At 38.6% G+C, this 144,179-nt stretch overlaps 1 protein-coding gene across 3 annotated transcripts; it reads right to left on the bottom strand.

The window, feature by feature from the left end:
• Positions 1-24,965: 24,965 nt before the first annotated feature.
• On the bottom strand, positions 24,966-85,795 carry RASSF6 (Ras association domain family member 6). Of its 3 annotated transcripts, XM_072624327.1 has the most exons (12): positions 85,581-85,682; positions 83,746-84,017; positions 73,729-73,816; positions 50,514-50,592; positions 44,648-44,790; positions 36,042-36,139; positions 33,555-33,739; positions 29,730-29,831; positions 27,203-27,254; positions 26,355-26,473; positions 26,164-26,261; positions 24,966-26,068 (listed from the first exon to the last, which is right to left on the bottom strand). In XM_072624327.1, the coding sequence occupies exons 2-12, from the start codon at positions 83,801-83,803 to the stop codon at positions 25,993-25,995; spliced, it is 1,098 nt and encodes a 365-aa protein (XP_072480428.1). In that variant the 5' UTR covers positions 83,804-84,017; positions 85,581-85,682; the 3' UTR covers positions 24,966-25,992. The 3 variants fall into 3 exon arrangements, with proteins under 3 accessions (XP_072480428.1, XP_072480431.1, XP_072480430.1); XM_072624330.1 differs by lacking the exon at positions 83,746-84,017 and having other exon boundaries at positions 85,581-85,795; XM_072624329.1 differs by lacking the exons at positions 83,746-84,017; positions 85,581-85,682 and adding an exon at positions 77,551-77,676.
• Positions 85,796-144,179: the final 58,384 nt, after the last annotated feature.

The following is a 144,179-nucleotide window of genomic DNA, read 5'->3' as shown; positions in this document are numbered from 1 at the left end:
TGAGAACTTTCCTCAGCTTACCTTTGAAACAGAAGGGAGAGATCAGATTAATGAGCATGTTCCCTCCTCCCCCAGCACAGACGGAAGCTGAAGAATGAGACTTTGCCCTGAGAAGTCAAAAGATAAAATGAAATATTTTAGGGAGTTGTCAGCCATGTAAATGGGACATTGATGTTATCTTGCATGTTCAAAGGAATTTTTTTTATCTTTTGGAAGCCTTGAGACATCTTGTGTGCTACCTTTGTACCTTGAAGGAGTATCATCTGCTCTTCTGCCACTTCTGTGGTTGGGCCTACATGTCCTATACTTCTTAGAGGATGGGTAGTTTAAGGGACTTGGCTTGGCAGGGGTGTGGAATCTGTGGCCTCAAGGCCACATGTCCTCTAGTATAGGCCTTCAACTAAATCCAAACTTCACAGAATATATCCCCTTAATAAAAGGATTTGTTCAGTGAAGTCTGGATTTGTTCAAAGGGACGCACCTGAGGACTAGAGGGCCTCAAGGTTACAGATTCTCCATCCCTGATTGGGCCACACAATCAGTGGGTGTCAGAGGCAAGGTTCAAACTCAGGGCTTCCTGGCTCCAAGTCTGGCTGCAGTTTGAGCATAAAAAATAAATTACATAAAAATAAATTTAAAAAATCAATACAGGCGTCTATGATCCTTAGAGCAACAAATCGGGAAAATCCTGGTTTTAAAGAGTTAGGATGAAAAATAAAGCAATATTCAAGATCTCAAAACAGAAGGAAAGTTAAAACATTTTGGAAAAAAATGAGAAAAGAAAGTACTCCAGAAATCTCCCACATCTAGTGACTGTATGAGTTGTGAAATAAATAGCAGAAAGATTGATGAGAACACTGGTTACTCTCACCGGCTTCTGCCCTCATGTGATTATGCCCCATATTCCCATCTCCTCTAATTAGCCTCAGCTTGGGGTAGGGTAAGGGATCTCCTCAGCCTGCCCCAGGAAGGTCAAAGGGAAGGCAACTGTTATCTCCCAGAAAAACTCTCTTTTCCTTTCTCTCAAAATGGTGGCTTTAGAATCCTGCGTCCCTAGGTTACTTTTGGTACAAATTTCATCAATATTCCTCTCTGCCTTAGGGGTTTTGATCACACTTACCAAACTGGAAAGATTGATACCTCTCCCTTTTAGCTATACTTAACCTCAGAGGACACATCAATAAGTCACCAATATAATAAACAAATAAATGCATTCGTTTTGGAGAATCTAGTTTCTTTCAAAAGTCAGTGGCAAAAAAATCAGAAAATAAATAATCTCTTGAAGAATGAAGACTAGGGATGTTACTCAGCACCACTGTCCTGGAAAAGGAAAAACTTAGATTTCACCAGCTTTGTTCTTGGTAACAGAGATGGCTCTTACCATTCTCCTGTCCTGAGTGGTGACGGCAGTGGTGGTTACATATGGGGCAACTTCTCTTTCCCACTTCTCCCACTTTTCTGAGGTTATTGCTTATTTCTTCTTCATTTCTTATCTGCTTCTCTTTTGGATTTGTCCATCATGCCCCAGGAATCTCTTTATCCTGTATGTATTACATCAGATGTGGAACTAACTCACTCTTCATCAGTATCCAGAGTCCTCATGATTGGAGGGTGAAGAGCTACTACAGGACTTTTTAAGGAAGGGGCCCAAGCCCTTTCAGCTTCTTTTTAATTGTGTGTTGTTTTCCCCCATTAGATTGGCAGCATACCTATGTGTGTTGTGAATTGAGAGCAGGGCTCTTCCATTATTGAGAGCAAGGCTCTTTCATTATATGTCATCACTTTCAGAAGCAGGTTTGCCAAATCTTCCATGTGGGTTGATAGCAGACAGAGTCCCCTGTTCATGGTATGAACACCAGACCCCTATTGGCCAATGCCGCAGTTACCAATTTTATTGGTCATGAGGGGATCTGAGTCCAGTAGTGGGGATATTCCTTTATTGGGGGTCATCTCCAATCATATTGGACTGGACCCAGATGGTTCTGGAGGAGAAAGTGAGGCTGGCGACTTTGTACAACCTCCCTCCCTCAGATCCATTTCACTTACAGATCATGTCATCACCTTCCTGACATCATGGTCCTCTTTGAGAATGGACAGACAACCACAAATAACAATTTTCCTTTATCATTCCAAAGAAATACAATTCAAAAGATAGCCCATGTTTATGTTGGTGCTTTCCATGGGGGAGCATCAGTCTATTTTCCTCCTGAAAAGGAGATTAAATCAGGTACGCTTAGACAGGCAATGTACTATAATTCAAACACGGTACAAGGAATCTGGGAAGTGAATTCTAGGCCTGGCATTACCACTAGCTGAATATGGTTCTTTGCCAAGATCCTTTTAAATCTCAATTTCTTTGTCTGTATAATGAGAGAGGTAGGCTATGTGATTTCTAAGGCCCATTCCAACTGTAAACTTCTATAATTTTATTCATTTTTAATGGATTTATCTGGGGAAATATAAATACTTAACATCCCCTACCCCTTTTCTTCCAGCACACGTTGGCTGGGTGGAGAAGAGAGTGTTTGTGAATTCTGAAATAATTTTACCAGGTCTTATCCAACATCTCTGGGTGTAGGACATGCAAAATGAAGGGTGGGAGGACAGGGAGAATTCTTAACCTGTCTCTGGGTAAAGATGGCTAAGACCAAGTTATTGGGTTGTTTTCAGTGGTATCTGACTCTTTGTGATCCCAGCTGGGATTTTCTTGGCAGAGACATCGGAGTGCTTTGTCATTTTTTCCCCCAGTTCATTTTACAGATGAAGGGTTAGGTGACTTGCCCAGGGTCACACAGCTGAGAACAGATTTGAACTCTGGAAGATGTCTCCTTGACTCCAGACTGGGCACTTTATTCAGTGCCCTAAGGCCAGGTACATTGTTCAACTGAAATTGCTCTCTCCAAAGATACCAATGCAATATCTCCGAATTGCCAGGTCCAGTGGACTCTTCTCAGTTCTCATAGCTCTTGATTTCTCTATGGTTTTTGAGACTGTTGGTCATCCTTTCTCCTGGATCCTCTCTCTCTCTCCAGGTTGTCTAGTCATTTTCATAGGTCAATTGTTGACAGGCTTTTTCTAGGAATAGTAATGTTCATTTGATTTCTACTCCTAGAGCAAGAGATGAAAGACGGGTTGGGAGGTGAGTGTATGTCATCTCCACCATTAGATTCTGAACTCCTGTCTTTTGCCTTTCTTTGTATCTCCAGGGCTTAGCACAGTTCCTGGCATGTAGTAGCTCTTAATAAATGTTTATTCATTAATTGATTAATTATTGACTGACTGCCAGAGCCTTTTTCTTTGAAATCTGGAGTTTGTTGCCAACATGGTCCCTGCCTGTCTTCTACCCCTGGCACCAGCTTCCATTTGCCTCTGGTTGCCTGTCTGAATCTGGAGTCAACTCCGTACCATCACTCTATCCTTTCCCTGTACAGCCATAAACTTTTGAACAGGCTTTATATTGGGATCCAATATTTATTAGAAATGTTTGTTGAATATTTGAGATTATTTGTCAAGGTCTGTGTTTTGGGAAATAATGAAAAGGCACTTTACCTGGCAAGGTTGAACGGAAACATCCTATTCATTAATGAACAGAACACAGCAGTAGCTCTCCTTTAGTTAGGGTTTGTTCTGAGTTTCCCTTAAATATTCAGGGTCAACAGCACATGGTAAACATCCAATATACACCAGAAAACTGTAATTATTTAGTATAATGACTTGAAGAGAATGAAGTGGCCTAGATAAATTTCTTTTCCCATTTTTTTTGTTCACTAAATTCTCAACTCTTCACAGAAGTTCTCAACATGCAGGCAAGAAATTTCCCCTATTTTCAATCCATAACTAGATTTGCCATGGAACAGAAAGTATTTATTACCCAAGTGTATAGAGAGATTATTGCCCTCCCAGAGTGCCATCATGAGCAACATTGTAGTATCAGTAGCTAACAATGAGCAACAGGACTCCCTCTTGGTAAATGAATTTATTTTTTCTTGACTTTTACTACTGATGCCACAGTTATCTCCTGACATGGGTCCATTGTTTACTGCACACTACTATGGAACCATTCCCTGTAATAGACAGTTAAGCAAAAACCTCTGGTAAAACTCTGACTTATGATCATATGTGCCTATTTCAACACCTATGGTCTCCCAGTTCTCTGAGAGAGGTGAAATCAAAATAGGACTTTGTGATTAATCTGAGTTTAGCTGCCTTTTTTGTTGTGTTTCTTTCCATCTTTGCAATCAATGAACAAGTATTTATTAAGTTTCTACTATGTGCCTGGCATTGTGCTAGATGTTGGGAACACAGGCACAAAGAATAAAGCAATTTCTTGTAAACATTGGGGCATGTTGTTCTTCTGGTTCTGGGTAGGTAGCACACTAACCCTCTTTCTATCATGCCTTCTGCCCTCTGCTTCCAATCAGGTCCTCCACTTCCTGCTCTGGGACTGGGCACTTCCGATGGGTAAGAGTTTGACCCCAGATTCACCATGCTGCATTCTAGCCATTTTTCTGTCACATTTCATACTTATCTCCCACCCCTTTCCCATCACTTGCTCTTGGAAAAGTAATTAATATTGCTATTTCTAGAAAAGGCGCATCAGTCAGTTGTTCCATGACTCCACTCAAAATCTCCGCGACTTTGCTGACCAAGATACCTTGTGCTGGCTACCACTCCCTTATATGTGTTGTCTTCTATTAGAATTGAAGCTTGTTCAGGACAGAGGCAATATTGCTTTTTGTATTTATACCCCCAATACCTAGCACATTGGCATATAGTAAGTACCTAAATGTGTTTTGTCATTTATTCATTTACTCATTCATTCTATGTACTTTACTCTGCATCAACTCATAGAAATTTTCCTATGTTTTTCTGAATTTTAGAAAGTGAATAGAATGAAGGCCATGTCAGCCCACTGTCAACTAATCTATATTCATCTAAGACATGCAATGTGACAATTTGGACTTGTTGGGAAATTTTACTTAGTCCAAGTTCAAAAAGTAATTTTTAGAAAGTGGGAAAATCACAGATTAGATATTTATTGATGGACTGAATTAATTTTTTACAAAAAACACTGGGCACAGAAGTTTGTAGGTTTGAGTACCAAGTGTTCTCTATGGAGGAATCTTCATTAACTGAAGAGTGCCTGTCAATAAAGAGGCTTATGTCAACACCTTTTGCTTCAAAGGCCATGGTTTATTTGTTTTCTCAAACTGCTGCTCTTAATAGGGACTACTAGGAAGTTAAACCAGTGAAGACAGTTCTTTTAATTCAGTAAGAATTAAGGCAGAGTCAAGGTAGCTGAGTAAGAGGAAGTATTTTTGTCTTAGGTCCTCAGCGCATCTTTTCCACAACAACCGAGAAAATGTACCAGACCAAATTTTGATTGAGAAGCCACAAAATGTCTTAAATAAATGGGGCACACAAAGAAAAATTTACACAATGTGGGGCGGAACGGTAGACTGGTGGAGGAGCAGACCACACCTGAATAGCTCTTTCATCTGAAGTGGCTCAAAAATGGAAGAAGTGGATACAGAAACTCATCTTACCTAACAGCAAACTAGGAGGAAAAACAGTCAAGAGAAAGAGGGGGAAGGAATAAGAAAACGACAGAATAAAAAAGTCAGTGGTCAGAAGCAAAACAGACTATTAAAGACGGGACAGGGCAAAAAAGAAAAGGATAAATATAAGAGAATAAAATGGAGGAAAATACAGAGTTAATCATAATTGTGAATGTCAATGGGGTGAACCTACCCACAAAATGATAAGAGAGTAGAATGGATTAGAAACCAGAATCTAATAATATGCTATGAGAAACATACTTGAAACAGAAAGATATATACAAATTTAAAATAAGGGACTAAAGAAGTGTCTGTTATGCTTCAGTTGAGTAAGAAGTGACCGAGTTTCTCTCTGTGCTCTTAGCACTGCACCATGTGACATGGGAGAGGAAATATAAGACACCATGCTTACCTTGTTCTTCCTGCAAGGGGATTTGCTAACCCATTTTTCCCAAGTAATTTTTTTCTTAAGACTTTTTTGATGAGTTAGTGTATGCTAACAAGTACAGCTAAATCAACCAAGAAGCCAAGTATAGGACCTTCAACATGTGCCAGCTCTTCTATTTGTCTATGGATATTAGCTACAATGAAGACCCATCACTAGGACTGAGTTATATGTGGAAAATGATCATTTGAATAATACTGAGTGTATACTTTTGGAGTCCATTAAATTCTATGTCTATTGTTTTATTCTAGACGGAGGTTCCGAAACTCATTTGGCCTACACATTAGCCCTTTCCACACACACAAAAATTACTCAGTGTTTTACTAGAAATCTACTTTCTTTAACTGTTTAATAGATTTTTTTTTGAAATTCACATAATTTCCAAAATATAAAATATTTTTTTAAATTATGCATCTTAAATTTAATAATTTATTGTAAATTTGGGGCATTTTTTCCTGCACTGAAGATGCAATATTTTGTTAAGTAGCTGTATAGTATTGCATTGTAAACAAGCCATTAAACACACATATTCCTACCGACGTATGCGGGGTTTCCCAACAATGCATGACCGCTCGCCTGCCAACACTTGCTTGTTAAGAACACTTGTCTGTTGGTGGACTAGACCACTGACTGGTACTGGCTTGCATTTTGTGTGTTTATTTGGAAAATAATGTAATCATTATGACTATACACACACACACACACACACACACATATGCTTGGCAGATGACTGGTGCTTAATAAGTGTTGGCTGGCTGATTGGTTGAAAGATGGCGGTTTGCACATGGTAGAGAATGTGCATGCTCACTTAGGTGATGCTGGCACTGGCCTCTTTACTTTCTTGTTGCAAAGTCCCTCTCTTTGCTCTTTCCATTCTGTTGGCTAATCCCAATAAAATCCTGCACTAGACTGGCCATTCCCAAGCTCATATGCTCCTGCTGAGGGGCTGTCATGGGCCACAGTAGCAGAGGTAGTCAGGGCAACCTGATCCCACTACCTTCTCTCTGGAGCTCAGAGACACCTGGCCCAAATTTGGTTCACCTGTTCACTTCTTGTTGAAATATTTGCACCCCCTCCCTACTTTTTCAGGGCAAAGGTCACAACAAATTGATAGGTTTTGATTCTGAGGGGCAGAATTTTTAATTCCAGCTTTACATATCCTTGACAGAAAGGATAACAAGGGCCCAGTTAACTATTATGAGGCATAAAATGTTTTGTTTTTTTATATCTTCTTCAGTGCCTGTGGTAATAAGGAGTGCAATGTTTCAAAAATTTCAGCTCTCTTTGGCTTTCTTTTGTCTTTCATTCCAATACCGCCAATTTTCTTATTTTTTCTTATTTATTTTACTTCTAATTTATGGAATAAAACAAGCATTTCCGTAACATAAACATAGTGAAGTGACATGCGCTGAGTCACACAGCTAGTAAGTATCTGAGACAGGATTTGAATTCAGGAAGACAAGTCTTCCTGAATTCAAATCCAGTACTGTATCCACTGCGCCACTTAGCTCTATTTGTGTCCTCTTATGCACTTTTTATTTCTATTTTGTTGAATTGAATCAAATTAAATAAAGGAAGGATCATTCTTCCAGGCTAGAAAAATGCTTGGATCAATGCCAATATCCCTTCCAGGGGCGGTAGAACACCAGGACTGTCATTCTCATTTTCTTTGATGGGGAATATATTTGGGTCAGTGCAATAAAGCAGCTTTCTCAGGTACAATCTAGTGTGAAGCCAGAAATTTGATCCTTATGTCTTTACACCTCTTTTCACTGTGTTAGTAACACCACCTCCTATGATTATCCACAGAAACAATCAGAAGTGTGTAACAGAACATGATCTAATATGCATACAAATTGGAACAGGATTCAGATCAGTTCAATTTAAATCAATCCATCAGCTGATGATCATCTCTCTGCAAATTTCCCATGAAGCTTAGAAGTTTCTTTGAGTACAATGTGATATATATATATATGAATCCCCTTCTTCAAAACATGCTAAGCAAGAGGGTTGTTAGCCTTTTGCATTCATAATGGATCATAGGCAGGTAGATGGTTCAGTGGTTAGAGTGCTAGACTACATAAGTTCAAATCCATTCTGACACTTACCAGCTGTGTGATCTTGAGTAAGTCACCGAACCTCTGTTTGCCTCAGTTTTCTCAACTGTAAAACAGAGTAAGCATCAAATGAGATAATATTCATAAAGCACTAAACACGTAGTTAGCACTGTATAAATGCTAGCTTTTATTACTATTAATCTGAATTCAAAATATTATTTGGGACTTTACATTCTTTTCTACAGATATTTTCTAGTCAAATGACTAAAAAAACCTCCCAAGGGTTAGGTTTTTTTAATTGTGAAACTCATTAAAGATACTAAAAATGTCCATGGGATATGTTGTGAAGGTAACACAATAGATTTTCTCGTTTCTCAACAAATAATTCTTTTATTTAAAAAATTTTTTGTATTTTATTTTTCCCCAGTTACACGTAAAAATAATTTTTAACATTTGCTCTTAAAACTTTGAGTTCCAAATTCTCTCCCTTTTCCCCTCCCCACCCACCCCCCCCTCATTGAGAAGGCAAGCAATTCGATATAGTTTATACATCAAATAACTTTTATTTAATAACTGGAGGAGAGGATTCTGGGAAGATGGCAGTGTAGGTCAGAAAATTCCAAGCTCTCAAGATTTTCTCCCACAAAAGAGAAAATAGCACCTTAGAGTGAACAAAGTGTGGGGGTAAAAATAAATAAGAATAGGGGCCAATCGGGGTCTTCCCGGGACAATGTGAGATCAGAAGGAAAATCCCAGGACCAAGTTTGGTCCCCGTGAAGAGTAAGCCCTCTCAGGCTAGGGTCCGCTGTCACAACAAGTGGCAAGCCCTGCGAGTAGCCAGGTAGGGGGGCTACCTCCACTCCAGCCACAGAAACTTTTACCCCCGGGACAGTGAGGGGAGTTGGGTGTCTGAGTCCAGGAAGATCAAGGGAATTTCTGGTGACTAGGAACACCAGACCCAGCTGTGCTGGGGAGAGAAGAAACCAGTCCATTCCAGGTGAGTGCAGAAGCAGTGGGTGGGGATGCCCCTGGCTGTGGGCACTTATGGAAGTTTGGAGGGTTGACTTTGGTTCCAGGCTAAAGAGGAGAACTGAGATCTGGTGCAAGAGGCACCACCCCCCATACTCCAGGGCTAGAGGTGATTATAATAATTAAGTTATTATTACAAAAATTTCACAGGCAAAAGAGAAAGAATCCAACCACAGAAAGCTATAATGGGAATAGAGAAGACTGGGGATCATCTTCATAGGAGGATACTGAAGTAAAGAAACCCTCAAAGAATAATGTCAAATGGTCAGCTGCCCAAAAAGAATGAACAGATCTTTAAAAAGACTTTAAAAATCTAATGACAGAGATGGAGGAAAAACAAACAAACAAAAAGAATAATCCAAGAAAAACAAGAAGATTATGAAAGGAAAGTCAAACAATTAGAAAAAGAGATTCAGAATCTTAAGAAAGAAAATGACATCTTGAAAATTAGAGCTGGGCAAAGTGAAGCCAGCAAAATTATAAGAGATGAAGAAATAATTATCCAAAACATGAATAATGAAAAAATAGAAGAGAAAGTGAAATGTAAGAAAAACAGCACATTTAGAAAATAGATTAAGAAGAGAAAAAATAAAAATAATTGAAGCAGCTGAAAATTATGATGAAAGTATCTTGATACAATAATACAAGAAATAAAGGTAAATTGTCCTGACACATTAGAAGGAGAGGAAGGAAATAGAAAAAAAATCCATCAATCAACACTTAAAAGAGATCCTATGAGGAAAACTCGTAGGAATATCATAGTCAAATTCTGAAATCCCCAGTTCAAGGATAAAATATTAAAAGCAACAAAATGAAACAATTTAAACATGATGTGCCCCAATTAGAATTATACAGGACCTAGCAGTGGAGACTTTAAAGGATCTCAGGTTTTGGAACACTATATATGGAAGAGCAAAAGAAATAGGGCTCCATTCTAAAATGTCATACCCAGCTAAGTTAAACATAATCCTGAGTGAAAAAAAACCAAACAGACATTTGATCAACTGTCAGACTTTCAAGACTTTGTTAAAAAAAAAAAAAAACCTGAACTTAATAGAAGATTTGACATGCAAGAGCCAAGAGAAATATAAGGTACATATCAAAGGTACAAATGTACATATAAGGTACATATCATACATTATAAGGGATTCAATAAGGACAGACCATTTACTTTTCATATATGTAAAATGTAGAACATATGTCTAAGAGTCTTACTAATAACTGGGTAGCTCATAAGAAAGATTGGGGTGAACCTGAATATGATATGAATTTTAGAAGTAAAACCATTTAGGAACAGTTAAAAAGAGTAATTATTTTATACAAATGAGATGCAAGAGGAAGAATCAATACAGAGGAATTAGATGGGGGAGGAGGACTAATAGTTCTGGTAGCCTCCTTTCATTGGAAAAGGAACAATACATACAGACATACATATATGTGTATATATATGTGTGTGTGTGTGTGTGTGTGTGTGTGTGTGTGTGTCTTCTAAATTCAGAAGAAGTAATATGGTAGGAGGATAGGGAGGGGGAAGAAGACAGGGATCTTTAGAGGGGAGGGTGAGGGCACAGGTAAAAAAAGAGTATGGAAGGGTGTTTAGATTTATGGGAATGGGAAGATAGGGGAGTGATCCTAGGAAGGGGACAGGAAAGTAATAGGAGGACACCTTAGTGGGTATAAGTAAAGTAGAGGAGGCAGGAGGGATAGGAAACAAGAGATATGCACAAATGAAAAAACAAAGATCAAAAGTAGAATTTGTTTGGGAAAGTATATGTCTATATATATGTGTATATGTATATATCTATAGCTATAGAGAAATATATTCAAACTTAATTGTAGCCTTCTGGGTGGGGGGAGGGGAAAAAGCTGGAGTCATTGGGTTTATCAAACAGTAGATTACTATATTCATTGACTACTGTGTCTTGCATACCTAATCTATTCCACCTAACCTATACCCCTCTGTTTCTTAGCCAGTACGAAGTGGTTTTGATGATTGTTGCTTTATAATACAATCTGAGGTCTGGTAGGGCTAGGCCACCTTCCCTAGCATTTCTTTTCATTAATTCCCTTGATATTCGGGAACTTTTGCTCTTCCAGATGAATGTTGATTATTTTTTATAGCTCTAAAAAATAATTTTTGGTAATTTGATTGGTTTGGGATTGAATAAGTAAATTAATTTAGGTAGAAATGTCATTTTATTACATTAGCCTGGCCAACTCATGAGAAACAGATTTTTCCAGTTATTTAGATTTGTGACTTTATTTGTATGAAAAATGTTTTGTAATTATGTTTATATAGTTCCTGGGTTTGTTTTTGGCAGGTAGACTCCCAAATATTTTATAATATCTACAATAACCTTAAATGGAATTTCTCTTTCTATCTCTTGCTGTTGGACTTTGTTAGTAATATGTAGAAATGCCAATGATTTATGTGGGTTTATTTCATATCCTGCAATTTTGCAAAAGTTGTTTATTGTTTCAAGTAGTTTCTAACTTGATTCTCTTGAATTCTCATATCATCTGCAAAGAATGATAACTTAGTTTCTTTTTTGCCTATTCTAATTCTTTCAATTTCTTTTTCCTCTCTTACTGAGATGATTTTTATTAATAACTTTTGGAGTAGGGAAAGGTGCTATAAACTGATGGGTTCGCTTTTGGTGATGATGAGTTAAATATGTCCCTGGAACATCCAGTTTGAAATGCCCAGTAAATATGGGAGTTGAACTGGCAAGTAAGATAATTCTTGGCTCTTTTAAAAAGTAAACCCTTATTTATTTTTTATGTCAAATAATAAGGTGCTTCATTTTTGATGCAGCAATCATTGAGTTCTTAGGTTTTTTAGGTAGGAGTCTCTATCATGTGTACCTGAACAACTCTTCTCCTCTCTTGACCCTATCTCTCCATACTCATTTATAGCATGGCATGGTTTGTTGGAGGGATGAAATCTCAGACTTTGGATTTCATAGACTCCAAGAATGTGAGAGTTGTAAAGGACCTTCAATGTCATCTAATCTATTTTACAGAGGAGAAAACAGGTACTCAGAGAGGGGCAAAGATTGGCCTGAGATGAATAAAAAACCTAAGATACAGAGTTTCTGAGTAATTAATAATCAATTTATTAATTAGGCTAGCTAATAATAGATAGTCAGTAGTTTCTTTCTGTAACCAGACACCCAATTGAGACACTGAATGCTTTTAAATATTTTTTTGAAAGGGAATGCCCCGGACAGGAGAAATCAATCCTGACTGGTGAACAATTAATGAGAAGGTAGGCATTTAAATGAGGAGGTGGGTTAAAAGTCTTCAGTTCCTCCTGCTGAAAACATGGTTTGATCACAAGGCTCAATCTCCTTCAGCAATCTGGACAAAGGAATCCATCTGTACCCAAATCATTCTACTTGGTTTTCTCCTTTAGGACCTGGGTTACCCTAAACTCCAATGGAGGAGTGCAAGGGCATAGATTTAATACTTAAGGGCTGTAATTCACCAAGTCTAAATTCCATTTAGACAAAAGTAAGGTCACCTAGTTGGGTGGGTTCTCATCCAAGACCACAGAGGAGGGCAATCTCTTCTATCAGCCATGCCTTGCAGAAACTGGCTAACTGACCAACAGGGACCAGTCTCTGAATTAGGAAATAAAAAGTCTAGATCCTAGTTAATAATGGGTTATTAATATAATAGAAAACAATAGCTTTTCTCAGGCCTGAGATCATACAGATAATTGATGGTAGAGCCTGTACTAGAATGCAGGTTTCCATACAATTTCTCATGTGCCTTTCAGCTCTCGAGATGAAATAATATTGTTCATTTGTAAGGAACAGATGTCACTGAGGAGAGCAAAGCTAGCTAGCTGGCTGCTGGTTTCTTATTCCTGCTCCTTCCTAGAAAGGTACAGGACCAGAATGATCCCAGCTGGCCTCTCTACACCAATTGGGGCACTTTCTCTTTAGGTACCAGCCTCCATTCTCTGCTCCCTTTGTCTCTGTCTGGAGACTAGGAGGAGACATCTTGCCTACCCCCAGACACCTGCATCCCAAGCTTGTCATAGCCAGGAACAATGACATTCTTATGTCCAGATGTAAGGACCCAGAATTTTTTCTTTGCTCTTTTACGGGGGGTTTATAGATTTGTTCAAATTATTGATATAACACATTAAAAAAATGTTACTTATGCATCAGGAAATACCTAACTTCTAATCTGCAAAGGATGGTTTCCAAAGACTTATACCTTGTGGAGTTAAACAAACAGCTTTATTTGTCACATTCTCTCACCTCAATTAAAGACACACTTAAAAACAGCTGAGACCAATCTCAGATTTTTATCTGAACAGTAACCTTTTTGCATGTCCTTGACCCCTTCAGCAGTCTACTGAGGCCTGTGGACCTTTTCCTAAGCATAATTTTAAAAAATCACAATGACAGGAAACGTTAAATTTTAGCTACAGCTTAGGGAAAATAAAGGCATTCTTCTTTTCCCCTCGAAGCTTGTGGACCCCTTGAAAGTTGTTTGTGGATCCCATGATCCCATGGTCTAGGTTGTTTTGATACTGCTCTATTTTCTTTTTGGGGTGGATGGGGGCAATGGAGTTAAGTGACTTAGCATCACACAGCTGGGAAGTGTCTGAGGCTGGATTTGAACTCAGATTCTCCTGACTCTAGAGCTGGTGCTCTGTCCACTGCACCCCTTAACTGTCCCTTATCTTGCCATACTTTCTATAACTAAATTCTAACACTAAAAGAGGCATAGTAGAAAGAGAATGGTTTTAGAGACAAAAACACTGGAGTTCAAGTCCTTCCTCTGACACATACTGGCTGTGGGATTTTGGGTCAGTCACTCAACTGCCACATTTCTCTAAAAGTCTAAATTCCAGCACAGGAGTCATTCTACCTCGGTAAGGAAGCTTACTCTATCCACGAAATCTCAGGTATAGTGCCCTCAAACTCTAAAGAAGCAAAAAGAATTGGGAAAGCTGCTTGGATTCATTTGTCAGAGGACTTGTCCCGTCCTTTCAAAAGCACATTGACTGACAACAATTAGAAGTAGAAAACTTATTAACTAAAAGCAAACTTAGCTGTTCTCAAACTTCTGAAATCATATTTGGCAAGCAGTGTGCTTTTCTCCAAATTCCACCTTCTTTTGGATATACTCTAATGAGATTTCCTTTTCATACCAGGTTGAGGGCCCACTTAGGACAAGGGAATTAAAATCAGACCTAGTCCTTATTCTTTCAGAAATTGATAATAACCCCATTGGGCAGCTAGGTAGTGCAGTGGATAGAGCACCAGTGCAAGAGTCAAGAAGACCTGAGTTCAAATCTCACCTCAGACACTTGACACTCAACAGCTGTGTGACCTTGGGCAACTCACTTATCCCAGTTGCCTCATCCTGGGTCACCTCCAGTCATCCTGATGAATATCTGGTCACTGGATTCAGATGGTTCTGGAGGAAAAGCTGGTGACTTGCACAGCCCTCCCTCACTCAAAAAAAAAAAAGCAAAGTCAAGTGCAAGTCATGTCATTATTTCTCTGATGACATAGTCTTCTTCGGCAAAGAAGGATGAACACACACACACAATAACCCCATCACAGCTAGTAGGAAACCACAATGGTCAGTTGTTGAGAAAAAACATCTTCCCACTCAAGCTCCTTAATCATATTTTGAAGACATCTCAGAGACTAGTAATGCAGCCCTAGTCTAGGCTAGTCTTGGTCCTACTTATGGCTCTGCCATTGGTCTCTATGAAAGTGGCCATGGATGCACCATTCAACTTTCCTACATCTTTTTCTATTTCTTTAGATTGGGAACAATAAAACTGTTCACCTCAGTAAGCTGTGAGGATTAAATGATGTAATAATGTAGGTAAAAACATTCAACAATTAACTTCTGTTGGAAGTTACTATTAGCACTGTTGGAAAAAGATTAGTTTACCAGCATATCTGACACATCAAGAGGTTCTTTACGAATATTCAAGAAATTATCATAGGTATCTGAAGTGTGGTTAGTATGTATCATAAGTTATTAGAAAAGTGCTTTGAAATTGGAATGCCACAACCATGGGTTAGGTACCATAAATATTTCCTGTAGTCAACAATAGATAATGACAAACTTGTGTTATTGTTGTCTCAGTCATGTCCAACTCTTCATGATCCCATGGATGCCAGGCCCTTCTAGCCTCTACTATCCCCTGAAGTCTGTCAAGGCTCATGTTCATTGCTTCCAAGACACAATCTATCCATCTCATCCTCTACTATACCCTCTCCTTTTGCCTTTAATCCTTCCCAACATCTGGGTCTTTTCCAGTCAGTCCTGTCTTCTCATTATGTGGTGAAAGCACTTATGCTTTAACTATTCTCTTATTTACAGAAACAAATTTTAACATTGTTAGAACACAAATGCTTGACTATATACTGGATAAATTGGAGATAATCAGTTGAGAGAAGGTATATCATCTCACCAGATTGCCAGAAACAAAATAAGTATGTGTCAGATTTATCAGTTTTATTTACCTTCTCAAAGATAATGTCTGCTTTTATGTGAATAAAACAAGAGTTTTGTACCTTTAGGGATCCACGATCTTAGTGATGTTAGATATAGGAATGTTGTTTGTACTTCATTTGTCCAATGGCATCATGGGTGATGTCTTGACTTGCTCATGAATTGGATCTGGTACTTCCTCTAAGGATCACAACCTATCTCTACCTGCCCCTCCATCCAGGCTCCTAACCACGTGTTGGTTGTGGTTGGTTTTTCTTTTCAAACTCAGCAGTTACAAAATAAATAAACCTTGTATCTGATATATCTGTTGATTTACATGGTTTCACAATCACGCCCCAATTACATTTTTGCAATAAAAACCATTGAACTTTAGTTTAGTACAGAGTAAGCATTTAATAAATGCTTGCTTCCTTGACTTGTTAACATTGTCTTATACTTTCAGGAACAAGGATTCATAAGGTGTTTGATAAGAGCCACATGCATGTGAAGAATTACTGCTCCCTCTATGACTTTCACAGTAGGAATATCCCTATATTATGTATCAGATCAAAACTGTTTATTCAGTATTGATTAGGTTAAGTTGTAAATTTCTGACATTTAAAGGATTCTCGTGAGTTTGTCTTCCTCATCCTGTCAAATTAAAAATCTTAGAAGGCTAAGGGAAACCAACTCAGTTCCAAATTAGCTGTTGGCATTTCCATCTTGGTTTGAATAGGGTTGGACTGTTTCCAAAATAACTGCCAAATAAATTTCCAGGAACTCAGGCCACTGGGGAGAGCAGGTCCTATTCTGGTTCTTCAGTGGGAAAGAACTAAAGTGCTGATCACCATGGGGAAGTCTGTCATTGACTTCTCTGAACTCTGAAAGGATCTGCAGCATGCAGTTAACAACAAATCCTTGAGGGCTACAAAATCATTCAAAGCTTCCATCCTAGACCTGAAGGGCTAGACATATAATATGGCATTCTGGATGCTGGATCAGGGAGAGGTCTGACCCAGCATGACCTTGAACAGTATAAAAACAGGTGCCAAGTAGTAACTTTCTGCAGCATTGGTGTGAAAACCAAGGGTCCATCTCAGTTGTATTTTATGGAGAACTCACACAAGGCAGTAACATACATGAAGGTCAGAAGAAGCAGTACAAGGACACTCTCAAGGTCTTTCTGAAGAACTTTGGGATTGATTGTGTGACATGAGAAACACTGGCAAAGGATCGCTCAGCATGGCGTCCCCACATCAGAGGAAATGCTGTGCTCTATGAGCAAAGCAGAATTGCAAGAGCTCAAAAGAAACATTTTAATTTTCCCTAGCACTCAATAGCACTCTCTCCTCTCCTCTCTGACAATTTTTCTCCCGGTTTTGAGGTGATTTTACTTGTTCAGTTCCTATTTTGTTTAATTTTTCTCCTTTCCTTTTGTAATCAAATTGGCTCAAAGTTTATCAATTTTGTAGGTCTTTTCAAAGAACCCTGCTACTTAGTTTATCATTTCCACAGTCTTTGCAATTTTCAATTCTTTAATTTTCAAAATCTATTTTTTTTTTACTTTTTTGGGTTTGTCTGATTTAAAAAAAACCATTATTTTTGTTAGTTGTTAGTTTTTTTGTGAGTTGTTATTGTTCAGTTGACTCCGACTCTTTGTGACCTTATTTGGGGTTTTCTTGGCAGAGATAATGTAGCCATTTGCCATCTCCTTCTCTAGGTCATTTTACAGATAAGGAAACAGAGGCAAATGGGGTTAAATGACTTGCCTAGGATCAGCTAATTAGTGTCTGAAGTCGTATTTGAACTCAGGTCTTCTTGACTCCAGGCTCAGTGCTCTATCCATGGTGCCAATTAGCCACCCCTATTTTATTAGTACAATACATATTTTTAGTGATATGTCCCACACCTCCCCCCACATTAACTATATTCCAGAAATTTTTAAATTTTGTTTCCTCATTATAATTTTATTTTACATAATTGTTCATTTGTTCTATGATTTGTCCTTTGGCCCATTCATTATTTAATATTTCATTGTTACATCTTCATTTGGTTCTGTGTCATTTATTTGTACTCCCTGAACTATTTCCTGTTTTTGTGTTATGGTCTATAAAGGATGTGTTTACAGTTTCTGCTCCTTTACATTTGTTTGCAATATCTCTGTGCCCTGATTCATGGTCTCTTTTTTGTAAGAGTTTCATGTCATGCTGAGAAATATATCTATTTTTATATCCATATATCTATACCCATATTCTCTAGAAGTCCTATTTAGAAGAGAACAATAATTTGGTTTCCTAGCAATCTGTTCATCTGACATTCTCCCTTTTGTTTGTCTTTCTGTTAGATTTGTTCAAAATGGAGAGACATTAAAGACTCCTACTATTATTGTGTTATTGTGTATGTCATCTTGCAATTCAGTTAATTTCTCTTTTATTAATTTGGATGCTCATATATTTGGTCACATAAGTTCAATTTTGATGTTGGTATACTGTTTATTGCACCTTTCAGCACAATGTAGTTTACGTATTGCAAATTTTTGCTTTTGTTTTGTCTGATAGCACAATTCCAACTCCTGCACTTTTGGATTCACCTAGTACATATTTCCCCCAACTCTTTATTTTTAATCTGTGAATATCTTTACTTTTTGAAAATCAATTTTAGTTTTCAACATTCATTTCCGTAAGCTTTTGAATTTTAAATTTTCTACACCACTCTCCCCTGCCCCCTCCCCAAGAAGACAAGCAATCTGATAAAGGCTCTACATGTACATTTCCATCAAATATATATATATATCCATATCAGTCATGTTGTAAAGAAGAATTGGAATGAATGGGAGAAACCATGAGAAAGAAAAAAACAAGACAACAAAAAAGAAAAAAAAGAAAGCAAATAGTATGTTTTGATCTGCATTCAGATTCCATACTTCTTTCGATGGATTTGGATAGCATTTTCTATCATGACTCTTTTGAAGTTGTTTTGTATATCTTTATTTTAAAAATAGCCATATTTTAATATGATTGTTTTCCATTTTTATTAGGGGTTAGGGAGGAGAAATGAGCACAGCTGATTTCTGTTGCTTGTGGCCACAAAACGATGAGGTGGAGGCCAGTTTGGGATATTCTGGCAGAGACTATTACAACAGTAAGAAAATGACTGAGTGGACCCTAGAGCCTAAGTCTGTGGGCAGGCTGTGCCTCCCCGATGGTGTGGTGGTGACGTAGGGTGGGCATAGAGCGAGACCTTAGAGATTAGGTGCTAAATGACTTTGGTGCTCATTCTCCAGGTTGTTACCTTGTGGGCCTTCATGGTGTCTTAACTTCTGAAGACATTTGCAATTACCTCACATCTTCTGTGTAATTCTTTATTTGGGGGAATTTTGAGAAGTTGGAAAGTTTGGAGAAAATGCCCTCCATCACATGACCTGGAAGCAAAAGCGATTGATCAATATCAACGATTTGGAGCAGTCTTCTATAGTGTTCTGTTGCTGTTATGTATGGGTGTGTGTTTCCATTGGGCAGTCCAATTGGTGTAACATCATATCTGTAAATGCATGTAGGTAGTATTAAACTTCAGGCAGTCAGTCAAGAAACATCTGTTTATAATTTGTATTATATTGACTTGGCCCAGTCACTGAGCAATGATTACCCTTACAATTACTTATGGCATCCTTTAATTCTTTGGAATGTTTTATAATAATATTTGTATAAGTCTTCAGTATGTGTTGTTAGATTAATTTCCAAATATTTTATGTAATTTATATTTACTTTGAACAGGATTTCCCTTTATATTTCCCCCTGGCTTCGGTTACTGCTATTTGGGAATGCTGGGAATTTTTGTGAATTTATTTTGTATCTTACTATTTTACTGAAACTATCAGTGTTTTGTGTCTTTGCCGATTCACCTCCTCAGACCCATATGGGGATAGTCCAAGATCCTGAGCTCGAGTCCTGCAAAATACCTTCCTTCCTTCCTTCCTTCCTTCCTTCCTTCCTTCCTTCCTTCCTTCCTTCCTTCCTTCCTTCCTTCCTTCCTTGTATCTTTCTCTCTTCCTTCCTTTTTTCTTTCTTTCCTCTTTTTCTGTCTCTTAGTTTCTTAATAGTTTTTCAATGTCCTTGTTCACCCTTTAACAGTCCTTTTCTCTCTTTGTGTCCTACTTCATCTCTACTTTTTGTAATCAGTTATGGGCTGGGAAACCAGCTAAACAAGTTCAGTAAGAATTCTCTGCTACTTCAGTGGATCTAGGACTACATTGGGTGCAGGTAAAAATCCTTCCATTAAGCTTTCTTATCCTGTTTAATTTTAGTCTGTCTTTATAAATCCTCCAGAAAAGATGCCCCCAATGTGCTGGAGACCTTTCTTTGGTTTCTGTTCTATTTCCTGAATATAATTGTAGGTGTCGGGGTGTCTGTTCACTATCCTCTGTGTTCCTGGCATGACCTGCTCATTTCTTTGTATAGTCATACATACATGTAGTCATGTCTTCATGCTCTTTTTAATCATTGGGTCACCTACAAGTTTGATTCTGAGATGTGTGACTTGTCAGGCACATTGTACTACTGGGCGAATACTAAAGGTCACAAGGGAGTAGGCATCAGCGGTGTAATTTGATTCCAGGTCCTCTCAGTTGCCCTTCTACTTTTCCAAAGGTCTTGGATTTAATGGAAGGGTCCTATGGAGTTAGGGCTTTTGTTGTAATCACAATGTTATCTACCAAAGGAGACTTTTGGAGAAATCTGACATCAGTGGGGAATCCTGCTTTCACTTGGACCTTGTACAGAACATAATAATAGATAGCATTTATGTAGCTAAATCTTGATGCGGTTTACAGATGAGGAAACTGAGGCTGAGAGGGGTTAAGTGATTTGCCTATGGTTACAGAGCTAGTAAAGGTTTGAACTTGTCTTTTTGACTTCATGTCTCTCAATTCGCTGTTCCACCTAGCGGCTGTGAGCCTGATAAGTGCTTTTGGTGACTCCCTGGGGTTTTGTGATTTGGTTGGTAATGTTCAGGGAATGCTCGAACATCCATTTGTTGTCAGATGTGTCCTAAAATCTATGAGTTTAACATATATAAAATATCTTATTTGAGAAGAACATTTAAAAGTGCTTTTTGATCTACCGAGTCAGAGGATTTTCTGAAATTAACCAGAAAGACACACTGTGGAATTTTCTCTATGATATGGTTTATTCAGCTAGTAGACTTATGTAGTCTCTTGTAGGAAATTATCTGTCTGTTCTGTTCTCATGCCTTCATCAAAGTTACCCTCAATATGGATATAAAGGTTTTCTTTTTGGTTATCCAGATGAGAATGTGAGCATATAGTTTCGCAGCTGTTGCTTCTCCCCCCTCTCCCCCCAGTCATCAAACAAGTCAATAAGACTCTCTGTGAGGGAGTAAAATACTTAGTTTCTGGTACAGCTGGCCTGGTCCTCAGAGGGCTTTTCCTCCTCCTTTTGGTTTGAGGGCTATCTACTGAAGGCACTGAAATTGCTAAAAGCCCTACCTCTGTATAAATAAGACATTGTGTTTAGACTAGCAGACTGGGGAGTTGAGGGATACTCTCTCACTAAGAGGTCCCAGCATTTGGCTCACATTTATTGGGAGTTAGCCATCATTGTAATTGGGCCCCTAAAAGATGAATCAGGCTTTTCTTATAATCTCTGGCTTGGCATATACCCACCCCACCTCCAACACTCCAACAGGGATGATAACTTAAACAAAGCTTGGGTGGGTACATGTGTAGGGTTTCCTAAAAGAGGGTTAGCAGGGTTGTTTCTACAAAGGAACATAATATACAAAGAGGATTAGGTATACAATAGCCATTTATTTATTTCTCTACTAAAGAAATATTTAAACCACAAAGACTCATTGCTACACATTGACAAACAACTATTAACACATGAGCCATATAATTCCTATTACAGGGCTGATACTTAAAATGTCAAAATATGAAATATTTTCTGGGATGGGTGGATAACTCTTTCGCTTCTGCTCTGAACTGTCAACACCTCCAAAGTCTCTGTCACTCATGAAACCAGTGGATGGCTTGGGCTTACCCACCTCCTAGAAGTCACCTTTAAGCAGAATGTAATCCCAGAAACACCCCCTACTATCAGGCAGCATTAAGGAACCCAGGGACCCCTATGCTCTGGAGGGAGCCACTCCTGAAAAGTTCATCTCTCTTTATCCCTGCGGGCACATGTCCTTTGGGGAAGAAACACAAACCAGAAGAGGCAGCCAGAGACCTGAGGTCTTGTTTAGATTACTCTAGATGGACACATGTTCTTTCTGTCATGTGTGAGCAGCCTCCAAAGCTTTTTAGGATGAGAGAATGGAAGGCTTTCCCTACCTTGTGGGAAAATGCCAACATGCTGGGCAGATGTGAAGAGGAGTGAATGTGGAAGTTATTTCTCTTCCTTAGCGGGTGATTGTTGTCCTCTTGGGCATATAACAGGTAAGGGGCCTAAGAAGCTAATAAGGACATTGTATCATCATCACAAAACTTAACCCCTTCAGGGTAAGGCCATAGGTATGACTAGAAATGGTCAGGGGATCTCATTTCAGCTTCATACAAGTTCCATGGGATGGCATCTATGTATGAATCCCTATCACTGCCTCCTTCCACCCCTCCCAATAACTGTATTAAGGACTTCCTTAGGATCATACATTTAGAGATGGCCAAGAGTTAGGCCAAAAACCTTAGGCCAAGAGTTCTTAACCTTTATTGTACCATGGAACTCTTTGACAGTTTGGTGAAGCCTATGAACCTCTTTTCAAAGTCATATTTTTGAATACATAAAACACAAGATTATAAAGAAGACAAGTTATACTGATATACAGTCATCAAAATATTTTCAAAAAACAAGTTCATGGAATGCAGGTTAGGAACCTCTCAGGCCAATGTCCTTACCCACTAACCCATGAACTTAACATTTTGAGAGGTAAAGTCCTAAGTTTCACAGGTGTTTAGTGGTACAGTGAGGATTCAGCCTCACATCCTCTGACTTTGAATTTGGTCGCTTTTCCCACACTGCATTTTAGGGGGCAAAGTGCTAGGCTTAAAAGTCAGGAATCCCTGGGTTCAGATCCTGGCTGATGATTTTGGGTAAACCTCTTTAAGGCTACTTTCACATTTGCAAAACACTTGAAAATGATACCTATGAAACAGACTTCCCAGGGATGGTAGGAGTCTGAGCAGCAAAATCTAAATCACCATACAGATGCCATTAACTTGTTTAGTAGCTGGAACCAGTATTATTTATACCATTTTTAAAAAAATAATAGACATGAAATTCTTCTTGCCAAGAAAATCCCCCACAGTGTGCATCCTTGATCCCATCTTCTCCTCTCTTTTCCAGCATGTTTCTGCTTTGTCATCCCCTTTCTCTCACTAAACTTCAGTTATCTTCCTGTCGAATGGATCCTCTGCTGAAGCCCATTTTACTCTCATCCTTCCAAAAAACCTCACTTAGTTAGCTTTGGTAGATACCTTCTACCTCTCTCCTCCCTTGCCCACACTCCTGTTTAGAGTAGGGGCCCTCATTTCCTCTACTCACAGGCGCCTCTAAACACTTTGTGATCTGAGTATCAAATTCATCAATCAATTGAAAACTGCTTCTTCCAAAGTTGCTAATGCTGTCTTAACTGTCAGATCTAATGGCCTTTTCCAGCACAACCAGGTGATGCAGTGGATAGAGCACTGGGCCTGAAGTCAGAAAGACTCATTTTCCTGAATTCAAATCTGGTCTCAGACACTTACTAGCTGTGTGTCCCTGGGCAAGTCATGTAACCCTTTTGCCTCAGTTTCCTCTGTAAAATGAACTGGAGAAAGAAATGGCAAACCACTCCAGTATCTGCCTGCAAAACCCCAAATGAGGCCATGGAGGGTTGGACGTGACTGAAAAATGACTCCACAACAAAATGGCCTTTTCAACCCTCATTCTTCCTGAGCTCCCTCTCTGCTAACTGTGAAACTCCTCATCTACCTCTCCTACATCATTCCTCCTCTCTAAGCTTTTGTGACACTGCTCTCTCCTGTTCTCCTCTTCTTACTTGTCTTGCTGCCCTTTCTATTTCCCTCCAGGATCTTCATCCAGGCATGGTCACTACCTGGGCAATCCCAAGTTTTCCCTCTTGACTGACTTGTTCAGTGATGTTGTTACCTTCTGTGGGTTCAGTGATCATCTCTACATAGGTTATTCCCACATCTAGATATCCAGTGGTAGGTTCTCTGCTGACCATCCCTTCTGCATCACCAACTGTCTTTGAAACCTCTCAAAGGGGATGTTCTGTAGGCTTCTCAAAGGCAACATGTACAAAAAATAAATCATTCTCCTTCCCTGCCTGCCATGCCTTGACCGCCCCCTCTTTCAAATTTCCCACCAGTATCCAACTGCTCATCCAGGCTTACAGTCTCAGTGTCACACTTGACTTCTCCCTCTTACTCATACCACAGATCCATCCAATCCATTGCCAAATTCTGTTCATCTCTTCTTTCACAATATCTGTTGGCTCTGTCCCTTCTCACCATTCACATAGACACCAGCCTAGTAGAGGCCCTCATCGCCTCCAGCCTGGACTTTGCAATAGCTTTTCCATCAGTCCTCCTGCCTCAATTCTCTCTCCATATTAATCTATCATTGACTCAGATGCCAAAGCAATTTTCCAAAAGTTCAGGTTGGAGCACATCACAAAATGAACTTTAGTGGTTCTTTGTCACTTTCAGGATCAATAATATAGTTCTGTTTGGAATTCAGCAGCTCCTTGCCTTTCTTTTCTTCTGACATACTCTATCGTCCAGCTACAGAGGCTTCCTTGCAGTTTTTTCCACATGATACGTTATCTACCAAGTCCAGGCTTTTGTTCTGGCCATTGCTATGCTGGAATGCTCACCTCCGCCTCCTTGAGTGGGCTCTTCTTTGAGATTCAGCTCAAAGCACACCATCTCTCAGGAGGCCTTTCTGCACCCCGACCTACCTCCCCCCACCACTAGTGCCTTCCTTTTGAGATTTCCTTCCACACATATATCTTATATAGAAATAGTCATTTGCATGTTGTCTCTTCCATTAAAATGTGAGCTCCTTGAGGGCAGAGACTGCGCATTTCTTCTCCATATTCCCAGAATTTAACACAGTGCCCGGCACATTGTAAATGCTTAATAAAAGCATTTGTGATGAAATCCATTTTTATCAAGCCCTTCTTTCAAGGAATAAGTAATTTAGTCTTCTCAATTAAAGAAAGCTATCATAAGTAGCATGAGTTATGGTCTATATTCTCTATGAATATATGAGTGAGACCACAATGAGTTATGGTCCATATTCTCTGCCTCACATTTAGCAAGTGGGCATCTTTTCCTTGACAGTTATCAAAAAGCAAATAGAGTAATGAAAGCCCAGTCACATGTATTATATCATACAAGGAGGTCTTTAATATAATTTAATCTCTATGAACACACTGGTGATAATTTAGAATTATATGTCTTTGAAATGACTGTGATATATATTTTAATATTTAAAAGCAATTTTCTAGCTGCGTACTTATACAGAGCTCTAGTTTATATCACATATAAAATGTTTTAGAAGTTTTTTAGACAATATCCATGAGAAATAAAAATAGAGGTAGATTAAGAAAAAGACTGATTGACCCTTGTAAAGAATTGCTTTAAAATTATTGCTGATGTCAATACCAACTATGATGAGCAACAACCACCACAAATCCCAAACTCATGTTTGCAGAATTTCTTTTGTGTTTTGAAAGTCAGCTCTGGAAAACAATGAATAGGAGGTCAGAGACAGCTTTGGGAATGTTATATTGCCTCTACAGAAGTCCTTTCATGTCAAAGGAACCAGAAACCCAGTAACCCTGGGAAAGAAACACCGGTAGATATTGTCGTTTACTAGGTGCCTATGGATTTTGGTCCTCTGGAATTTTAGCAGATACACACACAGATAACAGATGCTCACCTGCTAACTTGCAAGGTCATCCTCATTTTTGCGAAAACTGAAGAGTCATCCATGATCTATAACTCCACTCAAAATGAAAGTGAATTTCTTTGCAACATAAAGAACATATCTCTTTTAAAAAAAAGTGTTGGTCATCTTTATTTCCCATTTCATTGTTATTTTTTGCAAAGAGTTCACAAAGTTCAAGTTAAGGGAGAGGTTTTCAATTCACTGTCCAAAATGCCTCTGTAAGTTTGAAAAAAATGAGTACTACTCTGGCCATCTAATTTTCAGAATGCATAGCGTCCCAACTCTAATACGAAGGCAACTTCACCTCTTTCTGTAGAGATGAAATTTCCTGGTCAGATGATTTTCTACAAGCTTGAAGTTCTTCTATTAATGCATGTACCTACAATATACATGCACTCGTTAAGTATGCAAACACTTTTCACTTGGCTGAAGTATTTGATCCATAGGTGTTTGTTGTACTATACTGTTGTCTCTGTCTTTACTATCTTTTTATTTTGAAGATGTTTTAGTATAAAAGCCTTCTCTGTACTGAATCTGAAAAGGAAAAAAAAAGAAATGACAACAATACTTACATGTACTTTAGTTTGGCAGCAAAGTCAAGTAAACTTAATATATGAATTTCTACTCACTTTGTGATTATTTTTTCAATTTCTCGTGCTTCTTCTTCATCTAACCTTTGAAGGACTGATTCCAAGAAAGAAAGATGACAGTGAATGTATTCAGCCACCTAAGAAAGGCAGAGACGAAATAAAGCATATTTGTGAGAAGCATTAAGTCCCAAAGAAAGCAAAGAAAGATTCTACATGATGCTGTCTCATACATCACTGCTGATTTCTTCTGCATCTTTGTCCATGAGGAAAATCCTGGCATTCCTTTGTGAGGGACCCTGTAAAAGCCTCTGAAGTAAGGGAATGTCTGTCTTCTTTAGCCGTCTCTTTTCTGCAAATACAAGCAAAGACTCATGAATAGGCTAGAAAGTTCTGTCAAATGTGGTACTCTTGTTAACCATGCTACAAAAATGATGGATATGGAGAATTTAGAGAAGTATGGGAAGGTTTATCTGAACGGATGCAGAGAGAAGTATGCAGAACTAGGAAAATAGTGTACAAAATGGCTTCTTTTAAGTTCCAACCAAAGTTGTGTGTTTCATGGAAACCTTCCCCAATCCCTCTAAACTCCAGTGCCTTCTCTCTGTTAATTATTTCTTATTTATCCTGTGTACTTAGCTTGCTTTGTATAGATTTTTTTGAATGTTGTCTCCCCTATTAGATTTTAAGTTCCTTGAGGGCAGGGACTGTATTTTTCCTCTTTTTGCATCATAGTACCTGGCACAGAGTAAGTGCTGAATAAATGTTTATTGATTGATTGATACAACATCAGAAATTAAAAGAATAAAAATAATCCAAGTTAAACACTGGGTAATTATAATGGCAGGCACCAAATATTCCCTTGTTCTTTGTAGGTTATCAAATTTCTAGGAGTATCTGGAGGCCCAGGTTTCCCTAAATATAAGATGTTGGCACAAAAATGCCAACTTCTTCCATATTTAACAGAACAAAACAACTTTGCCATCTCTCTTTCTTACTTAAAACAGAAATAAAAAACCATCACCCTTTAAAAGAAAGGCTTGTGAAAAGAATCAGATGATTGAATCACCTCCTTTCTTACCTCCAGTTGCATAGATAACATAAAGAGCAAAATCCTGGGGGTTGTTTTCAATCTGTTAAAGCAAAATAAACAATCATGACTTTCTGTTGTGTAAAAAATACTTTGGTTAACTTTTGTGTGTCAGCATGGAACTCTCTATCCTACACTGGGGGCAATTCTGAAGATGTAGGTACAGGGGGGCTCACAGGGTTAGCTATGGCAGAGGAGGTTTTGGTGCTGCACTGTGAGCCCATCTGCTACTGTCAGGAAAAGCCCAGAAGGGATTCATTCAGACTAATCAGGAGAAAATCCAAAGAAGATCCAAAATCCTAGGAAAAGCGGAAGCCTAATATTCAGAATATATAATAATAATAATAGGAACATTTATATTGACCTTAAAAATTTTTGCAAAGGACTTTACAAATATTATCTCATTTAATCCTTACAACAGCCCTGCAAGGTTGGTGCTATTATCATTCCCATTTTACAGATGAGGAAGGTGAGATAAGATACTAAGGTCAAGCCCAGGGTCACACAGCTAGGTAGTGCTTGAGACCAGATTTGAACTCAGGTTTTTCTTGCTTCAGACCTAAAACTCTATCTACTGAGCCCCAATGAACTATCACCAACTTTCAGAATATTCAGGAAAAAGGATTTGTTTGGATTTTCCCCCATTGGTCAAAAAGAAGGTAAACCAAATGGGGCTTTGTTTTCAATAAATATGATGAGTAAAAGCAGGGGCCTTGGGAGGAAGGAGGAGGAAGAAAGCTGACCACTTCTTAGCTTATCTTTTCCTCCAACTCCAACTCATTTAGGTACTAAGCCAGAGAGAATCTTACGAATGTGTAAGGTTAGAAGCTAGATAGTTTGCAGTAACCCTTGACTTTGGTCCACCTAGAAACAGAAGGCTTCCTCTTAGCTTGGGAGAGCTCTGCTTGTTTACCTGGATGTAGTAGCCCTCCCTATATCCACCTCTTAGCTCTCCTAGATTCCTTTAAGGACCAGCTAAAATCTCACCTTTGCCCTTCCAGATACCCCTTCTGTTGATAACTCATCTCCAATTTATTCTGGATAAATCTGGTTTGTACAAAATTGCTGGCATGTTGACTCGCCCTTTAGCCTATGACCTCCTTTAGAGTCAGGACTATCTTTTGGGGAAAGCAAAAGGGAGGAAATGAGCATTTATATAACACCTACTGTGTACCAGAAACTGTGCTAAGTGTACAAATATTATCACATTTGATCCTCACAACCACCACAAGGTAGGTGCTATTATTATCTCCATTTAACGGTGGGGGAAACTGAGGGAGGCCATGATTAAATGAAAACTCAGGTCTTCCTGATGCCAGGCTACCACCCTACCAGCTGCCACTTTTATACTCTTAGCACAGTGCTTGGCACATAGTAGGCATTTAATAAATACTTATTGAATGACTGATGGCAATGACTAAAAAGGAATCAGCCTTCTCTGATCAGGGAGAGGTTCTTGCTACTATACCCAGCAGCCTAGAGAGAAGAGGCCAAAAACTGGTAGTGGACGTCATTGCCCAGTGGAGACTTTGTACCCAGGAGCTATAAGCCACCATATAAGATGGTGGGATCAAGGCATAGTTGAAACTATGTGTCTAGCACTCACCACGACACTAGTGGGGAATGGTGGAAATTGTTTTTTGTCATGGAGAGGACCAGTAGCATCATGAGGATGATGTCTGACTTGCTATGAACTAGACTTAAGTGGGGCAGAGCTGTACAGAGTTAACAGCGTCATTGTCTTCTCTGCAGTCATCAGAGTACATTGAAAAAACAAAAGTCAAGACTGCTGGTGATGGCCCACCATAGCCAATGAAGAGGATGTCCATTGAGAGGCATTGTTAAAAAGATATCAGTGTTCTTGCTTTTGAGGCAGAGAAGATGGGCATAACTCGCCCTTCCATGCATATATCCTGGCCACATAGCTTCCTTTTAGAAGTATTCCCCATTTACCATCTCTATATAAACGCCACTAATGGTATTCCCTGCTAATGGGGTATTTTAAGATAGTATATCCCCCAGCTAATAGCTACTTTCCTTGCTACACTCTTTCATCATCTGACTTTGCTTTAAACCAATTGTGTCGTCCAGTTGATGAGAGAAAAAGTAATTACATCAACAGGATATTGGGAGTAGATGTAGACACACACTATCAAGATGATGTAGAGAAAGAGACAGAGACTAGAGAATGATTTGTCTGTAATAATCATCTCTGAAGTTTCCCTAGTGTGAAGAGTGGTACAACTTTTTAAAAAGCATAAAAGGAGGTTAGTCAGACCATTTTTCAGGAAGGAGGGCAAGGATGGAAGGGAGGAAAGCCTATGTCCTCACCTGTTCATAAGAACTTGGTTGGTCAAAAACCCAGACCTAGAGAAACAAGACAGGGAATGCCAACAGGCCAAGCCCTGAGCTTGTCTGTGGTAGAAATAGTAATGGTGGAGACTGCACTGGATTTTGTACCCAAGTCACCAAAGAGATGGACTAGTGATTTCCACTTGAGTTTAAAAGGAAAGATTACCTTGAATTTTTGTAGAAGCTGCTTTATTACTTCTTCTGTCCTCATGTTACTGCTTATTCTCACTTTGGTTTCAGATCCAAAGGCTGGAGTAAAAATTGAAGTCTGAAAAGGGGAAATAAACATTATAGCCACATCTTTAAGGCCTGATTCTTCTGTTTGCAGAAGGTCTATACTCTAGACCCCAAAGCAAAGAAAGTTCTGAATACAAAACAATAGAGTGAACCATGCGTCTGAATTTGTCAATGTCTGTTACAGATTTTTTTTTAAGATCTTGCTATATTAATTGGTTATTTATTTAAAAATTTTTTTTAGCTTTTATTTTTGTAACAACTTCAAGTCTTGAATATATGCTTTCACTCCTTCATGCAGAGAGCCATAAAAAAGGAAGGAAAAACAATTGACCCAAATCAGCCAACACATCGGTTGAGTGTGATCGTATATGCAATGCTTCACACCCACAATCCCCAACTCTACAAAGAAGGGAGTTGGTGCATTTTCTCATTTTGTCTTTCTGGTCTAGCTTGGTTTTTGTGCACCACCCAGGAAATCTATGTGTCTTTCTATGGGAGAAGGGCGCATACCACTCATTACTTGATTAATTTGACCTCAGAAGTCTTTCATATTTTCTTAACATGCCTAGAGTTTTTAGATTAAAATTTGGGAGGTTTGGTTTCAAATGAGAGGGGAAAATGATGCCACAGGTTAAAACTCCAGGATAGGAATTTGTTATGGCTAAGTTCAATTTCATATTGCAGTACATTACCAACAATGACTTATGTGTCAACAGTGACATAAAAGACTATCAAAGATATGTATGGGCAGAGAAGGAGGTGAGATGATGATTTATTAAGGATAAGGGATAAATGATGAACAGCTTGAGCACTACATCAAGAAATGATTGATAGGGATGGATGAAGGTGTAGACAGACAGGAATAATTGGACATTAGATAGATAGATAGATAGATAGATAGATAGATAGATAGATAGATAGATAGATAGATAGAGTTCTTTGCAGGTTAGGATTGCTTCATTCATTGAATTTGTATCCTCAGTACTGAGCATAGTGCCCAGCATGCCACTTAACAAATGAGTTTTTTTGATGAATAGTTTGTGTGTGTGTAGGGGTGTGTGCGTGTGCTTGTGTGTGTGTGTGTGTGTGTGTGTGTGTGTGTGTGTGTGTACAGATTGATAGATGGGAGGAAAGGAGAGGAGAATAGGAGAGAGAGAGAGGGAAAAGGAGAAGGTGAGAAGGGAAAAGATGAAGAAAAGGGGAGAGGAGAGAGGGAGAAGAGGAAAGACAAACAGAGACATATGGAGACAGAATAGAGACAAAGAGACAGAGATTAGAAGATGGCCCCCAGATCACTGAGGAGAATCTCTATATGGGATTTATGGGAAAAATATAGAAAGAATGTCATGGGATGGAAAGGTATGGATTGACTTTGATCTATACTGGGAGGAGGAGTATCCTTGCTCTTGAGCTGGGAGGGGCCTTGGAGGCCTTCTAGTATAGCCCCTCATTTTATAGATGAGAAAATGGAGGCCCGAAGTAGGGTAATTATCTAAGTAGCCATATATAATCCCTATCTCTAGTTTTGTGACATCCCAAGGCACCTGCAGTTACCTGAAATGAATATTATAAATTTCTAAGCCTTAGAATCTAAGGGATAAGAAAGTCACCATATAAGCATGATCACTATGTAAAGAATCATATATTTGGGTAATTATAACTAGCCTGAGTACCCAGTATGACATTATCATAGTCTATGCTACACTGTATTTTAACTAGTAAATATTGTCCATTATTTCCTATTTATTCTGTACATGGTTTGTATGTATGTTTGCATGTTATTAGATTGTGAGCCCCCTGAGGTCAAGGACTGTCTTTTATTTTTCTGTGTATCTCTAGCTCTTAGCACAATGTGTGGCACATAGTAGGTGCTTAATAAATTCGACTGACTGGAGCCTTGGTAGTTTTTGCCTCACAGAGGCAGCCTGGTGGAATGGATTGAATATTGGACCTGGAGTCAGGAAGACCCGAATTCAAATTCCCTCTTCCCACACTTGCTAGTTATGTGACCCTGGACAAGCCTATTTGAGCTTAGTTTTCTCATCTGGAAAATGGACTCAATGACTTTTAAGGTCCTTTCTAGCTCTAAATCTGTATTCTATGAGCCATGATCTACATAACCCTATAGAGGGGGTTGTGTCTTCAAGAGATGTTGCTGCTGTTTTCTCTGCTTGGTACATACAACATCTGTTGCCATAACTTCTCAAGTCTCTCTTCCAGGGCAGGGAGAAAATTATTTTGCAAACCTGAAAGGTCATTAGGCAATGAGCTTTTTCAAAGCAAGGATTGTCTTTTTTTGTATACCCCACAATGCCTGGCACATAGTAGTGCTTAATGGGTACTATCTGACTGATTGAAAGTGCTATAAAATATTATACAAAATGCAAACAGGTGGTCATTGTAAATCCTGGGAGGGTCAAATGAGGAAAAATTTGGAGAAACATTCCAGAACTGGGAGTAAGTCCAAGTTGAACCAAAAAATCAAGGGAGTATAGAATATCCACTCTTCTAGACTTCATAGGAAATGATGCTTGAATGATTCCAAGGGTAGAAAGACAAGGTTAGAAGAGCTGTTGAGAAATGCTAACAAGTATCTATGCCCTCAGAAATGAGGTTTTGTTCTCCATGCTTTTAGTAAAATGAAGTCTTTCTCCAAAGCATTTGTTAAAAAACCTATTAAAAACTAGGATGACATTTCTACAATAGCAATGACACTGGAAAAACAGTTTTGAAAGACTTAAGGACTCTGACCAACAGAATTACCAATCATGATTCCAGAGGACTGATCAGAAAGAAAGCCTACTCACTGCCAGAGAAGTGAGGCACAACAGGCGAAGAATGACATAGATGCGTTGAAAATGGGAATTTGCTTTGCTTGAATATGAATATTTGTTTTATAGGTTTTCCTTTCTCATTTCCCTTCCTTTCTTCTCTCTTCTCCTTCCCCCTTTGACCCTTTCACCCCTTTTCCCTTCCCTTTTCTCTTTCCCTTTTTCTTTCCCTTTTCCCTTCCCTTTTCCCAAATGGAGGGAAGAGGGAGGTGAGTGTAATGTTAATGGTTTTTAAGATATTCCCCACCTATTTATTAGACCTCACATGGAGCCCGTTAAAGGAAGTTTGCTTAGGGAAGGCTCACTTGCTTGAAGACTTTCACATCTGTAGACACTGAACTAAGCGGATTATGTTGTCTTCTGCCTCTATATAAACTCTGAGATGAGGTTTTGCTTTGAGACTTACTCATTGGAAGAGCGTTCATGTGATTTGGTCAGATAAGACTCTGGGTATCCCAGGCTTTGAAAACCCAGATGTTGGGGCTTCTCTCTCCAGTAACTATGTATGTATGTGATGGTCAGACAGTTGGATCTGTCTGTTGATCTGTGGTGTATGTATTGCTTATGGTCAGACAGAAACCCTGTCTGTTGGTCTTTATGCTATTTCCTCTGTTTATAATTTCTGCTTATATTTTCTCTGAAGTTCAGGATACCTACTTTTTCCCCTGAACTAAGTGACAAATATATGTGTTTGATTGAAGTAAGATGGCGACCCCTTAAAAGTTGCTTTTCTGTAAGCAAAGCAGATCCAAGAACCTGTACTAGCAGGTCATCCTGGGTATGTTAGGGTGCTTGCTATTACAGTGGATAGGAAAGAAAATAGATTTTTATTCATTGGAAAAGAATATAAAGGTCAACCAAAAAATCCTGTTCAATGACCCATACTTCACAACCCCTTCTCTGCCCATTGATTTTTAACTCACCTCATGGTTATAGAAATGGCCATTAATGGATACCCTGTGGTTCTGTCGATCTCTTCTCTCCATCTTGCTAACATTTATTTTTTTTCTCACCAAGGCTGCCTCACTCATTGTTCTGTATAGCAAGGGAGAAACTGGTTCCTCCCCTACCAGATGCCTCAGGGTACTGCTGTTGTAAGATACATAATCTAAGAAGAATGCAAGATTATTAGCCTGTGACTGCTTCCCTGCATGCTCAGTTGTTCCTGGAATCTCTTTCAGAAACTGTTTTTTTGAAAGGGTATTTCCAGGGATGATTTAAATTGCTAATATCTGAAATTTAGAGTAATTCTTCCCCTCCCTCCACCTCCACTTTCTGCAGGAAGTGATAATAGTAGCCAAATAGAAATTTGTACCTAGAGTCTGTATCCCCAATGCTCATGTCATTGCAGTGAAGTGGATTTCAGAAAGGGAGAGGAATACCATGATGCCAAGAGGCTGCAGAGCTGTTGCTACCAGTCTAAAGTGGTGGAGGCTAGGACTGTAAGCTAGAATGTTTAGCAGAGAACTTGGTGAAGATTGGAGGTGATCACTTGGTGACAATCCTCAGAGGAGGTGATGGAGTCAAAGGGATGAGGGAGTGGAGCTGCAGCAGCTTTGGTCACATCTTTACTTGCCAGTAGAAGCAGCAGATTGTGGACAGGGCTGGTGAGACACCCATACCACATGCCTGATACCTCCATTGCTGGCAGACAAGTGGTCCTCCATTAACTGACTGAACATTCACCTCTTATTTTCACTCTCTCAAAGAGAGAGGAGAGGAGTTTATATTTCCTACAGGGACAGCTGGTAGTTCAGTTGAATGGCTCCCCAATTAATCTTTATGATTTCCTTTTTTAAAAACCCAGTCCCAACTGATGGGCATATGCATATGTATGTGTGTGTGTTATATATACATATGTACGCACATATATGTATGTGTGCATGTGTATGTATCTATATATGTGTATATATACTTATAGAAACACACACACACACATATATATATGTGTATATACATACACATACATACATATGCAGAAGAATGGAGGGGAACGCTCTGGATCTGAGTCTAGGTTGTTGTTGTTTGGGCAGCTAGTCCTTAGCAATAGATATTAAAAAAATTCATATGGAAAATTGAGCTCAGTACTGAAGCACTGCTTGGGCTTGGTAATGTTGCAGATGGGCTGTTAATGTGGTATGAGCACCAAACACAAAACTCATCATTTCCTGCAAATGAGAACCATTACATATGGAACAGTTTTATGAGATGTCTGATCTTCATATGTGGGAGTTTGTCCTCCCTGTTATTAAAAAAAAAACCCTTTTATTGATATGCTTTTTACATTGCCTCACTTTTCCCCTATATCTTTCTCCCTCTTCCTCCCAGAGAGCCATCCCATATTACAAATAATATCTTACAAGAAAAAAAAATCAGAAGAGGAGAAAGAACATAAAATCAGCAAAATTAATTAATATACCAAACATATCTGAAAAATACATGCTATGTTCCACCCAAGAGAACTTACAGCCTCTTCAAAAGATGAGGGACAGATGTCTTCTAAAGCCTCTTCTTTGGGACTAGATTTGTTCTTTGTAATTTTCATTTTTAATTGTTTAGTGCTTCACATTATGCCATTTTCCTTCGTTTTTGCTTTGGGGATTTTTAGATCTTATAAAAACCACCTTGGAGATTCTCTACCTTCTCAAAATATTTCTTTCCCCATATTCTTCTCTCCACTTTCAGCTGAATATTATTTCAGTTGTTTGTTGTTTTCTTTTGAAGTAATTTTGCTGAGTTTTTCTTACATATTTATTTTATTTTTAATTTATGGAATACCACAACCATTTCTATAACATAGCATAATTTCAAAAAGATGACTGCACATGAAACTGCAAATATATTATGTACAACTTTCTATTCCTTTTAAATATATAATAAAGTTTTCACATAAATTTCTTTTTTTCCCCCTTTTTTATCCATTCCCTAGATCGGCTATATAATTGGAAAAACTCTAACCTAAACTATGTAAATAAGTAATCAGCAGTGAACAATGAGAAATGGACAGCAAACTTATATTGTCACAAATTGCTATAATTTTATGAAGAAATTTCATCCAGTTTTGAGATAATTATGATTGAGCAGTGACGGGTGTATGTACCAATCCTGCTGAAACATGGAAAAGAACCAGACAGAGTGTGAATGTATTGGTAACAATGGCAGTGATGATCCCCAAAGCACCAAACCACCACTGTCCTAACAAAAATTATGAAAACTAGTTTACGTTGGCACAGAATCTTCTTCTTTAAAATTACTTTATCCATGTGCATGGATTATAAGCCAAAAGATGAAGGTGATTTCCAAGTAAACCTTTTGACTGGTAATGGGTAAAAAAGGCAAAATCAGAGAATCAGGGTTAACCTTTTGTCATTGGTTCCAAGGAACATGTCATGGAAAGTACTGACACTAACCTTCCTGGGGATCCTTGGCTTCATGCACAGAACTCTGTTTCTTCTCCAGCTCACTGATACGATAGAGGTCATCAAACTCTCCCCAGCGGGTCATACCCCTGAAATAAAGCATCGTTTATGTCAGTGACATCTATGACAGTTATGCTAAAGGACACCCTTACAGTATGTACACATTTAGAAAATCTAATCCTCACAGAGTCCCTGTAGGTAGGGAGGCCATGACAGACAGGTTAAAAAAAATCTTAAGGTTAGGTTCAGATGGAAGAAGGCCTCAACAATTGTCATTCATAATTCCTTATAACTTGACCAAAGACCAAGAGCTGTTGACAGACTGAATATGTATTTTTGTTTTGGACCGGTCTTGAGACTTCATTGGTATGCGGTAGCCTGCCATATGTTGTGAATACTCAATAATCAAATTCCATCTACCAATGTCAAGTGGCCTGCATATATATAAGAAGTATTTAATACATACTTGCTATTGCCACTTCTCTGCACAACCAGAAGGTGTCAGTGTTGGGACTTGAGACTAGATCTTCCTGACTTTCGTTGGCTTCTGTCCATTATTCCATGATGCCCCTATTATACATAGTAAAATATGGTCTATAAAGATGTTCATGATAGTTTGATCACTGGATATGTCATATGTTGTAAAGTCCAAAGCACAGATGGCTCTAAATGAATCAGGCACTTATGATCTTGGATCTGATGGTTTGCAGAAAATATACACCTGGTATTAGGAATTATGCTTTTATGTGTATGTGATGTTTTCCCCTAATGGAAAATAAGCTCCTTCAGGGCAGAAAATGTATCATTTTTTTCCTTTTTATGTTCAGCAAGTGACACATAACAGGTATTTAATACATGCTTTTTGATTGATGCTATAAAACAATTCCCTAGAATAAAATATTTATTTATTAAAGCAGAAGAGGAACCCTCAGTAAATAATAGAGCAGTAGATATCTGATGCTCTGACCAACCCTGAAACAGGGAATTTGGAGAATGTGGGGGTAGAAGGAAGGCTATGTGAAGAGGGATGCTGGATGGATGGTGCTGGCCAGGATTGAGCTGACTGCTCAGCTGTTCTCCCAGAAGTCATTGCAGCAGGCCACCATGACTGCTACCACCATGACATGCTCCTAGAAGTCAACCATCTCTGTTGTCATGCAGGCCCCTCATCACCTTGTGTGCTTTGTCTGCATTCTTCTGGGCATCCAGGAAACTTGGAAAGCTCATACAACAGAGACTCTTTTTTCCTCAGTTCACACTTGTATCTTCACCATAGTAAGCATAGAACAATTGAGGAGAGATACCATAGTAGTCTCCTATTCCAAGTCTGTGACTACAACATATGGGTGGGTTCTGGGCTGAAGCAGGGAATGGATGGCAGGGACAAAGCTGAATCTCTTGTGACCACAGCCTGTGTGGTGAAATAAGGATTTTTTTCAAATTGTAGAACCCAAAATGGAGATTTTGCTTAGCAAAAAGGATTCAGCAATGGCTTGAGTCATTCATGGATTTGTGCTTTGTTCATAAGCATTCCTTCCATAATACAGAGTACAACATCTCTACAATTTAACAGATGGTTTCCAATCACTGGGATGGATGAGAAAGTTTATTCATGTGTGTGTGTGTGTGTGTGTGTGTGTGTGTGTGTGTGTGTGTGTGTGTTTGTCCTTCACTGCTGAAGGAGACCATGCCATCAGAGAAATAATGACATGACTTGTACTTGACTTTGTTTTTGAGTGAAGGACGGCTGTGCAGGTCACCAACCTCACTTCTCCTCCAGATCCATCTGAATCCAGTGACCAGATATTCATCAGGATGATTGGAGATGACCCAGGATGAGGCAATTGGGGTTATAGGTGACTGGCCAAGGTCACACAGATAGTGAGTGTCAAGTGTCTGAGGTGAGATTTGAACTCAGGTCCTCCTGACTCCTGCACTGGTGCTCTATCCACTGCACCACCTAGCTGCCCCTCATTCCCTAGTAGCTGATGTAACGCTGAGTCTTCCTGAAACAACCTAGACTTGTCCTTGAACAAAAGACAAGGTTTCATCACAAGACTTATTCTCAGTTATAGAAGAGCTTGTCAACTGCTAGCAAAACCTTTGAAAACCCAGGGTCATCCGCCCTCCCTGATGAGGGATTGGAGTAGTGTCTGGCTAGAGCTCGAGCTCCAAGCAAAGAGTCAATTGACAACATTTGAACTATGTGTAGCAAGGACCACTTAAAGACCCCAGAGAACTCCTGCCTCTGAAAACCCTTGCATGTTCACCCAGGTTCATGGTTGAGTGCTTGGGAAAATAAAGTATTCAAATTGTAGTCTGAGCCCCAACTGGAGGAATATTCTGTAATAATGTACAGACCATGCAAATAACAAAGGAAAAGAGCAGAACAACTAGTTAAGACATGATAGCCATAATGAACAAGAAAAGGTAATTAAGGCTAATAGAATTATTCTTAGCCACCCCATATACAAATGAATATAATTCCTTCTAGAACTTTTATAATCTAGGCTAGAAAAAGAGGTGGTCAATCAACTAGCATTTATTAAGCACCCTCTGTGTACCAAGCGGAAAGGTAAGCACTAGGGATACCAAGAAAGATAAAGGCAGCCCCTGCTCCAATGCAGCTCACATCTAATGGGGGAGACAACCGTGATTTCATTGACAAAGGGAATCCCTGTATGAGGAAACTTCTACCGATGCAGACAGGGAGAGTCTTTTCTGGCATTCATCATCTTAGCTGCCTAAGCAGGACTTCTGAAACTTTTTCCACTCAAGACCACTTTTTGTGTTTTGGCAGTACTAGCTGGCATTGTGTGGCCTGAGGGCATGTGCAGTGCAAAGTGTACACGCTGTGTGTGTGTTCAGAACCAAGGCTTCGGTGAAGTTACCTGATGCAACATGAGCAAGAGCCGCTAGAAACCCCTCTAATTCATTACGTTTGATTTTTAATTAATTTTTGGTTGTACATTCAGAAGACTGTTACTGTTTTTGTGACCATGAGGTCATGGAGAGTCAAACATGACTGAAACTACTCAACAACAAAACAGGTGTGTATATGTATATATGCATGTATCTATAACATGTATATATACACATACATATATGTATACTCATACATATATGCATATATGTGTGTATATATTTATATGTCTGCATATCTATCTGTGTATAGACAAGCAGGTTGTTAAACATCCTTGAAAGAAGGTAATGTAAAAAGATGACAGTAAAAATATGATTTTTATACAGGTCTCGCAGGAAATCAGGAGTGGAATACAGCTGCCTCTGAACTCATGGCCCAGTAGTAAAAAGCAGTCTTGGGCCATTTAACAGAGTGGGAAATAACAACCTTCTGTACATTAACAGGTCCTGAAGCCAATACAAGGCTATATCATAGCTCAATAATTAAGGTTCCTAAAGATGATTTTGAACCATCAAAATGATCAATCAATAAGTATTTATTAGGTACCTTCTGTGTTCAAGGCACCATGAAGAAAAAAATTAAGTATATTCAATACCTCCTGTTTAAGAAAATAGGCAAGTGTGCAACATGGTTTAGAAAAATTCCCACATAAAATTTTATTGAACAAACTTAGTTTCAGTTTTGCAGAAAAGTGACTTATGTAAAATATTCTATTTTTCACATATGCCAGGTAAATTAGGCACTTCCCCATTAACCACTCTTTATCAGTATCCCCTGCCCATCCTATTTAGTAACCTTTGTTTTGCTTGGTATATTAATGTGTTGGTTCTTGGTAGGACACAAGAAGTTATTGGCAAACAAGGTTCTATTATCACCACTGTGGACTATGGCATATTAACAGCCTTCAGTCACGTAGAAGCAGCTGAGATGTACAGAAAAGCTGCCTGGGAAGCCTACTTGACTAGATGTGGTACTAGAGACTCTCAAAAATACTTTGTGATGAATATCTTATGTATATCTTATACATTTCTGCTTAAATTCTTTGCCCTCTCACTGATCATTTCATAAGCTCTAAGTTGCCAAAGTGAGGCAATTTGCCAGGCACCCGAATATTTAAAAACTTGAAGTCACTCCATGGTGATAAATATTTTCTAAAATATGGCAGGGGGAGAATCACCTGATTGATGATGCTCATTCTATCTTAGTTTGGAACTCAATTTTAAGTCAGTGGAATTTTCATGAGTGCAGTGGATCCATGTTTGGGTTGAAATACTATAATTCAATGTTAAATGTATCATATATTGTATTGTGTATTCCTCCCCCCATCAATGCCCATAGAGGGCATCATTTTTAAGTGTAGATTATGTTTTGCTTGGTGAATACATAGGTGCTACAAGATTTGAGTGACACTGCCTAGGATATGAAAAGAAGCATTCATCCTAATTTAGAATCTGTCCTACCAAAGCCAGTCCTGGCCTCCAACATAGGGATTTCCTAATTGAGCTAGAGAAAGAGATCAATGCTTGATTGACAGTTGGTAACCCCAGATGATATAGCCCCTCCCACATAGACTTTGAATATTGTTATTCTGTGTGTGTGTGTGTGTGTGTGTGTGTGTGTGTGTGTGTGTGTGTGTGTGTGGAGAAAGGGGGAAGAGAGAGAGAGAGAGAAGGGGAGGGAGAGGGAGAGGGAAGGAGGAAGGGAAGGAGACAGAGAGAAAGAGAAAGAGAGAGAGAGCGTAGAAACAAGGAGTGTTGATTGTCATGACTGGTGGAGTCTATGTAAGGCTCTGAGAAAGTATTAATGGAATTTCATTTCTTAGGAGATTGAAAGTTAACTACCTTTGGAGAAAGAGTCTATGAGTGACTTGCACAGTCAGTTAACTATCTGTGGAAAAGATATTCTGTAAAGACATTTGGAGGTGAATTCTTCAGGGGAGTTGAGTGAAATGAATAGATTTTCATTGTTAGTGAGAATTGAATCGAATTCAGTCTTGATCTGTGGAGAAAACCAGTTACCTGAAGGTGAACTGAGCCCATCCATTCTAATAGCAATTGCCATTGGACTGGAGTTTGAGTCTTTGGAGGATGTGGCAGTGGGGAATGTGGAAGAGGACTTCCAATCAGAGACTTCTTTTGTGTGCTTTCCCAAGGCATGGAAGTGACTTTGGCAATGGGTGCGTTGCTTACCTTATCATTCATTGCTATTCATTAATTACATGGCCAGCAATGGTGATGTGTAAGTCAGACTACAAATTTGGGGTTTGAGGGTGAGGGAAGGTGACTCATGAGAGATATCAGTTCTACAAGACTGGGAGCTCAAATGGAATAATGAATCAGTCCATTATTGAGAGAGTTAGCATTTTTAGTACTTTGTTAAATAACATCATATGGACCATCTTTGACCTCAGTGAAAGAAATAATGAAGCAATCAGTCAGTATTAGACTGAAGGGGAGGGGTTCAATGAATTTGTCTCAGTCAGCACCAGAGAATCATTGCTTGCACCTAACTTGATGATACTTCCACCTGTCCTGGTAGGGTCACTCGTTATAGGGTCTCCTGCATAGGCTGTTACATATGGATTAGCAAAAGTCCATTCATTTGCTTATTTTTATTACAGGAAAGAAAACAATGCTGACATTTCCCTTGCCAATCTTCTTAAAAGAAAATCATCCAAGTAAGTGAATGAATCAATCAGTTAAGTGCCTACATGTGTTAGATAACTCTGACAGATATTGGTGATATGAAGAAAAGAGGCCAACAGATTTTTTTCTCAAGGAGCTTTCACTGTATCAAGGGAAAGAACATACAGGGACAGAGGCACGAGATTGAAACAGACACAAAGTGATTTTGGTGAGGGTTCGTAGGAACATCTGGGGGAGAAGAAAAAATTCACAGAGAAGATGACACTTAAACTGACTTTTGAAGGAAACTAGGATAGGCAAGAAGAGCCTGCACTCCAGTCATGGAGTCAGCCCATGACTGTCAAAGGGATGAGAAGAAGCGCTGAGTGCCATGTATGAGGAACAGTGAGAAGGGCCAGGTTGACTGAACTGGAGAATGTATGAAGGGGTATGATGTGTAATAAGGCTCAGAAGATAGGTTGGGAAGGACGTTAAATGCCAAAGAGAGTTTTCATTTGTTTTTTAGAGGCAATGGGGACCCATTGATGTTAATAAACAAAGGACTGGCATCATATTTGTGCTTTAGGAAAATCACTTTGACAACTGTGGAGGATGGGATGGAGTGGGAGGGGGATGCTTGAGGCAGGGATGTCAGTTAAGGACCATTGCTATAGTCCAAGCAAAAAGAGATGCGGACCTTAACTAGTGGAATATAGGTGGAAAATGGAGAGGGAAGAGATAATGATAATAAAAATGACGAGGATGATGATGATGTGTAAGAAGGGCCATAAATTTGGGATCTGAGAGTGGAAAAAGACAACTTGGCAGAGATCTCAGTTATATAAGACTGGGGACTCCAATGGAATTACTAATTAAGTAGTTATTGAGAGAGTTGACATTTTAGTAATTTATTAAATAATGTCAAAAAATATATGTGGATCTTGTTTGAACTCAATGAAAGAAATAATTAACAAAGCAATCAGCAATAGACTGAGGCAAACAAGTTCAATTAATTTTACATAGCACCTATGTGCCAAGCACTGTGCTTAGTGCTTTTACAAATAATATCTCATTTGATCCTCACAACAATCTTGTGAGGCAGGTGCTATCACTGTCTCTAAAAATTTTTGTTGTTGAGTTGTTTCAATCATGCTTGACTCTCTGTGGTGCCATTTGGGGTTTTCTGGGCAAAGATGCTTGGCTTTTTGCCATTTCCTTCTCCAGCTCATTTTACAGAAGAGGAAACTGAGGCAAATAGGATTAAGTGACTTGCTCAGGATCACACAGCTTAGATACTTAATAATTACCTATTGAATTGAACAGAAATGAGACGCTGTCACCCTGTCAATCCCAGCTCATGAAAACTGACCTTGGAGATCTGAAACTTTAAGCAACAGGGATTTGAGAAAACCAAGAAAGAGACTTGGAAAGGTCCCACAAAATCTTTACCATGATTTAACATGCAACTGCAGAAGTATCTTTCCTAAATTGTCTTGTTTAAATTTGAAAGCCAATTGAAGCCTACAATTTTCACTTTATTTTTTCATAGTTCTTTTTTTCTTTTGTCCTGTTTCTTTTTTTTTTTACAACATTAATAATATGGAACTATGTTTTACATGATTGCACATATATAACTTATAACAAATGACTTACCATCTTAGGTAGGGGAAGAGGGGAAGGGAGAAAATTTGGAACTCAAAATTTAAAAAAAGAACATTAAAAATTGTCTTTACATGTAATTGAAAAAACACTTAAAAAATTGTCTTGCACATAAATGAAATTTTGGTTAATCAAATGCTACTGGAAGTACCTTAGGGGAGTTAGATCTTTAGAGGAACCATGCAAGGAATCCTTAGGTAATGTGAAAAATGACTTCCAAATTGACCTATTTTAGAAATTTGGATTTTTCTATATAGAATGTACTTGTCATTACTTAAATTATGCCATATATGGGAGGGGCATCAGCCTACATTTCTATAGGAAATGGGAACAAGGTCTCATCAAGAGTCTTGCTCTGGAGAACATGGGTAGGGTCATAATGCTGCTTGTCTCTGCTGTTCACACATGCTTGTACCTTACAAACACTGGGGACATAGCTTAGAGAAGGGAGAAAGACCATGGGACTCTGGCTTCCTCCACCCAGGGAAATGTTCACATTTTGTCGATGACTGTAGGCTTTTCTCCATTGCCAGAGCCAAGTTACTAAGACTGTTCTTTCTGTTAACAGCTTCCTTGTTCTACTTCCCTTCTCCCTACCCCATACTCAACCACCATGCCCCCATTCCATGCTGTCCATAGAAATGTGAACAATAGGAAAATAGGCTTTGATGGACTCGTTTCCTGCCATGCCCTCCAATGCTGTATGAAAGGGAGATTAGGGATGAAAAATTAAGGAGAACATTCCTCAACAACCCCCCCTCCTTCCACCATTTCTTCCCCAAAATGTATTTTCTTTTCAAAATGGTCATGAATTTTACTGGATGTGAAAGAAAAAAGTGATAATATCATTGTCACCAATTCTAATTCATTGACAGTGAACCATAGACTACCTTCTAGGAATTGATTTAATTCCCATCTTTCTACAGTATGTTTGAGAGGGTCTGACATGGGCTTTGGAGGATCAGAAGGGGAAGGGAATACACATTTATACAATACCTACTACATGACAGGCACTGAGTTAAGCATTTTTTTTTCTTTTACAAATATCATGTCATTTGATTCTCACAACAATCCTGGGAGGTAAGTGCTATTATGATTCCCATTTTCGAGTTGAAGAAAGTGAGGCAAACAGAGGTGAAGGGACTTGCCCAGGGTCACACAGCTACTAATTGTCCAAGACAGGATCTAAACTCAATTCTTCCTGACTCCAGGCCCAGCATTCTATCTACATAGCTTGGAAATTAAAGGCCCTATTTGGATCAGAAAACTTACCTCAAGTAGATAAAGATCTTTATTTTTAAAGAGATTATATGTTACTCATTTTTATTCAGATCTAAACATAGTTCCTATGTGCATCACTTTGTAGTTGAGATATATGAGTTATAGCTCACCCCTTCTGGGAGAATAACGGTGATGACTTGATGGTAGCAAAAGAAGAGACCTGCTTGTCATCTTGTATTTTCAGCCGGATAGGCTTTTGTACTCCCCAGAATATTTCCAAAATTCCTTCAATAACTAGCTTGTCATCTTCCGTCTAGGAAAAAAAAGATATCCTATCAATACTCTATGTACTATAGCAAGAAATTCAATATTTTCTCTGAAAAATATAACAATTCAATACTCAAATTAGAAATATAAAGTCTGTCTGAAATAACAGCAGGAGAAATTGACAAAAAAAAATTTGTTTGGTTTCTCAAGTTTATCTGCAAACAGTTTCATTGTTCAGTGCATCCTTTCATACTTGATAAGATGTATAGTAATTAATTCATTGATTTTTAAAATAAGTTTGTAGTGGCATCTTTTGAGCATCCCTCCCCTCCCCACTTTCAAAGAGCCATGTCATAATCTACCAACATGCATACAAAGAACTATACAAACACAGTTATAAAGACAAAATACAAATTATGCCCAAAAGAAATATGAAGAGGTCCTTTTGTGTAAAACTATTTATAGCAGTCGGTGGTACAATGAGAAATAACAGTAAATTGTGATATTCAAATGTGATAGAATACGACGATACTGTAAGAAATGAGGAAACATTATTTTGAAAAGAAGTGGCAAGAAAAACTTGTATGACTGATGCAATTTGAAGTGAGCAGATCCTGGAAGAACAATTTTTAGTATAACATCAAAATTACAAAAATGAACAATGTTGAAGTCTTTTTTAAACCAGTGACAAATGAAATGAGAAGGATCAGAACAATTCCCACCAAGGTCAGTAGGTGGCACATTGGATAGAGAGTTGGACTTGAGGTCAGGAAGTTCTGATTTTGAATTATGCCTCAAATGCTTACTAGATGGGTCACCCTATGCAAATCACTTCAACCTTATCTGCTTCAGTTTCCTCAACTGTAAAATGGGGATAATAATAGGAATTATGTGATGATCAAATAGCTATTTTAAAGAACTGTGTACACCTTTAAAAGCTTTATTGTTATTATCACTATTACAGTAACCCCTGAAAAGAAATAACTTTAAAAGCTGTAAGAAGTATTCAATGACCATCCATTATTCTGGAGGATTAATGATGAAATATGTCATCTGTCTCTTGACAGAGTGGTGATGGATTTAGGATTCTGAATATTTTTATACACAACGAGTAAAGGAATTGGTTTTGCTTAACTATACATGTTTTTTCCCCAAAGAATTTATTCTTCTTTTCTCTTTTATCAATGGGGTTGGAAATGTGAGGGAGAGAAATAGATTTATAACTAATTAAAATTAATTTGTTAATTATTTTCATTAAAATACTTTTTTAAAAATAGAGAGATTAGTGGGGCTACATGTTGCATGCACTTTCTGATAATATCACTGTATTATTAATTTTTGCTTGTTTATTTTGTTACAAGAGAGCTCTCACAGGGTTCGTGTAATCTGGAAATGTTTTTAATGTAATAATAATGATTATTATTATAGCTTTTATAAAATGTTGACTGTGTGCCAGATACTACACAAGTATATTACACATATTATTTCATTTTATACTCACGGTAATCCTGGGAGGTATATTATACTATTATCCTCATTTTGCAGTTGAGGAAATGGAGGGAAACAGAGGGTAAGGGACTTGTTCAAGGTCATACAGATAGTAAGTGGCTGAGGCCAGTAAAAGCAAAACATGTCTATCTATCTATTTTTTTTAAGAGCTGTTCCATATAACAAATAACCCTGTTTTAAAGGAAAAAAAAATGGCTCAACAGATTGTGGCATATGAATGTAATATTATTGTGCCATAACAAATGATGAAATGGATCATTTCAAAGTTAACTAGAAAGACCTTTATGAAAGATGAGAGCAGAACAAGGAAACAATTTATACAGTTATACCAGTATTATAGGAAAAAAACAATCTTTGAAATTCTTTAGAACTCTTATCAATGCAATAAAACATTCTGAGTCCAAAATAATAAAGATCAAACTCTCCACTCATCTCAGACGGAAAGGTGATAAACTTAAAATGCAGAAAGAAATATCCATTTTTGGACATGATTAATGGGAGAATTTGTTTCCCTGGACTAGGTAGGTATATACTGAGAGATCTGTTAATGAATTTTTTTGAAATGGGTGGGAGCTATCTTAGAGGAACAAAATAATTTTTAAAATAACTTGTTACTTGAAACATAAAACTAATAAAGGATTTTTTAAAAAAGAGATTAAAAAAAGCAAAACCACTGAATACTTGGTCATAACGAACGATTTCTTGGATAGACTTCTGTAGTCTGGCAGGATTTTGCTTAAAATTCTTGAATTAATATTTATTAATGTTCTTGGCCTATTTGTTGTTTCAGTTGTTTCAGTCACGTTTCATGACCCCATTTAGCGTTTTCTTGGGGAAAATATTGAGGGGTTTGCCATTTCCTTTTTGGTCTATTGTTCCCTTTGTTTAATCCTTCCTCGGTTTCAGTATTAGAGCTACATCCATCTCATAGAAAGACATGATATAATACTTTGTCAATTAAAATTTTATTTTGGGGCAGCTAGGTGGCGCACTGAATAGAACACTGTCCCTAGAGTCAGGAGGACCTGAGTTCAAATCCAAACTCTTACAGTTGACATTGACTAGCTATTGGGCAAGTCACTTAAGCCCAATTGCCTTGCCTTCCCCTCTCCAAAACAAATGAAAAAAAAAAGTTAAAAATAATTTATTTTGTGCAATATTAGCACATTTTAGAAGTTTGAGAGAATTCTCCTGTGATTCCATCAGGACCAGGATGTTCCCCCTTTCCCCACTCCCTCTATGCTTTGGTGCTCTTTATAGATTGTTCTATCTTGTTTTCTGAGATTAGATGGTTGAAGATATATGTTTGGTAGTTAGTTTTAGTATTTTATGTTTTTAAAAGTATCCTATTTCTTTTGTGTTCTCAGTTTTGGTAGCATTAGAATGTTCACAATAGGGTGAAATAATTCTTTTTATTCTGGTTTGTTGTGATTTTACCTTATTCATTTGCTGTTTGGTTAATTTGATTTTCTGCTCTTTATAATCAGATCAGCTAAAGGTTGACTGATTTTGTTAGTCTTTCCAAAGAACCAGCTTTTAGTCTCATCATTTCTATAGGATTTTGGCTTTCTCATTTACCAAATTCTTTAATTTTCATCATCTTTTCTTTTGAGTATATTTGTTGGCTTTCTCATTTTTAAAATACATATTCATTTCATCAGCCCTCTCGTATTTTGTTTTTGTTCAGTCATTTCAGTCGTGTCTGAAGTTTTCTTGGTAAAGATACTGGAGCGGTTTGCCATTTCCACCTCCAGCATTTTATAGATAAGGAACTGAGACAAATAGGGTTGAGTGACTTGTACAAGGTCACATAGCTAATAAGAGTCTGAGAGGGTGGATGTGAACTCAAGAAGATGAGCGTTTCTGACTCCAGACTCCTTTTATCCACTGTGCCATTTAGCTGTCCCCCTCATATTTTCATAATGTATGTTTTTAGATATATACACATATAATTTTATACATACATACACACATATGTATATGTGTGTGCATACATACATACGTATACACACATATATACATATATCCCACTCCCCCAAGGATTGCTTAAGTTTCATCTCAGAAATTCTGGTATATTGTTTCTTTATTATCATTTTCTTTTACATAATTATCAATTGTTTCTATAACTTATTCTTTGGCTTGCTCATTATTCATGATTCTATTTTTAATATCCAATTTGAATCTTTTGGGTTTTTTTGTTTCTTATTCCTAAACTGATTTCTCTTTTTATTGCATCATTGTCCGTAAATGCTATATTTACTCTCTCTGCCTTTTTACATTTATTTACAATATCTCTTTGCCTATTGTTCCAGTATCTTTACTGATTTTCCAGGATCATTTAGGTAAACTATGAGGCCACCAGTAAAAAGGGATAGTGATTGCTCTTCCTTGCAGATCTTTTCTACTTTTAATTTCTTTCTACCCAGCATTTCTACACCTAGAATCATGTCAAATAATATTGGGAAGAATTGTCCCCCATTCTCCCCAATAACACATGGTCAATTTTTGTAAAAGTTTCTTGTGTTGTTGAGAAATATCAATGGAACTGCTAGATAACATATACATATATACATATACATATACATACATACAGTTTTATATGTACACACACACACACACACACACACACACACACACTCCTTGAAGTTGCTTTCTACCTTAAACACCACCTCCATGTCTGTTTGGAGAATGTGACTTTGCTCCCTGCCTCAGACTGTTCAGCTTTCTGAAATACTTGCTGACTGATGGGGTGTCTCCTACCAAGCAGTTGACTCTACTGTAATATGTACTATGACAAATAATGTGGCAGGTTGGACAGAAAAATTACCCCTTCTCCCCTTTTCTGGAAAAGGCTTAGAGGTCACACAATACTGTTCCCTGCCTTGAATTCCTTAAGTTCTTAAACTGACCCAATGTCTCCTGGGCTCAGCAGGCTTGGTTGTTTAGTGACCTTCTCTAGGCACAGCCACCATTCTTCACCCAGATGAAGGTGAGCTGCCTTCCAATTTAATCAGTAACTGGTTTCACAGGATGACTGGGTCTGAGACATATCCTAGCAATTCGTTAACATACTAATGCCTGGTTAACTCTGTCCTTTGTCCCTTCCCCACCCCCACCCCTACTTTCTTTGATGACATCATAAAGTGAAGGTGGGGATAGGAGACCAAATTCTGCTCCACCCTGCCCCCCATAAAAACAAGTCATATGAGTGAATACCATAAACCAGAATAATCATCCCTTACCAACTTGGCTCAAATCTTATTTTAAACACTTAGATTAACTCATTTACATCAGTTATTTCTGAGACAGACTGAGTGCTCCTGTTATCTGGCTCTTGAGTTGCCTTCAGATTTGTTGTCTTGGAGGATGATTCAGAAGTGGAATTCAGGGACCTTTATATAGTATACCATTACATATATGTGTGTGTATGCATGTATGTATATACATATATGCACACATGTATACACACACGTATATACACACATATATACGTAAAACAAGTTGTTTCTTAGTCAATTTGATGATGACTGTGGCATGCCACCGTTTCTTAGTGAGATTCAAACTCTTTGAGTTGTTTGGTTTAAATCAAAAAGGAAATTTATCAAGGGGCCTTTAATAGAATCATCAAATTGATGAAATTGCAAATTCAAGGGTTCTCATTTTCTAAAATTTTTTTTTGATGACCATACTTCCCACAGATCATTTACAGTATTGTTCTGAGTATCAAATTCATTATCTATCCATTATCTATTATTTTCAATAGTATTTTTAATTTATAGAATAAAACAAATATTTGCATAACATAGTATTATAAAAAGATGATTGCCCATGAAACTGCAAATCTACCATGTACACCTGACTATTCCTTTCAGATATACAACAAGATTATCATGGCTTCCAATAGGCACAATTAGGTATACATATATATGTAAAATTCTTCCATGCATACTTCTATTTATCAGTTCTTTTTCTCGATGCAGACAGTGTCTTCCTTCCTATGTCCTTTACAGTTAATTTGGGTATTGATGATAGTCAAAATAACTTGTTTGCTTAGTCATTCTTAAAACAACGTTGCTGCTACTGCATGCAATGTTCTCTTGGCTCCACTCATTTCAATTTCATTATTTTGTGCAAGGCTTTCCCTGGCTTTCTTATATCAAGGAGCCCATCTTTTCTTATAGCACAGCAGTATTCTATCATAATAGTATACCACAACTTGTTCAGCCATTCCCCAATTTTTAAGAACAATGATGTTCTTACCTCACCGTATGTAATATGCCGGTTCTTCTGGTCCGCATAAAAAGTATTATAGATCTTCAATAAAGAATTAAGTTGCTCTCTGCAAGAAATGACCATATCAAAATACCATCAGTCTCAATAATGTTGATAATAAAAGGAAGTCACCGAATTTTCATTCCACAAAGCAAACGGAATAGAAAAGAATAATTCTATGATTTCTTTCCCTATGATCCCTCTCTAGGACCAAAGTAGCTGGTTGATAGCTGAAGCTTCGTTTTAAAAGTAGGGATGTTCTTAAAATTTTTCTACCCAAGGCAATTTATGGGTGGGATGGATGATAAATGATTAAAATCTATATCCCAGGAATGGAGTAAAAATAATGGTTAGGAGCTAGCTAATCTAGAAGAGCCCAGTTGGCTACTAAGAAATGATGATGTGTAATTGCCCATTGGAACAAGCAGAACTTGGCAAGCTTCTGTGATTATTTGAAGAGTCTCTTGCTCAGCTTCTACATGCCATTTGCTTCCTGGGTGTACAGCTGCCTCCAGGCATTTTCTCTGGCTGTCTCAGCTTGCCTTCAATTCTTTCCCCCCTTACCTCTGCTTCCTGGCTTCCTTTAAATCTGAGCTAAAATCCCCGCTCCTGCCAGAAGCTTATCTTGGTTACCCCCTAACGTTACTGCCTTCCCTCTAAGATTATCTCAACTTATGCAGTATACATCTTGTTTGCACATAGTTGTGTGAATGTTGTCTCCTCCAGTAGAATGTGGGTCCTTTGAGAGTAAGGGCTATTTTCGTTTTTCTTTGTTTCTCCAGTGCCTGACACGTAGTAAGCTCCTAATAAATGCTTGTTGACTGTTTACTGACTCAGAGGGAGTTTGACCGTTTACTTCAATGTAGCTACAAATCCAGGGAAAGGCATGTGCTTCCTAGCTCTTAACTTGAACGATCAGAATGCATCAACTACAAAAAAAGGAAGTTATTGTTTAGGAAGACAGATTCTTTGAGTTCCTCCATGCAGAGCTACAATGAAAATAATTTGGTCCAGAATTCCTCATTTTCATGTAGTAAACACCAACTAAATGCCTATTATTTAAGAGACTTTAAGTTCCAGACTATACAATTTGTATTTTATCCTAAAGACAATAGGAACCCACTGTATATTTTTCAGTAGAAGACTGACTAAGCCATACCCATGTCTTGGGAAGATTATTTTGTCATTTTTGGAATGGGAACATGGATTGGAGAGGGGAGAGATGGGAAGCAAGGGGATAAATCAGAAGATTACGGTAAGAGTTTATGTGCAAGGTAATAAGGGTCAAAACTTGAGTGGGAAGACTTTATGAATAAAAGGAAGAGGAGGGCTATAAAAGACGTGGTTGTAGAACTGACAAGATATGGTAACTGATTCAACAGAAGTGGTAGGGGACAAATGAAATAACCTCTACTCTCAAACAGTATATGCCTTTTGACTTTAAAATGAATGTAATTTCATTAATAAAGTGCAAGTATACAAATTTCTTCCCAAATAAATGAAGACTTTAAAAAATAGAACTAAATATCACCTTTCCCCCTAATCCTAGATAAATTTGGATGGCTAATACATAATAGGTACTGTGTCAGAACGGTCAAACCACCTCCACCACCTTGATCACCATCTCAGACGCTGGTGGTGAAAACCCAGAGTCACGAACCCAAGAGGCTTGGGAAACACTGTGTTCCCCAAAAGACCAGACCTACTTCTAAGCCTAGTCCCCTGAAGCCAAAACCAAGGGGAGAAATAATTGTGCAGAAGGGCCCCACCTTCCTTAGCACTGATAGCAACAATTGCTATCAAAAGGCAGATATCCACAGGAACCCTTAGAGTGGCAACCTAGACCACTGGTTCTACTTCTGTCCTAGTCTTCATAGCCATCACTTAGGGAAGTAGTTCCTGTGGAGAAGTGGTCAGCCACTATCCCTGTTTCTCACAACCCCAATCAACTGCCACACATAGGTCAAGTAAATCAGCCTTGCTGAAGCACAGGGGTGCCCTGAGGAGGGAGGCAGCACCTTCGGGGCAAACCAAACCACCATCACTACTTTGACCACTTCCCAGTGGGGATAACCCAGGGTCTGGGCATTACTAATGCTTCCAGTCCAGTGTCCACGGCCATCAACCTATGGAGATGCAGCCTGGCAACTGCTCCCATTATATCTCGAAGATTGACTAAAGGAAATTCTTGCCAACAAAGTTCTTGACCTCATTCAATTGTTCAGCATGAAAAACTCATGATTTTATCAGTGTAAATCATGTTAAAGATGAGGTATGACATCTTACTTCCAATACTACTTCCTCCAGGAGACCTTTCATGCTATCTCCAGGGCAGCTAGGTGGTGCAGTGGATAGAGCACCACTGCAGGAGTCAGGAGGACCTGAGTTCAAATATCACCTCAGACACTTGACACTCACTAGCTGTGTGACCTTGGGCAAGTCACTTAACCCCAATTGCCTCATCCTGGGTCATCTCCAGTTATTCTGATGAATATCTGCTCTCTGGATTCAGATGGCTCTGGAGGAGGAGTGAGGCTGATGACCTGCACAGCCCTCCCTCACTCAAAACAAAGTCCAGTGCAAGTCATGTCATTATTTCTCTGATGGCATGGTCTTTTCGGCAACGAAGGAGGAACACACATGCTATCTCCAAATGTAAATTTCTCTCCTGCTCTCTTTACATTATTGTTCATGGAGCCAAGATAATCCCACCTCCATTCCAAAACAGTGCTATTTCCTTGCCTTGGGGGATGCATAAAATAATAATGGTAACTAACCTTTATCTATCACTTACTGTGTGCCAAGCACTGGGCTCATTGCTTTACAAATATTATCTCATCTGATCCTCATAAACAGTCCTGGGAGGCAGGTACTATTATTATCCCCAGATGAGAAAACTAAGGCCAACAGAGGCTAAGGGACTTCCCCAAGATCCCCCAGCTATGGAGTGTCTGAGATTGGTTTTGAACTCAGGTATTCCTTACTCTAGGCCTTGAGCCTTATCTGTTGTGTCACTTACTTGCCCCACAAGTACATCTGAGTCTGGGTCATTCCCATCTTCCTTTCAAAAGGTTCGTTACAATGGTTCTTGGCCACTGTATCCAGGACCATCTCCAGCCATCCTGATCTGTATCTGGCCACTGGACTCAGATGGTTCCAGAGGAGAAAGTGAGGTAGATGACTTTGCATAGCCCTGCCTCACTTAAATCCAATTCCCTTGCAAGTCATGGCATCACCTTCATGATGTGTTCCTCTTTGAGGTTGAAGGACAGACAGCAACAACAATAGAATTGGTAGGGAAAGTAACTTTAACTTTGCAACTAGGAATTCAGTGGTATTTAAAATTACTGTATTAATCTGAATACAAGGTCTCTCCTAATATAGGTCACCCTATTAAGATCAGAAGACCTGGGTTCAAGTCTTCGTTCTTCCAAGCTATACTACTTCGAATTTCTCCATAACAGTGGCATCCATCTTTCAGTTTCATTTTGCACGTTGTCCTTCACCATTAGATTGTAAACTTCTTGAGGTCAGGGACTATTTTTCTTTTTTGTATTTGTATATTTAGCCTAGAGTCTGACACATCATAGATAATTAACAAGTATTTATTGGCTGACTATTTCCCTCATAGGTTCTTGATGAGTTGATATCAGCGGGAAAATGACTTTCAGGTTGTAAATCATTATGCAAATGTAAGACATGATGATATGATGGTGAGAATAGGAATAGGGATGGGGGTGCTGATAGTGGTGAAAAGAAAGGACAGGAGAAGAAAAAGCACCAGAATTTATTATGGGATGGCTAGAGAAGGAAAAAGCAAAACTTTGCTTCAATATTTTTCACTTCACTTTATAGAACCTATAGGTTAATTTGCAAATTACATTAAAAATATTCATAGGACACCTCTTTGTGGTACCAAAGAACAAGAAACAAAAGCATGGTCATTGACAGGGAAGTGATTGAAAAAATCAATGCGCACAAAATAAAGGAATATTATTGTAGATGGGGAAATGACAGATATGAGGGATTCAGGGAAATATTGGGAAGACTGGATGAGCTGACAGAGAATGAAATAAATGGAGCACAATGATTACAATAACATAATAAACAATGATGAATGCCAAGTAATGGAGAAACCCAATGGAAGGTTGACGTGGCAACCACAACTAACCATGTTACTCCTAATGTGGTCTGATAAGGGCAGAGTGCTTTTCATACTTCAAAGGATGATCACACACTTAATCCTGGATATGATGCCCCTCTTGATGCAGCCCAAAATCTCATTGGCCTTTGGGTCACCATCTCACATTGCTGACTCTTAATTGACCTTGAAATCCATGGATCTCTCAAGATCTTTTTTTCAGACAATCTAAACATGACTTTCCCAGCTTGTACATATGATGTTGATTATTTAAAACCAAGAACTATAGAATTTCATTTTTATTCAATTCACTCCTATCTCCATCAAGGTCCTCCCCTCTTCCCCCATCCTGACTGTCATCCAGAGCATCAGCTCTCCTTTCTGGCTTTGTTGAATATGCAAATTTGATAAGCATTCTATCTGCTTAATATATCTAAGTCACTAATAAATATGAAACATCACTGAATCCAAATGCAGATCCCTGAAGAACTTCCCTGGAGAGCTCTTGCAATTTTATATTGAGCCATTAATGTCTCCTCTTGAAGGCTAACCTCTCACCCAGTTCAGAATACATCTAATTCTATAGATGTCTGGTTCACAGCTTTCTATCTTTTCTATAAAAATAATCTGAGACTATCCAGTAAATATTTTGGAAAAAACTTAAGTAAATTAAATGAAAACATCCCTCTACTCTACCAGTCTGGTAATTCAGTTGGAAAAGCAAATAAAGGTCATTTGACTTGACTTGTTTTTAATGAGGCCTGGATGCCTCTATTGAATCATAACTTCCTTTTCTTGATAATCATTAACCCACATCCTCCTTGGCCCGCCTCCATGGATGGGGAGGGAAGGAAGACGCTGGTTTCAGTTGTGGGTAGCTCACTACCGCTGTCCCGACTCTTTTATTTGTTTGTTGTTCTAGAATTTTCCTAGGAATTGAAGTCTAACTAGAATTTACAAACTCTAGTCTCTCGTCTTCTTTGAAAATCAAAACAAAAATAAAAGAAAAACACAGGAACATTTGCTCTCCTCGGGTCCAAACCTGTTTGGTTTGCTAGGATGTTTCCAAGGTTATCAATAGTGTCTCACTGATGTTAAGATGAACAGGGGATTTCTATTTAGAGATGGTTTAAATGATATACTGCTCTCTGTGTTTCTTCTAACGCTCTCATTCCATGTTCCCATGGCTGAGTGAGAATGTATAAGTGACATTTTTAGTAATATGCTTGGTTGATAAAATCAAGAAACATTTTAATTGCCTACGCTGGGCTAAGCATTGTCATCTAGAGGATGGTAATTGGCTATTCTGAGTTCCCACTGGGGGACGAAAAAGAGAATAGGGCTTATACTTTAAAGTGAAAAACAACATTAAAATGATGAAAAATTTCCATATTTAAAGTCAAATATTAGATTAAGTTACTGACCAATATGATATCTCCTCCTTTAAATGCAAGTGTGTAAGTGTGTCTTTCTAGATAGTTCGTCCACTGACAAAATGAAGCACCTGAACTTTCAAATTCAAAGGCTAGATCTACTACTTGCTAACTTTGTGATCTCTCCATCTCTCTGGACCTCAGTTTCCTCACCTGTAAAATGAAACGGTTCATTTTGATGGTCTCCAAGTTTCCTTTCTGCACTAAATCCTATGATCCTCTAAAAACTGAAATTCTATAAGAGCAGGTTATTATGTATCATTTTGCAGGTACAACATATGCCATCAGCTTGTGTTCTGCCTTTCTTAATCTGAGAGAAAAGCAGTGGATGAAGGCAAGTGATTTGAATGCTCCAGAGACCCCCTTTGTCACTTGCAATACCTCTGTCTTCTAAATTCTGGTCCTGTCATTCTAAGTCATTCCAGGAAAAAGGGGTGGGGGAAGAGAATGCCATCTATTTTGGGATAATGAGTTACAAATTTTAATGTAAACAGTGCTTCCGACTACCTTAGGGTCAGTTTGAGTCATCTGTTACTTTTGTGCAGCAACCAGTAACCTGTTACCATGTTCTACCAGGTCAAAGTTGGGGAAGTATGGTGCCAGATAGTCCAGCCTGGCACATGTGATTCTTTAGTCCAGGGCAAAGTTGGGGTAGGGGTAAGAGACCATGAAGAGCAAAATGGAATGGAATGATAGATGTGGGACTCCTGTAGGGGAGAGGCAGAAGGCTTGTTCTGATGAGTTAACATAGGGTGCTAAGTGTGAAATGCCTAGGAGTACTCTGTACTTAGTATATGTAAACCCACTGCTCCTCTGATGAGAAGTACTCCTTCTCTGAGAAAGGGGAAGGAACAACATGAAATAGCAACATCAAATAGCAACATGAAATACCTCTTCAAGGCATCCTTGGACTGCCTTGACACACCACTTCCCACTGGACTTTATAAATATATATTGCTGATTTCACAGCTATCTGGGTGGATCAGAGATTTAGTGCTAGAAGGGGCCTTGGTGGCCATTTGGTCCAAACCTTTGTTTGACAAATGAAGAAACTGGGCCCCAGAGAAATGAAGAGAATGGACCAAGGTCACACAGCTAAGGTGGTATGGTCACAATTTGAATCCAGATCTTCTGGCTCTAAAACTAGAGTTCTTCCAATGTTGCCTGCCATGTGAGGGCAAGAACTGTCTCTTTCCTTTCCTGGTATCCCTAGAGCTTAACCCAGTTCCTGGTATAGACTAGATGCTTGATAAATGCTTATTGAGGGACCAAATGCTTCAATATTTCACGGAGCCATGTTTTTCTCAACGTAGGTGTCCCTTCTCCTCCCTCTCATCTCCGCTGAAGACTGTGATGGCCCCAATTCATTATATTAAATAGGTTTATTGAGTTGCTATGACCCCAAACAAAACAAAACAAAAACCAAATGGTCTCCTGCTATTCATATCTCTGGTGATAAACCTCCCTTGATCTGCCTGGGTTGGTCTTCAAACAACAGATGTGCAGCGTTTCAACAGCTATAATTAAAGCCTTTCCATCTTGCTAGGTCCTGACCATACAACTATAACTAGGAATTCTGCTGCCCAGAGTGGGTTAAAATAGGCTTGGGGCTGCTTGGATAAAGAGCAGTTATTCTAGGAGAGAAGGATGGCCTGTCCTCTGTGGACACAGATGGAGGATTCCATCAGTAAGCCAAGAAAATACTTGTCCTTTCCCCCCTTTTCATTTTAGAGTTCTGAATTTCAAAAACATGTATTAGGTACAATGGTACATCCTCCATCTTCTCTGCGTTGCACAAGACTGGAGTGATAAAGGTCAATAGGATGTCTGTATCAACGATACCCAGAATTCTGGCATCTTCCCCTTTCTTTTTACATGATTGGCCATCATGCAATATGGCTAGTTTGCTCAATAAGTAGCTACATTTGCTTGATATTCATAACTTTTACAATCGTGTATATCCTTTAATATTAAACCTTTAGGGCAAGTGTTCCAGCTGCTTCTTTATCATAGCAAAATATGATTTTCTACTGATAATAAGGCTTAACACGAAGCATTATTATGAAATAATTATAGCCTTTAAAACGATTTTCTCCAATATGAAACCTTTACAGCAGATAGCAAGAAAACCTTTAATAGAGGACCACGGAATTGTATTATTAAACATTTTTAAAGGGAAGAAAATAGGGTTTTATGTAAATATTAGGTCATTCCTCAAGAAGGGGTCATCAGTTTATATCTATTGATATCTGTAAAGATATCCTTTTGCTAACTTTAGAATCCATTTTGGTCTCAATAAGAATTCTGAATTTAGAGGCAGCTAGGGGGTACAGTAAGAGTGCTAGATTTGGGGTCAGGAGGTTGTGAGTTCAAATCCTGCTTCAGACCCTTACTAGCTGTGTGACCCTGAGCAAGTTAACTTTTGCCTGCCTCAGTTTCCTCATCTGTATAATAGGAATAATAATACCATCTACCTCATAGGGTTGTTATGACTGAATTAAAATCCTGTCTTAGATACCAGCTATGTGACCCCAGGGAAAGTCACCTAACCTCTCAATCTTACTTTGTAACATAGGGATAATAAAGTTCTGAGGTTCAAATGAGACAACATTCACAGTACTTTGCCAATCTTAAAGAGCTATACCAAGGGTCACTATTAAAGATCCCATTTTTCAAACAGCCTTTCAAGGCTTTTTGTGTATTTCTTCCCTTCCTACAAATCACAGACAATTTGCTTTCCTCACCTCGCTATGCCTTTGCATAGGCAGTCCCCTATACCTGGAATGCCCTCCCTCTTCACCTCTTCCTTTTCAAATCCCTATATTTAAAGTTTCATTCAAATGCTTCTTCCTGTGTGAAGCCTGGTGGTTCCTCCACAGAGACGCTTTGCATTAATTGTAAGTGTATTTATATGCATTTTCTCCTCTGGGTGTTTCTGGGTTTGTTTGTTTGTTTTTTTTTTTGCCTTTGATATCCCTGGTGCTTAGCCAAGTAGGGCAAACGGAAGGAGTTTAATAAATGTTTCTTGTTGATTAGTGCTAAGGAACACCAATAAGTATGAAGATATCTTTGTCATTCTTCTCTAAGTGCTGGTGTGGTTTGCCGTTTCCTTCTCCAACTCATTTTACAGGTGAGGAAACTGAGGCAAACATAATTAAGTGACTTGCCCAGCATCAAACAGTTAGCAAGTATCTGAGACCAGATTTGAACTCAGGAAGATGAGTCTTTCTGACTTCAGGCCTGGTATTCTATCCACCCGGCTGCCCGCCCTAGGACTCTTTTAAAGCCAAACTTATATAAGACTTCATTTTGCAGACAAAATAAACCGTGGAAATTTCCTTTGCAACCAAAGGTTTGCATCTAACTTTGAAAGGTGAGAAAATGAACTTTAGGTTGCACAGAAGTGCAAACCTTTGAAAACCATCAGGCAGCTCTCAATGTTATGTACCTCAGATGAATTCTAAAAGCCCATGGGAGTCACTGAAGATCCACAGTGAGTGAACTACGAGAAAATCTCAACTTAGAAAAACTCAGATAAAACTCTAAGTAGGCTTTCTTTGTTTTGTTTTCTCCCCCACAGTCAGGCTTCTGGACCGAGTTATCCCTAGACAATAACCAAGTAAGATTACCCTTCCTCTCTAGCTTGTCAGCTTGTATTAAAAATAAGGATGTGAGGTTTATTTACATGTAGCTAGTCCTAGGTGGCACAGTGGATAGAGTGTCAAGAAGATCTGAGTTCAAATATGACCTCAGACACTTATTAACTGTGTGACCCTGAACCAGTCACTTAACCCTGTTTGCCTCAGTTTCCTTATCTGTATAATGAGCTGGAGAAGGAAATGGCAACCCAATTCAGTATCTTTACCATGAAAACTCGAAAAAAGGGCCATGAAGAGTGCAATACGATTAGAATGGCTGGACAACAAAATGAGCTGGAGAAGGATATGGCAACCCACTCCAATATCTTCGCCAAGAAAATCTTTAAATGGGACTATGACTGAAAGTGACTGAAAAACAACAACCCAATCTTAAACATCCATGCCATCACCAAGACAAAGTGGGCGCCATGACCACCATACTCTGCCTGTAAATTGCCTGCAAATTTCTAAATGAAAATAGGTATATGGATAACCTTCACCACCTTAGGGATGCATCACCTATGGTACAAAGATGTGGAGTGATATTCACAGTTGATGAGACTACAAAACTTCAATCATCTAACCATTTCAGTGTAGAGAAGATTTAGAAGTTATAAAGGCATCTTGAGATATCTATGAAAAGAGAGATAGGGAGAAAGGGTGTTAATTGCTTCCTTTATAGTGCTAATGGTTTTAAAGATATCCTAAGTGACTTGACTTCACTATTTGTTTTGCTAAGAATATTGTCCTGCAGCTAGTTTTTATTAGAAGCGCAACTTGAACTCCGATCTTCCCGACTTTAAGATTTTCCTTCTATGCATTATAATACTTTGCCTCTTCAATCTTTTTTTGGGGGAAACCAAGTCAGCATTGTACAAAATCACAATAGAAACTCCCTCTACCAATGCAAATCATATTTTTAGAGTTTCCTGAAGCTTGACTAGGTGGGAGATCAGTGAAGTAAGATTTAAAATTAGAAATAAATGTGAAAATTTGCTCAGGGTCAGTCAATGTTTGTCAGATGTGACTTGTACCCAGGTACAAAGAGTACTTTGACTCAAAGGCAGCTCTTTCTTCACAATACCAGGTTGCCTCCCTATGATGAAATGGATCAAGTTCTATCTTTTGGTTTCCTTTCTAAAACTTTGAATGCTTAGCATTTATCTTTGAATCTTGAGACTATCGATCCAACTGGCAGCTCCAGTTCTGCACCTGTTCCCCATCTGGAAGACAGGGCTAGGTTATCTTTATCCATCAGTGTTTGAGTTCTAGCAGTGAATCCACAGGTGGTGTTAGGGAGAGAAGCAGGCAGGGTCCCCCTTTCCCCATTCCAAGTAGACCCCAAGAGCCTCACCTTTCAGCAGCAGAGTGCCTGGACTATGGACATAGAGTTTGCCCAAGTCTGTATCTACCCACCATGCTGCTGGGTGGTCAATAACTTAGGAAGGCAGCTATTGTGGTTGGAAGTAGTTCTGCCACCTTTCTGCACCTTCCACTTCCTCCCCTCCCGCACAGACTCTTTGATCCAGTAACACTAGCCTCCTGGCCATGCTGGAACAAAACTTACTCCAGCAGCTCCTGACTCAAGGCATTTTCCTCTGACTGTCCCCAATCCCTGGGCTGCTCCTCCTCATCCCCTCTCCTGACTTCCCTGGCTTCTTTCAAGTCCCTTTTTCAGGAACCTTTTCCTGATCCCCTTAATGACAGTTCCTTCCATCGGGTCCTTATTTCCAATTTATACCCAATATAGCTTGTACATACACAATTATTTGCATGCTGTCTCCCTCAGTAGAGAGGAAGCTCGGGGCATGAATTTTCTTTTGCCTTTTTTTTTTCATCCCCAGAGTGCCTGGCACATAGTAGGTACTTAAATGTTTATTGACTGATTGTGCTACAACACTAATGGTTTCTAAGCACATAGTTTCCATGACTCTTCCTTGACCGTGCCCTAATAAACCATCTCTGTAGAAAGGCTACACCAGGTTGAAAGTTACAGACAGGCCTCTGCCCTGCTGGTCAGTTTGAGGCATGTCTACCCCAAGCATGTGAAGATACTAGAGTAGGTGACCACCATGAAGGCAGCTGCAGCAGGTTCTGTGGAAAGCTTAGAGCTTGGTTAGGCATCAAAGATGCTAAGTCATCCACCACATCCTGAGTCATTGCTAGTCATCCATCCAGGGCCACTGCCAGTCATCCTGACTTTTGTCCTGCCATTGGACTTCTATGCCTCAGGAAGAGAGAGTGAGGCTGAGGACCTCATGCAACTCTGCCTCATTTCAACCCAATTCACATGGAAGTCAAGACATCTCACCCATGCTGTCATTGGTCTTCTTTAAGGCAAAAGGGTAGGAGGAACTGCCCTCTTCTCCACATGGTCCACCAAGACTCAGGCTACTCTTTGGGGGACTACTTTTTTTCTTTTTCAAGGTGACTTTGACATTAATTTTAACCTAATAGCACCAGTGAAAGAATGGGCAGGCAGTGTGTGTGGCACTTGCCCAGTCCTTAGAGATTAGCTAGTTCTTAGAGGAGCAAAATTAAAGCATTGCAACCTCTAAGGTACATTTAATTCACAGAAAATGTTATAATCACAGATTTATATTAGGGGAGATGATGCTCCAGTACAAGAAATCAGTGGAAATTGACAGTTTCCTTCCCTGAGCTATTGTGGGAAACAAAGGGGGTTCTGCACTTTTCCTCTTAAAAAGAAGGTGAAGGGCCCAGACCATTCAGACCAAGACAGTACATAACCTCACAATCATGGAAGGCTAAAGTAAAGAATATCCCCGAACTGCTAACACAAAGCATTGGGATTCCCCAGGAAAACTTCCCCAAAGCTCCACTGAATAACTGGTGGTTAGTTAGCACCCAGGGCAAAGTCCTTAGTAATAGACCATAGTGAAAAAAAAAAGTGGACCATTTGGGACTTCTTTTCCAAGACAATCACAAATCAGTATGTTCCTAAGATGGAAAAAGCTACTGATGCACACACCAGTATTTGCATAAAATAAATTATCTAGTGGTCATCATTATAACTTGGACACAATTTTTTAAATATATATTAGGTTAACCCCTGTCTGAGAAGCATTTTATTTCATTTATTATTTTCTGAGGATCACATTTTCCTATCTCACTCAGGCTGGATATTTATGGGAGCTTTGACCTGTTTTATTTGTCACTGCAGTCACTAAGATCCTCTTTAGTTAAATTGATGGTCCTCCTGATTCCAGGAACTCACCACATTAGCATGGAACTTAGTGCCAACATCTGAGTGAAGCTGTGTTGTAGCTCAAAATCCTGGGGTTCAAGTGATCTGCTAGTCTCCTCTATAACTGGGCATGTACCACTAGGTGGATAGAACCCCAGCCTGAAGTCAGAAAAACTTATCTTCATGAATTTAAATTGTGCCTCAGACACTTACCAGCTGGGTGACACTGGGCAAGTCACTTAACAATGCTGACCTCAGCTTCCTCATCTATCAAACAAACTGGAGAAGGAAATCGCAAACCACCTCAGTATCTTTGCCAGGACGGGACTGAACAGCAGGCTAATATTAAAAGTGCAAATGGAGAGAGGAAAGAGACGTTTTGGTGGGATCTGGAGACCACGTCATATGAGAAATTGTTGAAGAACTTTAGCCTTCATTTAGAAGACTAGACTTTGAGTCTGTACAATATCTGTTAAGTATCTAAGAAACAAGTCAAGGATTAGCCTTGTTCTGCTCCACCCCAGAATGAAAACCCACAAGGCATGGTTTTGTGACACGGAGGCAGATTTTGGCTTAGCCTTTCTAGTAATTCAAACCATCCAACCATGGAATACAGCAGGCAAAGTAGCATCACTGCAACAGGGACACAAGGGTTCAACCTTTGCCTACTGGCCACAGGGCCAGGACAGGTCGCTCAATCCCTTGGTTCCTCAGGGAATTCTAAAACCTCAGCTACATATGGGTTGTTAATCTACATCCACTGAGGATATTCCTCAGACCCTGACCAAACCCCAAAGCTTTTCTCTTTGAGTAGTAAGTTCACTGTCACTGGAAGAATTTAAACACTCTAAAGAAACTCCTGCCTTGGGGTCAGGAAGCCCTGGGTCTGAGTACCTCTGCCATATAAGAGCTGTGTGATTGTGACGTAAGGTATACATGGCATTTAGCCTTTAGTTAGTGCCCCAGGCACATCTCTAAAGTTACACATTGCACACTGGTTGATCTTTCATTAGGAGAGAGAATTTTTCTTCTTGGGAGTTCCCTACCTTAATGAAATCACAAGTGTGTCCTAGTTGAGTATACTGCTATCCCTAACAGATCCTGACTTTCTCCATCACAGGTTTCGATACAGCACAGGTTGACATAAGAAATGAAATGGGAATTTGGGGGGAATTTTTTAGGAGACACGCAAAGACCAGCAGATGACACAGAAAAAGACCCAGAAATGCATAAAATATACGTACAGTATTTTATGATATCAATATATTTTCTTTTAATACCATAATAACCAAGGACCAAATAATTTTATGTGGATTTTCCAAATCTTGGTGGCATCACCCCCTAACCTTGTAGGTAATCCGTAAAGTAGAAAGGATCTCATTCCAGTTCAACTTATAGAGGGATTTCCTCTCCGATATCCTAACAAGTAGTCATTCAACTTTTATTTGAGGACTTCTAGCAGTCTAAGAAACTTTCTTTGGATTTGGGTCACATCCGCATCTTCCTTCACATATGTCAATTCAGTGTTGTGCTGGAGGGAGCTCATTTTCCGTGTGAGCATTTATACCTTGGAAATTAGTTAACAGCTCCAAACCAGGGCTTGATTTATTGTTTAGTTGATGGTCTAGACTTAAGAAAGTGATGGAAAAATGCTAATAATGCAAATTAAACTTAAAAGGGTGTTTTGTGTATAATGTCTTATGCCAAGGACATTCCCCTACCCCCACAGTTGTTAAACATTTACCAGTATGATCCTGGTTGACATGAACACAAATCTTAAAGGTGAAAATAACTAAAAGAAATTCTGGGGTAGTGGCAGCATCTGTTTTACATAAATTGGGTTGGCTGACTTCTCTTAAAGGGACGAGAATTCTGTCCTTGCATTTGGATTGGTCTAGGGTAGAATCATCGGTGACTTCCTAGTTGTCTGAGGAATAAAATGCACTTCAGGAAAATAATGCAAATAATAAACAACGATTATTTCATGTGCCTCATTATGGATGTAATTATCACTAGGTGAATGGTAAAACTTTCTGACCAGGCATTGTCTACATGATGAATGCAGAGGCAGAGGCAAACCTAATCAACCTGCATTAATTCATCCTGATGGATCTTTTTTACGGTGGAGTAAACTCTTAATCTATGACCCACAAATGTCACACTTTATTCTAATCCTGAACATGTACCTAGCCCAGAACATCTCAATGGTGGTTAGTGAGTATCTTCAGTACTACTGAATCCTAATTATATAAAACCTCAGGCTGCTAAGCTCACAATTTGACTGTGGACTTCTGCTGATTGGAGAGCAAAAAAAAGATAGAAAATTCCATTTAATTTTCTAGTTGTTGCTGTTTAGTTGTTTCACTGGTGTGTGACTCTGTGACCCTATTTGGGATTTTCTTGGCAAAGATACTGCAGTGGTTTGCCATGCTCTTTTTTAGCTCATTTTACGGATGAGGAAACTGAGGCAGACAGGGTGAAATAACCTGTCCAGGGTCACACAGTTAGTAAGTATATGAGGTCACACTGGAACTCAGGTCTTCTTGACCCCAGGCCATTGATCTATCCACCTAGCTGGGCTCCTAGAAGGTGAGAAAGTCTCTCCCTCCCTTACTCCCAGTTACTATCTCCAAAGCACAATGAGGGGGCAGGGTGGGGAGGGGGGTGGGGGAAAGCCAGGCAGCCTTACCATAGTCCTGATCCTGTATCTCTGGTGATCATTGGCCAGCTCTGGGATTTTGTCCCTGACTTCTTAGTGCCACCTGTTACTGGGGAGAGTCTGATTTAGTAGAATGAGGATACTTTGAGAGTTCTGGCTTGTTATCTTTTCCCACTCATCCATGTCAAAATCAAAGTCAAATAAAAACATTGTGGGTAGGTTGTTAAGAGCTCAGGGAATTCAATGGTTAGCTCTGTTCTATCTTGTCCTGCTCCGTATCTTAGTTCTTTTTTGGAGTTCTGAAAAGTGTGTGACATATTTATCACATGTCTCAATTAAAAATGTCTAGGGCCGTATTCCAAACAATATTTATTTCAAGTTTTGTTTAAGGCCACACTTTTCTGTTCTCTTAAAGAAAGACGCAAATTTTTTTGAGTTCTTTGATCTTGGTTTAATTTAAATCCCCAGGCCCTACCCCAAACTTTCAGAACAAGGTCCCCTTATCTTCAATTAACTGAACTCCGTGTGTCAAGAAGCGGGAAGTGTTCACACCTCTAACCTTTGGCCAAGTGAACATCACAGAAGCTATCAAGTATCTAGGGAAAATGCAAGTACTCCCCAGTGCAAAGCCAAGACGGAAGTATTCTCTGGAACAGTGGGCCTTTGTGTGAAATTGGGGCTCCCTGGAACAGGTGGCCTGGTTACCTGGTTTCAGTAAAAGAGAGCTCATGCCTCTGAAAATCATGCCCTTTCACCTGAATTTCATTAAGTTCCATTAGTTAAATTTAGGCAGTGAAGGCAGAAATGCCCAAGGGTGGCACAAGAGACAGCTCTCTTTCTTTGACAGCTCTAGTGGGGTTGGCATTGGGTTCCAAGAAGTAAAGAAAGACAAAACAGCTTCTCAAAGGGAAAACTGACCTGGTTTTGTTTGGGGAAACTGACTCTACACTCTTTATTTTGGGGAGCCTGGGAAGAGATTAGGTGTGAGGCAGAGTTGAAGTGCTTTACTTTGTTCACCTTGCAGCCTGTTATGAAAGGTGGAGAAAAGATAACTTTCTGCCCTAGTTTCTGGCCCTGATATCTTGGGAAGAGTAACCCCAGGACCAAAAGCAGAACGATAAACAATAGTAGCTATAAAACTGGCAGGTGGAAAATAGAAGCAACTGGAATGTATAGCATCCTTGTCCTCAGGATAATGAAAATGTTTTTCAGTTTTTATTGATATCTTGTTTTTACATCACCCTTCATTTCTGAATATATCCCTTCCTCCTTCCCTAACAAAGAGACAGAGTCTTTATAACAATGAAAAAGTGAAAAGAAGAAAAACCAACTCCACCAAATTAAATCCATCCATCTCAGACACTAGCTGTGTGACCCTGGTTAAGTCACTAAACCTCTCAATTTACTTGCCTATAAAATGAGATGGTTAGGCTCAATGACCTCTATGGTTCTTTCTAGACCCTCTAAGAGCCTATGAATGAAGGATGACAATAATATCCCTATTACTGTAGAGGGTTTTCTCTTCCAGTCATCCTACCTCACAATCCAAGTGGCACAATTTAACTCCCCACTCTCCTTCCCTCCCTCTCCCCTACATATCCAGAGGCCATACACACAAATACATGTATACACATATATACAAGATTTACTATATATACACATGTATGCAATATATTGTACATATACAATTGTATATATATATATACAAAATATATTTCATATACAATTGTACATACAATATACATGATATAATATATTATATCATGTATATTGTATGTACAATTGTATATACATAATATATTTTACATACAATTGTATATGCGTGTGTATACATATATACAATATTTAAAAAATATTTAACCCCCCACACTTCTAAGCTTAATTTTCATTAACATTTTCTGCATCACTTTCTTAAGTCTAGCCAATCAGCAGAATAATAAATCAAGCCTTCATTTATAATGTTGGATGATTTCTAAGGCTCACACTGGAAATTGAACAGTTGGCTCTCTGCATGCTACGCTGCTTCATCTAAATTGTTGCCAAGGACTGTCAATTATAAGATCTCTCCCATAAGATCTCTCCCTTCTCTCCACCACCAGCCTGGTAGGCGTCCTTATCACTTTACACTTGCACTATTATAATATCCTCCTAGTCTGCTGGTCTGCCTTCCTCAATTCTCTTCCAACTTTGGTCCATCCTGTGTCTATTTGACTGTGAAAGTGTCTTTCCTATAGGGCAGATCTGATCATGTCATCCCTCACTTCCATTCAATAAATTCCAGTGGCTCCCTATTACCCCCATGATTAAATATAAAGTCTTCCATTTGGCCTTTAAAGCTTTTCTTAACCTGATCTCTTCCTACCTCTTGGTTCTTCATATTTCCTGTATTCAGTATATTTTTTACTGGCTCCCTTTCATTCTTGAAATGCGCTCTCTCATCTCTGCCTCCTGGTTTTCCTGGCTTCCTTCAGATCCCAGTTAAAATCCCACCTTTTGCAAGAAGCCTTCTCTGGAGATCATCTCCAATTTAGCCTTTATACATCTCACAGGTAACACAGATTTGTTTCTTTGTCTATTCCAAATAAATCGCTGGCTTCCCTTAAGGCAGGGACTAGGTTTGCCTTTCTTTAAACCTGCATCCCTTAGCACACTGCTTGGCACATAGTAGGTGTCTTATAAATGCTTATTTGACTTCTTTTATACCCATAGTCCCCCACCTCTGCAAACAAGGGAGGGAAGTGTCTTCTTGTGCCAATTTTTATTCTTTTGCTTGATCATTATACTTGCCTAGCATTTATTTTCTATTGTTTTATTTCGTGTGAACTGTTTTCCAGGTTCTGCTTTTGTCACGTTATGTCAGTTATGAGCCTCCCTGTGCTTCTCCAAATTCTTCATATTGATCACTGCATTCATGTGCCACATCTCATTTAGCTAGTCAACCATCCATGGGGCATCCACTTTGGTTCCTGTTCTGTTAGCTTCAATGTATTTTCAATTCAATAAATGTTTATTAAGTGCCTACAATGTGCTGAGTGCTAATTTCTAAACATCCTCTGTGCATTACAAAAGGGAAACATCTGTCTAAGCCAGTGGTTTTCAAAATTTTTAAATTAGCTTATAGCAGAGTATCATTCTTTGCCGTAAGAAACCCCAGTGTACGCTGGGAGACTGGCCCATGTCCATGCTCATGCAGTTGTTGACATAACTTCCCTACAATTTATGGCGTACTTAGAGAAACTGTTGAAACACACACCCTTTGAGAACCTCCGTTCTCTATATCAATAGTGAGCAAATATGAGCATATAGCATTGTACTACATACTATGTTCACCGGTATAAGTTAATCCATCATTTGCTAGGCATTTATCAATCACCTCTTATGTGTCAGGCACTGTTCTAGGAGTTAGAAATACAAAGACAAAAATGAAACAATCCTTGACCTTAATTCTTCCTCCCCACCTTGACCTTTTCCCCATTGTCTTTTCTCATCATCAGCAAAGATTTATTGAGCTCTTAACGTATACAAGGAATTGTGCTAAATGGTGGGGTGGGGAGTGGTCATCGTTGTTCTTCAGTCATCTCTGACTCTTTGTGACCTCATTTGAGGTTTTCTTGTCAGGGGTACTGGAGTGGTTTGCCATTTCCTTCTCCAACTCATTTTACAGATGAGGAAACTGAGGCAAACACGGTTAGGTGACTTACGCAAGATCATCTAGTTAGTAAGTGACTGAGGTCAGATTTAAACTCAGAAAGATGAGTCTTCTTGACTCCAGATCCTGTATTCTATCCATTGTGCCACCTAATTTCTCTAGTGGTTGAGGGGGAAGGCTAAAAACACAGCCCCTGCCCTTGAGAAGCTACCATTGTAGTGAGAGAGACAATAGGCAAACTATGTAACATAGTCATTCAGAGTAAACTGGAGATTATATAAGAGTCCTGGCTGTGGTGGGACTGGAAAAAGCCTCATACAATAGGTAAGATTCAAGTAAAGTCTTGAAGGAAGTCAGGGAATTCAGGAAGACGACCTGAGAAGGAAGAACATTCCTGGTTTGGAATGAAAAGTCAGAGACTTAGAAGATGGAATGTCATATGGGAGGGACAGTTATGACCAGTGTTACTGGACCTTCTAGTATTTTATGGGTAGAAAGTCCAAGACAGGAAAGGTAGAAATGGGCCAAGTTGGGTCAATTTTCTGTATTTGATTTATGAAATAGAATTGTCTTTCTGGAAAGCAGTCAGTACTTACACTCCAAAGTCAGTCAACATGGTGTATCCTTTGATATGCAAGTTTTTGTTATCTAGTCTTGGACTCTCCTTAAGGTGAGTCACCCCTCCTACACTCACAGAGAAACTCTAAGAAAGAAAACTGTCTAAATTTGTTGCACCTACTTCCTCATTTCCCATTTACTTTTTAACCTTTAGGCATATGGCCTTAATTTGGACCATTCCACTGAAAATACTTTGTGCAAGGCTACCAGTCAGGTCTGATTCACTAATTTTCAGTCTTTTCTCCTTCTTCATCCTTTTTGACCTCTTTGCAACTTTTACATTGTTGAATGACTAACCCCATCCTTCTCCTGAAAACTTTTTTTGTTGCCAAAATACCTTTATTTCTGTTTTTGATAGTAAACTGGTTGATCAAGGGGATGTTGTACATAGAGTTTATTTTTTTTTAAAAATTAATTTATTTTCAATTCACAGAATAAGTATTTTCATAATAAAAAAGGTGATTGCACATGAAACTGCAAATCTACCATGTACAACTTACTATTCCTTTCAAATATACAAAAAAGTTTTTTTTTTCTTTTCTGAAAACTTTCCTCTACTTTCTTGACATTGCTTGCTCTTTGCTGGTTTTTCACCTAGCATTGTGACTGCATTTTTTTCAGTCTTCCTGACTATACCATCATCCTGGTCTCAACCCCTAACCATCACCGCCTCAAAGACTTCCCTTCTATTCTCTCCACCCTTTCTCAAGGACCTGCAGAGTTCTCATGGATGGATACACTGATCTCTAGCCAGATGACTCCCAGACATACAGCCAGATCAAGTATTTCTCATGAATGGTGAGCCCATTACACAAGTTTTTCCCTACGAGCATTTTCATTTGGATATCCCAAAGGGATCTGAAGCTCAGCATCTCCCAAATGGGATTCATTATTTCCCTCCAAATTCCACCTTTCCTCCATATTTTTTCTTCCTCTTTTTATCTGCCTCCTCACCATTCACACAATGGCACATCTCTTGGGGTATTGCGATAGTCTACTAAATGATCTTTTTAAATTCCCAAAGCACAAATTTTAAAAAATGGTTCCTGATCACCTCTATTACAAAATACATCCATTGGCATTTAAAATCTTTAATTACCATATCTATTTTAATTCCCTTTATGCAACCCATGTTACAACCAAATTGGCCGGTTTGCTCTTCTCCAAACACAATGTTCAATCTCTTATGTCTTCCCTCTGATACAGGCTGAAAGTTCTAAACCAGGATTACAGTCCTTTCTCACCTCCATTATCTTAAGATCTTTTATCTCCTTCTGTAATCCTCAAAGGTCTCACCTCCTACAAAAAGCTCTTCCGGATACCTCTGTTCCCCATAGGAATATATTAACCCCCAAGATCTCTCTTCTTAAATTAACTTGTATTTACTTATCTACTTCACTATTTTATTTACCTGTAGAAAGTAAGTTCTAGGAGGGAAGGGACAATTTTTCTTTCTTGGTTTTTTTTTTTTGTCTCGGTATATCCCACACCTACCACAATTCCTTGAAAATAGCAGCTGGCGTAATAAATATTTGTTGAATAGAACTGAAGGTCAGGGGTATCTGATGCTTGAAAACTTTCTTATTTTATCCTTCTGAGTTCTTTATTCAGCTGTTCTGATTCCAGTCTTAGGGGGACGCTACAACTTTCTTTTTTTAATAGTATTTTATTTTTTTTCCAATTACATGTAAAGACGATTTTTAACATTCACTTAAAAAAATCGATTTCCAAATTTTTCTCTGTCCCTCTCCCTCCCTAAAACAGGGAATATAGGTTGATATAGGTTATGTATATGAGGCTATAATATTCAAGAAAACATCGGTGGATTATATCATGTGAATGCCCAGCCAAGTTTCATAACAAGCATCAAGACAGGAACAGGAAATGGAAGGCTGCGCTCAACATCTGGAAAACAGCTTTTTGGGAGGGAGGGGCGTATTTATGGTGCTCTTGAGAGTCATTTCCTTGACTTTTTACTTAATGCTGCATTTGAGAGTTAAAAGTACCCGAAATGACAGAATCATAGAATCCAACAAATCTCTCTCTCTCTCTCTCCCTCTCTCCCTCGCTTCCCCCCCCTTCTCTTCCTCTCTCTCTCTCTCTCTCTCCCACTCCCTCCCTCCCTCCCTCCCTCCCTCTCTCTTTCCTTGAGAACAGGGATTTTTCACCACCCTTCTATGTCTCTTTACAACCCATCTCAGTACCTGGCACAGAGTAGAAACTTCATAAATGTTTGTTGAGTGACTCATTTTCTCTTTGGAGAGGAGAGGAACCTCTCCTTTACAGATCTTAGGCTCCCAAAGGTAAAATTAGGAATTAAAGTTAGTGATTAAAGTTAGTCATAAGTCTACAAGGAGCTCTGAAGTGGTGACAGCTATACCTAGAACTGAGGTTGGTTCATGTCTTGGAGCTTCCACCGAGTCGGGCAGAAATCTTTCCAGAGTCTGCTTACTCAGTTCTCTGATCCTGTCACTGATGGGGGCTGAACTTTGAAAGATGAGCTAGCCTCCCTCATTCTAAGGGAACCCCTGAGAGCTGAAGACATGGCAGAGAAAAGTAGGAAGCATTATGGGTAAGCTGAGGAAAGTATCCACAGTTGGGTCTGATAAGCTGCTGATGAAAGGAGTTAAGACAAAGGCTGTGTGACAGTTATGTAGGAGCGACATGGGGCAAGCACTGTCAGTACTCCAACGATGGGACTGCTGACTCTTCCTCCTTCCCTTTTCCAAGTCCCTTCACCTTTTCTCCCCTTAGATTGAGAGCCCCTTGAGAACAGGGACTTTGTTTTTTTTTGTCCTTTTTTGTATCATTAATTTAACACTCAGCACAGTGCTGGGCACTTTTTTGTTGCTGTTCAGTTATTTCAGTCATGACTGAGTCTTTGTGACCCCATTTAGGTTTTTCTTATTAAAGATACTGGAGTGGTTTGCTATTTCCTTCTCCTGTTGATTTTACAGATTGGGAACCTGAGGCAAACATAGTTAAGTGACTTGCCTAGGGTCCCACTGCTAGTAAGCGTCTGAGGCTGGATTTGTACATAGATCTTCCTGACTCCAGGCTTAGCACTCTATCCACTGCACCACCTAGCTGCAGCCAGCACTTAGTAGGAGCTTAACAAATGTCTGTTGAGTGACTGACTTTTACCTTGGAGAGGAGATGAAACTGACACCTTCCTTGAGTCTATGCTTGTTCATTGAAAGACTTGTTTCTACTTCTTAAAATTTAATTTCCTATTCACTTTGCCTTTTTAAACCAGCTCATCTAATTTATGTATGTCACTAACCCAGATGTAGCCAAGGTCAGCAACAGAGCAACTTTGGAGGAGGAGAAAGATAGATATAAAACCTCAGTATCTTGCCAGGATATTCTTTTCTGTCCTAGAGCTCAGAGCTCATAAAAGAGAATTATTGAATCATTTTTATAACTTTCCAGGGCAGAGAAAGAAAGCCATTTGCTAACATCCATCTAGACAATGTGAATCAGCAGACTAGTCGTCTAGGGTGGAGAGAGAGATTGTGACTGACTGGCCTGGCACTGGAGGCAGGGGCTTTACATATTTCTTTCCCATGTTTTCTTAGTCTGGCTTGAAAGGAAAAACCCTTCTCAGAGGAGAAGAGCTGAGGAGATGGTTAGAGTTTACCAGTGTCTAAGTGGAGGGGTAACCCAGTCCACACAAGAACAGGTAGAAAGGATGTATAAGAGGGGGTGACAGCTCTGTTCACCAACACAACATACAATAGCAACCTCACCATCACTGCTAACTCTGCCTCCAAACCAATGCTCTTTCTATACTACCTGCAAATAGCAATTCACACAAATCACACTCAAGTGGAAATATTATATAAAATTGTAGTTACCTTGTAATGAATTTCTTCTCATTGATGCATATCAGAGAAGGGGATTGGTGAGGATTGGTGGTCATTTTTCTCCACTCATTCAGACTGGCTGAAATGACATTAAAAAAATAAATCAACATTGATGTTTGTTTCAGATGGTTCTTGACTATGTGTAGTAGGTGGCAAAAAATTAGGAAAAGAATTATCTGGTATGTTCAGTGATGTTCTGGAACTATTATATTCAAATGGAGACTGATTTAGCAGTTCAATGAAAATAATTCACCAAAATTTTCATTCCAAATGTTTTACTGCTATTGCTCTGAGAGAAAATGTGTGTTGTGTTATGAGGTGCAGATGTCTAATACTTGTATACTCAAGGACAATCCACCAACTCCCCATTCCTCTTCACTACTGTTACTTGTATTTTCTCTCCAGATGTAAAGGTGGGTCTGTTCTGGAATAACCTCAAAAATTAAAGAAACTTTAATATGCTCAGTCCTCACGCAGGAGTAAAATCAAGGAAATCTCTCACAAGGTGATTTTTCTTCTCTCAATATTAAACAGTGAATTTGTAGGTTTAGATGAAAATCACTATTAATGGCCTTGTAATTTATTAGCATTATCAAGTAACATAAAAAACCATTTATTTTTATCAAGTAACATAGGTAAAGGCAGCTAGGTGGCTCACTGGATAGAGCACTGGGCCTGGGGTCAGGAAGACCCACCTGAGTTCAAATACAGCCTCGGACACTTACTAGCTGTGTGACCCTCAGCAAGTCACTTAACATCTGTTTACCTTAATCCATTGAAGAAGGAAATGGCAAACCACGCCAGTATCTGCCGAGAAAACCCCATGGACAGTATTTGTACCCTATGGTCCATAGGGTCACAAAGAGTTAGACTTGAGGGAACAATAACAAATGTACATAAACATTCAAACAAATAGCCAAGGGAAGGAGGTAGTTTCTTAAGAAAGGAATGTGCTTTGGGAAAATAGGGAGGGACTGGGGCTGAGATAATTAGAAAATTTATGTCATTTTGGACCAAGTATGGAACTGGCCAGTTTAGTAAATCTGTTCTTGTATTTTGTCTTTGAGCAGTGTCTCTCATATATACCCTGCATCAGGAAGTATATTTCTTTTTTTATAAAAGCAATTCAACCCAAATGGACAAATCCTATTCCCATAAAGCAGACAGAAATGCAACAAGTCAGGCAGGCTAAAATCATGCTCTGACTTGACCACCCTGCTAAGTTTTGCCTAATATCCTTCCAGGCAACAGTGAGCTTTGGAGAGTAAGTTTAGGTTAGTGACCTTTCTTTTAATATTTTTAGCTTAGTGGTACCAGGTTTACCTAGAGGGCTTAAGTGGGAAATGTCCATTTCACTCCATTTTTTTTTTCAGTAATGGAATGCCTTATTGCCTGGACCTCTATGCCCATGAACAGATTAGATTGGAAGAAAGAGGAGGAAGATGCTGGAGATAGAGTTCTGGGAGCTAAGTTCTACCTACTTAAACAATCTAGGGCTCTCCTGTGTAATTATACTGACCAAGCTTGGCTCAAGAGAAGAGCTAAGAAAATATATGACTCTCCCCTCTTTGCAGAGGTGGGGAGTTGGTACAGAGTATTGTGTATGCTGTCAGGCATGACTGATGTGTTGAACATTTTTTAACTGCTTTTTCCCCTCCCTTTTTCCTATTAAAACTTTATTACCAGAGAAGAAACTTTGTGTAGGGCAAGGTAGAGGAATATAGTTGTTTTTTTTTTTTAAGGAAGGTCCTATTTTTAAAGTTGCCAATAAAAATAAGATTAAAAATAAGTAAAAATTATAATAGTAAAAATAATACCTATTTTCTACTTATCTTTCTCTTTTCATTTCCAGCCTGCTTTATATTCCTATTGAGGCAAACCCATGCACACCCCGTAGTCTTCCTCCTCTAGGAAACCTTCCCAGGTGAATATTATTTAACTCTTTCATCCACCCCTTTCCCTAGGGACTCTTTATTAATTTCAAAATTCCATATTGTAATTCAAATATATGACGGTGCAGAATTCTCTTGGGATTGCTGACTCCTAGGCATTCTCTAATCTTCTCACCTGAGTATAATCTTGTTAACCTATAGTTTTTGTTCAGGTCTAACATCTGTATCAGGGGTGGGGAAACTGTGGCCTCGAGGGCACATGTAGCCTTCTAGGTCCTTGGGTGAGGCCTTTTGACCAAGTCGGAAGTTTTACAGAACAAATCCTTTTATTAAGAGGATCTGTTCTGTGAAGTTTGGATTCAGTCACAGGGCCACAGTTGAGGACTTAGAAGGCACCAAGTGGCCTTGAGGATGCAGGTTCCCCACCCCAGATCTATACCACAGGAGAATTTTCCTGCAATGTTATTTCCCTTTCAGCACATCATTCCTTATAGAGCACATGACTATTTAACAAAAACAATGTGAATTAAGACTGATGTAGGACATATAGAGACAGAAAGACTGTATGTATTCTGACCTTCAGGGCTCATGGTTCTGCGTAAGCTTGCTTCTATATTCCCTAATTATTACATATGATAACCAGGAGTGGCATATGTGGGATGCTCTTGGTCACTTAAAAGGCTACTGGTAGAATTCTTGGGGTCAAAATCATAATCATGAATGAGTGAATGAAAAAAGTATCTATTTAGAGCTCACTGTGTACAAAGCTAGTGTTAGCACCATGCAGTTTTATTTTCCATACAAATAGAAAAGTAACTAAGTCCCTGCTCTCCAGAGGCTCCAGTTCTAATGGGGCAGATGATACACATGGAAGGCTTCATCTACAAGTCAAGCTGAAGCTAGCTTACATTTATATAGCATTCAAAACTTGGCAGGACATTTCCCTCACCAAATCCATGTGAAGTGGGATCACAGGATTTAGCCTTTAGCAATCATCTAACCTAAGCCCTGCAGTCTGCCAATGAGGAAACCAAATCCTTGAGAGATGGATGTCATGGCTTGCCTAAAGTCATACAGAATCTGAACCCTGGTCTTTTGACTCCAAATTATCTTTCTTATATACTACCATGGAAGCATTATTATCCATATTTAACAGATGAACCAACAGGTTGAGCAAAATAAAGTGATTTTCACAGGATTACATGGCTGGTAAAAAGCTTGCTAGGACTCAAACCTAGGTCTTTAGTCTCCAAGTAAATTGTTCCTTCTGTTCCCCCAAACTGCCCATCAACAAAAGGTTGAATGCAGCAAATTTGGTGTTTTTCTCACTGGTTCCCATGGCTGTGTTTGATTTTGACCTGGGCTTGTGATTTATTTGCTGTTGAGAAATCAATGAAGAAACTCTCTTTTTGTTCTTTTACCAATGAAGATTGATGACCCTTCTACAGCTTTTAGTCTTAGAGAGCTGCCAGAGACACTGAGAGATTAAATTTCGCCAGTCACACAGCCATCATGCTTCAGAAGTTAGACTTGAACCCACAACTCCCTGAGATCTGCATCCTTTTTCACTTTTCTTTTTTGTATTAATAAACAAATTACCAACATATCTTTAGCAAAACTGGATGTGTGTGCTGTATTTACACTGTGAATCATCCTCATGGTAACCCAAGCTAGATGGAATAAAACCACTTTATTGTTGGTCATAGGCCATCAGATGGTCTAAGGAGATTTCAAGTAATTGGATGAAAGAATTGGCAATACCTTTAAATCATTCCATGGCTTTAGAAAGGAAGCCTGTTGAATCAAATGAAACAGAAGAATGCAAAACCAAAATAAATTCCTTTTTCCCCTCACTGTTAAATGATAATTGGGCAGGTCCCAGATAAACTTGATATTTAAGAACAAAATATTTTAGAAATACCTGAAAAGTCAGGACATGCTTCTGGCAAATGAGTCATCAGTAATGAAGTGTAAGAGAAACCAATCTTATGCTCTTTTTTTCTTTGACTATGAATCTGATGCGGTTGACTCTTGAAAATTTATTTTGATCTATGGAGACCTAAAGGATCCACTGGCCTCAACACATTCCCCTAAACATTTGGAGGAAAGAAAGCAGTAATATCAAACAGTAAAAGGAAAGGGAACATGATAAAGAAAAACAGTCATACACTATCTATTTTGAAATATTTAACAAATATTTGGCTATTTGATTATTTTAGAACAAATCGATAGCAATAGACTTAAAGAATATTAGCATTTACAGGCATAAATTTCAGTACCCTGGATAGGTTCAGCTGTGTGGAATTGATAACTGGAGTTGAATATTGCCTCAGATGCTTACTTAGTTTTGTGACCTTGGGCAAGTCACTTAGCCTCTATTTACCTCAGTTCCTTCAAATGCAAAATGGGAAAAATGACACCTACCTCTGAGGATTAATATGAGAATCAGATGAGATATATGCTTAGTATGATGTCCAGCATATAGTAGGTGCTATATAAATGCTACCTATCATTGTTGTTGTTATTAGGAGAAAGAGCAGTCAGAACAGTGGAGGAAAAGCAAATGACAGCAGTCTCAAGAAAATCCAGAGAAGAGAAAGTATCCAAGAGGAGAGGGAGGTCAGCGATATTCGGAAGTGAAATTCATCTCTTCTCTCCCTTTTAGAATGTAAACACTTCATCATCATCTCTTCCCTTCCAATTGCTCCAAAATATTTACCTTTCTAGGTTTCTCTTATTTCAAGTGTTTGCATTTCATTGATCCTAAACAACTGTTTTCTCCTCTTAGGAATGCTTCAAAATCCTCTATTTTATTTAAGTTCCATTCTTTCTCCTCATAGGATTACCTACAGTTTTTCTGAGTAGGGTCTTCTTGATTGTAAGCCCTTTGTCTTTTGCCTTTTGGAATATTGTTTTCCAAGATTGTCTTTCCTTGATCATAGTTGCAGCATAGTCTTGTGTGATCCTGATTGAGGCTCTCTGGCACCTGAATTCATTCTGGCTTCTTTTGGCATTTCTGTTTTACCTGGAAACTCTGGATTTCTACTGTAGTATTCTTAGATGCTTTTAATTTGAGGTTTCTTTTAGAAAATGAGTGATGAGATTCTATTTTAACATTGCCCTTTTATTCTAATTGATATGGGTTAGTTTTCTTTATGATTGATTCGAATAAAGGCATTGGTTGCTGGACCTTGTGTTGGTTCTGCTTTACTTGGTCCATCCCTATTCAGGGCACCTATATATTTCAGGTCCTGTGGGGTCTGTCTGTCTCAGGCCTCACAGGTGCTCTAGATTAAAAGTGCCCACAACCTTTACTGGAGCTCACACTGTCTTCAGTCTTCCCTGGCATGAGTCCTTTCCCAGTGTTTGTAGGTTTTTTCCATCATCTTGGGTAGTCCTGGGTTGGATGAAGGAAATTGCTGTTGGTTTTTCTTGGTTTTTAGTCACTGCTCCATCTGGTGACCTTTTAGGTCTTTTGTAGGGTTTATGTGAAAGAGCTAGGCTTCTTTGGGACTTCTCTTGTCACCATCTTAACCAGATGACAAATGATGTTTTTGGTTGCTTTATACGCAACCAAATGTCAATGCCTTTGTTTAACTTTCCAAGGAGAATTTGTGAGTCATGTCACATCGATTGATTGATTGAGACCAGGTCTCTCTGTCTCACTTGGGCTAGAATCATGGGAGCTTCTTGTGGCGTGATTCCACTACTGGTTGCTAGGGGAACTTTGACCTATTCCAATTTCTGACCTGGGCTAGTTCACCCCTCTCTAGTCAGTCTATTGACTAGACCCCACTCTGGGGGCTCATGATATTGGACTTAGTTCAGACACCTGATTGGTTTAGCTTACTGTACTTCGCTCAGAAATTGACTTCAGCCTCCACAGTATTTGGGATTATAGGTGTGAACCACCAGCCCCAACCTTGCTGGTTTTCTCCAGTATCTTTGCCAAGAAAACCCCAAATGGGACCACAAAGAGTCAGATACAACTGAAACAACTGAATAACAGCAAAACATTGCATGATTCTAACTACCCACTGCCTTTTTTCCCCTACTCTGCCACCATCACTGCAAAAGGACCACACAGGAATGAAAGCTGTTAATTTCTTGGGTTTCTGTGGAATAATAGGCCAGGCTTCATGAATGCTGCCCTAGTAACTTAGGTTCAATACTGGAATGAAATAAGACAACTATCTCATTTCATCTGACAATCAATTAAAAAAAGGCTTTTCTTTACCATAGTAGGGGAAGGATATCCAGCAAGGACATAGAATTCATTCAGCTGAGCCAGTTTCACTGCCCCTGTTTCTTGTGAAGGTCTGCTGGTCAGAAGCCTAAGGAAGACACAAGGTGGCTTTTTGTGTCCTGACTTTTTTGCATATGGTCCACCAGGAACTCCATCAGTGACCTAAACCTTAGACTTATGAGCTAATTAAGTCTCAAGGACAATTTCAAAATATTTTAAGGAAAAACTAACCTAGGCCACATGGGGTAGGGCCTTTGAATACTGTTCCCACTATATGTAGCTGAATTATTCATCAGTCAAAGTAGAGATCAACAGACCAATATCTATGTACATATGTGTGTTCAACCCTTGGGGGCAGACAGAATAACCCAGAGGTAAGATTTATGGGAAAGCTATTCAGGTAGTACTTTAAGGATTAAAAAACACTTTGCATATCATCTCATTTGATTCTCTCCATTTTATAGGTGAGAAAGTTGAGGCAGGCAGAGGTTAAGTGACTTGCTCAGGGTCACACAGTTATAAGTGTCTGAGGCAGGATTTGAACCCTTGGAGTCCTTGACTCCATGTCCAGTGTCATATCAACTGCACCATGTCTTCTTGAGTTGAATGTCTCCTTTCAGTCTATTCTTCAGATTAAACCCATTCTTTTAATCATCTATCATGTGATATGGTTCTGAGGCATTTCAACATTCTGGTCAACTGTCCCTAGATAGGTGCCAATTCGCTGATGTGGTTGCTGGGTCATCTGCTTAAAGATGACTTGCTGATGTGACTTTGAACTCTTAAAAATTCCACTTTCCAGGGTGGAAGGCATGATTTTAGATGTAGTCTGGCTTACTCTGAGTAGATGTGAAAGTTTACTCATGCAGCTTAGGATCACATTGGTTTCTTGGGTAGACATGTTTCACACTTACTCATTGGTTTGAATTAATAAGTGTAGTAAAGAGAAGTCCCCAAGTTTTTCCCCTACAGACACCTCAATGTTGCAATCCTCTTCACTCTACCCTAATGCAGTAGATTTTACACTTAGCCTCTTAAAATTTCATTTTCTTAGATTTGTTTTACCATCCTAGACTGTGGAACTCTTTTTTTTGGACCCCACTTCTGCAATATACTAGGTAACTTTTCCATCTACTAATTGGACAGCATGCCACCTTTTTCTTTATTTGATCCCAATATCCCCTCAAGTTATCATCTTTTGTCTCTCCTTTCGCAAATTCTTAGAAACCCTCTTTCTTTCTTCATATGCTTCCTCTTTAATGCTTAACCCCTATAATCTGGTTTACAATCCTAACACTCATTTGAAACTTTTCTCTCCAACTTCACTGATTATTTCTAGATCCTATGGCCTTTACTTATTCCTCAAGCTCACTGCAGTTTTTGACACTATGGGCCACCCCCATCTTTGGGATATTTTTTGTTCCCTAAGTTTTCATGACCCTGCTTCCTCTTAGTTCTCTTCCTATATCTTGGTTCACTCCTTAGTCTCCTTGTATGGATCCTCATCTATATCCTTCATCTTGTTCCTGAGCAAAGCCCAGGACTCTGTCCTGGACCCTTTCATCTTTTTCTCTACTGACTCTCTTGGAAATGTCATAAGTTCCTATGGGTTCAATCGTTTTTAAGCAAATTCCAAAACTACACATTGAATCCTTATCTTTCTCCTGAACTCCTGATGCACATCTGCAACTGCCAGTTGGTCATCTGTCCTTGAAAGTGCCAGAGATATCTTATACTCAATATGTTCAAAGCAGAACTCATTCTATTTTCCCCAAAGCCCATTTGTCCTCTCCCTATACCTATTTCTATTGAATGGCCACCATCCATTGAGGTAATCAGATTTTCAGCCTTGAACTCATCCTTGTATCTTCTTTCTCCCTATATCTCTCACATGTCTAAATGGTTAACAAGTCTTTTTGATTGTACTTCCAAGATATTTCCATCATTCTTCTTTTTATTAATATGTTCATTATCCTGATACAGGCTCTCATTGCCTCTGATCTGGACAGTTATATTGCTTTTCAGTTGTGTCCAATTCTTTGTGATCCTCTTTGGGGTTTTCTTGGCAAAGATACTTGGAATGAATTGTCATTTCCTTCTCCAACTCATTTTACAGATGAGGAAACTAAGGCAAACAAGGTAAGGTCACTTGGTCAGGGTACACAGCTAGAAAATATCAGAGGCCAGATTTAAACTCACAAAGATAAGTCTTCCTGCATCCAACCCCAGCACTCCATCCACCGTGCCACTTAACTATTGCAGTATTTCCCCAATTAGACTCCTGATCTCTAGCCTCTCTACAATCCATCCTCTAAACAACTGAAGTAGTGATATGCCTAAAGCATTGGTCTGTGTATATCACTTATTCATACATATTTCTTGTAAACAACAAATTGTTGCATTCTGATTTTTAATTCATTCTGCTATCCATTTCCATTTTTTGGATAAGTTCATCTCATTCACATTCAAGATTATTCTTACTATTACTGACCATAGCAATCTCCTCCAATTGTTTCTCTTTGCCTATAGGATAAAGTAAAACTACTTTGCTGGTTTATAAAGGCTTTTATAGTCTGTCTCCAACCTAACCTAGTAAATATCCCAAATTAACCTCCTTTATGTACTTTATGTTTTTGTTCAATTTGTTCCCTGTACATGATATTCCAAATCCTGCTTCCAAGCCTTTGCACAAGCTTTCCCCAAATCTGGGATGTTGATCCTTCTTAGGATTCTCTTACAAAAAGCTTTAGTCATTAGGGAGCCTAGCAAAACTTTCTTTTTATTTATTTTGTAAACATATTGTATTTACTTAAGTCTTTCTTATTTTCCTTTCAGTAGAGTATAAACTCCTTGAGGGAAGAAATTGTTCCATTTTTGTATTTGTATCCCCAGTGCCCAGCACATGGCCCAGTACATTGTAGGTACTTAATAAATGATTGTTGAATTGAATTATTTAATTTACTCAATTAATTACTGAAAAAATGGTGAGCCTGACAGGGCCAAGGGCAGAATCCAGAAGTATCTACTGGAGACCTCACTCCCAAGCTGACAGAATCCATTAATCAATGTTCCTTGACTATGGTTTTCAGCTAGCTATGGAGTTATCTAGTTGTACTGTCATCCAGCCCACATATTTTCCACATTGTCCAGAGTCACAAGAAGGTTATCAAATGCCTTGCAGAAATCAAGATATATCATTTTGACATTTTCCCCAATTTACTAGTCTAGTAATATCAAAAAAAGAAATGAAGTTACGTTGGAATTCTAGATAATAATGGCTTCAGCTCTGATAGTTAATCACCTTTGTGACCCTGGGGATACCTCTCTGTGCCTCAGTTTCTTTCTCTGTAAAATAAATGAATGATTAGATGACCTTTAAGGCTAAATCCAATTCTAAACTTCTGACTCGGCTATAAATGAATTAGAACTGCCTGCAGGCATTTATGCCCAAATAGTCCTCAAGCAGGGAAAAATTTGGTATACTAAAAAGGAGAAAGCTGGCCTTGAAGTCAGAGGAATTGAGCTTATATCATGGTTTTGCCTCCTTACTACCCATGTGATGTCAATCCAAAGCCTCAGTTTCCTCATCTGTAAAATGGGGGAGTTGAACTACATGGCCTCTGAGTTCCCTTTCAACTCCCAACTCTATGATCCTATGACCTTTAAGGATCCCAACAGCTCTAAACTGATGACCCTGTGTTTAGAATTTCAACATCATATGAACATATGTATGTCATGTCTGGATATATCATGATATAGATGTTACTATTGTTAACAAGAATTGCTATTGTCCCAAATGGAACTCATTATACTCCTTCCAAACTCATCTCTCATTCAAACTATGTCATTTCTACTGAGGGCATCACTGACCTTCCAGCCAAATGGTTCCTGGTCTTGGAGTCAACTTGACTCTTGATTTCTCCCCCATGACTCATATCCCCTGCATTTTTTATGTTTTGCCAATTCTTCCTCCACATTTCTGGCACCCATCTTTTTCTCTTCCTAGACCAGATTCTTGCCAGCTTCCAGTTTCTCCCATCTCCAGTCCATCCTCCGCTCAATTCCCAAGATAATCTTCCTAAAGCCTTAGTTTTGATCTTGTCACTCTCTTGCTCAAAAACATCCAAGGCTCCCTATTGCCTCTAGGAATAAAAATAAAACTTTTCAATTTGGTATCTAATGTTCATCGCAGTCTAGTTGATCTTTCCGGACTTATTTCAATAACTCTCCTTCATGTAAGCTCTATTCCAGTCAAACTAGTCTGTTTCTGTTTCCTGAATTCAGTTTCCCATCCCCCATTTCTGTGCCTTTGCACAGAAGCAAAGAGCTTCTCTTTGTTAGAGCACTCACTCCCAGGCCTGAAATACTTTCTCCACATCACTTGGAGCTCTTAGATTTCTTCAACTCTCAGGTCAGATCCCAGAACTTTCCTGCTCCCCTCTGTTATTGCTTTATCCCTTCTCAGATGATCTTGTATTTACTTAAACTAATTACTCTTCTCTCCAGGTAATTGCCTTGGTTTTCTATTACTGAATATTTTACTTGAGGGTTCATAGCAAGTATTTTAATTGTGCTTAAAGCAAACCGATATAAAATTAATGTGACTTTGGATTATATGTGAACATGAGGCATAAATTGTAGGAGAGCTGATAATTATTGCAGTTTCTCAACCTTATCTATCTCTAGGGTTTTTCCTTCTTGTCCCACTTTGTAAGAAAGGATGATTTAAAGCAAACCTTTTTTTAAAAAGCCATTCCAAAATGCAATAAAGTAAGGATTCCCATATGTAAAGCACTTTCTAATTTACCAACTACTTTCCTCATGTCATCTCTGAGGGGGTGGGCAGTGAAATTGTTGTCACTCCATTTTATATGTGATAAGACTGAGGTCAGTCACTTCCCAAAAGGCATATGTATCTAATGTGTCAGAATTAAGATTGGAACTCAGATCTTTTGATTCCAAGTCCAGGGCCTGCCCCACTACCCTTCAATTATTTCTCAAATATTATATAAATATATTTTAATCCTTCCAATATTCAGAGAAAGTGGCACTGGGAGCATGGTTCTAACATCTAAGCAGAGTCAAAGACTCCTGGATCTGGAATTAGGAAGATCTAAGTTCAAATCTGCTCTTAGACATTATTAATTCAGTGACTTTGGGCAAGATGCTCCTTTTTGCCTAAGTTTCTTCAGCTCTGAAATGGGGATAATAGCATCCACCTGGAATAGTTGTTAAGAATATCAAATGAGATAATAATTTTAAAGCCCTAGAGGCTGCCTGTAAAATACTAATTATTATTATCACGAGCAAACGTGATATCTACAAAGTTTAGGTTAAAAATACTTGAAGAACTTTAGAGGGAGGGGATCGCTTAAGGCTCAGGAAGACTACCCAAGGACAGTTGCTTTGAACCTGGAAAAAAGAATGAAAAGCGTGAAGAGGCTGTTCAGTCAGAGATGGGTCTGCCCCACGTGGGCTTGGGGCTCTCTGTATTCAGAGGACAGGTGCAGCCGGGATGACGTCAGGGCCAATGCCCAACTTTGATCCCTGATAACTAGACCTGAAGAAGTTGAGGCTGGGGAATCAGGCTCCTCCTTTCCCCTGCGCTCATTCCATACATTCTGTGGAACAAATCATCCAGAGAAGCAGTGAATCATCCTAGCCTCAGGCAAAGGATGCCCACGTAGTGTAAAAAGTTAACTTACCTGGAAGGGAGCTCAGAACCACGGAGAAAAGGAGAGGATTTGTCTGGTTTCCCTTTGAGCATGGCCGAGCGCTCTCTTCCTGACTGGTGTCCCTCCACAGTCTTATAAAGTCCAAGAATCTGTTAATTATTACTCTAACTCAACAAGCTGGGGCGTGTTGGAAACCTGAGACACTCCCCGTGGCTCGGTGCATGTTGGGAGTGTTTATTTTCCTCGAGAGGAGCAGCTGATAGGAAAACTCCCAACCACACACCTGTAGGACAGGTAAATTGACACTCCAGTTAACGCTTTAGCAACTGCCTGCGATCCGATTCTCCTATCTTGACTGGATTCTGTCTGGGCTCCATACAGACTCTCTATGAGCAAGACACCACAGTAATGTAACCCTTTACGATCTCCTCCCAATAATCCTATGGCATGGCCAGTGAGAGCATTCTTGGCTCCTTTTGCATTGGTTGAAACTGACTCAGATGAACTGATTTCCTTATAGTTGCCCAGCCTAGAGGGCATGGAATTCAAAAGCAGATTTGCCGAGTTCAAGTCCCGTGTCCTTTTTACTTTAACATCTACTAATATGTGAGAACGATTGAGGCTGAAAAGTATGCCTTTTATTTCTCCCCACATTTGAATGAGCTTGACTTCAATCCTTTCCTGCTACCCGCAGATGTTATAATAGGGAGGAAAATAAGGGCACAGCACGGGATTGAATTGAGAGAAACCAGCATCGTTTACCCGTCACGGTCCCTCTCACCACAAAAGGATCATCAGAAAAGCTTTGAGATCCCGAAGTGGCAAGTGCTGCTCAGTATAGTATTAATTTTTTCCCCCTCTGGACCTTTGATTTCGTTTTCCAGTATTTATCCCACGTGTGATAAATTGGCTGACTGCCTGAAAAGATGGAGAACTACTGGTGTCAAAACTTCATACTTTTCCCCATCTTTCTTTGGAGTAAATGTGAATTTCATCATGTTAGCAGCTTTCTCCATAAAACACTATAGATAAGATATTTTCTATACAAGATTTTTTTTTTTTTTTTTACAAAATGTTGCCTTGACACTCCTGCACAGAGCCTGGTTTCTTCACATGATCGGTCAGCCTAAATTATGTCCTGGTGTCTGAGAGGTTCACATATCACAGGAAGAGAGTGGTTGAGACTTTAGCTTTGTGCAATAATAATGTTTATAGTTTACACTTATGCACATCTTAACAACCATAAAACCCCACAACAATCCTCAGAGGAGAATGAAACAAATATTGTTATGCCTATTTTAAAAACAAGAAACTGAGGAGCATTGTGGTCAAATAGCTACACTTCACATAATTAGTAAATTTCAGAATCAGAAATCTAGCTCAGGCATAATTAGTAGTGAAAGAAACATTCAAGCCACCTATGCCTGTCTATTTTTATTTGAGGCAGTCTTTTAAGGACTACAAACTTCTTTGCTGATATCTCATTTTATCCTAATGGCTCTGTGAGGTGGGTGCTGTCATTATCCCCATTTTACAGACGTGGAAGCTGAGGCAGAAAGAGGTTAAGTGACTTGCCTAGGTCACACAGCTAGTAAGTATCTAAGGCTAGATTTGAATTCAGGTCTTGACTCTAGGTTCAGTTTTCTAACTATAGCTTTACCTAGCTACTTATCTAGATGAGAGGTCTTGGACATACCAGTCTTTTTATTTATAATGATGATTTAAAGCCATAATATTCTGATAGACTCATTGGGTCATGCCCTACTGCACTGAAGCCTTAGAGACCTATGTATAGCTACTATGACAATGGTATAATTCATAGACATGTGAATAGAATTGAACAGTCTGATAGGTAACTCACAGTTTCCTTTGGTCTGGGTAGGCTGACCTTTGAATGCAATGTTTGCAGACTCTGAGTCACCAGCATATCTTTGTTCAAACTAGATGGTTCATCTTCTGTAACCTATTGTTATTTCTCCATTATCGGGAGTTAGTCAATACTGCTTTGAAATACACTTCTGCAGATATCGTTGGAATATGTCTTCTGATCAACTACTTTCCAGGTAGCTTTTCTTAGCTCAGTGCATGGAACATGGCTTTGGCTACTTGTGGCTTCCTAGTCAGATTCCATGACCTGGCAGTTCCTCCCAATAGGGAATAATTGGCAATAACTTGGAGTCAATGATAGGGAGAGCAAGATTGCCCCCGACAGCAGATTTATGAGCAAACAAAAGAAAAAGAATGAACCTGGATCTTAGGTTCATGGTGGAGTTCTAAAGTCAGAGAGTCTCTCATTTGGAGAGGTAATAAGTACCCTTTGTTTCCATATGATCACAGATTTCCTGAGTAGAGAAAAAGAAGCAACCTCCTAAAATGCAATAGAATACGGTTTATTTCTAATTTGTCCTGGATATATCTTGTCTGTACCGTTGCAAGAAATGACCAAAAGGAGACAGCAAGGAGGGGAAGGGAAATGAGGGTGGTCTATCATCAGATTAATCCAGGTAGCATAAACTGGAGAATTGATAGCTGATGGTTCTTCCAACAACAGGGATGAAATAATGGAAAACAGGAAGTTGACAAACATTAACTCAGCCAGCCCTAGTGACTCAGCCACTATTGCCAATTAATTTCATCTCCTAGATAAGGTTATTTTAGGCATGTATGCTGGGGAAACTGAAAAGGGAAATGAGAAACCTTATACAGTGCAGTCAAACCTGGAAGTTGCCACACAGAGGAAACCACGCATTCATGGGAGAGGCAATGTGAGGGATATATTAAACATGAATGTGAAATTGTCATAAATGGAGAATTTCTTTTACCTCAAACTTTTCCTTAACACTGACTTGTCAAATTTCCTTTTGGGGAAAATCCAGAAGTCTAATTTAGACTAGAACAGTGAGTTTTGATGGACTCTTCAGATAAAGGGATATTTATTTAACCCATTGTTTGCTTCCCATGAAGAAAGGGATTTAAGGATTCCTTCTTTCTCCTTCTTCCCCATCAAATAAATGAGAAGACAAGTGGAAAGTTTCTCATTTAAAATATTCTCAAAAAACTATTGATAGGATTAGTGCTGGTGCTCATAATGATAGAGGTCATCCCTCCCTCCATTCATTAAACTCTTTATTATCTCCAGGATTCAAATATAAATTCTGCCCTCAGACATTTACTAGCTATGTGACCCTGGGCAGGTCACTTAACTCTGCCTCAGTTTTCTCAACTGTAAAATAAGGATTATAATAGCACCTACTTCCCAGACATATTGTAAGGATCAAATGATCCTTATAAAGTGTTTTATACAGTACATAGTATATGCTTAATAAATTCTTGTGTCCTTTTCTTTCCTTCTCTCCCTTTCTCCATCTTTTCCTCCTTTCCTTCTTTCTTTCCCTCCCTTCCCTCCTCCCTTCCTTTTTCCTTTCTTTCCTTTCTTCTTCCTTTCTTCCCTCCCTCCCTCTCTCTTTTCCTTCCTTTCTCTATTCTCTCCTCCTTTCCTTCCTCTCTCCTTCCTTTCTTTTTTCCTTCCTTTCCTTTCTCTGTCCCTCCTTTCCATCTTTCTTTTTTCTCCCTTCCTCTATTCTTTCCTTCCTTCTTTTCTTCCCTCCTTCCTTCCTTCTTTCCTATTCCTTGCTATTTCTTGCACAAGACACTCCATCTCCTGACTGCGGACATTTTCATTGACTGTCTCCCATTCTTTCCTTCTCATCTCTACCTCCTGGTTTTCTTCAAGTTTTAGCTAAAATCTCACTTTTGAAAGGAAGCTTCTCCCAATCCATCTTAATGATAGTGCCTTCCTTCTGTTGGTTATTTCTAGTTTATCCTAGATGTAGCTTGTTTGTCCATACTTCTTTGCATGGCATGTCCTTCGATTAGATTATGAGTTCCTTGAGAGCACAGACTACTTTTTGTCTTTCTTTATATCCCAAAGACCTACCACAATTCCTGGAACATAGCAGGTACTTAGTAAATATTTGATGACTTGATAGAAATGATCTCATTCTATCTCTACAACAGTCCTGTGATGTACAGTATGGATATTCCCATGCTGATGACCTGCATCCCCTTGTTCATATCTTGTCCTGCTCTCTTCAATGGCTTCCCACAAATTCTCCAGAGGAGATATGCAACACCCTATGGTCTTTCCTCTAAATCTCTGAATGCTGCATGTCTAGGAGGGGAGCAGGTGTGCTGTCCCTAGGTTATCCCTTGCCCTAGCTGCATGGTCAGCCCACATCCTTTTCCTTTCGTATATCTCTCTTGTGATATCTGTTACACTTTTGTGTAGTTCTTTCTGGGTAACATATTGACCTCACCATTTGATTTTCCATTGCCCTTTGTGTGAATGAAGATTTAAACCACTGGAAACTGTAGGATGCCGTGATATGCAGTCTACAGTATCCCTAGAAGAAAAACTGATGATAGAGAATATTGAAGGGCCTTTTTTTCAGAGAGAAGCTTGATATCATTCATTCATTTACTGAACAAGCATTTATTATGGACCTACTATGTACAGAGGACACAGAGACAAAAATAAAGCAGTATTTGTCCTTAGAGAGCTTGCATATTATGGGGGGAGGGACTAAAATGTCATGCAATCAGTCATAAATGAAATATGTATCATTACAAAAGCAAAACTGAAACAGCACAAAGGAAATGTAGGCTGCACATATTTGGAGTATCCACCCCAAATGTTCACATGGACTATCTGCGCCTAATCTGTGGTAGAGCATTCAGAGCTTGTATGGTCTGATCAGCCACAGTCAGACACACTGAAGCTTGACTTTATCATGGTGATGTCATTTTGGTCCTTTTTGAGAACAAAGGACAACAACCAGCTATTGCAAAAAGACAAAGTATATAGAAACATAATTATAAATACACACACACATACACACACACACACACACACACAGCTAGATAGCACAGTGGATAAAGTGCTGGGCCTGGAGTCAAGACAACTCATCTCTCTGAGTTCAAATCTGGCCTCAGACCTTTACTAGTTGTGTGACCTTGGGCAAGTCACTTAACCTTGTTTGCCTCAGTTTCCTCATCTGTAAAATGAGCTTGAAAAAGAAATGGCAAACCAACCACTCCAGTATCTTTGCCAAAAAATCCCAAATGGGGTCACGAAGAGTCAGACGTGACTGAAAGTGACTGAACAATTACATACACAAACATATGAATTTCATGTATATTATGTATATGTGTGTTTCTCTCTCTCTCTCTCTCTCTCTCTCTCTCTCTCTCTGTCTATCTGTCTATCTCTCTATGAAATTCATGGGCCCCAGGTTAGGGACCCCTGCTCCAGTGAGCTATACTTAGGCTGAATTTCAAAGGAAACTAGTGATTTTAAAAGCCAGTGGTGAGAATCTGAGCACAATCCAGGTAGGAGGATGGTGTCCTTGGCAGAAATAATTATGTGGAGAAGAGAATACATTTAGGAGAAAAGGTAACAAGTTCTATTTTGAATATATTAAGATGAAGTTGGTAATGGGTTCTCTAAGTAGTAAAAGGTAATGTGAGACTTGAGTTTGGGTAGAATTGGAACTCTAGATCTTGGAGTCATCTTCAGAAAGGTGGTAGCTGGACCCATCAGAGCTAATGAGATCATTAAGAGGGAGTGTAGAGAAAGAAGAAAAGAGGGCCTAGGCCAGAGTCCTGTGGAGGAGGGGAATATATCCTCTATAAAGTGCAAGACAAAGATGATAATTCAGTAAAGGAAACTGATAAAGAATGGCAGACAAGTAGGAAGAGAACCAGGAAAAAGAAGTGTTGTGAGAACTAAGGTAGGAGAAAATGTCTAGGAAGAAGGAAAGGAAGTAAAAAAGTTAAGGACGAGAAAAAAAATTATAAGATATGACAATTAAAAGACCATTGGTAAGCTTGGAGAGAATACTTTCAGTTCAATGATCATGGAAGCTGGGTTTTGGTTTTTTGTTTGTTTGGGTATAGAATAGCTATTTCTTCCAAATAAAAGAGACATTTACAATGCAAAAGACTCATAATATGTACTACATAATATGTAGACAGACTTAAATATGAAATAGTAACTCAATCAAATTATTCACCTTGAGTTCCTTCTTCCCTTTCCTTCATTTTAAAATGCCTCAACAACATTACTCATTTTCTTTTTTCCTCTTTCTTTGATCTGTGATGATGAGATAATTCTTCTTCTTGCCAAGACTGGCCTTTCTTCACATGTCTTTCCATCCCATCCCATCCCATCCCATCCCATCCCATCCCATCCCATCCCATCCCATCCCATCCTATGCCATCTCATTTTCTCCAGCAGCTTCTTTAATCATCTCCCTTTTCTCCCTAATTTTCAACTTTTTCCTATCTACTGTGTCATTTCCTATTGCATTCAGACTTACCTTGAAATATCTTTCATTAGCCCCCCCCATCCCCCATCTCTCCTTTTCTTTAAATTTTTTTCCTAGTTTAACAAACATCAAATAAAATGAACAATTCAATATACAAAGTAGCACAGAAAAAAGATTAAGGATGAAATTGTGAGTGTCTTTGTAGAGAGTTTGCTTCACTTCTTAAGTATTTAATGAATTTGGTGTGCAACTTTCAAAGCTGTCCAGTCCTATTTACTTTGGGCTTACCTTCTACTATTTTCTGTAGACTAAAAAGTTCTTCAATATCCCTCTTTTCTTTCATTTATTTTCCTTTCCTGGCAATCCTGTCACTAGCTCCATTTTCCCTTCTTCACTGGTAGGGGGGAACTTTGAAATGAATGTATCTAGTCAGCCAAAACAATTTTCAGTTTAGTCTTCTATAAAAAAGTTATATCTCCTTCTTCACCTTGAGCCCTTCACCTCTGTCAGGAAGGAGATAGCATATTTTATCATCATAATAGATTTTTTAAAATCTTTCAAAATTGTTGGTCTTTATAATACTGTTGTTATAATATAAATTATTCTCCTGATTTCTGCTCATTTCACTCTCCAATAATTCATATAATCTTGACAGATTTTTAGTAGCTATCTCCTTTAGCCATCTCTTATGGTACAATAATGTTCTATTACACTCATATGTCATAATTAGTTTAACCATTCTTCGGTTGATGGGTACCTACTTCATTTTCAATTCTCTAATAAAAAGAGCTGCTCTAAATACATTTGTATGTATGCAACCTTTTATTCTTTCTTGAATTTCTTTGACGTCATAGGCCAAGTGGGTTGAAGGATATGTATAGTTTGCTGTCTTTGCATCAGTTCCAAATTACTTTCAAGAATGGTGAGACCAATTCATAGCTCTTACAATAGTACACTTTTTTTCTAATTAAGTTGCATTCATTTTGTATGTGTAAAACCTACTTCATTTTATGTAGTCAAAGTTGTTCATTTTATCTTCTTTGATATTCTATGCCTTGTTGATCAGGAACTCTTCCCCTCTCCATACTTGCAAAAAATGTTTCCTTCCTTGCTCCTTTAATTTGTTCATTATGTGACCTTCCATATTGAATTTACATGTCCATTTGTGGCTTACCTTTGTATATGGTATGAGATGTTGATCTAAACCTAATTTCTACCAGACTGCTTCCAAATTTTCCCAGAAGTTTTTCTTAAATAGTGAGTCCTTCTCAGTAACCAGGATCTTTGCATTTATAAAACTCTAGATGGCTACATTCATTTTCTTCTGTGTATTCTGTGCCTGATGTAGAATTTTGATTGATCTCTATTTTTTAACCAATGTCAAACATTTTTGGCAGCTATTGCTTTAAAGCATAGCTTGAAATCTGTACTCCCTCATATGTTTTTCATTATTTTCCTTGATATCCTCAATCATATTTCCCCTTTCAATTGAATTTATTATTATTTTTTTGCCTTACAGAGTAATCTTTTGGTAGTTTGATTGGTATAGCACTGAATAAACAAGTTAATTTGAGTAGTATTATCATATTTGTTATATTGACATGACATACCTTGAGCAATTAATACTTCTCTATTTATTTAAGGCCATAGTTATTTCTGTAAAAACTGTGTTGTAGTTGTCTTTATAGAGTTGCTATGTTTGTATTGGTAAGTAGATTCCTAAATATTTTTTATATTTTGCAGTTAATTTGAATGGAATTTCTTTTTTTTTTTTTACCTCTACCTACTGGATTTTGTTGGTAATGTATAGAAATGTCAATGATTTATATGGGTTTATTTCTTATCCTGAAAGATGACAGACGTTAGTTTCACTTAATTTTATTTGTCTCTTTAGGGTTTTCTAGGTAGACCATCATATCATGTGCACAAAGCTATAGTTTTGTTTCTTCTTTGCCTAAGCTTATTCCTTTAATTTCTTTTCTTTCATTTATTACTAAAGTTAGGTTTTTTAGAACTCTATCCAATGATAGTGGTACTCGTGGTATCCTTGAGACTATTGGAAATGACAGTAATAATAATTAGTAGTTTGTATACAGTGCTTCATGGTTTGCCAAGTACTGCACCGGTTGCCTTATTTGATTCTCACAGCAACCTGATGAGGTATATACTATTATTATTCCCATTTTATAAATGAGGAAACCCAGGCAAAAGTTAAAGGATAGAGGCAAGTTTATCCTCTTATTCTAGGTTATTTTATTACATATATCACTTGAGAGAACAAGCCCCCAAATCTGAAATAGTTTTGGAAAGAAATTTATTAGGTCACTTGGGAGGGAGAGGAAGGAAAGAGAGAGAGAGAGAGAGAGAGAGAGAGAGAGAGAGAGAGAGAGAGAGAGAGAGAGAGAGAGACAGAGAGAGAGAGAGACAGAGAGAGAGACAGAGAGAGAGAGAGAGAGAGAGAGAGAGAGAGAGAGAGACAGAGAGACAGAGAGAGACAGAGAGACAGAGACAGAGAGACAGAGAGAGACAGAGAGACAGAGACAGAGAGTGCAGAGCACATGACTTTTTCCTTGAATGATCGATTATTGGCTTAATGACAATTGAAATAATCATATCTGATATGAAAACTCAAAATAATATCAAATTGCTTTCCCAGAGATTTCACCCCAAGTAGAAAAGTTTAATTAATCACAGCTTAGGGTCAAACTATGATTATTTTCTCTGGTTATTGCAGTAACAATTAGCAGTAAGCACATAAAAGGAGATACAAGCACTTAAACTTATATTCTTTATCCTTTGTAATTTCAATCCATCCTGGAGCATAATTCATTAGAAATTAACAATAATCACATTCTGGAAGTTCACAAATATTGTGAATACACTACGGTTTCCCCAACAGTAAGTTATTACCCATTTTAAAGCAAAATATACCCAATTAAATACTTCAGAGTTTTCAAATGGCAGTTCAATTCATAATCTATCAGCATCCAATTAAAAGAGAAGTTAATCTTCTAATCATCTAATTTTATTACCCTCTAGGTATATTTTTTTGAAATTAACAGCTTTTCTTATACAATAGTCTTTCCCAAATCATAATACAAGAAAAATTAGAAGTTCAACAATGATATTATCATAGACTTAAAAAACACAAAACTTTTTGCCAGTTAAATAATATTAACTCAGTTGAATGCATGCTGAATTCTCTTATGTAGAAAATCATCACCTATCAATTTGGCATTCTATATCAATCAGACTCAAAAATCAGTATTAATTATACTTAATTATAATTATACTTATATATAATAATTATACTTAATAAAAGTAATAATAGCAAAAATTTGTGTGGTACTTAGTATGTCTTGTATTGAGACAATCATACTTGATATCTGAATAAACATTCAGAGTGAAGAGACTTGCTTAAGGTGACACAGCTAATGTCTGAGATTGGATTTGAACTTGTTTTCCCAGTCCATGAAGTTTCCAAGCATATTTTCTTAATGTGAAATATGAAATATATTTTACATGAAGTTCTGCTTTACCACAATTATGCTAACAAGAGAACTATTTAAATGAGACCACATTATAATTTAGTTTCAAACAAACTTCAAGAAGATCAAATTTGGATTTACAGTCACAAATGGTAAACACTGAAATACTCAGTTTTTTCAAAGGCTGTTAGCTATGAACTCCTCAAATTAAAGAGCCTTCTGCTTTCCGTTAGGTCATTTTCAGAGGTAAATGGTAACAATCTCACATTCCTAGCCACCTCGTTTTGGAACTCAGGAGACTCTAATGACTGGAACAAACCTTTCTAATGGTCTTTTAAGGATAAAATTTTAATATGCTACACTCAAATTACTCCATGCTGCACATTTCTTTCTATAATTTCCATTTCATGAATGTTATAACTTGATAGAACACTGTCTATCTGAAATTGCTAATAGGCACTTCTCCAAAAAAGCTTCTCACATCCTTTTTATCTGAGTGGGATCAAAAACCTTCTCAAATCACTTTCTAGAACTCCAGATCCTTACTTCAGATTCATAACATCAGTGCAAAAGGCGTCCATTTTTTAAAAGTATTCTACTTCTCTTTTATTTTCTTTCTCAGTTATTTTTCTTTATACAGTTAATTGCTAAACTTTCACCTTAGGAGTTACATAATCTATTTCAGTTTGGATGACTTTGCTACTAATTAACATAAACAATTTAAATTCAGTTCAATCAATTCAAACTAGCTTCAGTTCTGATTATTTTCTAGTAGGTGAAACAACTTTCTACTGGAACAAATACATCTCTATCACCCACCAGGGGGAGAAAGGTGTTTGCTGTTTGTGTTTAATCTTAATCCTGGCTGCAAACCTCCAAAAATCCACTAAAATGTTTTAGTAGTCACAAAAAAATTTAAACCATAATTTGGAAATTGATAGTAAAGATATAACATTTTATAATTTTTAGTCTCTTGTTTATAATGCCATAAATTTCCACAAACCAGAAGAAAGGAGTTCTTTCTTTTCTTGTCTATATTTATATTAGTAATCTCCAACCTAGCCAAAATTGTGAAGGTAGACAGAGAGAATGAATCTAACTATTTCCTCCTTATCTCCTAACGAAAGTCTACTAAAAAAGTCAGTGAGAGTAAGATGTGCTTAATATTACAGATAGTTGGAAGAGTTGTTTTAGGTATGGAGCTACCCACCTCTCTAAGCTCCCTTTCTGTGATTGGTTAATCTCAGGTCTCCAAGAGCTTGGGTCAACTGTCAAGATTCTATCACTGCTTGCCATGTTAAGAAAAAGTCCATCTATTCCCATGTTTACATGAGTTTTTTTTTACATGTTTTTACATCTTAATGGGCATTATATTTTGTCAGTTGCCTTTTTTAAAGCATCTGCTGGTGACTTTTATTATTTTTGCTATTTGAAATATTTTTTTATATTAATAGATTTTCTACTGTCAAACCAACCCTGCTCTCCCTAGGATTGGGAAGGCACAGTCAGTTATTTCTTCTTCCTCCAACTCTTAGAATGTAAGAACTTCATCACTGCGTAGCTCCTTCCAAATGCTCAAATGGGTTACCTTTCTAGCGTTCTCTTGAAACATTTACATTTCAAGGTTTCTACTCCAAATATAATTTGTGTATCAGGGGTGCTAGTGAGTCCTGTATTCTATTGGAGGTCTAGTTTTGCAGGTAAAGTTATTCTTGGTTGTAAGCCTCTTTCGTTTATCTTTTGAAATGCTTTGTTGCAAGCTCTCCTTTCCATTATAGTGATCATTCAAAGGCTTGTGTGATCCTTACTGTCGTACCTTGGTACCTCCACTATTTATTTCTGATTGTTAGCAGATTTTTTCTTTGACCTGAAAATTTTGGAGTTTGACTATGATGTTCTTGGAATTTCTTATTTTAGGATTACTTTCAGGAGGTGATTGGTAGATTCTTCCTTTTTTTCCTTCTAGAACTAGAAATTCTAATAGATATGGACAGTGTTTGTTTATAATTCCTTGAAAATTAGTATACAGGCTTCTTTTTTGGTTTTGGTCATGATTTTTGGGTAGCCCAAGGATTCTTAGTTCAGTAGTGTCAAACTCAAATAGAAAACGGGGCCACTAAACCATAGTAAACATTAAAATCTAAAGTTACCCATGATTTTATTAATTTTGTATTTATTTTGTTAAATATTTTCCAATTAACTTTTAATCTGGTTCAGATTAGGCTCAGAAGTATCCCAAACGCTGTGTGTTTGATAGTACTGTTGTAGATTATATTTTCTTGGCCTTCTTACAAGCATATCCCTTATATCTTTGTCAATTCCCCACCCCAAGGCTTTTGATTTTGATTTAATATGTATACTACTAGAATGTAAGAAAGCAATGCAGAATTTCTAGAAAGTAATTGGGGAACTGCTGAACAAATTGTTGGTATGAATTAGCTGAAAATTATAATGCTGTAAGAAATGAGGAAAAGGTGATTTCAAAGGGAAATAAAAAGATTTCAATGAATGGATACATGGTGAAATGAGCAGAACTAGAACAGTTTGTACTAAAACAGCAATTTTTAAAAAAATGAACAATTTTGAAAGACATAACTCTGTGCAACTAAATGATCAACCACAGTTGTTACAGAGGACTGATAAAGGACATTGGCTTAGCTCTATGATGAGAGATGACAGACTAATATGGAGAAAACAGAAAGCATTTTTGTATGTGGAAATAGGTTTTCCTTGACTATATTTATAGACTATATGGGTTCTTTCTTTTTTTCCTCCAGTGAGTGGGGGACATTGGGAGGGAAAAAATGAATTCTTGATGACTGGAAAATTAAAAACAAATAAGTGAGATATTTCCTATGCACAAGGAACTTGTATTCTAATATTGCATATAAGTACACACACATACATGCATATATGTACACATACACACGTATTTTATACACACACAATGGAAACAGTATGGTTTGGGGAAAGAAAACACTAGCAACTCAAGGAATCAGAAATGGAGCCCAATTTTGAAGGAAACCAGGGATACCCAAGAGGTGGAGGTGAAGAGAGAGCTTTTCAGGCATATGAATGTCCGAGTCACATATTAATGCCAAACTTGGCTCCAGCATCCAATTAGCTTAGCTCACCAAAGCACAGAACTCCAGCTATGGTTGTATTTCTCAATGATTTTCTTTCTTTTTGGTTATCAACCTCCATTAGATTGGAGTTATTTCCACTTGACTCCAAAGGGTCAAATAGGACCAAGTGATGGAAGTTTCAAAGAAGCAAAATTAGCCTTGAGGTAAGGAAAAATATTCTAACAAACTGAGCTATCAGAAAGGGGAGTGGGCTTCCAGGAGAGGTAGCAGGATTGTCCCTCCTCTCAAGGTAGTTTACCACTTGTTGGATGTGCTACAGATGCAAGGGGGACTAGATATTCTCTGAGGTTCCTTCCAACCCTTGGATTCTATGATTATATCTATCCAAATTGGCTTAGTGTGATTTACAGGGAGTCTCCAAGCAGTGAAGATGTTGTATTCCAAAGGTTCTTTTATAAATTAGTTCTTTGAAACTTCTAATGTATTTTCCACAGAAACAAGATTATAATATAAATTAGGTCCACAGACTAGCCTGGGGTGGGGAACCTGCGGCTCCAAGGCCACGTGTGACCCTCTAGGTCCTAAAGTGTGGCCCTTTGACTGAATCCAAACTTCACAGAACAAATCCCCTTAATGAAAGAATTTGTTCTGTAAAACTTGGACTTAGTCAAAAAGCTGCACCCAAGGACCTAGAAGGCCACATGTGACCCCCAAGGGCACAGGTTCTCCATCTTTGGACCAGCCCACAGAAAGTTATTACCCATAATGTAGCTGAAATATTGCACATTTCCACTGAAAGTAGGAGAATGCAGTACTAGTCCAATCTTAGTAATTATATAAATTCAGAGAAAAAACAAAGCAAAATTAAATTGAGGTAATTTTAAATTTATCTTGAACACTGGTCCCTGTTCCTCCTATGATGTTCTTATCATTTCAGGTAATTAAAGGACCAATTAACAGGTCAGAGGGAAAGAACCTTCTTGAGGAAAGAAGGCATGTGATCTGAATAATTTTTCAAAGGAATAAAGAAATTATTAATTTAAATCAATCCAATATTCATAGGTAATCAAATCCATGGGATAGTTGGGAAGTGGGAAAGAGAGTTTGTCCTGTTGGTCTAAAGCCAGGGAAATTAACCCAAGTCAAGGAAACAAACTCTAAAAGGGAAGAGTAAGTATTGGAGAGATGGTTTGTCTCACCAACCCCACTGAATGAGGATGGTGAGGTTTAGGCTTTGAATTTTGTGGCAAAGCAATGTGCATCCTTCCTTCCTCTATCATGAGGGTGAGTTGTGACAGGAGACACTTTATTCAAGGAGATTGAGAAGTTGACAGAGACTTTTGTGGAGATTCTGAAAGGAATTCCCAATCCTCACAAGGGTTTTCCAAGGTCAATAGCTTTAATTCTTTATTATGCTTAATTTTAATGAATAACTGAAGTTTTCCTATTCCTTCATGGAAGTATAATACTCTTATAGTTTAAGCAGGGTCTGGCTTCCAGATAAAAGGGAAGAGATGTTTCATGAGATAAGTGGTTAATGGGTAGAAGAAAGGAAAAAAAAGGAAAGATTAGTTTAAAGACCTTTATGCAAACACAGATGGTATAGTGGATAGATTTCTGGACCTAGAGTCAGAAAGACTTAAGTTCAAATCCAACCTCAAACACATCTGTAAGACCCTGGTCAAGTCACTTCAATTTTGTCTGCCTCAGTTTCCTCCTCTGTAAAAATGGAAACAATGAAGGTTATGAGGATAAAAGATATTTGTAAAGTGATTTGCAAACCTTAAAGAGCTACATAAATGCTAGCTATTGCTATTATTACACAAGATGGATTTTGCTTGAGAGGGACCTGGTGAGTTGTACAAGAAGATACAGGTGGGCTGGAAGGTATGATTAGCTCACATTAGCCACAAGATGGCACTGTAGACTAGAATAACTTATTTCCCCTAATATCCCCTTCCACTTTCCCTCAAGGATTATAGCGGAGTGAGTAGGGAAGGGGAATGCGCTCTATCAGCGTGGAATGCATGGAGTTTTTGCCACTCTAGTGTTTTTATGTTGAGTCCAACCTTTAATTTTTTTTTTTTTTACAGTGTAAGGAGGTGAAGCCATAGAGAGTAAATTAGTTTTTTTCTTTTATAAACAGGTGCCTATAGACTCCTTTGGAAATGTATATCCTTCAGTTGGAGGGATCACGGAGTTAAGGAAGATGAAACAAAAGGTCAGAGAGCAAGCTGCTTATAGTTTTAAGGCAAAGATAAGAAAAGGATTAAATGACAAATTAAAAGCTGAAGTCACAAAAGTAGAGAAGAAAAGATTTTTTTAATGTCAATTTAAGGAGAAAACTGAATAAAATTTCAAGATTTTATTTCCAGCTTTTTTCATTGTAAGCTAATGGTCTATCCCATTTATTCCATTGTCAAGCAGATGTGGATCATGACCAGAAGTTCTCAAATGAATACTAACCATGTTGGTAGGGAATGAAAAAGTAACAACAAATCCTGAAAGATCCTAGAAGATAGTTCTTTAATTGTATATAGTAGCTCCAATTAAATTTGGATTTAGAACTCTCTCTGTACAAGTAAAAGACTAAGGATTGTGGCTGGTACTGTTCCATTTCTTTGACATAGGACTCACTGGCTGAGTCCTGTTTATTGACTGATATTGGCATGTCTTTCCAAAATGTCACCTAGAATCTTTAATGGAGATGAAAAGCCTACGGAGGTCAGGAGATTTTGTTGATGTTATTACATTGGATGAATTTTCTCTTGCTCCATATTTATAGACCTAATATAAGAAATATTTAAAAGAATTTTAACAAGGAATTGGAGTGCCTTAGTCAAGTAAAGTTTAGGGATTAGAGAGGTGTGTGTGTGTGGGGAAGGGATATGATCATGGTTTGAGAGTTCACTTCCACACAACTGCTTGTTCATGGTCTAAGATCTATTTTTCTGCCTTCTCCAGGCAGAACAAGGGGCAGGAAGGTATGCCCCATTTTTTTTTTTTGTGAAGTCCTCTGTGGTTGGAAAAGGGTCTGGGAGACCATGCTTTGATCCATTACTTGTTCCTCAACAATTTGGGAATAGCATTCCTTCTCTGCTAAGGGTTGGACCTTCTCAGGAGGAGCAGTATGTCCCCAATTGACCCCATTCCTACCTGCTTCTTGTTGTAGGACAGACTCACCAGGGGCATAGAACTTCCACACACTGTGTTCTTTTTGTAGAGGAACACCGTGGGGAGAAAGCAGCCCAAATTCAGTGCCAAGGGGCAAAGCTTTGGTTACATAAGCCCAGTTATGATTCTGACCTCTAATCTTACCTCTAAAATTCACTGCAGTTCTGTTAAATTAGTATCAAAATATTAACATGAAGAGGATATACAGGACACTGTTGCTGCAATGAGACTAGTAGAGTCTATGGAGAAGACAACTTTGTTGTTGTTGTGGCTTTTAGCAGACATGCCCTGAAATGTGAAAATTCCACTCACTTAAAGATAACATTCTTTACCCTTTAGGCAGAGGTTTTAGTCATCTAACATGTTGCTGCAAGGAAGGTATTAGACCAAGTGAGGTATTAAGAGGCAGACTCTTTAAAAAGACCCAATGCCAGATGCAAGGAATGTCAGTTAGTTACACCACTCTTTCTTCAGTGACATTTTGCAACAGTAAAGGTTTCTTCACCATTTCAATAAAGAGCAAGTACAGGTCTGGGGATACCCCCACCCACGAGTGCATGTACAGCCGTGAAGTCAACCTTGTCTTATGGCATCATACAGAAGTGAAAAGACTTTGACACTGAGTGCCACACTCATTGTGGTTACTGTCAGCCAGCTGACAAAAAGGGAACAATGCTCTCATTTCCATGGCATATTTCCAAGTATAGGAACATTTTGTGAACATTTAACTCAGTGCTTGATATGGTAAGGAGCCAAAAAGAGAAGTTCTATTGTACATAGTAACAGCAATATTGTAAGAATAATCAACTGTGACAGACTTAGCTACTCATGAAGAAAATATTTATTGTTTTATTTTGGGTTTTCTTTTGAAATATGGCTAATATGGAACTGTTTTTCATGACCTCACATGTATAATCTAAATTAAATTGCTTACCATCTCAAGGATGGGGGAGGGGCAAGAAGGAGGGAGAGAATTTAGAACACAAAATTAAAATAAAAATAGTTGTTAATTTTTTTTACATGTAATTGGAAAATATTTAATGAATTAATGAAATAGAGAGTTCTCCATTTCTTTTCAATTGTGGAGAAATAATATGAGAATTGTCAGTTATGATTAAAAAAAGTCTAGACACTATACTTCATGAAATTATTAAAGAAAATTGCCCTGAAGTTCTAGAATGAGAGCATAAAATAGAAATGGAAAAGATTCACCAATTATCTCCTGAAAGAAATCCCCAACTGAAAATTCATAGAAACATAATAGCTAAGTTTCAAAGTTCTCAGGTCAAGAAGAAAATATTACAATCAACTAGAAAGACAATTTAAACACTGTGGAGCTGTAGTTAGGATAATACAAGATTTAGCAGCTTCTACATTAAAAAAAACCTGAAGAACATGGGATATAATATTCTGAAGAGCAAAGAATCTTTGCAATCAAGAATAACCTACCCAAAAAGTTGAGTGTAATCCCATCGGGGGCAAAAATGGATATTTGTTGAACTAAAAGACATTGAGGTATTCTTTTTTTTTTTTTTTTTATCTTTTATTTTTTTTATTTTTTTTATTTTTATTTTTTTATTTTTTTTAATGTTTAACAATCACTGCCATACAATTGCGATTTTATCCCTCCCCACCCACCCCCCACTACCTCCCTCCCTTCCCACGACTGCATACAATTCTGTATAGATTCTACATATACTTTCCTATTGAGTATATTTTCACTATAGTCATGCTATGTAGTCAGACTAAGATAAATGAAAGAATCCGTATAACAAATCAGAACATGATACACAAACAGATACACATACACAAACATGATCTGCTACATTATGTGAGTGACTTCCATATTTCTCTCTCTGAGTGTGGAAGGCATTTTGCCTTGAGGTCCACCACTGGGATTTTTTTTTTTTTTCAGAAGTTCTTGTGTTATTACAAAAATCTAAGTCTACCAGAAAAAACTCTCACACACTGTGGTTGTTGCTGTGCATAAAGTTCTCCTGGTTCTGCTCCTTTCACTCAGCATCAGGTCATATAAGTCCTTCCAGGCCTCTCTGAAGTCTTCTTGTTCATCATTTCTTATGGCACAATAGTACTCCATTACATTCATATACCATAATTTATTCAGCCATTCCCCAATTGATGGACATCCCCCTGACTTCCAGTTTTTGGCAACTACATAGAGTGCTGCTATAAATATTTTTGTACATGTGGGACCCTTTCCCATTTTTATGATCTCTTGGGGATATAGTCCTAGTAGCGATATTGCTGGGTCAAAGGGTATGCACATTTTTGTAGCCCTTTGGGCATAGTTCCAAATTGCTCTCCAGAATGGTTGGATGCGCTCACAGCTCCACCAACAATGAATTAGTGTTCCAACTCTCCCACATCCTCTCCAGCATTTATCATTTTCTTGTTCTGTCATATTTGCCAATCTTATAGTGTGATGTGGTACCTCAGAGTTGTTTTGATTTGCATCTCTCTAACCAATAGTGATTTAGAGCATTTTTTCATATGATTATAGATAGCTTTAATTTCTTCCTCTGAAAATTGCCTGTTCATATCCTTTGACCATTTATCAATTGGGGAATGACTTGTATGATTATACATTTGGGTCAGTTCTCTATATATTCTAGAAATGAGGCCTTTATCCCCGAGCTTAGCTGTAAAAATTTTTTCCCAATTTACTACATCCCTCCGGATTTTGGTTGCATTGGGTTTGGTTGTGCAAAAACTTCTCAGTTTAATGTAATCAAAGTTATCCATTTTGCATTTCATAATGCATTCTATCTCTCCTTTAGTAAAGAATTCTTCCCTTCTCCATAGATCTGATAAATACACTATTCCTTGCTTCTCCAGTTTATTCATGGTATCAATCTTTATACCTAAATCATGTACCCATTTGGACTTTATTCTTGTGTACGGTGTCAGGTATGGGTCTATGCCTAATTTCCGCCACACTGTTATCCAGTTTTCCCAGCAATTTTTATCAAACAATGAGTTCTTATCCCAGAAGCTGGGGTCCTTGGGTTTATCAAACAGAAGGTTGCTATATTCCTTGCCTACTGCATCTTGAGTGCCAAGTCTATTCCACTTGTCTACCTCTCTGTTTCTTAGCCAATACCAAGTGGTTTTGATAATTGCTGCTTTATAGTACAGTTTAAGGTCTGGTAGCGCTAGGCCACCTTCCCAGGCATTTCTTTTCATTAGTCCCTTTGATATTCTGGACCTTTTGTTTTTCCAAATGAATTTTGATGTTATTTTATCCAGCTCTAGAAAGTAATTGTCTGATAGTTTAATTGGTATGGCACTAAATAAGTATATTAATTTGGGTAGAATTGTCATTTTTATTATATTAGCACGGCCTACCCATGAACAACTAATGTTTTTCCACTTACTTAAATCTGACTTTATTTGTGCAAAAAGTGTCTTGTAATTGTGTTCATATAGTCCCTGGGTTTGTTTTGGCTGGTAGACTCCTAAGTATTTTATACTGTCTACCCTAACTTTAAATGGGATTTCTCTTTCTATCTCTTGCTGTTGAACTTTGTTGCTAATATATAGGAATGCAGAAGATTTGTGTGGGTTTATTTTGTACCCTGCAACTTTGCCAAAGTTGTTTATTAATTGAAGTAATTTTCTACTTGAATCTCTGGGATTCTCTAGGTAAATCATCATATCATCTGCAAAGAGTGATAACTTAGTTTCTTCTTTGGTTATTCTAATTCCTTGAATATCTTTATCTTGTCTAATTGCTACAGCTAACATTTCTAGTACCATATTGAATAATAGTGGTGATAATGGACAACCTTGTTTCACCCCTGATCTTATTGGGAATGCATCTAGCTTATCCCCATTGCATATAATGCTTGCTGAAGGTTTTAGATAGATACTGCTTATTATTTTATGGAAAGTTCCCTTTATTCCCACTTTCTCCAATGTTTTTAGTAGGAATGGATGTTGTATTTTGTCAAAAGCTTTTTCTGCATCTATTGAGATAATCATGTGGTTTTTGTTAGCTTTGTTGTTGATGTGATCGATAATGCTAATAGTTTTCCTAATATTGAACCAGCCCTGTAGTCCTGGTATGAATCCTACCTGATCATAATGTATTAAGCTCGTGATAAGATGCTGTATTCATTTTGCTAAAATCTTATTTAAAATTTTTGCATCTATATTCATTAGGGAAATTGGTCTATAATTTTCTTTCTCTGTTTTGTCTCTTCCTGGTTTGGGTATCAAAACCATATTTGTATCATAGAAAGAATTTGGGAGGACTCCTTCTTCCCCAATTTTCAAGAATAGTGTATGTAGTATTGGAATTAACTGTTCTTTAAATGTTTGATAGAATTCACTTGTGAATCCATCTGGCCCTGGAGATTTTTTCCTAGGGAGTTCATTGATGGCTTGTTCAATTTCTTTTTCTGAGATGGGGTTGTTTAAGTATTCAACTTCCTCTTCTGTTAATCTGGGCAATTTGTATTTTTTAAAATATTCATCCATCTCATTTAGATTGTCGAATTTGTGGGCATAAAGTTGGGCAAAGTAGTTTCTAATTATTGTTTTAATTTCCTCCTCATTGGAGGTGAGTTCACCCCTTTCATTTTTAATGTTAGTAATTTGGTTTTCTTCTTTCTTTTTTTTGATCAGATTAACCAAAAGTTTATCAATTTTATTAGTTTTTTCATAAAACCAACTATTGGTTTTATTTATTAATTCAATAGTTTTCTTTATTTCAATTTTATTAATCTCTCCTTTGGTTTTCAGTATTTCTAATTTGGTATTTACTTGGGGATTTTCAATTTGTTCTTTTTCTAGCTTTTTCAACTGCAAGCCTAAGTCATTGATCTCCTCTTTCTCTATTTTATTTATGTAAGCATTCAGAGATATAAAACTTCCCCTAATAACTGCTTTTGCAGTGTCCCATAAGTTTTGGTATGTTGTCTCACTATTGTCATTCTCTTGAATGAAGTTGTTGATTGTTTCTATGATTTCTTCTTTAACCCAATCCTTCTTTAGAATTAGATTATTTAGTTTCCAATTGATTTTTGGTTTCTCTTTCCATGGCCTTTTATTACATGTAATTTTTAATGCATTATGATCTGAAACATTGAGGTATTCTTGAAGAAAAGACCAGAAGAAATTTAACCAATAAAAATCAGGAGAAACATAAGAAGATAAACATGAAAAACTAAATATAAGGAAGTTGATAAGGTTAAACTGTTTACTTCTTATAGAAGATAATGATACTTACCAATCTTAAGAATGTCAAATAATAGGAGAAATATTCATTGTTCATGGATAGGCAGGGAAAATATAATAAAAATGACAATTTTATCTAAATAAATCTACTTATTTAGTGCTATCTCAAATAAATTGCCAAAAATTATTTTATTGAGCTAGGATAAATAGTAATAGAATTCATTTGGAAGAACAAAAGTGAAGAATATCAAAGGAACTAATGAAAAAAAAATTATAGAGGAAGGAGGTTTAGCAGTACCAGATCTTAAACTATAATATAAGGCAGCAGTTATCAAAACTATCTAGTATTGGCTAAGAAATAGAAAGGTAGATCAATAGAACAGAGTAGATATACAATTTATAGCAGCAAATAAATATAATAGACAAATGTAAAGACTTCAGCTTTGGGGATAAGAATTCATCATTTGATAAAAATTGTTGGGAAAACTGGAAAGCAGTATGGGAGAGACTGGGCATAGACCAATATCTTATACCATTTCAAGATATGGTCAAAATGGATACCTCACCTGAATATGAAGAGAGAAATTACAAGAAAGTTTGATGAACATGATAGTACTTACCAGACTTGTGGACAGGTGAACAATTTGTGAGACAGAGAGCAGAATGAAATATAAACTAGATAATTTTGATGACATTAAATTAAATAAGGTTTTGTACAAATAAAACAAATGTAGTTAAGATCAGAAGGAAAGCAGAAAATTGGGGAAAATAGAGTTTCTCAGATAAAGTCTCATCTGAAACATATAAAGAACTTGGTAAAATCTATGAGAATATGAGTCATTCCCCAATTGATAAATGGTCAAAGGATATGAATAGGCAGTTTTTGGAAGAAGAAACCAAAGCTATACATAATGCTATAAAATTATTCTAAATCATTATTTATTAGAGAATGCAAATTAAAACAGTTCTGAGATTTCATCTCACACTTATCGGTTTGGCTATAATGACAGAAGAGGAAAATGTCAAATGTCAGAGGGGGTGTGGAAAAATTTGGACACTAATACACTGTTGGTGCAACTGTGAACTGATCCAATCATTTTGGAGAGCAATCTGGTATCATGTCTAATGATTTGTTAAACTGCCTATACCACTATAAGGTTTGTTTTCCAAGGTGATCAGGGTAAAAGGAAAAGAACCTTTGTGTTCTAAAATATTTATAGCAGATTTCTTTGTGGTGGCAAAGAACTCAAAACTGAGGGGATGCTCATTAATTGGGGAAGGGCTGATCAAGTTGTGGTATAAGATTGTGATGGAGAACTACTGTGCTACAAGAAATAATGAGCAGATTGATTTTTAGGAAAACAGGGAAAGATTTGAATCAAAATAACAAAGTGTAAAATGAACAGAACCGAGAGAACATTTTATATAGTCACAGCAATGTTGTTTGGAGAGTAAATCTGAATGACTAAGCTATTCGGAGTAATATAATTATTCAAATAAAATAAAGGACCTATGAAGGAAGAGGCTATACACCTATGGAAAAAGAGCTATGGAACCATGTATTATGTAGTTTTATATATACATATATGTATACACACACACACACACACACATATATATGTATATATGTATATATTTATATTTGTGTCTAATGTTGACCTTCTTTAGTGAGGAGTTGGGAGGGAAGGAGGGGAACAGCTTGGAACTCAAATGTACCAAAAAAAATATTAAAAGAAAAGAAAGGCGGGGGGAAGACATAATGGAGAAGTATATTCTTGCCTCCCTGTAAGCCACATTTAGACAGACCAATACATGTAGCCAACATGAAACAAACAACACAACCTACCACCCTTGACACATGCAAATTATTAAATTTTCATTGTGAGCATTTATAGGTCAAAAATTGGCAACAGCTACAAATCAGGGTTTGAATTAATGTTTGTCTAGACATAGGAAAATAATGGAGAAAATGTTAATAATACAGATTAAAGTTTGTAAACACCATTTTTCTCCCCTAAAGGGCCTGATTTTCTTGCTGGACCCTTGCTTACTTTATCAGCTGAGAATCTTGCCTCATATTTTACAAAAAAAAAATTGAAGCCATGTCTTCTTTCCTTCTCTCTTTCTTCTCACTCATATGCCTTCCTCCACTATTTCTTCCTTCAGTCATTTCACATGAAGTCATCCCCTCTTCCCCATCAGAGTGGCCCCTCTGTTATCGCCACTCTTTCACTTATTTTTGGTCTCTGCTTCTCTGTTCACATTCCCTACTGCCTACAAACATGACTATGTCTCCCTCATCCTGAAGTAGCCCTCAGTTGATCCTTCCATCCCCACTATTGCCCAATATCTCTTTTACCTGTTGTGGTCAAAGTCCTCAAAAAGCGTCTCTATAGTAGGTATTTATACTTTCTCTTTCCACTCTCTTACCCTCCTGTAATTCGGCTTCTGACCTTATCATTCCACTGAAACTGCCCCTTCCAAAGTTACCAATGATCAGTTAGCTGCAAACCCAATGGCCTTTTCTCCAACCTCATTCGCCTTGACCTCTATACAGCTTTTGTCGTGATCAGTCTTTCCTTTTAGCCTTTCTTAATTCTGCTACCTTCCCTTTGGTAATTATTTCCTATTTATCCTGTCTATAGCTTATTTGTACACACATGTTTATTTGTTGTTTCCCCCATCAGATTGTGAGTTCCATGAGCTCAGGAACTATCTTTTGCATCCTTCTCTCTCTCTCCATATATATATATATATATATATATATATATATATATATATGTATATATATGCATATACATATGTATATATACACATGTATATACATATCTGTATATATATACACACATGCATGTACACACACATACACACATATTTCTAAAGAGTTTATCACTGTGCCTGACAAATGTTTATTGATTCACTGACTAGATGAACCTTTAAGCCTCAGTGCTTCCTTTGAATAATTTCTCCTAACTGCCTCGTTTAAAACCTTAAACTTTCAGTGTGACCCTGGGAAAGTTAACCTCTTGTCAACCTCAATTTCCTCCACTGTAAAATGGTTATAACAAGATCACTTATCTCACAGGGTTGTTGTAAGGATCAAATGAAATCATATTTGCACAACACTTAGCATGGTACCTGGACCATGGTTGGTCCCTAATCGATACGTGTTCCCCTCTCTGTGCCTCCCCCCATGCCTTCCTGTATTCTTCATACTCATCACTTCTTAGGGTTCATCACATTTATGAAAGGTGGCCCCAGTATAAGCCAGGATCTTGTCAGTTCAGGCTGAGGCACTTATAGGTCATTCTACTGTTCACATAGGGAACTTTACTCATCCATAGCACAGAAAGGATTTCCAATGAGCATACTCCAGCCAGCTCTTAGAACCCTCACTGCCAGATGAAAAATGCCTGATCTGGTCAGCAAAGCCGGGTATAAGATAGGGGGTGGGGAGCATGTAGCCTCTAGGCCCCAGAAGTGAAATTTATATTCAGTCAAAGGACCACACTTGAGGACCTAGAGGGCCACATGTAGCCTTAAGACCACAAGTTCCCACCGTAGGGACTTGTTTCACCTTGGGAAGTATACCACTTGTCCTAACTCCATATAGGTGGGACGTTTTTGCCCTCTTATGAGGAGGAAAATTATGGCCAGAAGCTACCAGGAAGGCATGAACAAGAAAGGTAATGCTTGAGCCTTGGCCTTCCAGAACCATTGAGTAATGGGGATAGCTTTGGCCTGTTGCAGGAAATGATTAGGCTTCCTCATGTTAACATGTTAACACCCTGGTGAATAGCGTCCTATCATAATATCCACATACAACGATGTGTTTAGCCATTCTCAATTGATGAATCATTGACTTTGTTTCTGGTTCTTTGCTGCCATAAAAAATGCTACAAATATTTGGTACCTTTCTATCTTTGATTTCCTTGATGTTATATGTCATAGTAATGGTTATCTCTGGACCCCTACTTTTATTTATTTCCACTGCTCTACATTTCCTCTGAGGTGATGTTCTGTCTTTTTTTGTGGAGTAAATTTGGAGAGCCATAAGTTTCCTGTCCTACTCTGCCATCTCCCAAGAATCCTCTCCAATTCGCAATTCTTTTGAGAATTGTTGGTCCACATCATTTGATGACTTTCCACTGGGGAATGACCTTTGGTATTGTATGTTTGTGACAGTTCCCCATAGGTCTTGGATATCAGACAATGAGTGATACTTTTTTCAATGACAGAGAAAGTAGTTGCTTTTGAAGGAAATGTGCTACAGAGAGTATTTTGAAAAAAGGCTTTTGGAAATGTTTTCATCATTATGTGATTTTTGTTGTCTTAAACAATGTGTTTACTATATATATGTGTGTACATAAAAATGTGTATGTATATATGTAGGTATATATGTGTATCTATCTGTCTGTCTGTCTGTCTGTCTATCTATCTATCTATCTATCTATCTGTCTGTCTGTCTGTCTGTCTGTCTGTCTGTCTATCTATCTATCTATCTATCTATCTATCTATCTATCTATCTATCTATCTATCTATCCATCTATAACAGCTTTCATAGCCACACATTAAAAATTTCAGAACAGAAATTTCTAACTGGTTGAATTTTTCCAAATAAAGAGTTTCAGTGGACTTTGGGCTTGCCTGTTAAAAAAATAAAAATCTAGTGCCTTCAGACTTATTTGTAAAAATAGCAGATTGAGGGGAAGATGGGAACTTCCTAGCTAGAATTAAACTAAAACCTTTGAAATATTGATGAAAGGGATTGAAAACTGTTTGTCTTGATTTAATAAGGACAGTCAATGATACAGTTCTTCCACTTGGAACTGTGTATCATTGGGAGATAGTTTTTCTATCTATTGAATAACATGAAATAAAATAACATTGAACCAACACATGTTTAATTTGTAAATAAATGTGAATATATTGGGAGGACAGGCTCACAATTTTTTTACTGTCAGGAATATACGCAAAACAGCTTGGAAACCGTTGATATAGAGAAGACTCGACTGTCCTCAACGCTCAAGATTTCAACAGCCTGAGAGATGAAAATCTAAATTTTAAGTTCTTCAGTCAGAAATGATCCATTTTCTTCCTAATATGGTGAATATTCTCCTGCCTTTGTAGTCTCTGCAAATATTACCCTTCCAGACAAATGGTGGAGAGTATACTGACTTTGGATTTAGAGGAAGTGCCTACAAATCCTTCCTCCAAATCTTAGTACTTGTATGACCTTAGAGAAGTTACTTAATTTCTCATCTGTAAAATAAGAGGGTTGAACTTTATTGTCTATAGGATCTTTTCCAGCCTAGCTTGTAATTCTATCATCCTGTCCTGTGGCATCTAACATGGTGGTTCTCTGGGGAAAAGAGTTTGCTTAGTACTCAGTATCGTTGTCCACAAAAAGGTCTTACCTTTTCACTCACACATGCCACACTTGCATGACCATAAATTTTCAGCTGCAAGGAAAGCACCACATGGTGGTGCTAACTCTCTGGATGTTGCTATGTGGAGGCAGAGCCCTCATGTTCTCACACACCCTTCTGCCCTTTTCCTGGGGCAGGCCCATAGCTTTGCCAGAGAAGAGGGATGTAAAGCATTCCTTTGCCTAAGGGCTTGACTGTACCTGAGTCAGAAGGAGGAAATTAAGTTATCAAGTGATTTAAGTGTTAGGGAGGTTCTTGTTGAAATTACAGGCATTTAGGGAGGCATTTCCAAGCTTTCAAAAGGGAAATGGGTAAATGCTATATCTCCTCAAGGTAAAGAAACAAGTGAAGTATTCTTGAGGAAGTGAGAATCCGGAATCACAGCCACTGAGCATCTTTAGGCATGATGAGTAAAAGACCTGAGTTTCAGTCTCCTCATTTATAAAATGGAGGGAGAAGGGGAGATAGCCATGCCTTCATTGTCTACCTCAAAGGCTTGACCGGAGGACCAATGAAGACCATGCATGTAAATCTTTGTAGACCTTAAAGTGCTAAATGTCAAAAGTAGGAACTGAAGCTTCTCAGTCCTCTGTAATTCTGCGTATCACCTACTATGGGTTGGCTTTTTTTTTTTTTTTTTTTTGCCATCACCAGGTGAGAATAAATAAATGAATGAATAGGGTGTTGGGGATGGAAGCTCAATTCCATGTGGACAGTCTCGGGCAGGTAAAGGTGGGAACTTCTAAATCTTAGAGTTCTCATGAGGCCCCCCATGAAACACCAGGGAATCAAGGAGTGAGACCGAGCTATCTCGTGTATTTCCGCCTCTTCCCGTGAGAAACGTGATGGGAGGAGCATCCCCGCCCTCGAGACTGTCCCGGATCTGGGCACACCTATTGTTATCTAACAGGCACGGTATTCAGGTGCAAACTACACGGCCGGAGAGCTTAATTAGGGTCAGGAAAGCCTGAAGGCGCTCTTAGCTCAGAGGGGCCCTGACAGGACAGAAGGCTCTGTTTTTCCTCTCTTCGCTCTCCTCTCCCCCTCTCTCCCCACTTACACTTCTACTTCCAATCTCTTACCGTAAGATCTTTGCCTCCTTGGGAGATTTCTCTCTCCCTCCTAAGGAAGAGCTCCCCCTGCACATGTAACCAGGACCCTGAATAAAGCCTAACCCTTGTTCGACTCCGGAAAGTCTCTTCTCTCATACGTTTATCTGGTTTGGCCAACCGAAGACCTGGGACAGGTAAGGTAAGACTCTGGTAGCCCTCAGGCCTCTAGGCCTGGCAATAGGGGAAAAAGTATTTATCAAGCACCAACTATGTGCCAGAGATTGTGTTAATTGCTAGAAGTTTACAATAAAGAGAGAGAGAAAGAGAGAGAGAGAATCTTCCAGACACATAATTTAAAAAATTTTGTTTTTATACCACCAGTGTGGTATATTCCCCAGTGTCCTTCCCAAGAGCCACCATATAATAGATAGCATTTTAACACACACACACACACACACACACACACACACACACACACACACACACACACACACACATACACTGAGTTTTATTTTCCCAATTACATGTAAAAACAATTTTAATAAGTTCTTTAAAGTTTTGAATTCCAAGTTCTTTTCCTTTCATGCTGCACCTCCTGCTCTTCCCTCATTGAAAAGGCAAGCAATTTGATCGAGTTACACATGAGCAGTTACACAAAACATTTCTATACCAAAACAAAAAAAAAAAAACCAAGAGAAATAAAGTTTTAAAAAGTATGCTTTGATTTGCATTACAGACTCCAGCAGTTCTTTCTCTGGAGATGGGCAACACTTTTATTATAAATCCTTTGGGATTATTTAAGATCATTGTATTGCAAAGACTATCTAAGGCATTCATAGCTGATCATCATATAATATTACTATCACTGTGTACAGTGTTCTGGTTCTGCTTATTTCATTTTGGGTCAGTTCATGTAAGTTTTTGCATGTTTTTCTGAGAGCATCCAGTTCATCATTTCTTATATAGTACAATAATTTCCATTATAATCATATCTGGCCACTTCTTCACTATTCCCCAATTAATGAGCATCCTTCAAGTTCCAATTTTTTTGCCACCACAAAAAAGAGATGCTATAAATATTTTTTTTGCACATAGAGGCCCTTTTCCTTTTTGTGTTTTATCTAGTGGCATAACCAATGGGTAACAAAATCACTCCCTTCCTTACAGGAAAAGTTGTCTTAGTCTCTGGGTAACTGCCCTGCTGGCCTGGGATAAGCAGGTTACTCCTTGGACTTCCTGCTTTTGGGGATTGGCCAATGAACCTCTGGTGGCTCTTGCTACCTCTTTAAGCTCAGAAGTTAACATCCTACTTGTTCCATTTCCCTTTTTCCTTCACCTAAAATCAGAAAAGAATAAACACAGCAGAGATTAGCAAAATCAGGGTCATGCATTCAAATTCACATAGCAGTCTCGGTGGGGAGATAAAGGTCCAAAATCTCTTTCTCTCTCCCTCCCCTGAATTTCTTCCCCGAATCATCACAAGAAAAGAGAGTTATTTTGCATGTTTGCATCTTTGGTACACACATTGACTTGTAGTTCATCACCTAGTTAAAGGGCTTTTCTTTGCCACTCAGTAAGAAGGCAGTACAACAGTCACAGAATACCTTAACGTGCTCTGACTCTGGGTCAGGGGACTATTACACCTCCTGAAGTACTAACAACAGGAGGCTTATTAGCATCCATGTGGGGCTGATGGCAGAAAGAGAATGTTCCAGATGGAACTGCCTGTGTGATGCATGGCCAGTCCTCTATTATGCATAAAAGACAAAAATGAACAGAAAGCAGACTTCAGAAATGAAGATTCAGATGAAAGACACAGGAGAAGAAGGTTTTGTTAGCTCTGAATTTATCAGACCTTAGAGTTATAGAAAATCTAGTGGCTTGTGAATGGCTTTATAATCTTGAGCTAAGTAGCTAGGTGGCCTCAGACACTACTGATATGACCCTGTGCAACTCATTTAATCCTCGGTGCCCCAGTTTCCTCATCTGTAAAATGAGCTGGAGAAGGAAATGGCAAACCACTCCAGCATCTTTGCCAAGAAAACCCCAAATGGGACATGAAGAGATGGACGTGACTGAAAAAAGACTGAACAGCAATGAACATGTTTCTCTGACTGAGTCTCTACCTGTGCCCACTCACAGGAATTCTTCTTCTTCCCAGTACAGCTGCTTAATATCTGTGGCTGGATTTTAGCACCTATTAAGGGCTACTAAAATGTTCCAGCTTCTAACATAATGAAAACTGAAAGAAAGAAAGGCATAAAGGAATACAGACCTTGCACAGATTCTCAGTGCTAGGAGGTGGAACATCATTGCATTCTATACCTAGGCCCTAGAATAAGAGTATCTCAATCTGAACCTGCTCTTGGAAGGAGCTTGGAAGGAGCATTAGAAAATATTCTGGGTGGATGGGTCACATGAATGATATGACAAGAGCTATCATTCATATGGTACTAGAGGATTTTCAAACCACTTGACAAATGTTACCTCATTTAAGCCTTTTCAATCCCCTCCACACTTCCTTTTAGCTCCTTTTTATATATTTTCCCATGAGCATGTAAGCTTCTTAAGGCTCTGTCTTTCTGCTTGTTTGTATTTTCAATGCTTAGCACATAGTAGGTGCTTAGTAAATGCTTAGTGCCTGCCTGGCCATCTTACAGTCTTGGAGAGATGGTTACAGGGTAGACTGGAACTCCAGGAGTTTTTGGGAACTGACTCATTCACTACAGTTTCCATTGGATCAAAAACCAGCCTGGACTACAAGCCAATTCCTCGAAATACCTCTGAACTTGAGTGACGTTCATCCCAGTTCATAACTGCTTAGCTCTAGTGGCCACATAATGCAAAAATAGCACTAAATGGTACCTGTGGCAGGCTAAGGCTGTCCTAATTTACCACTTTGGTTCGTGGGTTCTCCCATTCTACTCCTGACTGTACCCAAGTAAAGGGAGAGCTTGCATCATTCTGCCTCAGGAAAGATCCTGGGTGGTTTAGTTCACAGAAGACTGTTTCCTAAGGACAACTCCTCCATGGCAGCAGTGAGGCCTCACACTAGTCTGGTTAAATCCACGTGGCTTTGGCTTGTCCTTTTGTGAGCCAGACCACCCAGTACAGGACATGGCATGGGGAATGAGGCACCTCTGTGAGCTTCCATTCCTCCCAGGAGGGAGTTATCCTTGACAACTATGCCTTTGGAATTCCCTGACAACCACGATGTTCTTGGATTTGTGTGGGGCACACAAGGCTCATAAAGTGAGTGAGAATGCAAGGCTCTTACTGCTTTAGGGGTGATGTCCTTCAATTCTTGATCTCTACCAGAGCAGTGCCAGTGTACAGTGGATAGTCTCAGTAAGCTGAAGAAGCCAGATATGGGAGCTTGTGTTACCAGAGTACTTTCCAGTGTAAAACATGATTTTAAAGGCATTATGGTATCGTGGAACTAGGAATGGCTCTGGAGTCACAGACCATGGGTTCAAATTCCTGGACCTTGCTTTCCTCATCTGTAAAATGAGGGGTTTGGATAACATGATTCCTGAGGTCCCTCCAAACTCTAGATCCAATGAGTCTGTCCTTCACAGCAATTCAAAGGAATTAAACTTTTCTAGAAGGCCAAAATAGACAGGAGAGTATTGCAGAAGATGAATAATTGGAAAAGAAAAGAAGTAAGTCATATCACAAGAGTGAGCAAATACCAATGGACAGCCTATGTTTGGCATCTGTGTGACATCCAAACATCTAGTGACAGTCCTGCAGCACAGTAGGAAGACCCTCTGTGTAAAACCTAAGGACATGGATAGGCATTGCATAGGATGAAAATGAATAGGTGGGTGGTGATCTGATCCATTGTAGGGAATGCTCCAAATTAGAGAAAATAACTGATTCATCAAAATGACAGAAGTGTAGCAGTGTTTATGTGAACCTAACTATACCAATTCAATAAATGAAGGTATGAGGGTATATTTCAAGGTGTGATTGAATAAGGAAGCTAGGTAGCTCAATGGATAGAGTGTTGGGCCTGGAGGCAAGAGGACTGACCTCACATACTCACTAGCTATGTTTCCCTGGACAAGTCACCTAATCTCTGTTTGCCTTAATTTACTGAAGAGGGAAATGGAAAAACATTCCAATATCTTTGCCAAGAAAACTCCATACAGGGTCATGAAGAGTCAGAAAGGACTAAGCACACCTCAGCTCATTTTCAGGAACTCCAATCAAGAGCTCCTCCCTGTCCTCTCTCCCTAACCACCCCCCCTCCCCCAACCTCCCTTCAGTATGCTACTAGTTCATTGCCTGCTTAATTCTTTGACTGGGCTCAAAGGATTCAGAATGCAAGATTGCTTTCACTATTTACTAAAAAATTAGACCCAAGTTCCTCCTCTGAGAAAACAGGAGAAATTTCTTTTCTAATAAGCTTTCTCCCCTCTCAATCTGTGACTCCAGTCTCACAGGCTAGTATAAACGTCAGCATGACCACTCCTATAATTGATCGACCATAGTAAATAATACACAGGTAAATGTGTCTACACGCTGCAAGGCAGGTCACAGAGTTCCTAAGCCTGTGCTCTGGAGAAGCCAGGGAAAAGAAGTTGTTTGCTGACTTCTCCAAAATGCTCAAAAATTCAGTTCTCAAGATGGCAGTCAAAGTTTTTCCATTCCATTCAGAAATTCTCAGAATGTCTTCTCCATAGACTATCTTCTCCCCCAGAGTAAGAATTAACTCAGTACACTTCTCATATGAGGAATAAAATACAATTCAATTCACTTAGATCTCTCATGGAATGACAATTAAACTCAGTTCTCCAAGAGAGTCTTTGAACTCTACGATATTCTCCAACTCCCTCACAGAGTCTTCCTTAAATGGCAATTAACTGCAGTCTCTCACAGATGTTTGCTTCATGACAGTTAATTCTCTCAGTCTCCTTAGGAAAGACATTCTCTAGGTCCTCCCACAGTGTCTTGAACAGTCTTGTTCAAAAATGACCTTTAACTGATAGAAACCACAAGAAACATTTCAATACGAAAAACCAGAAGTTTGAGGGGGATGAATACAGTATACATGGGGAAGAAAAGGCTTTTGCAGCTACTCTACAAAAAAAGCAGAAAGTCCTTTTTTCTTAAACATCCAAAAGTCCTCACATGAGAGAGTATTTAACAAGTATTTCATCATTTATACCTGTGTGCATTTGTGCTGTGTGGGCTCATGAGTATCTGGGACAGGTGTCCTCCTTCTAATATAATTCTCTTGGAGTGGGAGTCTTTCCTTCCATTTACTTTGAACTAGCCTCATCATAGATAATACCCTTGGTTTGCTGGGGGAAAAAAGGATTGATTGACTGACTATTTCAAGGCTAAACTTCACTGATGTGCAAACTGGGCCAATAGAAATAAAGAGAGAAACAAAGTAAAATAAAATATAAAAGAAAAAACAACCTAGTCAATTCAGCCAAAAAATAAGTTCATCATTTTCCCACAGGAAAGGGAAATCAGAGGCTTGCAGAGACATTGGGCATAGCCTGGGAAGTGAGCTCTCTTATATGCCCATTCTAGCAATATACTCTTATTGACTTAAATGAAAGCTTAGTGATACTTGACTATTATTATTTTCACTTTGGGTTGTATCATATGCTAAAATCATTATCTAATTTACCAAAAATGTAGGCTGTGAAACACATCATCCATTGTCTAGAACTCAGAAGTAGAGTTAAGACGGATTAAAACATTTATAAGTAACCATTAACATTATAGGTTTGAGTTTTTTGGGGGAGAATGCAGAGACCCCTATCTAGGATTCTGTTGGCTAAAGGAACTCCTGGTATGGAATCTCTACCAATACCTGATTGGCATCTGCTCCATTACTTATGGTCTTAGCAAGTTGCCTAGGCCACCTGAGAAGTTAAATGACTTTTCCACTGATATGTAGCTAGTAGGTGTTAGAGCTAAGACCTGACTGTCCCTTACCCCCAAACACATACCTTTCCCACCCCCACCATGACCTCATTCTGAAAAATGCTCCTGTTATCATTAAAGTAGTATAATAGTCCCTGATGGATTGCTTCTAAATTTCCATATGAGCCATGAACTTGGAAAATGCATCAGAGGCAATATGGTGCAGTGTACAATCCATTAAAGAACTTGGGTTCACGTCCTGACTCTACCACTTGTTGTCTGGCCTTGGGCAAAATTCCTTGTCTTAATTCAACCTCCGCTTTCTCATCTCAAACCCTGCATGAGTCTCATCGCGGTGGAAAATGCTTTAGAAAACCTCAAAGTGTTGTGTCAATCAGTATTTGGGAGTGTATCTTAGAGGCCCACACATCTTGACATTAAATGTAACCCTTCAGTGAACTCTCTAACCCCCTTGTATATGCCCTGTACCTCCCACATTCCTATGATTTCACAGCAATAGCTTCCTTGTACTACAGACCTTTGATGTTTGACAGTTAGATGTGTGATGGAGTGCTAGTTTACTATCCCATGAAGAAGATTCCCCGAAGGGAATGGCAAAAGATGACTCTTTGTGAATGATGCTATGAGAATGGAAGTGAATAATCCTAGGAACTTGAGCCCACATCCCTCTTTTAAATTATTGAGATACTGGTAGAGCCTGAATGTCTTTGCATTACCATGACATTTCTGTTGTAGGCTGTGAGTCAAAGACCCATAGACGTACCAGATCCCTTTACCCTACTAGTGACAAGTCTATGCCATGTTTGCTCACTGACTTTGCTGAAAGAGCAAAAGCTGACCTTTGGTTTTTATTTCGTAGTTTATTTTTCCCCAATTACATGTAAAAACAATTTTGCTGTTACATTGTGCACAGTACATTTCACTTTGCATCAGCTCATGTAAATCTTTCTAGGTTTTGCTGAGAGCATCTTGTGCATTGTTTCTTATGTCACTGTAGTATTTCTTCACAATCACATGCCACAATATGTTCAACCATTCCCCAACTGATGGGCATGTCCCTTGAATGTCCAATTCTTTACCATCAGAAAAGAGCTACTATAAATATTTTTGTACATATAGGTCCTTTTTCCTTTTTTGTTTTTGATCTAGTTATTGACCTGGTAGGAATATTGTTAAGTCAAAGAGTATGCAGAGTCTTATAGCCCTTTGGGCATAGTTTTAAGTTGCTCTCAGAATGGTGGAATCTGTTCACAACTCCACCAACAGTGAACAACAGTGAACATTAATCCACATGGCAGGTAGGTGGTGGAGTGAATAGAGCACCAGCCCTGAAGTTAGAAGGACCTGAGTTCAAATCTAGCCTCAGATATTTCTGTTTCCCTCTATTCTATTCCCCCTGCCATTTATTCTATTTTCATTCTCCTTTTACCCTGTCCCTGCTCAAAAGTGTTTTGCTTCTGAATACCATCTCCCCCAATCTGTCCTCCTTTCTATCATACCCCACCACAGTTCACTGATCCCCTTCCCCTTCTACTTTCCTGTAGGGTAAGATACATTTCTGTACTCAATTGCATGTGTATGTTATTCTCACTTTGAGCTAATTAGATTTACTCATTTACCCCACTCCATGTCTCCCCTCTTCCCCTCACTGTAAAATTTTTTCTTCCTTCTTTTATATGAGATGATTTACCCCATTCTATCTCTCCCTTTTCCCTTCTCCCAGTGCATTCCTCTTTCTCACCCCTTAATTATATTTATTAGTTATCATCTATTCATATTCAATTCAAACCTGTGTTCTCTATCTATATATACTCCTTCTAACTGCCCTAATAATAAGAACATTTTAATAAGCTGCAAGAATCATCTTCCCATGTAGGAATGCAAACTGTTTAAGCTTATCAAATCCTTTATGATTTTCCTTTCCTGTTTACCTTTTTGCGTTTCCCTTGTGTTCTGTATATGAAAGTCAGACTTTCTATTCAGTTGTGGACTTTTCATGAAGAATGCTTGAAAGTCCTCTATTTCACTAAATGTGTATTCCCTGACACCCCCCTGCCCAAAGTATTATACTTAGTTTATCTGGGTAAGTGATTCTTGGTTGTAATCCTAGCTCCTTTGCCTTTGGGAATATCATATTCCAAGTCCTCTGATCTTTTAATGTAGAAGCACTAAATCTTGTGCTACCTTGGTTGGCTCCATGATACTTGAATTGTTTCTTTCTGGCTGCTTTCAATATTTTCTCCTTGACCTGGGAGTTCTGGAATTTGACTGTAATATTCCTCAGAATTTTCATTCTGGGATCTCTTTCAGGAAGTTATTGGTGGGTTATTTCAATTTCTACTTTACCCTCTGGTTCTAGAATATCAGGGCAGTTTTCTGTTCTTGAAAGATGATGTTTAGGCTCATTTTTGATCATAACTTTTAGGTAGTCAAATAATTTTTACATTATTTCTTCTAGATCTATTTTCCAGGTCAGTTTTTTGCCAATGAGATGTTTCATATTGTCATCTATTTTGTTCATTCTTTTGGTTTTATTTTATTGTTTCTTGATTTTTCATAGAGTCATTTGCTTCCATTTGCTCCATTCTAATTTTTAAGGAATTATTTTCTTCAGTGAGCTTTTGAACCTCCTTTTCCATTTGTCCAGTTCTGCTTTTCAGGACTTTTCCTCATTGGCTGTTTGGACCTCTTTTCCCTTTTGGCCTAGTGTGTTTTTTTAGGTGTTATTTTCTTCAGAGTTTTTTTGTGTCTCCTTTACCAAGCTATGGACCCATTTTTCTTTCTTTCTTTCTTCTTTTGGAGGGAGGAAGACAGGGTAACTGGAGTGAAGTGACTTGCCCAAAGTCACATAGCTAGTAAATATCAAGTGTCTGAGGCCAGATTTGAACTCAGGTCCTACTTACTTCAGGGTCAGTGCTCTATTTAAGGGGCCATCAAGCTGCCCCTATTGACCCATTTTTCATGATTTTCTTGCATTGCTCTCATTTCTCTTCACAATTTTTCTTCTAATTCTCTTACTTGATTTTCAAAATCCTTTTTGAAATTTTCCATGGCCTGAGACCAATTTCTGTTTTTCTTGGGGGCTTTGGATGCAGGAACTTTGACTGTTATCTTCTTCTGAGTGTATATTTTGATTTTCCTTGCCACCATAGAAACTTTCTATGGTCAGAATTGCTTTCTGTTTGCTCATTTTTTCAAATGTATTTCTTGACTTTTAACTCTTTGTTAAAGTAGGGTTCTGCTTCCAGGGTTGAGTGCAAACTGTCTCAAGTTTCAAGGTTTTTGTGCAGCTGTTTTCAGAGATACTTCTAGGGACTTGTAAGTTTTCAATTCTTCCAAGGTGATATGATCTAAGGAGAAGTGTGTTTTCTACTCCCCTGTGCTCTGGTCTGTGAGTGACCACAAGAACTCTTTTTTGCTGTGGAAATGTGATGAGGGTCCCCCCTACACTGTGGCCCAAAAGCTCTGATGTGGTAGTGCTCATCCTTTCCCTGGTACTGCCACCCAGGACTAATGACCTGGATCTGCGTATGGGCAAAGCAACAGAGTCCTGCCTCTGTGCTAGCAAAGAGACCTCTGTATTCTCCTTCTGACCAGTTGTTTGATCCCCTTACCATCTGTGGGCTGAGAGTTCCTGAAACAGCCACTGGTACTGCTGATTCAGTGGCTCCCAAAGTCTGCTCCTGGTTTGCTGCAAACTAGTCTGAGCTGGCAAACCCTGCTTTGGACTGTGCTCCACTCTCACCCAGGTGTGACAGACCTTTCTTGATGACCTTCTAAGTTGTCTTTGACTGGAAAATTATTTCACCTCATTCTTTTGTGGATTGTGCTGCTCCAGAAATTGTTTTATGGCATTATTTCAAGGTATTCACACTCATTTTGGTGACAGCTTAGATGAATCGCTGCCTTTTCTCTGCCACCTTGAGTCTGCCACCTTGATTCTGCTACCTTGACCTTTTAACAAGAACCAGTGGAAAAGACATTTTGTCTATGAGTACCAGGATTGGGTCAGGCAGAGACTGCTCGTTTGCATGCTCTATGGTTCCTCAGAAGTACTCTGGCTATGTTAAAGAAAAAAAGCAGATAGATAGATAGATAGATAGATAGATAGATAGATAGATAGATAGATAGACATAGATATAGATTTATAGGCATACATACATATATATATGCACATAAACATGTTTATATACATATGTGCTTTTAAAAGTATATATACATATATGAGTGTGTGTATATGTATATATGTATGAATGTATATATACACATACGTTGTTGTTGTTCAGTTGTTTCATGCCCAACTCTTTGTGAACTCATTTGGGATTTTCTTGGCATAGATACTAGAGTGGTTTGCCATTTCCTTCTACAGCTCATTTTATAGATAAGAAAAGTAAGGCATACAGGGTAAAGCGACTTGCCCAAAGTCACACAGCTAGTAAGTATCTAAGGCTAGATTTGAACTCAGACAGATGAGCCTTCCTGACTCCAGGCCTAGCACTCTATTTACTGTATCACTATGCCTGAACCACTCCCCTCTCCTCTCTCTATCACTAATCTTATCCCTATTGGTATCCTTATCGTTATTCATCTATACTATATCTATCTATATCCATCACTTTCTCTCTTTTTATCTATGTCCTAACTTGTTAAATTCTACCATCTCAGTTGAGGATTTTCTTTTCACCAGTATCTCTTCCATAAAACATTTCTGACATGAAAAGTGGCCCTTCTTGGCAAGTAAACTCTCTCTCTCTCTCTCTCTCTCTCTCTCTCTCTCTCTCTCTCTCTCTCTGTCTCTCTGTGTCTCTCTCTGTCTCTGTCTCTCTGTCTCTGTCTCTCTCTGTCTCTGTCTCTCTCTCTCTCTGTCTCTCTCTCATTCTCCTATCTACCAGCACTTTCCTGGTACCTACTAACTGGTGAAAGATGTCTGCGGAATGTCAGATGGTTAGGAGAGAAGAAGGAGCTCTCAGTAAATGGCCTAAATTATTTTTTGTTGTCCAAAATTGAGGAAAAATCCTTAACTGAGAGGGTAGAATACAGCAGCAAGTTAGGAAATAGAAGACAGCCAGCAGTTCACAAGAGAGGGGGAAAAAATCCAAGAAAGGAACAAGAAATAAAATCTGTTACATAAGATGTTTATATGCAAATGAAAGAAGCCTGGGTAAGGAGCAAGATATCCCAATTCAAGGAAGCAAATTTGATCTCATGGGAGATCAAATTTAGTGGAGATTTGGTGGAACATGATCTGTGATAAAAATATAACTTTGGAACCTAAACTTTATTCAAAAGAAATAACAACCTCAAGTGTGGGTGAGGGTAGATAGGGTAACCTTGTAATATTTAGAAGCTGTTCATGGAAGGAAGTCTGACCAATAATTCAACAAGCATTTATTAAGCACTTATTATTTACCAGACATGGCTGTAGGTCCTGAATAAACAAAGAGTACATTCCAGGTCCAGGGGACAGTCTATAGAAAGGTATGGAGATGGGAAATGGAATTTGCTGTGTAAAGAGTGTCAACAAGGCCAGTTGACTGGATTGTAGAATACATGAAGGGCATTAATGTATAATTCAGTCTTCAGGGTAGGCTGAAACTAGGTTATGAAGGACTTTAAATGCCCAACAGTGGAGTACTTATTTTATCTTAGTGATTATGGGGATCTATTAGAGTTTACTGAGTAAGGGAGGAGAGTATGTGTGCCATGACTGGACTTTATGAAAATCACTTTGGTGGAGGACAGATTGGAGAGCAAAGACTTTTGTGGCAGAGAGACAATTAGAAAGCCTTTGTTGCAACAGTCTATGTGAGAGATGAAGAGAAACTGAATTAAGGTATTGATTATTTGAATGGAAAGGGACAAATACAAGAAATATTGTGGAGGTAAAATCCACAAACTCAAAGGAGGAAGCTTTGGAGAAATAAGTTGGATTGTAAATACCAGATTGGAGAGGATTTATATTTTGTTGTAGAAACAATAGGGGACCAGTGGAAATATTTGAGTGGGAGAGTTACCTTGCTATTCAGACTTGATGTTAACAATAGGTAGAAGCTGCCTTGGGTTCTTGAAAGCTATCCAGTGACCAAGTTCTGACAGGTTCAACCAGGATGGAAAGACTTTGGTTCTAGTGTCTTGTCTCTATGTCTTTCATCCAAGGAGAAGCTTAGTGAAATTCATTTAGCCAACAAACATTTATTAAATCCTTTCTATTTGTCAGTCAATGTTGCTAGGAGAATTGACCACCTGATAACTTTTGGGTTTTTGAACCACAGTAAATAGCAAAAGTTCTTGACTAAGTTAGAGAAGGGTTGCTATCTACATCTGTGGAGTAACACAAAAACTGATAAACTTACAGAGTTTTTAGGTACTGAAACCAGATCTTCTGACTCTAAAAATTTAGATTGAACTTGTGAGATTGTAAAGCATAAGGATACAAACTGGACCTGTATAAGGAATTCCCAGGTGAGAAAACTCTCTCTGCTTATGCAGGTTGGCATTTTCTCTATAACTTGGTCTTACTGAGTCTTAGAGCTCTTAGATATTAGATGACTTTCCCAGAGTAATGTTAGAGGCGAGACTTGAGCCCTGGTCTTATTTCTTTCCAGGTTAACTCTCCAGCCACCATGCCATGTGTGAATTCCCACACAAAGTCCTCCCCCTCCCCATAGAAGGATTAAATGAAATTTCTTATTCAAACACAAACCTTACTCAATCGAGAAAAATCTTTTTGACTCATTCCTTTACATAAAACCTTGCACAAGAGGTGCTTAGTTATTTATCAGAGATAATTTCACGCATGTACAGGCAATGAGAGAGAAATTTCCCCTTGTGAAAAATCAATCTTGGTCAGAAAAATTCTTGCCAATAGCCTAAAGATAATCTTTATTAATTTAATCTTAAAATGTAATGGTTAACACTATCATTTTCCTTTCTTCCTGTATTTCACTCTTTCAAAGGGCCTGAATCATTGAAATCACTTGTTCCTTTATCTTATCTCCACAATATCTATTCTGTATTTTCTCCTCTTTTCTCAAGCTTGGAAACAACTCCCAGTTCCCAGAGGGAGCTGTCCGGAACTGCTTTATGGAGAGAAAAGGTACTATCTAAGGGACTTCCTCCAGTTCCCCTCCTCCTGGCATTACAACTTTTTTGTATATTCATTCACTCTATCCTACCCTCTGGTCTCAGAAGAGGTCCTGGTCCTGGCCAAAGCTAGCACTTCTAATTGTGCTTACCCATACTCCTACCCCTTCTAGATTTCTCTAAGAAAAATGCTCCATCATTTATCTCCCTTTCTGGGGGGGCCTATGAAAATGCTTAAATCTCCCTTATCTCAAAAATATAAATGAAACAACAGTAAGCCGATTAAAGGATAAACCCCACCTTCCATTCCAATGCTGCTACACCCTCAAGCTACTCTTTCCTCCTTTCCACTCGCTGGTTCCCAGAAACAATCATTTATGTTCACTAATCATTCTTTCTTCCCACTCTTACAAACAATCAGTAATCAATCTGAGAGAATATTATGCTACTATATTAATAATTAATTATTAATTTATGATCCTTTCCTCTCATATTTTTGTCTTGAAAAGGCTAGTCAGTCTCTGAAAGTCAGGATTATTACTGTAAGCCCCCAAGGCACTAGTTTAGCAACTAGTTTGGGCTGGGCCCCACCCAAATGAGAGTGTGGCTTTTGTTTATCTTACAAAAAAAAGAAAAGCTCAACCACGTGGGTTCTTGGTACTAAGAGTTACTGAGAGCCACTAGAGTGACCTTAGTCCCTTCATTAGAGTTTGGGGTAACCTGGCTCATGAAGGAGAAAACTAGGCAGAGAGGTTCAGATTGAAATGGCTCCTCCTGCCCAGTTTGCTGGAGGCTGCAAAGTCTCAAGATTGAGCCACATTCTCAGCAGGAGGGGCTGAGGACTCTTAGCCCTCCTCCCCATTAACTATCTACCCATCAGAATTGAGTTTCACATGTCAGGGGAGTTCCCTATCAGAAGGAACACTCCAGATTTTAAGGTATTTCAGTTTCCCTTTCTTCTCTGGTTAGTAAGAGAAGCCACTGACCATCAATTAATTGATTATTTGGCTAGACTGATTAATAAATAGATTTTTAATACCCAGAAACTTTGTCTCTCAGAATTTTACTCACTTGTTCATCAATAAGCATTTAATAAGTACTTACTATGTTCCAGGCATTGTGCCAGGATAGGAAAAATAATGACATAGTCCCTGCCCTCAAAGAGGTCATATTCTAATAGGGAAGACTGCCTGAGCATATGGAAGTGGAAGGAGAGTCTGATGACTACAAATGTCATCAGCTTACTCCAGGGATACATCCTTTCCACGGGGAGGATACTGGGAAACTTGATACCAGAAGAATCATGAGGTAGGAAGGAAGTGCCTTGCAGAGACTGAATGGATAGACTTTCTGGAATGGGTTCTGGTTGCGGAACCCTATGGTGAAAGGGAAGCATTTTCCTCGAACCCAGTTGGCTTCAGTCACTTCCTTTTCCATCTTTGTTTGGCTGGTATTATTTAGTGACTCCACTCCTAGTGAGACTGTGCTGTAAGGAGAGGGGAGAATACTTTTCCCCTTGATGTCATGTGGTCCCAAGAAACAAGGCTTGGCCAACGGTAGAGATTGGATGTATCCTCTAATGCCCTTTCCATAGGCTCCCGCTGACTCTGTTTCCCCTGTTGTTAGAGTCTAGCAGCAGAGAACATCACCATAGGTACATTTAACCACTTAATATTGGTTAGCTTTTACAAGAAGATATCTACTTCAGTAATAAAGTACAAACATTTTCGTTAGTGGTATAAGATCATACTATCCTCTACACCACCTTAGTCTCTGAGGGGAGTAGACTCAAATCCTAACTTAGTTCCTATTGTAGCCTTGGTCCTATCAAGTTTATGTCTGAGGTAGCATAGGTGCCTGATGGGTTCTTGTTCATGCTTCCATTTGACCTGTGTTCAGAAGGTCACAGACGCTGAGCCAGCTACAAAACCCAGTCTGGAACATTAACGTGTTCTCCAGATACTTTGAAATCACAAGGTCATACAGTCTTCACTCCTTCCACCTAGAATGGATAACAACAGAACAAAAGGCCAAGAACTCAGTCTATGTCTTGGGACCACAAGGCCTCAGACGGGGAGAACTCAGGCGTAGCAGGAGGAGTCAACAAATCCAATCAAGGAAATGAGGCAAAGAGAAAGGAGCTGAGGTTGGCAGCCCTTTAGGAATAATTCCCCAACCAACCAAAATGCCTCCTATTCTCCATGTAGTTATTCCACCAGAACCAGTTAGGGAATGTCTATACATGCTCTGCAGTTTCTTTAAGACACTTTTCTTACTTCCTTTCGCGATTCTCCCAGAAGCCATCGTTCCAGAAGTGCATTAGCCAAGCAAACACAGGTGCTATCTTCCCTTTATGTAAATATGTATGAAAAAAATATATGCCCCAAAGTACAAAATAAATGCAGGAGAGTTTGAGAAAGAGGACACTAGAAGTTGAGGCATCATGTAGAAAGTGGTGAGCACTATATTAGGAAATTGAAGCAAATTAGGGATTCTGTCTGTCAGAGCAGTACTAAAGAAGTGAATTGGGAGATATAGTGGCATATATGAGGAACTTGGGGAAGGTCTGAATGGCCGATTCATACAGTAAGAGAAGGGGAGTAAAATATGAGGAGACTGGAGAGATGGGTCCGCCATGAAGGGCTTTGAAAGCCATATGGGAGTTTATATCTTATCCTAGAGGCAACAAAGAGAAATACCAGTTTATTAAGTAGGGGACTAAGAGAATCAGACCTTGTTTGATAGGATCTGTCCTTTTTCCCTTTTTGTCTTTTCTTGTCTCCATCCTTTGGTGATTTCATTCATTCCGTTTGCTCCAATTATCATCTTTATGTGGATGATTTCTGAATTACTTATCTCCACTGTTGACTTTTTAGCCAAGATTCAGGCTTACATTCCCAAATGCCTCCTGGATATGGACACATCTACACTGACAATTCAAATTCAGCATGCCCCAAACTGAGCTTAGCAGCTGTTTTCCAAAAGACTGCTCCTTTTCCCAAGTTTCCTCCATAAGTCAAGGGCACTTACTTTGAATATTCTGACTACAGCAACTGTCCAAGTCTGTCTATCAAGTTGTAGAAGGGTTGTGATTTATATTAGTGAAATAAAGTAGTCTCCTTAGCTTGGCACTCAGAACTTTTCACAATACACCTCTAACCTACCTTTGCCATTTTTTCTCATGCTTTTCTATTCACTTTTCAGTTGAATTGTATTCACTGTTTCTGGTACAAGTGCCTATTTTCTTATAACTATAATGGAAGGGTCTATGCAGCCCTTCTCCCTCTACCCCCTTCAATCAGTTTGTATGGTTGATGTAACCTCTCCACATGGAGAAAGCTAGAGAGAGGGCTTCTGGGAAACCCATGATGACTTGGAGAGACTGGAGCATTGTAGACATTGTGTGACTGCTTCTGGTTAGCTAACCATGCACTTTGGTAAAGTATCTTTTGATCAGTTGTGTAGCCAGAACTGTTGGAGTTTTCCAAAAAGGCCTGGATTAGCTTTTTGCTTCATTTGTGTTTGGGTAGAGCTCACAACAGCTACAGTGCAAGAAGCATAGTCTCAAATTTGTTGGTGAGAATGAACCTCAAGGATGCGGGGGTGAGAATCTAGGCCAGAGATTGCTATGAGGAGCAAGAATTAACCCTCCAGGACCCACCTTAGCAGAATAATTCACCTAGTAGTCATACCACATCTGGGCATGAATTCAGTGGGATTGATGCTTTGTAGGAACTAAGCTAAATTTTGAGCTTACTCCCCCAGAGACTGAGATGGTATAAGGAAAAGGATGCTCTTATTGGGGAAAATATTTTTATATGTGTTCTTCCTATGTCTTTGAAGTAAAAATCCCTTTGTAAAAAAAGTCAATTGAAGCACTAGTCACCAGCCTCTAACAAATGAAGGGAACAGAACTAGTGAGGGCTCAAGTCAGTGGCCAAGAAAAAAGATATCTCACAAATTGATGCTCTGGAACCTGGAGGTGGAGGATGATGGAGCTCAGTTGGCCCTGAGATAGTCGGGCCAGAGTGCACACATTCCATTGGCATACTTGGACTGCCCTCTTCCAGGCTCCATCCTTTAAAACTTTGCTGGAATGATATATATGTCAAGAATAAGAATAACTCTCAGCTGCATGAGGTTTGCAAGGTGCTTTCCTCATGATAACCTGGTTAGTATTATTATTTTACCGATGTGGGAATTGAAGCTCCAAGAGGTTAAAGAAATCAGCCTATGGTACCACAGCTAGTATCTGAGGAAGAACTTAGCCCCAGGTGTCCTAAATCCCAGTCTTACACTGGATTTACACTTTCCCATGAAGTCTCTCATGAGTTAATTCCTTGTTATTCTCCAACCAAATGCTATCTCTTTGTTCTGTGAATTTATTCTCTTAGAGATAGGGGCTGGACCTATGAATGAATTGTTACTCTCAGATTAGAAAACCCCCTCTACTAATAGAAGTTGACATCTTCTCTGTAACCTATAATTGTAGAGAGTTAATCAGGGCACATGATTTGCCCACTGTCATGAAGTCACCGTGTGTCAGAGGCAGATATTAAAGCCAGGTCATCTTGGCTCCAAGACTAGCTCCCTATCTACTGCACCTCATTGTCACTCTTTGTACTTTGGTTATGTGTTTCTGTTTCACTTTTCATATTCTAATTTGTATTTTTCTTACTAGCGTGTGTGTGTGTATGTGTGTGTGTGTGTGTGGATTGGCACACTTCTTGAGGCAGTGAGTGTGTATGCATCTGCTCCATGGGGAGCCTCTTAGCCTCCTTCAGAATCTCCATGTGTAAAGAGTGGCTCCCGGAAGGTTTGGGTGATGGAGCAAGATGGTGTCAAAGAGGACTGGTCACTGAGCTGGGAAGTCTTGGAAGCAAAAAAATCCCAAAGTCTCCTTTTCCTCTCCACTGAGTACACCACTTGGGACTCTGTCTACCATGTGTCCCTTGGATATCCAGTGCCAGTGAGGAAGACATTTCTCTCATCTCCCTCTGCCCTCAGCCAGTCAATTAACATTTTTTAAGTGCCTACTACACACCAAGCATCAAGTTAAGCTCTGGGGATACAATGAAAGGCAAAAGATAGTCTGCTCTGAAGGAGTCCAAGGTCTAATGGGGGAAACAATACACAAAGAACTATGTACAAACAAGCTCTAGACAGGATAAATTGGAGATAATCACGAGGGAAGGCACCAGAATTAAGGGGAACTGGGGAAGGTTTCCTGTAGAAGGTGGGATTTTTAATAGGGACATAAAGGAAACCAGGGAAGCCAGGAGGCAGAGATGAGGAGGGAGAGCATTCTAGGCATGGGGGACAGTCAGGGAAAATGCCAGCACAGGGAGATAGAGCTTCTTGTTGAGGCCACATCTGCTTTCCTAGACTGTAAGCTTTTTGAGGACTGGGACCTTATTACATATCTTGATAGCAACGTGTTACAGTGGAAAGAATAGATTCTGGAGTCAGATCTGTCCCCAAGGTCAAGTCCCTATTTGACCTTGGGCATTGGATTACTTAACCCTGGGCCTCAGTCATCACCGCTGAAAATAAAGCTTCTGGATTAGATAGCTTCTGAGGTGCCTAGATTTATGATCAAATGATCTCCCTTAGGACCCACATGGTGTATTTTACATAATAGGTGTTTAATCAATGTTTGTTGAGTGATTTGATAAGTGGGTGAATGAGTGAATAAAAGAAGAAAAAAATGAAAGAATCCTCCAAAGGCAATGGTTTACATAGTAATAAAAGAAGTTGTAAGGGATAGAGGTGATTAGGCAGGATTTAGAGTGATTAGTTTTTGTTATTCCGTCTTGATCAAGTATGGAAGATAAGATTCTTTGCCAAAAAAACCCCAATTATTATTCCTCCTGGAAAAATTTGGGCTCAGATTCATAGAGGAAATAATTCATCATAAGTAGACCATTAAAGGTGATTTCCATAATAATCAGCATAACTAAAAAATGCAGTGATGCCCATGGAGCTTTGGCACACTGCTTAGTCACTAATTTGTGAAGGACCTCAGTGAACTCCTGGCTGTTCTAATGCACAATGTTCAGATTCAGCAGAATTATTTCATTTTCTCTCTAGGTTGCCACTTGGTTTCTTCTTTATTTTCTCAGATTTTTATCCCACTGGATTCTTCCCCAGATACCCTAGAAATAGGAAAGGGACAGAAGAGAAATAAATCTCACCCCCAACTTGGATCATCATTCCTTGCCTTTGTGTAGTGCTAGCTTCTCTATGCTTTTCAAAATATTCTCATGTATTGATATGTGAGGTACTTTTGGAGAGGCTTATAAATTCAGAAGTGGAAAATTAAGGTGAGGAGAAAGAAAGGTAGTTAGATGGAAAGAAGGAAGATGAAGAAGACAATGGAAAGAGCCAAACCCAGGGAAACATCGGGCAACGTGGTGGATGCTCAATATTGGCTGACCCACCATACCACTGTTGGGCTTTCCTTCTTAATTATTTTTTCCTTGTCTTTCCTCTGGGATCCCTTCTGGGTTATATAGGTAAAGGGCCACACAAACAGAAGAGAAATGTAGATTAATCAATCCACCTTCCCATGTTCATCAATGTTCAGTTGTCTTTAGATCATCTTTGTCAAGTTTTCTATGCCCTGTTATTAGCCATTCTAGTTATTAAGATTTTATGGTTGTATTTAACTGCTTCCTAGTCTATGGACTTCTGGTTTCTACTAACCAGGAAAAAAAATGCTTATTTTCCTCTGTTATCTATTGAGCAAGAATTTATCTTTGAAGTATTTGACATTTATATTATTATAAAGATCAGTACCTCCTGTGATTCATACATTCTTTTCAAACTCAAACCTGACGCCTCCTATCTATGTATGAATCATAGCTCTCTCGAGCTTGCATTTCCCTTTGGTTAAGACATACCTCCAGTAGACAATGTGCTGTTAATTTTAGTTATAAGCTATTAGAAGTCTCTACCTTGGCTAGACACTTAATCTGGTAGTCTTACATTAAATCCATAATATATTTCATTTAAACTTGACAGGATGAGAGGCAGTTGGACATAGTGGGCAGCCCTGGGTTCAAGTCCTGCCTCTGACAATTAAGAGCTTCGGATAGGTCACTTAACCTCTCAGCTCTCTAGGCAGCTTTCTAACTCACAGAGAAAGTGTTGAACTGCATTGGTAGAGGGGATTTCTTCATCTGGGAGTTCCTTATACCAATAGAATATTGGGTTCAATTCTTACCCCTATCCCTTTGAGAGGATAAATAAGACCCAAGAGGGAGAGAGGGTTGAGATTGACCTACGTGAGTCTCCATCCTTTGATTGTACATCAGTATTCCAGTTGGTCAAATATTTATTGAGTGTCCATGGAGCATATAGCACAAATATATAGACATTTAGGGGGAAGGAATAAAGATTTTACTTGATTTCTGCTGTGATATTGTGGCAATGGGATAAATAAGTTCTTGCTCAAAGGTTTACAGTGGTATCCTTCAGTTAAATTTAGTTCAACAAGCCTTTTTTAAAAAAAAAATATTTATTTTTAGTTTTCAACATTCATTTTAATATTCTGAGTTTCAAATTTTCTCCCCCTTTTCCCCCTCCTCTCTTCCAAGATGGTACGCAATCTGATATAGGTCATACATGTACAATCACATTAAACATAGTTCTATATTAGTCATGCTGTAAAGAAAAATTAGAACCCAAGGGAAAAACCATGAGGAAGAAAAACAAAATGAAAAGGGAAAAATAGTCTGCTTCAATCTGCATTCAGACTCCACAGTTCTTTGTCTGGATGTGCATAGCATTTTCCATTGTTAGTGTTTTGAAATTATCTTAGATCATAGTATTGCTGAGAAGAGCTAAGTCTATCAAATCTGGTTAGCACACAATGTGACTGTTACTGTGTGCAGTATTTTCTGGTTCTGCTCATTTCACTCAGCATTAGTTCATGCAAGTCTCCAGTTTCTTCTGAAGTCTGCCTGCTCATCATTTCTTATGGAACAGTGGTATTCCATTATATTCATATACCGCAACTTGTTCAGTCATTCCCCCATCAATGGGCATCCGCTCAATTTTCAATTTTTGGACACCACAAAAAGAGCTACTATGAACATTTTTGTACATGTATGTCTTTTTCCCATTTTTATGATCTCTTTGATTTACAGGTCTAGATGTGGTATTGCTGGATCAAAGAGTATGCACAGTTTTATAGCCCTTTGGGCATAGTTTGAAGTTGCTCTCTAGAATGGTTGGATCAATCCACAACTCTACCAATAATGCATTAGTGTTCCAATTGCCCCCCATTTTCTCCAACATTTGTCATTTTCCTGTTTTGTCATGTTAGCCAATCTGATGGATGTGAGGTGGTACCTCAGAGTTATTTTAATTTGCATTTCTCTAATTAGTAGTGATTAAGACCATTCTTTTCATATGACTATGGATAGCTTTAATTTCTTCATCTGTCTGTTTGTATCTTTTGACCCTTTATCCACTGAGGAATGACTTGTATTCTTATACAACTCTCTATATATTTTAGAAATGAGGCCTTTATTGGAGACACTGGCTGCAAAAATTGTTTTCCAGCTTTCTGCTTTCCTTCTAATCTTGGTTGCTTTGGCTTTGTTTGTTCAAAGACTTTTCAATTTAATGTAATCAAAATTATCCATTTTGCATTTCATACTGTCCTCTGTGTCTTGTTTGGTCATAAATTCTTCCATTCCTCATACATCTGTCAGGTAAACTATTCCTTGCTCTCCTAATTTGTTTATAGTATCACCCTTTATGTCTAAATTGTGTACCCATTTTGGCTTCATCTTGTTATATGGTATAAAATGTTAGTCTATGCCTGGTTTCTCTATACTATTTTCCAGTTTTTCCAGAAGACTTTGTCAAATAATGAGCTCTTATCCCAGAAGCTGCAGTCCCTGAATTGATCAAAAAGTAGATGGCTATAGTTATTGTCTACTTCAACAAGTCTTTAAATGCCTCCTTTGTGCCAAGCACTGTGCTATGTGATACTAAGACAAAAAAAGGATAGCCTCTGACTTTAAAGAGCTAACATTTTATTGGGGAATACAATCCATAAAAAAATACAAGATATCTACATCTACACCTATATCTGTTTTGATATGTAGTTTCCTTATATTTTTGTTGTTGCCATCTTAGTCATGTTCAACTCTTCATGACCCCATTTGGAATTTTTTGGGCAAAGATCCTGGAGTGGTTTGCCATTTCCTTCTCCTAACTTGCCCAGGGCCACCCACCTAGTAAGTATCTGAGGTCAGATGAATCTTCTTTACTCAAGACCTGGCACTCTAGCCACTGTACCACCTAACTGACCTCACTCTATCTGCTTATATAAGAACCTGGGTCATCAGGAAAGTCTTCTCATAGGATGTGTCACTTGGGCTGGGCCTCAAAGGGAGCTAGGAATCCCAAGAGGTGAATGTCAAGATAGGAGGATTCTAGAAATTGAGTACAGCTTTACAAAGACAGAGGGGTTGGAAATTTTATTTTATTCATGTAGGGGTGTACTATGTACTGAAGAAAGGGAAAGAAAGGGTCACTTAAATGAATAGGCAGGTTCTCTACTAACCAAAGGAAAAAATGATTTAGAAAGAAGCTACATATAATGGAAAAATCTATTTCTGATTCTTAGCTTTCAAACTTCATTGATCCCCTAATAACAAAATTCATTTAGAAGAACAAAAAGTCAAGAATATCAAAGGCGCTAATAAAAAAAATGTAAAGCAAGGAGGCTTGACAAATACCAGATCTTAAACTATGTTATAAGGCATTTTTATCCAAACTATCTGGCACTGGCCAAGAAATAGAAAGGTAGAGCAGTGGAACAGGGCAGGCATACAATTTACACCAGGAAATGAATATAGCAACCTTATATTTGACAAGGGGATAAGAATTCATTATTTGGTAAAAAATTGTTGGGAAAATTGGAAAGCAGAATGGCAGGAATTTCTAGGGCTGCTTGCAAAGATATGTGTATGGAAGAAAGGCAAGGATGTTTTGCAAGAGCAGTGATAATTCTATGTATTTTATCACCTGAAAAACTAGGTAGGGGGTGGAAATTGGGGATGTAGGAGGACAGTAGTGCCTAGTAGCATTTGAATGACTCTTCTTCAAAAATATCTATTTCAAAACTTCCACCAATTACAAATTGATTTAATGTTTGTTTTTTTTCCAAAAAGCCAAATGTCCAAGTGTTTAAGCCCTAATTATGCTCAATTGGAGTTGACTTATGAGATTATCAGATCCATAGCTAATGATGGTTAAAATGCATTTATGTACTTACTACACAACAAGCTTACTATGTGCCAGACACTGATGATACGAAGAAAGGTTTCACAACACAGGTCTTGTCCTCAAGAATCACTTCATCTAATGGAGGAGATAACATGTAAAGACTGATTAGTGTGGATGAGGGAGAGAGAAAAAAAAACAACTTTGGGTAGTGGATGACTGAGTGTCTGTGGAAGGATGAGAGAAGGCAACAGGTGAAAGAAGGTTGGGACATAAGAGGACAATAAAAACAGGTTTTGTCTCCCTTGGAGTTTTGTCTGGACCTCCTGTTTGGACAAGGTTGGAGACTTCAGTTCCCCTCCATTCATGCCAACCTCCTCATTCCTAGGGAGTCCAGTAAAATCTTTCTAATTCAATCCAAATTGAATTCTATACCCCTTACTCTACTAAGAAGGAAGAGAAGAAGATGGTCCCTCCTTCCCTATTTCATATATGTGGGATATAATGATAACTATCATTTACTTACATGATGTTGGGAAAGTTTGAAGGCAAAAGGAAAAGGTGATGGCGGAGGATGAGATGAATGGGTAGTGTCATGGAAGAAATGAATATGACCTTGGACAGACTTCGGGAGATAGTGAAGGATAGAAGGGCAAAAATAAGGAAATCAGACCTTATAACAATTACATTTGTATGATGATACATATCAAGTAGTGAACACATGTTGAATTATTTCTATTTTGGGTCCTAGAGCAATTGACAATATCTGAGGGCAGATTTTTTTTTTATGTCTAAAATAGACATGCTTATATACATAAAAAAATTCATATACTATACATGTATAGGTATAAACACATGTATATTACACAGACACACAGACAGACACACACTTGTATTTTATATACACACTAAAATTTGCCAAATGAACTGAGGCAGGATTTCAACACAAATCTTCTTGATCTAAGCCCAGAGCTTATTGGACCTGGACACCTAACTGCCTCTGACTGGCAAGGAAGTCGAGCAAAGAGGTCACCTAATTACCAAGAGGCAGAGGAACAGTAACCCAGATATGCAGGGCAGAGGCCAAGAGTCCCAAACAGTTATTCGTATATTATTAGTACAATCATTACTGAATAGTATTTTTACAATTAGTACAATACAAATAGTAATGTACAATTAGTACAATAATTAGTACAAGGGTGATATCACTAGACTGTGAGTCTTCACATAGGAGTTTTGATGCCTTCTCTGAATCTCAGTTTCCTATCTATGAAATGAAAGCTATAGATCACTGGACTACTAAAGCTTCTAAGCCACAAAGGTCTAGGATTGAAACCTTGAAAAATGGGGCTCAGACTTCTAGACCATGTGCTGCCCTTAAGGTGTCAAAGGTCAAGATTTCACTTTAAGGGGAAAGAACAATTTAGGGTGCTATGCAGATGGTGGGAAGTGAATGGCATTAGGGTTCCAAGCAACATGTCTTCCCATCCAGCCTTGATCTAGGCAGTTTAGACTTATAGTAATGACTAAGTGATTACAAATCTGGGCATCTGGTCAAGCATCACAGGCAGAGACAAAGATTAAGAAACCTCGTGACACTCCATTGTCCTCAAATAAGACAAATTCAGGTGTTGGGGATGGGGAATCAATCAATCAATCGATCGATCAATAAACACTTATTAACTACCTCCTATGTGCTGGTCATTGTGCTAAGCACCAGGGATATAAAAATACGCAAAAGACAGTGCTTGCCCTCAAGGACCTTTCAATCTAATGGAGGAGACAATGTAAAAAGAAATATATATATTTGGAAAGACATAGAAAGAAATATATGTATATATATATATATATATATATATATGTGTGTGTGTGTTTATGCATATATATGCATGTGTGTATAGATGTGTGTATACACACATACATGCATACACACACATATAAAGGTATATACAAGATCAACAAAAGAAAGTGCTGTAATCAAAAGGAATTGAGAAAGATTTCCTGTCCAAGGTGGAATTATAATTGAGATTGAAAGAAGCCAGGTAGGTCAGTAGTTAGGCCACAGGAGGGAGAAGACTCCAGGTATAGATGACCACCCATAAGAAATTCCAGAAATAGAGAGATGGTATATCTTGTCTGTGGAATACTAGTGTCCCTGGATTGAAGAGAGGAGAGCCCGGCGGGGTAGGAGGCTGCTGCTGGCAAGGCCATGGATAAGAGACAGGGGCAGTCAATGGAGAAGCTAATATGGGATAACTATGGCATCTGGCAACCTCTTTTTGGAATGATATTTGCTAAGAGGCCCTTTGGCCAGGTACTTCTGTGCTGCTCAATGCAAGTCTACCCTCTTAGGACTGACTTTCCCAGTCCCTCCCCCTTTCCCCAACCTCAGGAATGGGGACTGGCAGAGTCAAATCTCTACTTGTTTAAAACATTATGAAAATGGATATTGTGAAAAGCAGAGAGAAGGCCTGGGGCTAAGGTGGGGTTATTTCTTCCTCACCATCCCCTTTCCTGCTTGCTTTATTGTCTTGAGGTGGTGGTTGCAGTCATGCGTAGGTAACAGCTCATATCTTTAAACATGAGTCCCCTTGCCTTAGAATGTGAAATTCTTGCAGCAGGGGTGGACACAAAGAAGTAAGAGCTGGGAGCCAGCCAATAGTACTTACAAGGGAAACTGACACACCCTTTGGGGTCTCTGTCAAAAAATGTTTCTACCTAAAAAATGTTTTCTTATTGAAAGGAAAATTTTGGTTCCAACTCTCTCTAGGCCCCAGATTTCTTTACCAGGGATCTAGGAACTTCTTTTTAAATATTTTTAAGAACTGCATGTCAACATAAGTGGTTTCCTTTGTAATCCCAAGTATTTTATTTTATGCATTGAAAAGCATTATTCTGAGAATAATATTCTAGGCTTCACCAGACATCTTGAAGAACAGATCTTACCATGCCTGATCTTCCCGTTCAAAAAAACACCAGTGGTTCCTTATCACTTCCAGGATCAAGCAAGTATAAAATCCTCTGTATTTCAAACTCCCCTCATAATCAGGCCCCTTTCTATCTTTCCAGTCTTCTTATAAGCTCCCTTCCTCCCTCCCCTCTTGCTGTTCCTTGGACAAGACACTCAAGTGCTTACTCTTTGCACTGGCTGTCCGCCATGTCTAGAATTTCCTCCCTTCTCATCTCCATCTTCCTGGCTTCCTTCATTTTCTTCAACTCAACTAAAATTCTACCTTCTATAAGTATCTTACTCAATGCTACTTCCTTCCCTGTGAGATCATTTCCAGTTTTTCCTCTAGCTTGTTTGTAGTTGATGGCATGTTGACTCCCTCCTGTAAAATTGTAAACTCTTTGAGGCCAGGGACCATGGTTTTGCCTTCATTTTATTCCCAGTGTTTAGTATAGTGCCTGGTATATTGTAAGGACTTAATAGGGACATGATAACTTGACCAGACTTAGAAAAGGGTCCATGATATAAAAAAAGAAAAGTTAAGAAGCTCTAGCCTAGGTAGAGTTTACTTGTTCAGCCATACTCTGGAGTGTTCACTGGTGATGATTTGAGATAGGCATGAGAAGCAAGGTGTAGACCTTGTTTAGATCACATTTAAAATCTTGTTTTGGGCAATTTGAGAATTGAGTCCTTGGCTGTGGGTAGGGTTACAGCATCTGGAAAACGGTCCCCCAAAAATACTCAAGAAAATAGGCCAAATAAAAGAATAGTGTGCCTAGGGATGAGGTTTGGCAAGTTTTATTAGTCTGGCTGAAGGTCAGCTTTGAGATTCAACATTGACACAAAAGTGTGTTTTGGGTTATTAGAAGCTGAACCAGTAAGTGATAAACACTGGAAAAAGGAAGAATGTTTTATGGCCTATTCTAATCAGAAAGGGACTTTTCTTTAAAAAGAAAAAATTTTAGAAAGGACTTTAAAGGTTGTTTATTCCAGCCTTCTTCTGGATGATTGAAATACCCCCCCCCCCCTTTTTTTTTAGCAACATACACTGAGGTAGCGCCAGTGATAAAGAAATTACTACTTTCTGAGGCAATCTTTTCTACTTTTGGATGGTTGTAATTGTTAAGAAGGGGCAGCTAGGTGACAAAGTGAATAAAGTGGGGAAGATGTGAGTTCAAATTCAGTCTAAGACACTGTCACTTAACCCTGTTTGCCTCAGTTTTCTCATCTGTAAAATGAGCTGGAGAAGGAAATGCCAAACTACTCTGGTATCTTTGCCAAGCAAACCTCGAAACGAATCATAAAAGAGTTGGATATGATTGAAAAAAAACACAAATTGTTAGTAAGAATTTACTTATTCTGCTCTAAAACCATCACTAGGACAATTGCCTTAGGTCTTTGCCCCAGGGTACTAACAATAAAGATTGCTACAATCCTCCTAGCAGATTAACAAAAATATAAATTATCTCCAAAGACCACATCCCAGGTGATCTTCTTCTGACCTAGCCCCATGCTGTTCTCTCTACCCTTCCTCACTCAGTGTCTGTAGCAGCCTTCCCAATCCTGGCCTCACAGAATTCCAAGGTCAGACACTTAGACCTCTGATCTCCCTTCACTTCCACTGAATTTGTTTTTTCTGCGGAGGTGTGCTGCAGACAGTTCTAACTGGCTTTCTAGAGTCTGATTGTCAAATTTTCAGGGTTTTTCTTGGAAATGTCACAAAATCATGGCTGACTGACTGTTTTGTTGATTATTTGGACTTAAGAAAGCAATGAAGAAAATGTTAATAATGCAGATTAAATTTAAACGTGTGTCTTGGGTAAGTTTTTGGGTTTTTTTCCCCCCAGACAACCAGTTGTTCAACACTTACTAGAATGTCCCTGAATCCCTGACATTCATTCTACTTTTGGGCAGCTCAAATTTTTAGGTAGTTGTTTTTGTCCCCTTAAATCAAGATGAAATCTGCCTCTAGAATTTCTTTCTGTTGGTATTTCCCTTTGGGGACAAGAAAAAAATAGTCTAATCCAACATTTTTTCTAAAGATAAGGATTGTGTCTTTTTTCATTCTCTTCTCCAACATGAACATCATTCTGTTGAGGTCTGAGGGGTGTTGACACACCGGGTTCTGTTCGAATGAATTTGACACAGCCTTCATAAAGTCAAAGAAAAACAAAGTTTGTTAAAGATTCACCATATTGGGTTGACTCTTAAGGAGCTTAAGCATTTGTAAAGCTTGTATTCACAAGCAAGCCAGATAGAATCCCAGCCAAACAGAGTCTGAGCTGGATTGAATCTGAGAGCCTTCACGGAGGTGAGATGAAACTTAAATACAGAAAAAGACACTAGGAAGGATCTGGGGGTGGTCTGGTAGTCTAGGGTGATGGGAGGAGGTTTTAGGGAAAGTCTTGAGGAAAAGTCCAAGGAGGACCTCCATGGGACTGGGGGACTCGTCAAGGGTTGAAAACAGCTGGAAGCAAGCATGAGATGAGATATCAGACAATGGAGGGCTTGGGTGGGAAGTAGGTGGGATAATCCAGAGGTAACAGACAATGGAAGATCGGGCTAGGCCAAGGGCAAGAGATTTGAATATGAAAGGCCAGGTTAAGCGGGAAGAATCAGGAAGACCTAACTACAAATTTGCATATGAAAGGCCAGGTTAAGTGGGAAGATTCAAGGGAAGTTCAGGGAGGTTCCCAAAATCTGAACCCCATCAATTCCGCATTCCCTCAATCAATGCTTATGGGGGATGGAAGGCAAAGCATTTATTAAGTACCTGCTGTGTGCCAAGCACTGTGCTAAATCCTTTACAAATATTGTTTCGTTTCATTCTCACAAGAACCTCAGAAGGCAGATACTATTATTATCTCCAGTTTATAGATGAAGAAATGGAGGCAGAGAGAAGTAAACTGGCTTGTCCAGGCTCACACAGCTAGTGTGTATGAGGCCAAATGTGAACTCATATCATTCGGACTCCAAATTCCTGGCTCCGTCTACTGCACCACCTACCTTCCATATTTAAAAAAAAAGTTCTATCTCAAAAAAATTGATAGCAAGCAATCAACGAGTACCTACTATGTGCTAGGTATTGTGCTAAGCCCTGGGAAGACAAAAGCAGACTCTTGCCTTCAAAGATCACTCTAATGATTGTACAGGATAATTGGTGACCCCTGGACCCCCTCCTTCATCCATGTTTGTGTTGTCACTTCCCAACTCTGAATTCTTTTCTGTCTCTTGCCTATGATGGGCGGTAGTGATGAAAGCAACACCTACTATCTTCAGTTTCTTGCTCAAGATTTCATAATTTTTAGCAATACTTTTCCTAATCCTTGCAACAAGTATTCTAAATACTTGGGGAAAGGCTTCCTTTCTTGAACTTTTAAGCCATTGGATAGTGAGTTCCTTGAGAGCAGGCACTGTTTGTGTTGTTCCCTCTCTCTCTCTTTCTTTGCTCTGTTTCTTTCTTTCCTTCTTCCTCTCTCCCTCCCTCTTTCTTCCTTCCTTCCTTCCTTCTTTCCTTCCTATGTAGACAAAACAGTGAAGGGTCTAAAAGATATAGTTAAAATACCATCTTTCTCACTGAGCATGAATATGTTATGGGGTGAGTCTGTTTTTCTCAAAATGATGCTTTTTCCCCTCTATAGGCTTTAATTTCCTCCTTTATAAAATGGACAGTGAGATCCTTGCTCTCATATCCAACTTTAAATCTATATCCCCAAGGATAGGGTCTGTTAGGTAGTGAGTGAAATCAGTTTAAGTGAAGGCCCCTCAGGCATGAGTTCCCCAAAACCCCCACCCTTCCTGCCAAAGTTAAAGTAGCTAAGTATCCCCCTTAGGCAAATAAAATGCTACAGGATGGAGGAGAACCACCAAAGTTCTGGTCATGCAACCTGGTATACCCTTTCCCTTCACCACCCCCTTAATGCCACATCAACATTCTTCCCTTAAATTCCATATTTGGTAACAAAAACCCTCATTGGTGAGCAACAATCCTTTCCATGTTCTTTGTCTTTGGGGTAGGTTCCTGCACTTGGACTGTATGCCTGGATTCCCAGCCAATGGGAAGAGAGACTAGTGGGTTTCCGTGTTAAGGACTATATAATGTTGTACTCTGCTGGGCTCATTTGCACTCCCTTGCTGACACCACCCATGGTCTGGAGAAAAGTGCTCCTTCTCATGAGATTGTAATAAATTCCTTTTTGCCTTCTACCTTGAGAAGTCTCTGAGTTTAATTTGAGTAAGGGTCCCAATATCCCACACAGTAGCATATGAAGAGAAAACCCACGTTGGTTTTGAGATAAACCTTTATAAGAGGGTGGGCATGATATAATACCCATCTTATGTCTGGGTAAGACCAAGAGTATATTTTCACTTTTGAAATTCACCTTGGATCATTTTAACAGCCACATGTCCTACTGCCCTACTGCCCTACTAAGAATCTTTGAGAATTTGTGCCAATGTGAGATGACGATCTAAGCAACAGATACTTAGCTGAATAAATTGCAAACAAGGAAGAAGGTTTCTATTTGGCAGAATTATGGACCTGCTTGTGAAATTCAGTCCTTTACCAGAGACTGTGGGTAATGGTTATTTCAACAAAGACAAAAGAATTGAGGAAGCAAAAAACACCGATTCATGGGACTAATAACATAAATACCTTCTAACAAAAGAAAGTAATTCCTTTTGACCTTGTACA

Source organism: Notamacropus eugenii, chromosome 7 (assembly GCF_028372415.1).
Source record: "Notamacropus eugenii isolate mMacEug1 chromosome 7, mMacEug1.pri_v2, whole genome shotgun sequence".
In the NCBI taxonomy this organism is placed as follows: domain Eukaryota; kingdom Metazoa; phylum Chordata; class Mammalia; order Diprotodontia; family Macropodidae; genus Notamacropus; species Notamacropus eugenii.
This window is presented reverse-complemented; position numbering and strand designations above follow the sequence as displayed.

Bases quoted from the DNA above. Each gene is read 5' to 3' on its own strand.
- RASSF6 (XM_072624327.1), bottom strand. From the start codon at position 83,803: ATGGGGGAGAAATCAAGAGTCAAGTTGACTCCAAGACCAGGAACCATT. The intron at 73,817-83,745 runs GTCAGTGATGCC...ATGTCATTTCAG, and splicing joins AGGAACCATTTGGCTGGAAG to CCAGTCTGAATGAGTGGAGA. The intron at 26,474-27,202 runs GTAAGAAAGGAG...TTGTATTTGCAG, and splicing joins TGTTATCTATGCAACTGGAG to AAAAGAGACGGCTAAAGAAG.